Source organism: Rhipicephalus sanguineus, chromosome 3, assembly GCF_013339695.2.
Source record: "Rhipicephalus sanguineus isolate Rsan-2018 chromosome 3, BIME_Rsan_1.4, whole genome shotgun sequence".
Lineage (NCBI taxonomy): Eukaryota > Metazoa > Arthropoda > Arachnida > Ixodida > Ixodidae > Rhipicephalus > Rhipicephalus sanguineus.
The window spans coordinates 233,245,662-233,365,660 of NC_051178.1; the positions used below are offsets into that span (position 1 = coordinate 233,245,662).

Here is a 119,999-nt window from a genome sequence, read left to right on the forward strand (position 1 = left end):
GGTTGTCTTATGCCGTGATTTGTATGCCTTGTGGTGTGTTTCAAGCCGACATCTCATTATGTCCCTTATTGGTGGTATCGGCACAAGCTTGAGCAGCTCCTCGTTCCTCGTGAGCTTCGGGAGCCCAGTTATCGTACGGAGGGTCGCGCTGTGTAACTTTTCGACGTCACGGAGGTCTCGATCGGAGAATCATACACAGATGCCCCGTAAAGAATTCTTCCGACAGCGACTGCTTTGGCAAGTGTTTGGCACGTTTTAGATGCGAAGTATCTCTTGCTCGGGGGTATGTAACGCGGCGTGGTCATCCGCACGCGGCGTAGTTCACACTCACATACGCATGCGCAACTCTCCTCCTTCCCTCTCTCCAACAGCTGCGCGTTACTCTCTCCAACTTCTCTACCAGTACCTGCTTGCGCTTCTCCAGCGTTCTCGCTTCTGCTCTCACGGCGCATACGCTACTCTCCCCCTAGTCTCCTCTCCTTCATGCGGCAGAGCGCTGCGAGTGTTCAGTCCAGCGCTTGCCTCGGTTGGCTCCTCTGAAATGCGGGCTCGACATGCCGAAATTCTTCCTATCCCTGTTATCTATTGAATAAAGTTTTTCAATCAATAATCTCCTGCGCAGCGCCGCGATGAGGGCCAGCGCATGCGCGTCCCCTCCTCGTCTGTCCTCTCCTACGCTGCCTCTCTCCGCGCGCATGTCGACGTTCCCCGCACGCCCTGTGGGAATTAACGGCCAGGCTAGAGGGAAGACACGACGCGTAGTGCTCCTCTTCGCGTTCCACGACGCGAGGTCGTTAGCATGCCCAGCGAACGCCAACAGAACGCGATCGTGCAAGTGCTCCGGCTTCGCATCGCCTCATTGTCCCCTTTAGCGGGAGATGGTGTAATTTTTTTTCTGTCTTGCTCTACCGTGTTTATTGGAAATGCGTTGAACCATGTGCAACATCGGGCTCCACGTGCGTAAGGCTCGGATCCATTGCTGGGGAATGTTGCAACTAGCAATCTGTGCTCCGAGGACTCTAATTTGTCCGTTGGTAGATGTATTGTTGCTTTTGCCGATGTGTAGCGTGATCTGCTTGCTTGCATTGGTCGGTTTCTTTCGTCCACGGTAATCAATCCCGTCTTTTCTGGCGACAGCTCCAGTCTGAGGTTACTTAATGTATCGGCGAGGGTAAGGATAGCTGCTTGGAGTTCAGTTTGCATGCTCTGCTCATCGGGATAATCCGCCGCTTCTGTCCATATTGCGATGTCATCCGCGTAGAAAACGGGCCGAAGTTTCTGCTCAAGCCTTTCTGCCACCCGCGTCATGGCCAGATTAAACAGCAAAGGCCCGAGGATGGAGCCGCGTAGTTTAGAGATGGTGACCATGTTGCAATGTGCATAAAATTAAGACTGCAGGACACTGAAATAGAGATCTTATGTAAACAACGCGCACAGCTGCTCTGTTTCTGCCGAAATAGCTCCTTGAAGAGCAATATCTATTGTCGGGTTGGCTATATATATATATATTGAATAAGCTTTTCCAATGGGCCAAACGTACTTGGGAAGAGAAGAGACACAACTAAGCGGTTGTCTTAATTTTATTTGCCAACGGTTTCGACCGGAGGACCGGTCTTCGTCAGGGCTTGACGAAGCCCTCACGAAGCCCGACGAAGACCGGTCCTCCGGTCAAAACCGTTGGCAAATAAAATTAAGACAACCGCTTAGTTGTGTCTCTCCTCTCTCTCTCTCTCTCTCTCTCTCTCTCTATATAGATTATATATATATGATATATAGATATATATATATATATATATATATTATATATATATATTGTGATGACGAAGAGCGGCACCGAGGCTCTGGCGCACGGGGAGCTAGCTATCGAAGCAGAGGAAGAGGAGGTTCAGAATAGAATAGCCGGCCCAGGAACGGGTGCTGTCTCTGTGTCTGAGTTCACGACAATGGCGCAGTCTACAACGCAAGCCGAACCTTGCACCTGAAGCCACCTGTCATCGCGCGTCGTCGGCAGGGCGGCTCTCCATCCTAGGAACGCCGTCCCACGCTTCCTCGGTCATGGACGCCATGGCCCGACCACTGCTACAGCTACCATCAACCATCCCAGGACGGCGTCCAGGCCTCCTCGGTGGCTCAAGGGCACGCTTACGTCGGCGCCGCCACGACAATGCACGGCCTACCGTTGCCCGGGAATGCCGCCCACGCTTCCCGTGGCGACACCCTCTCACTCAGGGCTCCATCGGCACCTGAGCCGCTTTGGGATGCGGTACGAGCTCCTCCGGACCAGCAGCCCTGCCGTCGTGGGCCCAACCACCCACCGTCTACTGGTCGGCATCACTGGCTCCGTACGCGAGCTACCGGAGAGCGCCGCGCACCTGCGGCGTACCATTGCGCGACTTCGCGTCACGGCCAACGATTGACAGCGTCGAGCTCTGCGCTGTTTGCGCCCATCACTCCGGCACTGACAGCCATCAACGCCATGTTGGATGTGCCACCTCGCTAGACCTCGAGGCCAGCTCACCTGAGCAACTGTAGAGAGCTCCGTCTACCCTCAGCCAGGTTCTGTCCAACTTGGTGACTTCGCGCACACACTGTACCGTTTCGCGCCTGCCGTATCACCACCCCAGGCTACCTTCGTACTACCAGAAGTTCCACGGGCCTTCCACGACGACGCCGAAAAAATGGGTGGCGACCCTCAACGCCCTCGGCGATCGCGAAGCCTGGACGGAGGCGCAGAAATGGTCCAGTGGCGTAGACCGCCTCGGGAAGGTGCCGCGGCGTGGCACAGGTACGACGGCGTTGAGGCAGCAATCCTGGGCCGAGTGGAGCACCAGGCTCAGAGCTGCCTTTGGACCGATTGACCACCACCTCGCTGCACCACCCAGTCCAACCTCCTCACCGCTACCGAGGATGGAGCTCTGAAGGGGCACCACCTCGAGCTGCAGCTGCGCGCTGCAGCTCACCTGTAGACAACTGTCCTCAACCCTGCCCTGGGACAAACGCGCAACTGAGACCAGGCATAACACCTCAGGTCACGGACACGGCGTCAGTATCCAACGCCAAAACATCCCTGCCGGTGGCCGAGATCGTTTTCCGTCCACATCTGTCGGAAATGCTGCCCCCATGCTCGTCGTCGCTTGAGCACTTGGAGGCACCGGCACTTGCAACTGCTTCCATTTTTATTTTTATTTCCAAAACGGCTCCTGTTCGCGAAGGCGCGGTCCATGCGCAGCGCCCTTCGTGAGAAAGAAAACGTAACCTAACACGCCTTGTCGCTCGGGCCGCGCGGCTGACTGACCGGAAGGCGGTGCTCGCGAGTCCCAGAGCGGCGGCACGCCTATTTGCCGGGAGCGGCAGTGCGTCGCTTGTAGAATATCACAAAACGGTCCTATAAAAATACAAAACTAAAAATCTACACAACTGACCTACAAATTCTCAGAGGAAACCGGACCCCCTGAACAACAGGCGGCTCTTAAGCCTCTCCGAACAAACACCGTAACTTCGGTGCATTCGGAGCAGCGCAACCTCGAACAAACACTCCTGCCCCCATTCCTCCTTAGCTCTGAGGAACTTAGACCCCCTGGATACAAGGTGGGCGCATAAAAGCCCCTCCGACCGCCGTATTTTGTGCAATGGAGCTGGGCAACCTCGAGCAAATGCGAAATCTTGCAAATACCAAAAACCACGGAGGAAACATGACCCCCTGGAGATGCGAGGTGCAACCCTCTCCTGGCGCTGTTCAATCGGTGCACAAGGAGAAGTTCAAAATAAGAATAAAACGTGGTGGCAAATCAGCTCTATAAGACCCCCAGGACCCACCGGTGGGCAAATCAGAGCTACTTCGAAAACCTTTACGAACAAAGAACAATTAGGTCAAACTATAATACAGCCCTAAAACATTTAGGAGACTATAAAGGCAAAAAAGAAAATTATAAATAACAGAACACAAAAACGAAAACTTTTTCACCATGAAAAAAAAAAAATAGGTGAGAGCTGTAAGGAGAGGAAACTATATTGGATTGAGGAAAAAAAAAAAAAAAAAGCGACCGAAAGCAAACGCTCCCTCTGACTTCTAACACTCTCTTCAAGAAAACGAAAATAATATTATTTCAAATGGTTGTCTATGCTCAGGAACATTCAAACTGCAATTCGCCAAATGAATTTGGAAAAGAAAAAAAGAAAAAAAAGAAAGAAAGAAAAGAAAACGAAAGGAAAAAAAAGAGAAAGTGAGCGACAAATGAATGTAGAAAAAAAAAAGCACCAAAAAAGAAAAGAATAGAAGTGAAAAAAAAAGAGAAGAGAAGAAAAAAAGTTTGCATTACAAAAAAAAAGAAAAAAAAAGACAAAAGAGGAAAAGATAAAACAAAACAAAACAAAAGAAGTGAAAGGAAAACAAAAGAAAAAAAACAAGAGAAATCATCGAGAGAGAAAAAGAAAAAAAAACAAAAAAAAACAGAGACCGATGCAAAAGAAAAAAAAGAAATAAAAGAAAAGAAAGAACCAGAAATGTGAAAAGGGAAGTATATGCAAAAAATATATATATATATCTATATATGTGTGTATGTATGTGTGTATGTAGTATGTATATATGTATATGTATATATACGTATATGTGTATGTATGTGTGTATGTGTGTATGTATATGTATAGTATACTGTATTTACTCACGAATGCCAACCTCTAACTATCGAGAACCATCTGTCACACTTCAAAATTCTCTTTCTCACAATTAAAACCATGAAATTACATCTCTAAAATTCATGCAGGAAGGTTAACACACTAACAAGTCAACCACAGAATATGTAAGCGCCTCACCATTCTCTCACACTTTCAACCACTAGATATCAGTAATGTAATAAAAAAAAATGAAAATCAAGAATTCAAGAATAATTCAACTTAGATATCTCCGCATCTACTACTGACACGTAATCAAGTCACATTCTACCGTGGTGGGGGGTGGGGGGGTGGGGGGTCAGTAATCAAAATTTCATTATTTTACAGAGCACTTAATCAGTAGAAGTTAAACCAAAAATCAACAGCCTGCCCCAAGGAAACAAGACAAGGAAGATTCCACGAAGACAAGACAAGAGCTACCACTTTCAAGATTCAGTACCGAAGATTAAACTCTGACACATGTTAGCAGCAAGAAATCAATGTAACATGAACAGTAGGTTTTTTTTTTTTTTTTTTTTTTGTCCGCTGCTTTGGGTTGGGGTCCCGTTCTCCTTCCCCTCCAAAATTTAACTTGGCTCTGCCCTGTTCATTTTTCTTTCTCATTGGGCATTGCTGCTATATTATTATGGTGGCAGGCCGAGGTTTTATTTTTAGATTATTTAATTTTTTTTTTCTTTTTTTTTTCTCCCTTTTTCATACCTCACAATAAAGAAGAGTACTGGACGCTCTGCATGCAACGCGCCGTACCTGTCCGTGGATTCCAGCAAGACCCCCTTTGAACAGACGAAAGCGGATCAGCGTACCTCACAGCATGAAATGGCAGAACGTGAGAACGTTTGCAACTTGCTGCGAGACGTCTATCCAGAAGCCGCCAAGGTGTCTGACACGGCTGAGATCGTTTTGATCGAAGACCTGCCAGTGCAGCACAAGTCTCTTGGAGTGGCTTCTGACGAGGATGTCTCGGCTGCTCGCAGCATCGCTTCAAGAAAAGGTCAGCGTCGAAGGTCAGCGCGTGAACACAGCTTCAATTTGCCACAGACGTTTAATAAGATACCTAAACGCCCCTCGAACTATTGCAAAAAGCGCAGATGGCCTCGTTCGGTACAGCAAGTGGCGTTACAGGACCCACCACTTCCTCCTGTTCTCCCAACTGTGACGACATAAACGTGCGGGCTACATACGACCACATTATATCAACCAGGGTCGCCCGCTAGAGCACGCTGAGGCGCCCTCTCAAGCCAAGTCGTCGCGTGGCCTGGACCGACCACCGCCATGCAGCCAGTGTCGCCCACCAGAGGCACTTCTGGCAGGTCTCCCAACCAACTTGCAGCGTGGTTGGGACCGACCACCGCGATGCAGCCAACACCGCCCACCAGAGACATTGTTGACTGTTCCGCGCGCTCGCAGTCATGGCCGAGTGTGATGACGAAGAGCGGCACCGAGGCTATGGCGCACGGGGAGCTAGCTGATCGAAGCAGAGGAAGAGGAGGTTCAGAATAGAACAGCCGGCCCAGGAACGGGTGCTGTCTCTGTGTCTGAGTTCACGACAATATATATATATATATATATATATATATATATATATATATATATATTATATATATATATATATAATGTATTGTCACGTGGTCGTGAGGTCGACGAACCCGCAGGCGAGGTGTCCAAGAAGAAACTCTTTATTTGGCCGAACTTGTGGTCGATAAACGGAAAGTTAATTGACAGCAATACACACGGTATGCACTGATGGCGGCGAACAGAGTATCGACCGTCGATCAACTGGACAAGTGGTGAATTGCGTCGGCATTTATACATGTGACGTCGAATATGTGACGTTCGCGACTACCAGTCATATCACTGGTGGTCGCGCAAGCTCTGGAATAATCTAGGCTGTTCGCGGGCCTGCGCGCAATCTTAACAAAATGATCTACAATAATCGCGAAGCTTCTCGAACAATGAGGCGCGGTTTGCGCTGAGCGTTGCTGACAGTCTTGTGGGAAGAAAACCGAATACAGCAAAATAAAACATGAAGCGGGCAGTGGCAAGATATATATATATATATATAATATATATATATATATATATATATATATATATTATATATATATAGCTTCAGAGGGTCTGACAGAGCTCCTTACCTAATGTTAAAACACGTAATCCTTATAGCAAAGATCAGATTGACTTCTTTGTTTGAGTGCACTTCGGCAAAAATCTACATTTCGTTCGAACAGAGAGCAGTGAGTAAGTTGTCGCGCAGAATTGACAAAGATCTATCATGCGTGGTAGAATACCGATATTCTGCGCTAAGTCGTCTATGTATTGCAGCGACGATAGTGGGCACCAATATAGCCCTTCAAATGAACAAATTTCATCACACATGCAAGTTCGGCTTTAGTCTGACCGAGAGAAACAATAGTGACACTAGGATGAGACGGCTGCTTTTCAAGCTGGAGGCCTTTGCTTAGGGCCTAATTCGCTTGCTTATATGTGTCCTCCAGGCCATTTGGGTTATAGGGCTCCTCTGTGGCAGTACTTTAATCAGCACTAATACTTTGCAATTCGCATATTGTCAATTTATAAGCCAATGACGTTTCTAGATAACTTACCATTGATCGCAATTTCTGCATAAGAAACGAGGTTACGCGCACAAAATAGCATTTTGGTGGATGGCAATTAAGTTCTTTAAACCAAATGCATTACCTCTGTGGTTTATATAAATGTAGGAAGAAGGCATAGCTATTTTATTACCCCAGAATTGGCAAATACGGCCTTGGGCGCTAAGAAGCACATAATCAATTTTTCATCATTTCTAAATTGAAGAACTCAAAACTGGTGTCATACTTTGTCAGCTTTGACATTTCTGCAATATGTTTTATGAAATGCACCCTTGTTCACCTCCTAACGAATGTTTTAATGCGGTTACATTGTCACATTGGGTATATGCAATCAAAACTAATAATAAAAACAGTTCTATTCCATGCAAGAAAGAATTCGGGCCTACACAACACATTCGATATCTTACGGTATGATTAAACTTGTGTATTTCACTGCAATGTCCCTCACATGTGCAGGTAAACAACATTCTGACGCAGCTTGTACCCCTGGAACCATAAACATAACAGCAGTTCATGTCTTCGCCTGGTGAGTAGAGCAACCGTTAATCCATCAAAGAGTGACGTAAATAACCTCACAGGAAGAAGAACGAAACCTTGGATTAGCGGCAGACACGTTCAACGGTGGTGAAGCCAAGGTGAAGTTTGTGAATTATAAAAAGTACGGTACTATGCGTAAGATCACAGGGAGTGCTGATATTGTAATGTTGCTATCAGGGTAAGCAATTATTTACCCACTTAATTTATGCCTACGTGCACAATAAGTGCTGAACGTAGTTTTATTTTATGGATAACGTGTCCGCCTTCCTGCATAACGTCATATTTTTCATGCCAGACACATCGTTTCATTTTGGAAATGGGCTAAATGGGCTTTTGGGCTTATTTTCAAAGTGGTATTCTGTCGAATGTTTCACTATACTCACGAAAAGGCGAGGGATGAATAATAAATAAATAAATAAATAAATAAATAAAAAATAAATAAATAAATAAATATGTTTTTAAAACTTCTGTAACACAAGAAAGCGAAAGCCCGACTGCAAATCATGTCAGACAGTTGAACCGCAGCGAGAAAGTACGCATGTTTTGCATTAAATCGACCCTTTGTCGCCTCGTGTGAACAGTTTGTCTTTGTCTTTTTTAAAGGTGTGCGGACTTCAGCGAAATAACCGCTGCACGTCTGTAAGGCATACGCGCACCTACGCTACGCACTTTGCTCATTCGCGGCTGATGATGATAGTGTTGGCGATGATGAATTATTGCAGAGCTTTTTGCAATGTGTGGGAAGCTTTACACCAATCGCTCGTCAGGCAATCCACTTCGTGTGACGCTGGTGCGATTCCATGCTTCTGTCGCGCAATAAACCTGTGTTAACACTCATCGCCTGACATAATTTGGTTTTTTTTCGAAAGCCATTTCAAGCTATGGCGTTGCTCTGTGGTAGAACACTGTACTGACACGCAAAGGGGTTCTGTTCCGGCTCGAACCCTGAGTTTTCTCTGATTGTTTTAAAAATCACGTGGGCTTTTGTGCTGCCCGCCGCGTTTTTTCAGGCCAGCGTCTGATGAGGCACTTAACGCTTTTGCCTAAATGAATGAATGAAATGAATGATGAATGAATGAATGAATGAATGAATCAGTGAAGCGTTGTGTGACAAGAACCGGCAGAAGAAAAGTTCGGAGAATACAAGCACATAGGACAAAGCTCACAGGGTCCTATGCATTCACTTAAGTCGACTAGAAGGCGAAAGCCATCTTCTTTTTCTTCTCAGTCGATGTGTTGAACTGCCCCCCACCCTCCGAAAGCTTTGTGCCCTGAATGTGGTTTTGCACTGCCTCCAGTATCGGAGGCACCTCAACTGGTTTACACTGCATCCGTGATAGGCCCACATTTGACCAAGCTACAATGTCATGTGATGACTGCATCATGTGACGTCACGTCAAAACTCCTGACGTCATGATGATATCACAAATTTTAGTGATCTGTGACGCCACGATGACGTTATATGGTGACAGCACCACGTGTTCATGATTTCTTGCATCACTCGTACTGGGCCCGATGCCGACGTCGACGGTCAATTTTTGCGTTTCATGAGGCATCTAAGGCTTTCGTATTAAACATAACACAATTTAGCTGACGTTTCGGCCGCGGGACCCGCCATTGTCGGTGTGATGAAAACGCGCAACGATAGAGGCATCTAAAGTTCACAATGACTTATCCCCGCACTGTTGCTAAAAAAAAATATTGATAAACATAGGTATGTGAGCAGTACCAGTGGCATAGGCAGATTTTTTTTTTTTTTGGGGGGGGGGGGCGCCCTTGATCGACCTGGGGTCCGGGCAGGTAAGCTTGGTCTAGTGTCATTTCATGCTCTTTAACCCTGGCAGACAAAAAATTTCTGGGGAGGGGCACCGGGCCGGGTGTGCCCCCCCCCCCGGCTACGCACTGAGCAGTACACGGGACATGACGTACAGCCGCCTAAATCTTTAACTAGCGTGCGCCAGCGGCGAGTTTTCTGTGCGTCAGCGCCAAATGGCGGAGTCAAGTTGCAAACAGGGCGAGGGTAAGCTCATGATCCCAATCCATGTTCAGCTGGGATCATCGTCTGCTGAGCTGCTCCTTCTTAAAGGTGACAATGAAGGCAACTAACAATTTATGTCAGAGTGAAAGCTCAGTGTATGACAACGTCTAAAACGGCACTATTATCAACAGCAGTGCCCTACATACCGAGAAATTAAGCTAAATGTATCACACGATACGGGCGGGAAATTTTGGAAATGATCCCGATGAGTGAGAGAGTCCGACTACAATTAAGCACTCGTAATCAAACTAGGTGCAATAAAAAAAGAACCTTCCGTGCATCAAGAGACGTAATAAAATGCTGCTTTTTTGTTTCTTGCTTGATTCATGGAAAAAAAGAACTCCTTGGCGTTGCCATGGGAACGCGCGCGTGGTTCAAAGGTTTCGTTTCGCCGAACTGCGCTTCACCCGGCGCCCTGATTCCCTCACGCGGTCGCGTCTCAGTGGCAGTTTCGGTATCGCGTACTGCCGCGTGTGTTTTGCGCGCCGTGGAAGTAGCTCTGACGAAAGTTCGAGAAAATGCCGCATGCATGTGATGTGCCGGATGCCCGAATGGTGCACGTCGCCGCGCAGTAAAGGCGGGCAATATTGGGCACGGCAACAGTGACGTGAGAAAGACCGCTTTCGGGCGGGTGATTTGAAGTGCGCTAACGCGATGCGGACCACTAAAACTTGATTTTTACTTCAAAATAAGCCCTTCCTTGGCACCAAAAGTAGCACTACAGGTTTCTGGACGCTATTTCAACAATCGACGTCGACTTAATATTTGGCCTTTAATGTCCCTTAAGGACGTCTCGCCATATCGCCGCACTTCACACAGTACATTCTCTTCGACTTACCTCATTTGTCGGGACGCGGGGCGTATCGTTGAGTTTTATTCCTCGGTCGCTTGCTTCAACGCTCATCTTCTCAACATAAACTACGAGCAAAACCATTCGCCTACTGACGCTGACTGTTCGTCTACACTGCGATAATATGGAATAATGCCCTTAAAGGCTTACTCGGGGGATTTTTCGAGGTCAATGGGTTTCAATAAAGTTCACTGGTTACGTTCCTTTTCACGCTCCCGTCATTTATGCCAAATTACAGGCTGGAGAGATGTGCAAATTTATTACAAATAAATTTTATTGATTGCCCGTCTCTCTACCTTGCTTGCCAGAATTATTAGCAGCATTGTGCGCGTGACATCATTTTTAGCAAACCACAAGTGACGGAACCAAGGTGCCACTACAGCGTCTGCTATCCACATGGCAACAATTGTGTGCGTTTGGCCAGCACTTCGTTGGCTGAGCGTGCGAATTCAGTTTCCTGCGGGCGTGCGTGCGATCGCAGGCAAGTGGTGTTGCGTTGTGGGCTGCACCCGATTCCCCGTATTACCTTGACAGTCACGAAACACTCGCACCTAAGATTACCCCGCGTCTTTACATTAGACTGTCTTAGCTAGCAAGGGCCGGTTTACCACACAGAAAGTGTGGGTAATACATACCGGCGAAGAGTGCGCATGCGTAACATTACCGTACGGAAAACACTTTCCGTAACTTATACAGGGTGCACCGTGACCGGGCCTATCGGTATATGGTGAGCTTCGTGTCGTGCGAAAGGTGGCTCATACTTGGCTTATATTAAATTCCTTCGGCCTTACCAACGCGATGTTGAACGCCGCTATTGCCAAACATATGCCCACTTCCAATAGCAATAATAAGAAGCCTTAGTTAGTCCATAAACTTCTCAGCGATAGCATTTTACCCGATCGCGGCCCCACAAACTTGAGCCGCCTGGATAGGTGGCGCCATCTGGCGGTGGAATGCGCAACCAGGCAAACAAATAACTAAGCAGGTGTGTTCTACTTTATCGAAGAGGAATAGCTATTTTAGTTGGCCTTAGGAGCTCGTTGGCATTAGGAGCTTGTGCACGTGGCACGGTAAGTCACAGTCACAGACATGGTATGGCTGTTGCGACGGGGTCACCTTCCCCTGAGCGTCTGCTCTTCGCCACTTTCGCAGTTTCGTACTACGCGCTGGCGGAACCGGCATGCCTTGCACGATTTCCAGTTTTTTATCGACTTATACGTCACGCGAAGACAGTACTGCTCAGTTGGGTTTCGGTTTTGGTGTCGTGCTTTTTTGCTTATTTAAAATTATTGTGCAATTTGCCGAGTATTTCCGCTATCGGACTCGTGACGGAGCGTCTCGGCAACATAAAAGCACCATTACTTTGACATGGTGAAAAAATCGCTGGAGTTGACCTTTAAAGCGGCCCTCTAAAGTTGACCTTTAAAACGGCCCAAAATCTGCCCCATAAATTGACCACCCTAGTCAGCTCAGAGGTGGGGGAGGGCGCGAAATCTGCCTCGTACATTGACTTAGTAGGGGGGGGGGGCGCTGCGATAAACCTTCGCCCCACCCCCCCCCCCCCCCCCCCCCGAGGGGAACCCTGAGGACGCCTATGCAGGGAGGAATGGCACGGGGGAAAGAATTTACTTCACGCAGCGTCATGACCTTGAGCGCTTTCTTTTTTGTTTGAACCCTCGGATTACTTCAGTGTGGTCACGAGCACGTGGCGGCCTCTCTGGGTGGACACGGTAACTGTGTAGCTCACGATGCACAATCAGGCAATGGCTGTGGAATTTGGGTGTATGACATGTGGTTCCACGAGCTATGTGGGCATGCGTTTAACCTTGCCCTGTTTGCACTTTGGCTCCGTCATATGACACTGACGCACAGAAAGGTCGCGGCTCACGCACGCTAGTCAGATTTGGGTGGCTGTACGTTTATCAATCACTCACGCTACCACCACATTTACAGTATACTGTCACGTAGCAGTGACAGTAGTTCGGAACACACGAGACTGGAAGGCTCGTAAAAGAAAAGAATACGTTTATTAGGCTGACTTGCGCCGACTAAAAGAAACAGTACTACATACAACTCTGCTGCGACAGCAGCAAGCCCGAATATCGTGGACGAACAGGAATGCCCGCTGTAGTCGCCAGCGCTCAATTTAAGACGGCATAGAACGTTCGAGATACGCCCCCCAAAACAGTCACTACATTCGGCAACTATCGCGAAGTCAATGCGTGGGACGGCGATCATCCCAGATAAAGCGCGGCACGTCTCGTATCACGAACCTAGATGATAAAGGTACGGGCCGTCGGTTATCGGCATGCACAAAGCAAGCAGTAAAATGCTTCGCGACATTACTCCCCCCTCAAAAGAAAGCATCGACCCGATGCTAAAAAGACTGCATGTGCAAAGGTGAACACAGGAATAAGCACGGATCGGCACAAAAAAGGGTAATAGAAATGCAAACAGGGAGCGTCCTTAGCGCGCGTGGTACGGCTTTAGACGGACGACGTGCACCACCTCTGGTCGTGCGCGGCGTCGCTGTGATGCACTAATACCATCAGGGACCACTTCGTAGTCCAGTTCACCAACTTGACGGATGACCTTGTATGGGCCGAAATAACGGCGCAAGAGTTTTTTCACTTAATCCGCGGTGGCGAATGGGCGTCCAAACCCATACTCTGTCACCTGGCTTGTATGTCACTTCGCGTCTTCGGGGGTTGTAGCGTCGGGCGTCGGTGCGCTGCTGGTCTATTATGCGCAGCCGCGCAAGTTGTCGGGCTTCTTCTGCGCGCTGGAGGTAGGCGGCGACGTCTAGGTTGTCCTCGTCGGTGACATTAGGCAGCATGGCATCTAGAGTAGTGGTGGCGTCCCTCCCGTGAACAAGTTTGAAGGGCGTCATTTTGGTGGTCTCCTGCACGGCGGTGTTGTAGGCGAAGACCACGTAGGGTAGAATTAAATCCCAGGTCTTGTGCTGTGGGTCCACGTAAATGGCGAGCATGTCGGCAATGGTCTTGTTCAGGCGTTCTGTGAGGCCATTTGTTTGCGGATGATACGCAGTTGTTCTCCGGTGATTTGTATTACTGTAATGAAGGATGGCCTGAGTCAGCTGCGCTGTAAATGCTGTTCGCCTGTCTGTAACGAGTACCTCAGGGGCGCCGTGTCGCAAGAGAATGGATTCCACGAAAAATTTGGCGACTTCCACTGCTGTGCCGTTCGGTAAAGCTTTCGCTTCGGCGTACCGTGTGAGGTAATCAGTCGCCACTATGATCCACTTGTTGCCTGATGTTGACTTTGGGAAGGGGCCAAGCTGGTCCATACCGATCTGCTGGAATGGTCTCAAGGGTGGTTGAATTGGCTGTAGGAATCCAGCTGGTCTTGTTGGTGGTGTTTTCCGGCGCTGACATTCCCGGCAACCCTTCACATAGCGAGCAACATCGGCGGAGAGCCGGGGCCAGTAGTACCTGTCTTGGATTCTGCGGAGGGTACGAGTAAAACCGAGATGGCCAGCGGTGGGTTCATCGTGTAAGGCTTGTAGGATTTCTTCTCGGAGGCTACTTGGAACGACTAGCAGGTAAGCGGTCTTATTGGGTGCAAAGTTCTTTTTCACGACCATTCCATCTCGCACACTGAAGGAAGATAAGCCACGCTTGAATGGTGCAGGAGGAATAGAGGACTTGCCTTCGAGGTACTTGATGAGCTCTTGCAGGTTGGGGTCTGAACGCTGCCGTTGTGCGAAAGTGCTGCTGCTGATAAGCCCAAGAAAGGCATCGTCGTCATCGTGCGTTGGAGGTTGGCCCACGGGAGCTCGTGATAGACAGTCTGCATCGGAGTGCTTACGGCCCGACGTATAGACCACCCTGACGTCGAACTCTTGAAGCCGTAGGCTCCATCGAGCTAGGCGACCGGATGGGTCTTTCAGATTGGCCAGCCAGCATAACGCGTGGTGGTCAGTGACAACCTTGAAGGGCCTGCCGTACAAGTATGGTCGAAATTTTGACGTGGCCCAGACTATCGCAAGACACTCCTTCTCTGTCGTAGAATAGTTAGCCTCCGACTTCGACAAAGAACGGCTGGCATATGCTATGACACACTCGGAGCCTTCTTTCTTCTGGACGAGAACAGCGCCCAAGCCAATACCGCTCGCGTCCGTATGAATCTCAGTTTCGGCGTTTTCGTCAAAGTGTCCAAGCGCAGGCGGTGTCTGTAAATGGCGTTTAAGTTCTTCGAACGCCTGACGTTGCGCTTCTTCCCATTTGAAAGGTACGTCTGACTTGGTCAGCTCAGTCAAAGGCGCCGCAATGTGCGAAAAGTTTCTGACGAACCGCCGGTAATACGCGCACAGACCTAAGAACCTGCGCACGGCTTTCTTGTCTGATGGCTGAGGAAAATGTGCGATAGCATCTGTTTTCTGTGAATCTGGGCGTACCCCCTCTTTGCTTATAATGTGGCCAAGAAACTGCAGCTCTCTGTAGGCGAAGTGGCATTTTTCTGGCTTCAGGCTTAGCCCTGATGATTTGATTGCGTCCAATACTGTCTGAAGCCTTATCAGGTGATCACTAAAGTTGGATGAGAACACGACGACATCATCCAAATATACCAGACAAATCTGCCATTTGAGCCCTGACAGTACTGTATCCATTACACGTTGGAAGATTGCTGGAGCAGAACAAAGCCCGAATGGCATCACCTTGAACTCGTACAGACCATCCGGCGTAATGAAGGCAGCCTTTCTCTATCTCTTTCATCGATTCCGATTTGCCAATACCCAGTCTTCAGATCCATGGACGAGAAGTACTTTGCTTCGCCGAGGCGGTCCGAATGTATCATCGATCCTGGGTAAGGGGTAGACGTCCTTCTTAGTCACGCTATTCAGCCGGCGATAATCGACGCAAAACCGAAGACTTCCGTCCTTCTTCTTGACAAGGACGACCGGTGCTGCCCAAGGGCTCTTAGATGGTTGGATGACATCGTCATGCAACATTTCTTCGACTTGCTCGCGGATGGCTTGGCGTTCACGCGCTGACACACGATAAAAGCTTTGGCGGAGGGGGCGGGTGTCTTCTTGTATTATGATTCGGTGTTTTGCGACCGACGTTGGTTTGACCTTTGAAGAAGCAGCGAAGCAGTCGCCATAACTTTGAAGAAGGTTCTGGAGCAGTTGTTGCCTGTGCTGGGGTAGGGACGGGTTGATGTCGAATGTCGGCTCCGAGATATGAGGCTGTGTGGTCACTGCGGTCGGGTCCGAGAGGGCGAGGGTGGTCTCACTTCGGCAATTTCTTCGAAAAATGCAATGGCTGCGCCTTTGACCAGGTGACGGTACTCTTGGCTGAAATTTGTTACCATCACGGCACTTTGCCCATTCTTGAATTCGGTAACGCCTCTTGCGATTCCAATTTCTCTGTCCAAAAGAAGCTGCATGTTTCCCTCGACAATGCCATGCATGTTTTCAGCGGTGCCAGCCGTTACGGTGACTAGCATTGCTGATCGGGGCGGGACGCTCACGTCATCCTGGAGCACACGGAGGGCTACTTGCTTTTTCAGTGCCGAGTGTGAATTTATGGCCTCGTCCCTGGAAAGTGTGATGGACCTGACCTCAGATCGATAACCGCTCGATGCTTGATCAAGAAGTCCAGGCCGAGAATCACGTCATGGGAGCACTCTTGTAGCACCAAGAAAGTCGCAGGGTACGTGTGTCCGTTGAATGTCACCCTTGCAGTACATCGTCCCGATGGGTTGAGAATGTGGCCTCCTGCTGTGCGGATCTGGGGGCCGTCCCAAGCCGTTTTTACCTTCTTCAGCTGAGCTGCGAATGGGCCACTTATGACGGAGTAGTCGGCGCCTGTATCTATCAAGGCAGTTACCGTGCGACCATCGATAGACACTTCAATGTCAGTGGTCCGTGTGCTGGAGTTGCAAGTAGGTTTGGGTGTAGGGTCACGGCTTCGTCGGGTACTGTGACGACTGTTGGGCCCTTCCGTTGCCATTTGAAATGGAGCGCGGCTTTTATCGCAACTGCGTCGCGTCATCGTTGTTGTACTTGAGGCAGCGTCATCGTGCGTCGTCGTCGGTGGAGGATCTTCGCCTTTTCGTCTTGAAGCAACCTCACCTCCAAAGGCTGCTGGTTTTAGTTTCCCCTACGGGGGCTTGGGGACCTACCTCGTGGGGCTGCTGCATAGCTGCGGCCCGGCGACGTGAACCGTGTGGATAATGGCGATGGTGAACGGCTGGACATGTACTCGGCGTGGCGCAAGTAGTCTTCGATGGCTGGAGGTCGCTGTCCAGGGCGTGGTCGTGGTGCCCCGGAGGAGAAGCCATCTAGGCCCATTCGCCTGTAGGGGCAGTGTCTAAGGATGTGGCCGGCCTCACCACAGTGGAAGCACAGCGGACGGTCGTCGGGAGTTCGCCAGGCGTCGCACTTTCGGGGGCTGGGGCGTTGTTCGTATGTCGTGGACTCGTAGATTGGGCGGGCGGGAGTTAGGGGCCGGCGGTTTGGCGCTGCTGGCTCGCGTCGAGGGGGGCTGGGCTCGACCCGTCGGATTGGGGGATTGCGCGCTGCGGCGGCGTAGTTCAGAGCTTGGGTCTCTATTCCAGTCGTCGCTAACGGAGAGCCAAGCGCCAGCCGCACTTCTTCACGCACAGCGTCGAAAAGTGATGCTGCTTGAGGCTGTGCAAAAGACGGCATCAGTCGACGTAGTTCCTCTCGGACCACTTCACGCACAACTTCTCGCCAGTCGGTGGGGGTGGTGGAAGGTTCGGGGCCAGCTGAGTTGATCTGTAGCGGACGGTTGTACTGTCGAGTCCGGGCGTCGAGAGTTCGTTCGATAGTGCACGCTTCTTGTGCGAATTCAGCGACAGTTTTGGGTGGGTTTCTTATGAGGCTGGCAAAAAGAGACTCCTTTACGCCTCGCATCAAGTACCCCACTCTCTTTTCTTCCGTCATGTTTGGGTCCGCTCGCCGAAAAAGGCGTGTCATTTCTTCCACGTACACGTTCAATGTCTCATTTGGACGTTGAGTCCTTGACTCAAGCAGTAGCTGAGCCCTTTCTTTCCGCATAATGCTAGTAAACGTCTTCAGCACCTCATTCTTAAATAATTCCCAAGTTGCCAATGTATTCTCGTGGTTTTCGTACCACGTTTTAGCGGGGCCATCCAAGGAAAAGAAGACATATTGGAGTTTCATGTCATCCTCCCACCTGTTGATGGTAGCGACTCGCTCAAATTGGTCGAGCCATTCCTCTGGGTCTTCGCCAGGGGAGCCATGAAACGTTGGAGGTACCCGGGGCTGCTGCAGAATGACAGGAACGGATGTCGGTGGCGGAGTCATGGTGGATGTGGACGCTTCCTTTGGCTGTCTTGTGGGGTTCGGCAGTGGTCCCAGCTCAGGTGGCAGGTTGCGGAGACGGCGGCTGCTTCGAATATCGGTGTCTTCGTCGGCTGTTGCTGGATCGGTCTGGTGCATACCCAGCACCTCCACCAGATGTCACGTAGCAGTGACAGTAGTTCGGAACACACGAGACTGGAAGGCTCGTAAAAGCAAAGAATACGTTTATTAGGCTGACTTGCGCCGACTAAAAGAAACAGTACTATATACAACTCTGCTGCGGCAGCAGCAAGCACGAATATCGTGGACGAACAGGAATGCCCGCTGTAGTCGCCAGCGCTCAATTTAAGACGGCATAGAACGTTCGAGATACGCCCCCCAACACAGCCACTACATTCGGCAACTATCGCGAAGTCAATGCGTGGGACGGCGATCATCCCAGATAAAACGCGGCACGTCTCGTATCACGAACCTAGATGATAAAGGTACGGGCCGTCGGTTATCGGCATGCACAAAGCAAGCAGTAAAATGCTTCGCGACAATATCATGGTAAAGCGCAGGCTTGTGAAATAGTTTAACATGCCGACGAAAATATACAGGTAACGACAGCTACACTGCGTAGCCAACTTTACAAGAACCCTCGATGTTCACGTGCAGTTAGGCGTCTTAACTCAGTATCGTCTTCGCGTAAGCAACTAAACAGTTTGTGAATTGTACCGATGAACATCTGCTCTTCGTAATGAGTACGGTATAGCGGCACATAGGCCTGCTCGACTTCTCAGCCACCACTTGCACGGCTCTTTGTCGAACGTGTCTGCTCTCTCGCGAAGGTCGCGGAATCGAATCCCGGCCGCGGCGGCCGCATTTCGATGGAGGCGAAATGCTAGAGGCCCGTGTACTTAGATTTAGGTGCGCGTTAAAGAACACCAGATGCTCAAAATTTCTGGAGCCCTCCGCTACGGCGTCCTTCATATTGATGTAGTGGTTTTTGAGACGTAAATCCCCAACAGTTATTATTATTAGTCTGCCCTGAATCAGACAGCGTGCCAGTCACATTTGGTCAGGCAGGAATGATTCTAAGGAAACGTCGAGTTTTCGTAATCTCAGATCCAGTACCTCAAACCCTCGCTTTTTTTTTTAGATATCAACGTTTGCGCAGAAGCTTCGCCCCAACGTTAGTATCTCGAAAAAAACGGGCGCAGCACACGGCACACACGTTCTTGGTGTGTGTGGCAAGGCAAGACGCCGAGTATGAAGCGCATCCGTGTAGCTGCCCTCGTTGCAAGCGCGCATTTCGAGGGAGCACCTTGGGGAGACTATAAATAGTGGAGTCGGCCGTGACGTTCATAACTTTCCGCTTTCATTTTTATGTTACGAGTTTTTCTGGACAGGAAAAAAGAAAAAAAAATATGTATTTACGTATGGAGGTTTGTATATGCGCGCTTCTATGTGCGCTGTATATCCGCGATAATCGAGTACATTTAGCGTTTTTTTCTTTTGAAACTAGCGAAAGGAGCGCGATCAACGAGGAGAACTTCGTATTTATAGCACTGCACGCGGCTGTTGGTAATGTAAGCGATATGGAGAACGTTCGAGTTTATTGTTGCGAAATCTGCTCTCAAGAGTACCCTTTCGGGACGTGCAATTACGCGAAAAAAAGTATTGCCGCGATACTGGATGTTGCACTGGTCATATTTCGGGGAACTGTGTACAGAGTTCACTTTGTGAATTTCTTTTTGGTCATGTTGCCAGCTGGGCGGCTTCGAAGTGGAAAAGTAAGCAAGAATTAAATGCGACGGACTGTCTTAAAAAATAGAAACACGCAGAAAGATACGTTGGCACGAGGCGGTGCCAAAACAGCTCTTATCTGTTTACCGTAACTTCTAAATCGTCAATCCACTTCATCTTTTTTTTTCCGTTCATTGTAACCGCGAGTTTCTTGGTCAATCACCCATTTGCAATTACACGGAAAAGACCTCGAACTAAAAAAAAAAAACGTTTTATTTTTAAGCAGTAGTTTCTACTGTATTTAGCTCGTCTTTAGGTGAGTTTAACTGAGGAAGGAAAAGTGCGAATGAAGGCACGGCAATCATCGCGTTTATTGTATCTTATTTTCGTAGGCCCGTTCTTTGCTCCACACTTTCTGATTTCCTAATTATTTCTTATTTTAAAGCGGCTGAATAAATCGAAGCGTACGCTTACTTAGAGGAACGGCTGCGTCATGACTCAAAACGAAGCTCTCCGCGAAAACCACGGTTGCAACGCCAATAATCGCTTAATTCGCAGGCACGGATTACAGAAAGCGTTTGATGTCGTGCACTGCATTAGTGACTAAAGAATCGAACCGTTTGGAGCCACGCGCTCAGACGGGTCATCATTGAGGACAACTTTGTCTCTTGAATGATCATACGTCATTTGCCGAGCCGTGCTGGAATCGACTGGCGCCGTGTCAACGCACCCGAGTGTACATACCGAAACGTGAGGATAACGCTAATGGACGGCGTAGAGAGGTTCAGCTTGACCACGTTACAAGGAGACTCAGCAACAAAACCGTGGTAGCGACATCTTGCGATGCGAAGTTTATTATTCAGAGAGCACACAAGGCTAATACTGCAGCGTGTAAGCTAATAGACCTCCAAACAGGCACGCTGGGAACTGCCCACCGAATACTGGGAGATCCACTCATCAGAGCTTGCAGAGTGAACGCTTAGTGGATGCGCGACACAACCATCTTCTTTCCGGTGATGACGGGATTCTGGAAAGCAACTCATTGCCATTAAAGCAGCTTCACTTTGAAGGTTACTCAAGTTAAGAAGCCGGAGTGCGTTGCATTTCTCTAGATGAAATGTTAGTCATTCATTCGTTGTACTTTCAGAGCACGTCCCATGCTCGATAACTGACGCTATACTGCATTGGTATAGCGGCGTTCTCGGTGCATAAACTTTCATGGAGCGAGAACGTTCATGGATCATATAAAAGTTTAAAACGGACTTTCGTCGGACAAATCATCAGAATATGCGGCTACCATCTTTGCCGTATACGGCCACGTATGTCTCCATAACGCTGCTGTGAATCGTGCTGTGGGAAAATGTTACTCGAACAGTGTTGCTAGCAAAATGTTATACTAGGTGAACGGAGCGTACAGTGGCTGTTATTGTTGTTTGTTCCCTCCAACAGGCGCGGACAATCTAAAAGACAAAACGGCGGTCTCACAAATAGCTCAACAGCTACCTTCCCCGTTCTTCTCCCCTTTGCTTTATGATCGTATGATTTTTTTTTTTTTGGTTTTGTGCTTCAAGGTTTTTAAACCCATTTCTGCAATGTTTGAATATTTATGGATTGTGCGACATACTATGAAATAAGTTGCATCGCGTTGCATCACATTAGTATGTACGTTTTTCTCTCTTTCTCTTTTTGCATCCTGTTATCTCCCTATATTACCTTTTCTTTTCTCTACCCTTTTCTACATTGCAGGGTAGCCAGCCGATGTTTACACTGGCTAACCTACCCGCTATTTCCTCTCTTTCTGCTCTTCCTAATATGCCGTATCAGTACGAAAAAACGCGCCCGGAAAAAGGCCTCTTGACCGTCTATGTATAGCCTAGACAAATTAGCAGCCAGCAGGTTTAAAACTCGCCACGTTCCGCGAGGCAAACCACAGGAAACAGAAAACCACCCTCGCAAACACACGCAAAGAGAGGGAGAGAGAGAGAGAGAGAGAACGAAACTGCTCGTGTCTCGCCTTCCTGTGCTGAGGCAGTTTTATTATTATCTTTTTTTTTCAAGTCTCGTTTCCGTTGGTTTAAAAGTCCTCAGGGAGATGCCGTGCTAGCAAGCAACTTTCCTGCGGTCGTAAACCCGAGAGCACCCTGTCACTCAGCTGAACGACGGCGCGAACGTTGAACGGTTTGTGGTTGCCGAGTCAGGGTGCATGGGTGCCGAGGAGAAGCGAGGCTATATATAAACATGCGCACTTCCGTGCGTGCGTGCGTTACGAGTACGCGCCCGAAGGCCTCGCGCGTGCGTAAAGTTTGCCTTGTATGAGAAGCAGAGCTTTTCATTCAGCAGTAATTTTCGTCGCGCACATCCGCCCGCTCATATGCCCTCACTGCACGTAATGAAGTTAGCGTCTAGCGCGCTCTTAACGCACGCTATTTCGACGGAAGCAATTTTTTTTCCTTGACCCGCGTTTATAACGAACCTTGTCTACGCGGGTATTAAACGACCTGCAAGGCTGTATGCTCTGTACTTTGACGCGAAAACAGTTAAATGCATGATACTTGGTTTGCTGTGCCAGTCCGTCACGCTTCGCCGTCCGCTCATCGTCGTTCGGGGTGTACTTCGTAACCATCACCTTCACCATCACCATGCGGCGAGGAAAAACGAAACTATACAAACCACTGCCATTGTTGATCGTACCCGTGCGCCTGCAACTGTGCGCTGTTGAAAGGGATAACGCAGTTGTTAGCGTTATATAGGGTTAGCTAACCATACCACGTTATTTATTTATTTATTTATTTATTTATTTATTTATTTATTTATTTATTTATTTATTTATTTATTTATTTATTTATTTATTTATTTGTATGTGGGCGTTCATTAGACACATCTACCCTCTTCATGCATGTTCATCATCATGAGTGTTCGTCATCTTCATCGGTGGTGGGAACGCTGCTTGATTGTGAGATCTCTGCCTCAGGTGTGGTCGCTTCACCGTGCCTTCAGGGCCTAATAAAGGTCGCGTTAACCGTTGCGTCACAAGTGGTGGAGGCTGCTAAGCGATCTTCCTTCCTCTCCCATCCTGCTCTACCTCCTGGAGCTCCGCTCAGGTCGCCGTCTGTACCAGGTGTCCGGTACCATGCCTCAGGACGAGCCAACCGGCGCACCTGCATCTACCGCCACTGCCCCGACTACCGCGGCCTATCCACCATGGATTATCAGTGGGCACCAGCGTGATCCCCCCATGTTCGCCGGACTTCGAGGTGAAGATGTGGAGGATTGGTTGGACCACTACGACCGAGTGAGTTCAACCAACAACTGGGATGATCCGGCCAAGCTTCTCCGTGTTTCTTTCTACCTCACGGACGTGGCGAAAACGTGGTATTTTAATCACGAAATTGATTTCACGGACTGGACCCATTTCAAGCAACGGCTTCGCCAAATTTTCGGCTCTCCCGCAGTTCGTTCTGCCCTCGCAAAGAAGACCTTGGACGCTCGCAAGCAACGACTTGGCGAATCCTACACCTCATACATTGAGGATGTGCTTGCTCTTTGCCGCCGTTTCAACACCTCCATGACCGAATCAGAGAGGGTTCGCCATCTGCTGAAAGGCATCGGCACAATCGCCTTCAATGCGTTGGCCATTCAGAATCCGACAACAGTCGCCGACGTTGTTGCCACGTGCCAACGCCTAGAGGAACTCGAGTCCCAGCGGTTGCCGCCGGACATCCCTGACAACACCGCCACCGCCGATCCCTCGTTGCGTGCTATGATCCGCGCGATCATACGGGAAGAGCTACAATCTCTTGGCCTATCAGCGACCCCGAGTCCACCTCACGCCTCCAGCACTCTTTTGCGCGACGTGATCAAAGAGGAGTTGGCGTCCATGGCCGCTCCAGCGTATGTGGACTCTATGACCCCTCGACTCCAACCAACGTACGCACAAGTCGTCGCTGGTTCAGCAGGTGTCGTGCAATCGATGTCTGCACACTCGACGCCTGCCCACCTGGCTTCGATGACACCGAGTGCGCCTAGCCAGCCCTTTCACCCACCATGGCGATCGCCTCGTCCGGTCTGTTATTACTGCGGGTATCGTGGCCACATTGCACGCTTTTGTCGTAAGCGTCAGCAGGACGAGCGCCGTGGATTCGACGCCTACGAACGGGATGATGGTGCCGCTGGGGCCACTTTTCAACGCCGTCCTTACGCTCCGCCGCCACGTCGCTCTCCATCGCCAACTGCAACATCCGAGACGGCACCAACTTACCGCTCCACTAGACGCCGCTCACCGTCGCCCCTTCGCCGCTCTACGTCACCACTGCGACCTGTCTCGCAGTTCACCGACCATCGCCCGGAAAACTAACCTATGCAGCTTTTGGAGGAAAAGCTGCATTGAACGACAAGACAGAAATTCCTCCAGTGCGTCCATATAATATGGTATCTGTTTTAGTAGAGGGTGTATACGTGGACGCTTTGATAGACACTGGTGCTTGTTTATCGGTTATTGATCGTTCTTTGTGTTCCCGTCTCCGGAAAGTCACCACCCCTTATGATGGACCTACATTGTTCGCTGCTCAAGGGGACGTCATTCAACCTTCCGCCATGTGCACCGCTCGTGTTTTCATTGATGGACTCCTCCATTACGTACAGTTCGCCGTGCTGAGTTCGTGTGCCCACCAGATGATATTGGGGTGGAATTTTCTGTCTACGGCAAACGCTTCCATATGCTGTCGAGAACGTGTTCTTCACATGACGGAAACTGACTATGCCCTTTCTGCGGATGACAAGCCACTTCGCTTGCTCGCTGTGCAGGATATCGAGTTACCACCTGGTCATCAACGAATAGTTACCATCGCCTCTGACGTGATCGACTATGGTGACGTGCTTGTCCTACCGTCTGCACGCTGTCTCGCGAGAGGGATAACCTTTGCGTCAGGGCTAGTGCGGTTCCACGATGGCTGTGGACTTCTCTACGCTACAAACCAGACGTCCGAGAAGATTCTCATCCCTAAAGGCACCACGATGGCTTGCGTCACGGAATCCCAGCCTCTCTCTGTTGTTCCGCTCGTGCCGGCGTCCTCTGACCCTACTTCTGTTGCACGTTCCCCATGCATTTCTGCTCTCGCTGCGACTATCAGTCCCGACCTGACCTCATCGCAGTCAGATGAGTTGCTCGCCTTGCTACAGAAACATGCGACATCGTTTGATGCCCATTCCTCCTCTTTGGGACAAACGTCCATTATCACGCATCGGATCGAGACGGATGGCACTTCTATCGTACGCCGTCGACACTATCGCGTCTCTTCATCCGAGAGGAAGGTCATTGAAGAAAATGTCGCCGATATGTTGCAACCGAACATCATACGTCCCTCAGCGAGTCCTTGGTCATCACCCGTTGTTTTAGTACGGAAAAAAGATGGCTCCGTGCGATTTTGCGTAGACTACAGGGCACTTAATAAGATCACCCGCAAGGATGTCTACCCCATGCCGCGCATAGACGATGCCTTGGATTCACTACAGGGTGCCGAGTACTTCTCAAGTCTAGACCTGCGTTCGGGCTATTGGCAGATACCCATGCACGAGGACGACAAAGAAAAGACAGCATTTTCAACACCAGATGGGCTCTACGAATTCAACGTCATGCCATTCGGCCTTTGCAATGCTCCAGCAACATTCGAGCGAATGATTGACACCGTTCTGCGAGGCCTGAAATGAAAAACTTGCTTGTGCTATTTGGACGATATAGTTATTTTCTCATCAACATTCCATCAGCATTTGCAACGTCTGGACGAAGTTCTCACGTGTCTTGCCAACGCAGGCCTTCAGCTGAACACCAAGAAGTGCCGCTTTGCGAGCAAGACAATTAAAGTGTTAGGCCACATCGTAAGCAAGGACGGCATTCGTCCTGATCCAGACAAGATTTCCGCTGTCCAACACTTCCCGCGTCCTGCAAAAGCCAAAGATTTGCGCAGTTTTCTCGGCCTCGCCTCCTATTTTCGTCGATTCATTCGAGACTTCGCCTCATTCGCTTCGCCTTTGCACAAGCTGCTCGGCTCCGGCGTTCCCTTTGTGTGGTCTCCCGAATGTGAATCGGCGTTTGTTCATCTGAAGTGTGCCCTCACGTCCGAACCAGTCCTTTGCCATTTCGACGAAACCGCACCTACACTCCTGCATACGGACGCTAGTGGTCATGGCATTGGTGGTATTCTGCTACAGAGAGACAAGTGTTCACGCGAGAGGGTTATCATACGCCAGCCGTGTACTGACACCCGCCGAAAAGAATTATACCATCACCGAGCAGGAGTGCCTAGCCGTCGTTTGGTCTGTACAGAAGTTTCGACCTTACCTTCACGGCCGCCACTTTACTGTGGTTACAGACCATCACGCCTTGTGCTGGCTCTCGACACTCAAGAACTTGTCTGGCCGCCTTGGTCGCTGGATTCTTCGTTTGCAAGAATATGACTTCAGTATTACATACAAGTCGGGGAAAAAACACCAAGACGCCGACGCACTTTCGCGCTGCCCGCTTCCTTCGGAACCATATAACGGCACCACCACTACCGCACGCGACGAACTCTCGGCCGTCCCTTCTCCACACGTTTCATGCTTAGCTACTATGAGCCCAACTTATTCCAACGAGTGTGGTTCATTTTTATCTCACCAACGCACCGATCCTTACTGTCGCCGCCTTATGGACCGCCTTGACGGGTCTTCTCGGCCCCCTAACGCCCGTCTTCGTCGACAGCTGACGCAATTCAAGCTCGACAGCTGCGTCCTGTACCGCCATATCTACCATCCTGACGGTCAACGCTGGGTGCCCGTTCTCCCTCGCTCTCTTCGCTCTCAAATCCTCAAGGCATACCACGACGACATGACCGCTGGGCACTTGGGATTTCAGAAAACGTACGATCGCATCAGATGTCACTACTACTGGCCGGGCTTCTCCACAAGTGTAGCGAAGTACGTTGCTTCGTGCACGCTTTGTCAGCGTCGAAAGCTCCCCATATCAGCTCAAAGCGGACAACTACAACCACTCCCGTGTCCGCTGGAACCATTTGAGGTAGTTGGCATCGATCTGTACGGTCCGCTTCCTATGACAGTCACCGGTAATCGATGGATCGTTACAGCTGTCGACCATCTGACACGCTACGCCGAAACAGCTTCCGTGGCTTCTGCATCAGCTTCCGAAGTTGCTGATTTTATGCTCCGAGCCCTAATCCTTCGTCACGGTGCTCCTCGTGTCATCCTGAGCGACCGTGGAAAGGTATTCCTTTCACAACTCGTTGACGAAGTGCTCAAGGCATCCGGCACCACCCACAAAACAAGCTCCAGTTACCATCCGCAAACGAACGGGCTGACTGAACGCTTTCATCGCACGCTCTCAGACATGATAGCCATGTATATCCAACCGAATCACAGAAACTGGGACGCAATTTTGCCATTTGTGACTTTCGCGTACAATACCTCCGTACAGCGTACAACCGGTTACTCCCCGTTCTATCTCGTCCATGGTCGTTTCCCCTCTTCTTTCCTCGACGTTTCCTTCTTCTCTGCGCCTGTTAAACCATCTCCATCCACCAGTGAAGAATACATGTCCCGGCTGCTTCATTGCCGCCAGCTGGCCCGCGTCAACACTGAAGCAAGGCAACAGGACCGCAAGCTTGACTATGATGCATCTCATCGCGCCGTGTCCTTCAGCCCTGGCGATGAAGTGCTCCTTCTTACACCCGTTCGCACTCCTGGCTTGTGCGACAAATTTCAGTTACGCTTTATTGGCCCCTACACAGTCTTGGAGCAAACGTCTCCCGTCAACTATCGCGTGGCACCCGTTGTTCTTCCAGCGGATCGCCGCTGCCGGGCCGCAGAGATAGTCCACGTATCGCGCATGAAGCCTTTCACAAGGCGTTCTTCTTCGCTTTAAACTGCGGTCAGGATGACCGCTTTCGCGTGGGGGGAAGTTAGTGTGGGCGTTCATTAGACGCATCTACCCTCTTCATGCATGTTCATCATCATGAGTGTTCGTCATCTTCATCGGTGGTGGGAACGCTGCTTGATTGTGAGATCTCTGCCTCGGGTGTGGTCGCTTCACCGTGCCTTCAGGGCCTAATAAAGGTCGCGTTAACCGTTGCGTCACAGTACCTCAAATGCCCCGTGATGGGTATTACATGAGGGGTGGGCATAACTAGTCGATGATGGTTTCTATGGATGCCTTGAAATATGCGTGGCTGGAGTGGTTCGCCACGTCGGCAGGAAGATGATTCCAGTCCTTTGCTGTGTGAACGAAGAATGATTTCATGTGAGCGGTAGTGCGGGCTGCCGGCGGATAGACTGCAACCTTGTAGACTGCCTTTGGGTGGCCATGACGGGATGAAGTACAATGCAAGGTTTCGATATCAGCCTGATGACGTAATATAGGTGATAGAACTTATGAAAAAGGCACAATCTTGCAGTTTTGCGGCGCTGCTCGAGTGTTTGAAGATGAAGGGATGACTCAAGTTCGGTGACGCTGGTGTGATAAGAGTAGTCTGAATGAATAAATCTAGCTGCACGATTTTGTATGGATTCCATAGCGGTTGAGAGGTTAGTTTGTTGCGGGTCCCAAACTGGAGCATGCGTATTCGAGTTTTGGTCGAACGAGTGTTAAGTATGCTAGTAGTTTCACCGGGGGAGGAACAGGGCGTAGGTTACGACGCAAATAGCCAAGCGCACAATTACCTGCATTGCTGATGTTAGAAATGTGAAGGGACCAAGTAAGGTTATTGCATAAGTTAACACCAAGGTATTTGTACGATGTAACTGCGCATATTTCCGAGCCAGCTATCATATATTTAGTGGAAACGAACGACTGACGACGATGAAAAGTTAGAAGTGATGTTTTGCTCACATTTAGATACATTAGCCATTTGTTACACCAAGATTCTATGAGAGAAAGGTCAGACTGCAGGGTGAGGATGTCAGTGTTGTTAAGTATAGGACGGTAAATTACACAATCATCAGCAAACAGTCGGGTTTTAGAAGCACAACCGTTGGGTAAGTCGTTAATGTATATTAAAGAAAGCAACGGTCCCAGAACAGTACCCTGTGGCACGCCGGAGACAACAGGTGATAAAGAAGAGGAGTGTTGGTTAGCGTAAACAAATTGCTGACGGTTAGACAGAAAGTCGCAGAGCTATTCGTAAACAGGAGCGTTGAGATTTAATCGTGAGAGTTTTAGAAAGAGCCGTTTATGAAGGTCCTTGTCAGATGCCTTTTGAATGTCTAGGAAGAGGGTATCGACGGGTATGTTTTGATCGAGGTGAGAGGATATGTCATTGATGAAGAGAACGCAAGACATACCCTTCTGAAAACCATGCTGGTTAGGATTGAAGTAATGACATGATGCTAGAAACTTTACCACATGAGAATAGACTATATGTTCCATTAGTTTAGAACAAACACTGGTCAGGGAAATTGGACGACAGTTACTGCATGAAGATGATGAACCTTTTTTTGGTACTGGAATTATCTTGCCCACCTTCCGCGCAGTTGCGGCGCGTGTCAATGCGTGCGTGGTTCTGTGCGCCACGTGGACTCGGAGAGCGGTGATATTCGTGCCTTCATTTCGGAGGACACGTCGGGTGATGCTGTAACTGACGAGCGCGACGTCGTATACGCAACGTGAAGAAGTTATTAAGATGATGATGCGGTCTCACCAAACGAGTCCAAAGGTACGCGGATTGTTGAAGCCTTTCGGCGTTCGTTTGGTTCATGAACCGTATTAGTCACAACCTCATGAAGCTAAGATATGATCTCATCAATATCTTGAACCTATAAGGTAAAGCGAAACAAAAGTGTGTAAAAAAGAAAACAACTTGCCGCATCTGGGAGCATTCTCCGCACTACGAGTGCGATACGTTTTTTATCATTGTGCTACGGCCGTGGTCGTTCTTACGTCAACTTTCGTGGGTGTCACAGTAACCAACCCGCGCATGCTTCGCATAACATAGATTCCCACGGTACGTGGGATCTGCCGAATTTTTCTCGCTCTCCGGCTTTCACTTGTCCTTACCTTACCATTTATACATTTCGGTAATGAGAAACAAACGAACAGATATTTTCCTCGGTGCTTTCGTTGACGTTATCATATATGAGAGCCATATTATTGTTTGCCTCATAATATCCACAGGAAAGAGAGAGAAAACGTAAGATCCATGTACACTCTCAGATTAGTAATATCGGGGATTTTACATTGCCAACACCAAGATATGATATGAGGCACGCCGTACTGAAGAGCTGCGGAAATTTCGACCATCTCGTGTTCCTGCACTGACATCGCACAGCACACGGGCCTCTAGCATTCCACCTCCATCAAAATGCGACTGCCGCGGCCGGGATCGAACCCGCGCCCTTCGGGTCAACAGCCGAGCACCGTAAACACTGCACCACCGAAACGGACACACACACTCTCAAATTGAAGCTGAATAAGTTTGGCTTGTCGCTCCCGGTATACGTAAGCAGGACTCGCGGATATATTACGTAATGTGATTGCTTACAAGCTGAGTTGAGGTTGTACACAACGTGGGCCAGACCACGGGGGCTCGGAATTGTTTACAGCTCCAGTGCTGAGGCTCGATTTTATCGCGCCCTCGAGGCATCGGTAAAATTAAACTGCTTACGTACGAACGGTCGAGACGCATACACGTCACGTTGTTTACGCTTCTGCCGGCGCCCACTTCGTCTCAAATAACTCTGAAGAGAACTTGCCAGAGGTGGTGGGCGCACGGTGCGCAGGGAGCAGCCACGGCGGCACTGACACCTCGAGAGTCTTGAGCTTGTATATACTGTTTTTTTTTTTCGTATTTTTTTTTTGCGAAATATTGCGAAGTGGCGAGCTGTATGTGGAGTTACATTGGAATTTACGACCCTCCCTGCCGTGCGACATGTGCGTGACCTCTTCAAATATGTATGCCCGTGAGTTGCGTTCAGAGTCGGATAATTGTAATGCATTGCTGAAATTGTGTGTAAGCCCCGCCATTATTCACTAATATTTTGTAAACGATTGGAGGTGTTTTCGACACACTTCTGCAGACATTCATGTGGTGCGTTCGCAAAAAAAAAAAAAAAAGCCTGAATTTGCTCTTGCAATTCCTCAATACGCTTTTTATGTTGCGACCCAAGCTTCCTCTCTAACCCACCCAAGAGGAACACGCAGCTTGGAGCTACAACTCCTTGCAGGCCTCTTTAGGGGGCCACGATGCCCCGGCCAGCCTCCTGAAAAATGTGTTCTGTATAACGTATGGACCCACAGCAAGTCATGTCTCTGATGCTTCCAATGACATAAAGGAGCTGTGTGTAATAAAATTTCCGATTGTAACGAAGAAAACGTTTTTTGTTTTATCAAAATTTGAATAATATTGTGAAAGTTATGCACAATTTTTAATAGGTGGTTACTTTTTCACGCACATGGTTATATAGCATGGTATTTCTTTTGTAGCTCGAGCCCCTGAAAAAAATGAACACGTTATTGATACGTCACGGCAGCAACGGCAAAAAAAAACAAAAAAAAAACCCAGCCACTCAATAATAATAATTTCTGAGGTTTTGCGTATCAAAACCGCGATAAGACCTCGAGGCAGGCCGTGGTGGATGGCACTGGATAATTGGGACTATCTGGGGTTCTTTAAGTTACATAGTGCAGTGCACGGACCTCTAGCATTTCGCCTCTATTGAAACGCGACCGCTCTGGCCAGGATCGAACCTGCGTCTTTCGGATCAGCAGTCGAGCTCCGTAAGGCTCTCAGTGACTCAAGCCGACTGCGAAACCAATGTGCCTTTGCTACTATGCAACTAAGATTTGTTACTCTATTATTCGACTTTTTTGTTTTGCGTGAGACACACACACACAGAAGGGCCACTCCAATGTGCGTATACCCTCTGGAGAGAGACTTCTTTCATCCGGGACAGATTATCACGAAGGGAGCAGACACCGCGCGAAGGGATTAAGGCGCGTGTGTCCCGATGCAAGAGGGATCTTCGGGCTAAGCTGATGGAGCCGAGGGAAGAGTCCCGAGTACTTGCGCGCAATTATAGCGCGCTTACCTGCGCGCTAGATCTTGGTATACGCACTGCTTCAGCTCACGCCCCTGCGCGTGTGCCGTGGTCATCACAGAGTTTCATAATGGTGCACTAGGTATAAATCTGGTGTAGTGCCTGTGGAAGCTGCGACGCTTGGCGCCTCAGCCAGCATGGGAATGAGGGCTCCGCGTGGCCTGCAGCCGCTTTGTCGCGAAGTTCGGCAAATGTTCAGCGCTCCCACTTCACCACCTTGACCTTTTAGGCTGACCAATTCAAATCACCACACGAGGTTAACAACGAACCATTCTTTTATCTGAAACAAAAGCCAAAACACAGCAATGAACGAAGCTACAAGTGCGCTCGAAGCCGCAAGCACGAAGACTCGGTAAATCCATGTACTACCCATCATTCCCTTGATGGGTAAACGATCGCAGCGCTGTAGTTCCCTCTAATAAATATTGTATGAAACTATGGTGATCATGACCACGTAAAGTACTAACGGATTGAAACGCGACATCATTTTTATTAGTATAACGACTGCTATGAGCAGTTGATCGTGATAACCGCGTCACGTCGCTGCAAATCTGGCCGCTAAAGGTAAGGTTGGATCTGATGCAAGTGTTCCAGTCAAAATTACGCCGGTATGGCACGAACTGTAGGCGCTGAAAACGAAAGTGCGTTCATTACTTAGCCCTAAAGTTTAGGGTTTCATTTCCTGAGTACTGTAAGCGCGCCCCTGGAAGTAGGAGTAATTGTCAGGGGTGATCTGTCTGTATAGGGCCTCTGGAAATATACCCATTTATAGCCAAAATAGAGATAATAATGGAAAGATCTGTAGACTAGCCACAACAGCACTTGGCACTGCTTTTCGGCCAGTGTTCAGGTTGACTGTAATTCCGTTCATTGGTACTTGCACTCGGCGTACATATAATCTTCGTGTATATATCCATAAAAATATATTGCCCGACCGATGGCACCATCAGACACTTCAGCAGCGGCCATGCAAAACACAGAAGGGTAGGCAAAGCCACCTTCCCTTAAAAAGAGAGAAAGTAAAAAAAAAAATGGGTTCCTCGAATGTCCTTATTTTTCGCGTTAAGCCTAATTCGTCACTGAAGATTATAAGTTGAAAACGCTGAGACCCACCTCCGGGAATTCGAAGCACAGAGAGTCGTTAGGACAGATAAAAAGTTCACTAACTTTTCGAATGACTGCTCGTGCACGTAAGTCGCTGCGGCCTGTCGCTCGGTCGGCGCCGGCCGAAGGTGACGGGACGCGTAGGTAGTGCATGCAGCGCCCTCTGCCATGACGTTCGCGTATAAGCCGCTGCTGCGGGGCGAGCGAGGCTGCGCTTAATCCGGTCGCGCCGCAGAGCGGGATGAGGATGAGAGGATGAGGAGAGCACGCAGTGGGGAAAAGCGCTAGTCTATTTCGGCGCGGCCCCTGAAGGATGGATGGGATGCGTGCGCATGTATAATGTATATGTGTGTGTGTGTTTGTGTGTTTTTGAGTGCGTGTACTCGCACAAATCACGTGGACTGTCCTGTCAGAGGAGCCGCGCCGCCGTCAGTCACCCTGCCGAACGTTCTCTTATGACGCGCGGTGCCAGAAGAGTCTTTGACCGTCGCCGCACATCCCTTTATGACGCCCTTCGGTCGAGGACGAAAATGAATCGAAAAGGGGTCGCCGACCCCCTACTTCTTCGTCTCCTACCTCGCGGGTGTCGAGTTTCGCCGTGGAAGTAAGTAAGCGGTAACGTAAGAATCCAAAATTGGGAACGACGAGACCCATATACGCGGCCTGATGAAAGAAAATTATTTCTGCCTCTCTCTCTACTAACCGAGCCAGAGCAATCCGATTCGCGGAGAGAGTCCCTCCTTATCGATCGCGCCGTAATATAGCGAGGCCTTCTTAATCCTCCTTCTGCCATCTGCGAAACTCTCTCACGAGGCTGCACATTACGATAACAGGTGCGCCGATGTGACCGAAACTTTCAGCTCTGCTAATTATTCTATTATCTCTTGCATAGAGGCACAAATTATCTATCGTTTTCAGGTTGTCGTTTTCAGAAATAGGCTCGCATATAAGGGTCTGTACATTGCTTGATTTCACAAGGAACCAGAAAGAGAGAGAGATAGCTCTTTATTGAAATACAATCGGCGTCTTTATAGGCGCCTACAAGCTACAAGGGGAAGGGAATTGAGAATAGAAAGGCCCTAGGAGCAGGAGGGCAGGAAAAGACAAAAAAAAAGAAGAGATATGATCGTGGTATGTTCAGGTGAGACAATAAATGTAATGGTTGTGACGTAGGACGGTTTAGGGCCTATCAATTAAGCTAATGTCTTCGAGGAACATCAGAGGAAAAATTTGAAGCTTGATGTATGGGTGAAGGAGTAGGCATGACACCAAAATTGTGAATCACTGCGCAGCTTTGCGAATCTGGCCTCAGTTCATCACGAACTAAGTGCAGCGTTCTCCCTCACTGGATATCAAAGCTTTCAACTTGGGCTAGTTGGTGCAACATTATAATGTAGTTGCGTTGAGTGAAATGCTCGGAGGACTAACGATGAAGAGAGCATGAGGACTTGACCAGTTGTCCTGTCATCTTTACTGTTAGTCCTTCGTCCATTTCGCTCAGGGCAACTACGTTAGAACTCACTGGATTCTCAGATTCCTCTCTCTCCCATCCTCCATGCTCTTTCACCGATCTTCCCTTAGCCTTTTCGACCTTCTCTCCTCGCACGTCGCGTCACTTGCGTCACACCTGTGTATGCCGCGAAACGGTATTTCCAGGAAGGCGGGGGCCAAGAACCGCATGCGCTTGTTCCGCCGCGACCCATGCCGAGCGCGTGCTCCGCTATCTCTCCTTGGGGAGTGCTACGAGAAGGACGTGGCTGACGGATGAAGAAAGAGGGCCGAAGGGGAAGGGAAAGCGAGGCTTCGTCGCGCACATGGGCCGCGCATTCATGCGTCGCGCCGTGTACGACTTTCTCGCGAACGCGCTCGCGGTGTCTGTGCTTTGGCGTCAGCGCCAGCCTGTGACGTCACGCGGCAGCAGTATTGAGAGATGCTGACGTCAGCTTTGTGCGGGTGAGCAATCACAGGCGTCGACACCGAGCCATTTGAACGTTGCCAAATGAGCGCGTTTCTTTTTTTTGTCTGTTCTTTTCTTTTGCAGCTCTACTCAGTTTAATCTGCCTCGGCCGAGCGAGAGTTTTTGCATCTTCAAACGACGTGCGATTCTGGCGACATGGAAAGCGAACGACCCGTCGTGACATTCTCTCTTGCTATTTACTTTCTTGAAAGCTTGAAACTCGCCTCAAACGACGGTTATGGATTCCTCTCTCTCTCTCTCTCTCTCTGTCATTTTTTTCCCTACAAAGACGACTCTACCAGCTCTTGGTCGCGTTGCATTTATGCAGCGATTGCCTTTTCCGATAAGGCGAGGCTGACGACAGGGATGCGCGCCAAACCTCGTCCGTGACGGTGTAGTGCACACAGCCGCGTCGCGCGATCCGTGGGATGCTGCGTGAGTAAGTTGCCTTTGTTCCCAATGCACTGAAAGGCCTTGCGTGGGTGGGGAAAGCTACCGCGGTGGAAGATGGGAATCAAGAGAAGATGAAAGTGCTTTTCGGCTTCTTTTTCTTAGCTGTATGTTCCGCGTGAATGCACGAGCAACCTTCTCTTGCTGCTGCACGTTTTCTTCACTCTCTCTTTCACTCTCTACCTCTCACAACGAAAGAGGTTTGTGCGAAAGAGGTTGTGAGGGAACAAACATCCGGTACAATGCTTAATCACTCTGTGCCTTCAGTTCAGCAGTGAGTCTCTACGCAGTGCGTTTTGTTTGTTTGCCTGCTCTAGTCAGGAAGGTGTACCCTCATATTCCTTCCAGCCTGAGCGCGGCAGTTTTAATCGCGCAAGCGCGAGAACGCTTTGCTTCAAAACAACTTGGCGCTGGAGCAAGTAGTACTAACGTCAGCCACGCTGAAGCACGATCAAGCGGACGCTTGTGTTTCTAGGCCACGCGTTGCGCTGCTCACAGCATCATCTGTTTACTCTCTGGTCCAGTTTCGAAAGCCGGAGCAGATCTTAGAGCGTGTATTGCAGCGTCGCATTGTTGTGAAAGCGAGCGTACGGTTTTCGCGGCTGGAGACCGCACACACGCAGAATGCGAAGGCCTGGTCTTCGCATTCATACTATATGAAAGTGTATGCTTCATACTACGAAACTCAGAATTTCGTACTTAGAAACTTCATGTCTGGCACAATTGTGATGTGCGTATAGGAGCTCGGAAGACTGCTGTGTATCCAACGAATGCCATAATCTCCATAGCGAGTTCTCGTGGTATATATGGCGTTAGCGTGGCCGCAGAGTATGTATAATTATAATAGCAGCCAGTCTAACAGATGGTGCCAAGTTGGGTTTCCTAGTGGGTACAGTAAAAGAACGCCATTTTAATGGTCGACGTCTCGAAGACGATCATTCAGTGTGCTACGCCATTGCATGGCCTCCGAAATAGGGCGGCGCGCGCAACCTGGCTCCTCGATCCCGGAGGTTTTGATTATAGCTATGGGTACACACGGTCGTGCTTCTCCTGCCCGCCGTCGTACGGCGACACGGTCGTTCATCTGTGCTGCATGCTAGTGACTTGCACCATCGCGCTCTAATATTAAAGCGGTAGCTCCGGCGTTCCTGTTCGCCCGTTTCTTTATATTCACTTGTGCGCACTAAAAACGAGCATAAAAGCGTTGTGATGTTTATTTAATCTTTGGGCGGAACAAAAAATTATCGGCTGTTTGCGGCACCGCGAGATAAGAGACGGCTAAGGTATTCTTTCGAAAGACTATTGAACCAGCTACTTCAAACGAGAGATTGCGTCCACGGCGCTTCCGATCTCATCTCGAATTTAAAACCCCGGCGGCCAAACAAAGAACGTCGACCGATCGGGACGGTTCATTGCGCAAGCGACTAACGAGCAGGGAGACACCGACTGCAGGATCAAGCGAAACATCTTGAGAAGAAAGTTCCGTGCAGAAACGGAAACGTATTTTAAGTTACAGTGTCTTTCAATATCAAGGTCGGTATTCCGTGTTCTCACTTGAGGTTAGCTTTCAAATGTGTGGATAAGAGTGTAAGTGTACATGCTAGGAACGTACAACGAAGACGAGGACGTCAACGACAAAAATCACTTATCTCTTCCTTAACGTGAAAAGAAAACCGGCTGTCTTCTTTTTAACTTAATTTTTTGCCTTCGACGAACAAGATATATATGCAATCGGGCACTCATTAATTTCACGAGGAATATTCCCCCAAACCATGACCTGATGTGTTGCAAAAGAACTCGACTGCGTATAGATTTAAAAACTGCGTTCACTTTTCATGCAGAGAAACCTGATAGGAAGCGTGCTTTGCGATATCCGTTAAATAGGAGAATAGACATTCTCAGTCACCGCGTAATGTGGTCACGAACATCTGTGCCAAAATATATTTCTTCAGACGAAGCGGGGAAAATGCAGTTCCTTTTCCGAAACCCTTGCCAACAGTTTCGTTTGTACCATTTCTTGATATACCTGCCGTTCTCTATCTATTGTCACGAATTGTATTCATTCATTCATTCATTCATTCATTCATTCATTCATTCATTCATTCATTCATTCATTCATTCATTCATTCATTCATTCATCGCCGATGAATGATGAGCGCGTACAGTGTAATAACTATTTTCAAGGTTCCAGCTCTTTTAGTAGTCAATCCCTCTGTGCCTTGCACAACCTAGCAAGACCTGCGCTCACCCGTTTAATTCCCCGCACGGCAATCTTCGCGGGCGATCGTGCGTGCTTCGGTGTTCTCCAGTTTATCACAATATTTCTTTTCCCAGTTTCACATTTTCATCCCCGGCGCCGTCGCTTGTTTGCTCTCAAGATTAGCGGCCGACGTTTATCTACCTTAACTGTAACTAACCAGCGCTTGTGCAACGAGACATCTATTCTCCGCCTCGCCGCCATCTTTCTCTTCTCGTTCGCTGTCGTCTTTCTAATTCTCTCTTCGGTCGTACGGTCCCGACTTCGATCAAGAGTCGCCTAGTCGTTCGAACTCCTTCAAAAAAAAAAAAAGATAAAAATATCAAGGACCGTAAGAAGCCAACGTTCTTCCCGTCTTACTGCCCTTGCAAGAAGGGCTTCACTGCTCCCAGGAGTGTATGCAGGAAAAGCCGTCGTCACCGAAAGGCTGGCTGATCGAGAAGCAGTCGCGCTAACTAGGGAGGAATCTTGGAAATGGGGAGAGGAAGATAAACCTGCAGTGCGCAGACTCGAGAGAGAATTACAGAGCGAAGCTGAACAGCCGCGTACTCTCTCTCTCTTCTTCCTCTTCTTCGTCGTCTTAGTTCTTTTTTATGACTTTCGGTTCATTTCGATCTCGGTACGGTCCACTACGAAGAGGACAATTTCGCAAAGATTCCTCCTCGCTCTCAACTCCGTTATGCTAATGACGCGAGGTCGCAGGTTCATTTTCGTCCTCCCAACTCCCGCTGTGGCCCCCCAACTGCGGCACCACTTTGATGGGGAGGAGAAATGCAAAGACGCTCGCGCATTATGCGGGCGCCCCGGACGTCTTAAGACTCGCCGGACGAAACGTTCCGCTCGACGTTAGCGGTGTCTCTGAGACCTCCCGTAGCGGACTTCGGGGAATTTAAGGCTGCGTGGGTGTTGCGCGCACCGATGTTGTTTTGTTGCTGCTGTGTGACGGATTATAACGTTTTTTCCCCTTCTAAGAAAAATGGATGATACGCAGTACACTCCTCGCAGGCTCCAAGTATTCCGAACGAGTCTGGTTCACCGGTGTTTCGCCTTAGTTCATTACGCGTTATTTACGCGCCTTATAGAGTTTTAGTGACACTGGTACGCGGTGCGAATGTTATCAAGCGTCGGCTACACTCGTAGACGTGCTTTCTTGCGCTTGTCCGGCGCGTACGCGAGGAGGACTTAAGGAGCTGAGCCAGTGGATGTTCATAAAAAATGTCTCGCGCTACAATTGTTCTTAAGAGACAATTTCAGCCAATCGGGGTGCTGGACATATAATTAACGAAGCCGGCTGGCCAACGGTGAGTAGCGCTTACCAAGTGAAAGCTTTTGTGGATTGGGCCCCTGGTCTTCTTGACTGCATAAGTCAATAGCAGACCACTTTCAGGCGGTATTATTTCGTGCGCTTGGCCTAGTGTACGCGGAACAGCATTGGGTCTTTTTACTAGCCGCCAACCCTAACACTTGATTTTGGAGAGACACCCCAAGTGAAATACTTGCATGTACTTCCTTTATTTTTTAAATGCGAAGCATTTCTTAGCGAACCTCTGGCACTTTGAGCGTTTCTATCTACGTATCTATCTATCTATCTATCTATCTATCTATCTATCTATCTATCTAGCCGCCTACGTCTGGGTGCTCTCATGATCGCCTCCTTAACTTGGTGTACACCAAAATTTGCATGGGAGGGTAAGAGGATTTGACGAATATGACTGCCGGGTCTTGACATGAATACCGCTAAAATCCTGTCGCGTACGTCGTCAAACCCTTTCCACTAGACACGTGTGGAACATACCCGTTTACCACGGGCCGCGGGGTACGGGTATGCGCCACAGGTGATTGACAGTTTATATTTACCCAGGAACGTTCGCGAACCGACATTGGCAACTTAAATGCGAGAGCGGTAAGGAAAACCAACATCGGCAGCGTTGACTCAACGAATGGAAAGAATGAAAATTAGGTCCCAGCAGGAATCGAACGCAAGCATTCTGCGTGGCAATCAGGTATTCTACCACTGAGCCACGCCAGGTCTATAAAGTGGTTTGGAAAAACAGCCTAGGCAGGCGTAATATCGGTGCAACGTCAATTGTGGTTGTGGTGCTGGCTATCTAATTTTAGAAGAAAGCGATAAACACTACATGACACTCCTAAGATGTGTACTCCTACGATACAGGCGTCATATCAGATTAACGTCTGTAGTTCCAGTATTGGCTCCGCTTTTATAGCAGTCTAATAAACGTTACGTTTGTTTTCCTATGATTCAGCAAGCTATATTGAAGCATTGCTCGACCCCGGAGGAATTCATTAACGAAAGTTACATATGATACCCACATCACCGCACCGCAAAGTGCAGCTCGTCCACCAGAACGACGCAGTATCATTTTCATTTCTTACGAGGCTGGGCGATGGCCTCATGCTGACCGAGGATGATGCCAGATTGATTGACAGCCGCTTTGTAGACTAGGCTACGTAAGCCACATACGCCCAGGTAGTCTACGAATACGACAAACACCATCCACTGATGTTGGTCTACGTAGCACTATCGAGGCCTGCCAGCCTCCACGGCCTATGCCTCACCAACGCGAAGGGTGGCTTCAGGTTCCGACATGTCGCCGGCTCTGTCGACAGACAGTTTGTCGACGAAATGACCGAGGCATCCACGGCTTCCAACAGCTGCACTATACCTCATACTTCACTACACATGGACCCCTCGTCACCGCGATCACGACCGTATCCTATAACAAGTCATGACCAGCCGCTGGTGCTCACTGATCGCGGTGATGATGCCCTTGTTCAAGAACTGTCAAGAACTTCTTGCACACATGCACACGGGTTCGTGATACGAGCGTGCGTTCTCGGGACACGTATAAGCACGACATATCAGCTTACCGATTCTGCTGTTGGTAATACCCAGGTTGCGATTGGCAGCGTTACCCACCCGTAAGCAACTGGTTATATAACACATATGCGGCTCTTCAACATACATGTGTACATATAAAATTTATACAAATCTTTAGCGTCATTTTTCAACGTGTCGCCCAGTAAAAGAAGTTACGCCACAGTCACCTTCCCGCCGCATGCTTCGCATAACAGCGACTCCCACGGTACGTGGGATCTGCCGAAGTTTTTCATCACTTAATCACTTTTTTTTCTTCCCGGTGCTCTTTTCTCAGTGTATAGAGTAGTAGGTGGACTACAGTGCTGATCTCCCTGCCTTTTTGTGAACCAATTCGTTTTTCCTTGTGTTCTGGTACAGTGGGCCGAGACGCAGTGCGGCTTCCTGTGCTGATGTTCATCCACGGCGAGTCGTACGAATGGAACTCGGGCAACCCTTACGACGGCACCGTTATGGCCTCGGTCGGCAATGTGGTTGTGGTCACCATCAACTTCCGTCTGGGCATCCTCGGTAAGAGAGCGTGAAGCACCGGTCAAGCCGGCGCTAAGCCGACGCGTCAAGACAAACGATGCGGCGTATTTAATGTTGCTATGTGCCAGCTGTTTCGCGTAGGCGTAGTGAATAGTCAAAACGAACCAGTGCCGAAATGTTGTTGATATTACGCAAATCCTTTACGACTATAAGTAACAACTTTCTTTCGAGGTTGACGTCGTATTACAGAGGCACGTAATTTGACGAGAACTATTTAGTCGCCGATTTTCAAATTTTGCGATGGGAACAGAGGCTTATTCTCCTTGAGAACAACGCTGTTATCTCAGTCAGACGTCCGAACTTCGTTCTTGAAAAGAAAACATGCTTAATGCCTGGTTCGTTATTACGCAATGAAGACCAAGCCATATACATGCGCCTCAACGTGTATTGACTTTCTTCCAGGGCATACAGAACACTAAGAAATTAATGTAAGGTTGCTTGATGACATTGTGAACTGTAGGAAACCTCAACGTTGCCATGTTAGTAAGAAGTAAACTTGTGTAGCGCAGGCTAATCAAAACAAGATGCAGCACATATCGCGCCTGCGGTGGTTTTTCCCATGCTACTGCAGCCATGCAGATTAACTCAGCGTTGAGTACAACAACAGATTGAACTGCCAAATTCTTGGGAGATCAAAAAATCCTTGAACAGGGTTTGTCACTGGAGCCAACGTGGTCTTGTCTTCTTCAAGGCACTTGCTGCCTTGAAGAAGACAAGACTACTTGCCGAAGCGTTGGATCCAGCGACATCCACAGTTCAAGGATTTTATTGCGATAGCAATTATATGGACAGTCTCGGCTGGATTTTGCCGTCGCCGTCGCCGCCGTCATGTACCGTATATGTATAAGTATGTATATATATATAAAAGCCCCAAAGAAAAATAATTCAGAAAAATGCTTCCGACGCGCGGAATCGAACCAGGGACCTCTTGTTCCGCAGCGAGCGGCGCTATCCACTACGCCACGAAACGCAGATCCTCCACGTAGCTAACGGCGAGCGTTATATACACACCTTTTAGCGCTGGACGGACTCGGATACAGCAGGCGATAATAAGCGTTTCTTCATTACCAGTGAGATGGCGCTAGGAGCCCGACGGGCGCATTTAAAAGTCGTCGGCGAGCTCGCTCGCTTCTTATATTTGCGCATGGGAGAAGCTTGCGCTTCCGCTGTCTGCTCGCGCGGTTTTCTCGTGGTGAGGGGAAGAGGAATGTTTCACGCTTTCACCGTGATGTCCGCGCTCATGTTACGGAGCTTACGAAAGTCACCCGATCTCAAGGGACGCCGCTAAACGAACAAACAGAAGATGAGCGCGAACTATCAAGTGTCACAGCTCGACACTTGAAGCACGCTAGTTTCCTTCGCTGCTTCGGCCGCCTTTGCAACAGAAGCGATGTTCAAACTGAGAGTGTCCATTGGCGAGCCTCACTTCGTATAGCATTAGTTCCTTGCTATCGCATTCATTGCTTCGCCCTTGCGGCGAAACTGTGACTTTTTTCATCCCGCCAAGCCTCTATGTTCTCCTGAACTTCTGCCCTGTTATAATTCTCGGTAATCTCTCGGAGTTGTTATATCTTAATACCGGATGTAATAGTCTCCATCCACTGTCCCGCAGGCTTCCTTCCGGCGATGGGGAACAGCGCGCGGGCCAACAACGGCTTGCTGGACCAGATCGCAGCCCTGCACTGGATCCGCGACAACATCGCCGAGTTCGGCGGCGACCCTGCCAACGTGACGCTTGCAGGCCACGGCACGGGTGCCGCCATGGCACACCTGCTGCTACTGGCGCCCATGGCCCAGTCGCTGGTGCACCGTGCCCTCCTGATGTCCGGCTCGGCGCTCAGCCCGTGGGCGCTGGCCCGTGACGCGCACGCGCACGCGCGTCACGTGGCCCGCGCCCTCGACTGTCCCGTGGCCGAAGAAGAAGGGCTCGTCGAGTGCCTGCGGCTGCGACCGGTGGGCGACCTGTTGCGCGTACCCCTGTCCGTGCCCGACCACCTGAGCGCGTTCGGCCCCACGGTGGACGGCACCGTGTTGCGCGCTGAGCCCCTGGAGCTGACCGAGTCCCTCGCCTCGTCGGGCCGCCGCCTCGAGCTGATGATGGGCGTGTCGCGGTTCGAGTCGTACTTCTTCGTGAGCGCCTCGGAGGAGAAGTACGGCATTGAGGCGGACCGGCGGGACCGGCTGCTGCGCACGCTGGTGCGCAACCTCTTCTCCTTCCACCAGCAGGAGATATTCCTGACCATCGTCAACGAGTACACCGACTGGACGAAGCCCTTCCAGGTTGGTGTACGTAGATTGTAGGGCATAAGTTAGCGGCAACTTAGGTTGCGCTCGCGGTTAGCTTTTGATAAAGCTTCCAAACTCCGCCCTTCGGGCTCGCGAACCCATGGGTTGACTAATACTGATGTTCGGCCTTGTTGGTGCGACGTGGTAACTGCAAAGTTCTTGAAAGGACAAGGACAACAGGATAACAGCGCTCCTGTTGTGATCTTCTTGTTGTCCTTGTCCTTATCACTTAACTAGGAAAGTCTTATTGGCGTGATAGGATAGGTTTGTTTAGGTTGGGCTGGATCAGGTTCGCGTGCATAACTTTCTTTCTCCAATCGCCTCCTCGCCAATTGTCCTTTGCAGCATCCGCTCAACATCCTGGACAGCACGGGCGAGGCCGTGGGTGACGCGCTGGTGGTGGCTCCGCTGGTGCGCACTGCGGGCCTCCTGTCCCGTGCCGCGCCCACCTTCCTGTACGTGTTCGCGCACCAGGCCGAGCTCTCGTCGGACTACCCGAGCCGGCTCGGATGCGTGCACGGCGAGGAACTGGCCTTTGTGTTCGGCGCGCCGCTCGTCGCCGCGCTGGGACACTTCGGCCGCAACTACAGCCGGCAAGAGCAGGCGCTCGCCGAGGCCACAGTCTCGTTCTGGACAAACTTCGTCAAGTTCGGGTGCGTCTCGCCTCTTGCTTCAATTCCTTTCTTCCTTCGTGGAAAAAATTATGCGCAGCTTGAACTAACTTAACGTCGCGAAGTCTGATTAAACAGCGGAGCTGGTGGCATCAGTTTTGGCTTGGCCATTGCCCAACATTCCAGAAAGAAATGCGAGACCCTGAGCTTTTCCAGGGTGTTTATCAGCCGGTCCTCCACACCGCTTGCTTTGCTCCCACCCTTGCTCTCCTCCTCTCTACCCAGCTTCATCCTTTCCACGTCGCTACCTTTTCTCTACCAAGCTCAACTCGCTACACTAGGCTTCCTTCTCACCCGCTTAACTTTATCCATGCTCTCCTTCTCGTCAGGCTTAGCTCTCACAGCTGCGAGTTGAAAGTGCAGACGACGGAACCCTAGGCATTTACTTCGGCCTTAAACAGCTCCGGTGTTAAAAATCACCACCACCACCACCACCACCACCACCACCACCACCACCACCACCACCACCACCAACAACAACAGCCTGACTACGCCCACTTCAGGGCTTGGGAATATCAGGGCGCGAAGGCTTCTCCCATATTTATCCAATTAACGCCGTCGTGTGCTTGTTGCGGCCGCGTTATCCCCGCATGCTTCTTACTCATTTGCTCACCTAACCTTCTGCCGCCACGCTTGCCTTTTCCTCAAATCCAGTCTGTCACCCTTAATGAACATCGGCTGTCCTGCCTTCTCATTACATTCCTTGCCCATGCCCATTTCTTCTGCTTGACTTTGACTAATATATCATTAACACGCGTTTGTTTCCTGACCCACTCTGCTGCCTTCTTTTTTCTTAAAGTTACACCTATCATTTCTTTTTTTCTTATTTAAATGACAAGCGCGGAGCGAATACGGGTACTTAACAGAAAGATGTAAATGCAGGACAAGCACTAAATACCGAGTATTTTATCTTAAAACCTCTCACCTACATTATTAGCCAAAGAACAGACAGCTTCACTCAAGCAAAGTGACTTCTGTACGGAAATATTGCGCTATTCATATCTATTTTGGGGGGCTTAACTACAATTTTTAAAGAAAATCGAGATACACTATCGAGAAAGTTGGAGTTGTGAAGCACACGCCCGTAACGATTTCTGTGCCTTGAAATCAAGGAATGTAGACCAACGGTGTGCTAGGCTGTACAAGCTTATCACGCATACACGACATCAAGTACGTTCTACGCTTTTCGTGAATTAACAATGAGACACCTCGGGAGGGAGAGAAATTGCCTAAAGTTCTTTCGCTCGAAACGTCGCGGCCTCTAATTCATATACACATTTAAGCTTATTCGAAGTGCCGATGACATTGTGAAAAGCTTCCCGGTAATCGAATACGTTTGTTTTTGGTGCGGAAGCTGCCCAAGGCGGCCTGTAGGTTTCGTGTAAACTCTTTTATACACCAGCGTTCGCGCTTACCTGTAAGACACTTAAGTTCTGCAACTGGTTGCCTTACAGGATCCACATACCGAATGCGACCGCGGGTCTTCTCGACGATTTTCTTCTTGCGACCGCGTTTTAAAGCAAAAACATAAATTTTTCCATTCTCTCCTCGTTTCATGTAAACCTGTGGAATGGCCGAGTAAGTTGAACCTATTCAAGAGATAGCTTAATTTAAACTGTTCACTTGGCGAACCGATCTGTATCAAGCGTCTCAAATGGAACTCTCATAAACACCTCATTAGGTGTTTAAGGTCTGTTGGGTCTGCCACCTACAGTGGCAGACCTAACAGAGCTAATCTGCCACTGTAGCTCTCAGTAGCTGTGACGTTGTGCTGATAGGCGCAATATTGCGGGTCTTATTCCGGGCTCGGCGACCGCAGTTGACTCGGGGAGAAAGGTAAAGACATTCGTGTACCGTGCATTGCGTACACGTTAAGAATCCCAGTCGGCTGAAATTATTTCAGTGTCGCCCTGTAGAGCGTGCCTAAAAATCGTATATCGTAGTTTTATACCATAAGTCACGGAATTTATTCTTTACACTGTACCTTACATTCTGCAGGGACCCCAGCTACACGGGCCACAGCGGTGGCTTGACCGGTAGCGAGCTGCACGCCAAGGGGCGCTTCGAGCGCATCGCTTGGCCACCTTACGAGCCGGCTCACCAGAAGTACCTACTCATTGGTAAGAGTTTTCTCACCGGCTTATTTTAAGACTGGGGTGGCTTCTCGTATTATCAACGCCGCACAGAGAGAGCACACGACAATGTTCTCTGCTTACGTTAGGAGTACACCGTAATCACGTGGCGCGTTTATACGACCATCGGGGACAGGTTTTTGAAAGCGAAAGAAAATTTCCCTGTTTGTAAGACACGTAGCTTCGAAAGTGAGAACTCAGCGTGGACGCGTTTTTCCGCAAGCCTTACTGGTACACGTACAACGCGAAGGCTGGCTAACGAAACCTTTCTCTCCCAATAACTGTCACAAGGTAGCCTCAAAAGGGGCACGATGTTTCTCACTGTTCACTGATTGCTACCAGATCATTTTCCTTAAGAAATTGGTTGTTCTTCTCTTGCACGATTCATCCCGTATTGGTCATACTATGGTCGGGGCATTGGTTTGTGTGAGTTGGTTGTATTCCATAACGGTAAGCGTCTTGCACACAAGAAGGACGACGAAAGCCAGACTATAGACAGAAACAAGCGCTTGCTTTGTCTAGCCTCTGGTTTTCGTGACCCTGTTCGTGCGCAAAACGTCTTCAGTTACGGTGACAATACGGTCGAACCCGCGCATATCGAACCCACATATAGCGAATTATTGTGTATATCAAACAGTCGTAATATCTTCACGAATGTATTCTCGATGTATAAAATATCTTATATATATAATTACCTATATATATAACTCTTTTGTGATTCCCTTCAGAGTCGATATATCTGGGCTAGACTCTATCTTACTTGGCTGTTTCAGTCGCGTGTGCGTCAGAGCGTCTCTCTAACGACGCGCTTGTGATATTGCCCTTACATAAACGTGCGCGATGTTCCGGCACGGCCGCTCGATTGAAACGCGTCTCCATCGAGCGGTCGTGGTTCCGGTATATTCGCAGCGACGGACACGCGAGTCGGAGAGGGTCGGAGAAGGTTGAGGTCTGTACCGGAGGCAAAGCTCCTTATGTCCGTGTCTCGCCCAGGGTTGAAGCCCAAGGTGAAGGATCACTACCACGCGCACCGGCTGTCGCTGTGGCTGCACCTGATACCGCAGCTGCACCGGCCGGGTGCCCCTGAGGCGCACCACTTGCTCGAGGACCACGACAACCCGCTCAGCTACGACGGCCACGTGCGCTCCCTGGACGGCATGGCGCCCGCATCCTCGTCATCTTCTTCGTCTTCGTCCACGGCCCCCAGCAGCAGCACCAGCAGCAGTAGCAGCAGCGCCGCCCCGCTGTCACCGGCGCCCGGTGTGCCGCAGGCATCGCAGGCGAGTGCCTTCGCAGCTTTACGAGACGGAGAAAAAATTACGGTGGATGCTTAGAACTTTCTGAGAACTCGGAGGCGAAAGCCTAGTTGGAACCGTAGCGATGTGCAATGGAACTCTGAGCCCACGTGGCGACGTATAGACGATTTTACTTAAAACGCGTGGGTTCCGCCCCCTTGGGCGAGCGAGCGTGCTGTGAGCGTGCTACAGGCGCCGCCACTGACGTTTCTCCTTTCCTCCTCCTCAGCGCCTTTGCTGCCCTCGTTGCCCTTTCTCTCAACTCTCCGGCTGCACTCCCTCGTCCTTTCTCAGAACGTTTTCTTAGAAGGCACGCCCTGTTCTGTACCTCACAACACGAGCTTGAAACATAGAGATTCGGGGCTTTAAAATCGGCATAGGAGGACATGGGCGTATTCCTGTCGCGTATGTTACGAAACCCTTTCCCCACGTCAATTGGGACATGAAGTCTAACATGAAGACCTATAGATGACAGAACCCCGACTAACGCGAATAAGCCTTCTTGGCCTTGAACTTGTGTTTAGAGGTGAGTTGCTGACGTGTCGACAGAAACTGTGGTAACTGGGTCTGTTTTTCTGCGGTGTAATTTTTACTCAAAGGGCGACATAGTAAAAATGGACAAGCAAGTTGAAGAGTTATTGAAAGTTATTCTGCATTTTGGTGCCATTAGAATCATTTCCCGACAGAGAGGTAGCAGCGCAGATTCGCTGGCACATCGGGAAAAAAAAAGAAGAAGAAGCTCAAAAGCCCTCGGGTTCCTGCATATGAATGATCGAAAAATGCCGACGCATGAAGTGTCGCGTGGTGTCTCTCATCTCGTCAGCGTGTTTGCATCGATGAGATCATAGGAGCCCACTAACGAAAAAGAAAAAAAAACCGGATGCGAGATCGTTGCTTTAGTTAAAGGTGTAACAGGATGCGCTTGAGGAGCTATTTGCGCGTGTCTGTGGAATGGAGAGTGAAAAAGAGATCAGGTCATGCATGGCGCCGGCATTCACTCCGCCCCGGCGCCCTCCTTCTGGGAATAGCAAGAACACGTACACGCAGCATTGATATTCGCTCGCGTGGTCATGACTGTTCGAGAAGGCTATACACCAGAGCACGCCTGTCTCGCACCCAGGCTGCTGGCGAGCCGAGCGGATACTCTCGCACCCAGACGCCGGGCTGACCGGGCTGCCGAGGCGCGCGCGGGCTCCACCAAGTAAACAGGGCAAGCTGCAGTTCTGAGGCTTTAAAGTACGAAAAAGTACCCGTTCACGCCGCTTCAGCGTGTAAGAGCTCGTCTGGGCACTACTGCGTTGTCTTTGGATGCCAAAACAAGCAGCGCAACAAGAGGATATTAGCGTTGTCTGCGACGATTACGACGCGCCACGGAAATAGTGCCGGTGTGGTGTTTTCAGCTTCGCCGCGAGTGGATAACTGTGATTCAAGCAAAAAAACTAGGAGCCGAGTGAAAATGCGCGAGTAAGTACACTAAGTGCGTGTATTCTGCAGTGTGATGCCCACCTATTTCATTTTGCGAACCTAATTTGCGTGACACGCAGCTGGGTTGAAGGCAGGCGCGAGCTTTGTGGGGGGGTGCACTTCATACCTTTGAGCGTTTCCTTTGACGAAAGTCTCGTGCAAGGTAGTGCTTTCAAGCCCAAGCAATCAGCATGCTTTGCCACTTTCAACGTAGTATTAAGCTTTAGTGATTTGATGGCATCCACGCCTTCGAGATTTCGTCTTCAAAAAGTAATAAATGGCACGGTGCTCCTCAACAGCTGGTCAGAATTTCGTGCTTTCATTGCAGTGTTTGATGTCCCCAAATTTATTTGGACACGAGGCATCCAGCTGCACATAATACATATATTGGCACGTAAGTAAACAGTACTCGCGCCAGTGTCCTTTACGTCGCAGGCGTAGCTAACCGGCTTGACTAAGAGTAGCACAGTTTCGCTTGTAAAGCATCATCGTTACAAGAATAAAATCGCGCAGGTAGCTTCCAAATGGGATCGCTGAACGATACTGCAGGTTATACTCTCTGATAGCACGCTTTTGTGAGCAAGACGCATTATTGTAAGAGCGCTCGTGAAACAAAAATTACGTTCCGCGAAACTACCCGTAAAGCGTACTCTAATTATTACGCGATGCATGCTGAAATGATCACATTCCACAAAACTTTGTGCACAACTTGTAATATGGCGCAACGAAACATCGTTTCACTCTTTCGCGAGCTGCACTGCAATTACGATTCACGCGTACCACAGCGAGAACGTTTTTTTACAAATGTAACAGCGTACGTATCTGACGAGGTTGCTTCCGCAGCTCGCTCAGCAGGTACTGTATACATTGTGGACTTGCATGAGCAAGATGTTCTTGATGTTCCAATAAAATCAGCGAAAATGTCCAGGCTAGAAAAGATGCGAAACACGCTCTCCGACGGGCTGAGTTTCGGGAGTTTCACGTTTGCTCTGTGTAGCGTCTGCTGGCGTGGCAGCCCGCGCATATTTTTCGTCGCGTGTGCGATAGATGGCGCGACGCGCGATGCAAATATGGCGATGCGCATGGAATTCTCTGTGTTCTGGTCTATAGACGAATACGCGAAAGGCATTCCTTCGCATTACGTCGTGTGCGCAAGGCGCGCTCGCACGTACGTCTGTCATGACTGTCGTGCAACCATTTACGCTGAGGCAACCGTTAAAAGAAGCGTGAGCTGCCACTTGAAACTGTGACCACCTGAAACTGTGACCGAGTCGTCTGTATAAGAACGAAGTGCGGGAAAAGACAAATAATTACACATAATGTAAAACGCACTGTCACAACTGTATATGTCAAGCTATACAGAACACCTGACTTTGTACGTGCACATGTGAACTTATTTAATTTACCTGAACTCGCGCTCGAATATTTATGACTCGTGTGCTGCGTGATTGTACTGTGTTTGCACATGTTTTGACATCGTATGATATGTTTTGTACGCTTTTATTTTTTTAGCATTGTATATATTTTGTTTGCTAAGCGGGAAGGAGTAGCCGGTGCCGCCGTATAGAAACCAACCTCTCCTATACATCATTCACTGAAAAACAAAGTGCTGGAAACATGAACGAGCAATTCGGGTGGCATTTTTATACAAAGCGATCTGGCCACCTCGAACATAGTTGTGCGAAAAGGGATGCGAAGGGCCGGCTCATGGCCATAACTTGGGGTTTCGGTGCGGTGATTTGGAACGATAGTTTGGTCCACAAGATCCTGTCTAGTAGAGCGCATAAATGACAACGAGGCGAATAATACCCCGTGGGACAATAAACACATAGCTTTAGCAAGAGCGCCGCATAGTCATTTGTTGAAGCTATGTTTTCTGTTAGGTTTGATAAAAAAGATCACACCATCTCCCGCTAAAGGAGACCATGAGGCGATGCGAAGCAGCTTTTCGGCATGTAGAGCCCGCGTTTCGAAGGAAGAGTGGAGAGGGGAGGGGAGAGAAGCAAAGGGGAGAGGGGAAGTGGAGAGGGAGAAGAGGTGTGGAGAGGGCTTGCGCATGCGCAGTAAGGGTGGTCACGCCGCACACCACCACCACCACCACCGGATTGAACTCCGCTATAAGATGCTTCACATCTAATAAGCACAGAGTGGCTTTCTGGGACGTTTAGGGGCTCTGTGTATAACTGGGCGGCCAACATGTAGTGAATACGAGGCAAAAACGGTCGGCGGAAGGCATTGATGGGCTTGTATGGATTCATAATCGAGGGTTTGCTTAGCGCTATGCGAAACAGAGGACTACTGTAAACGAAGACAAGCGCTTGCCTCCGTCATTGCTTGTCTTTTGTTTTGTTTTCAGCTGCACCGGACCGAGCGGTTGTGGGTTCGATGCCCGTTGACGGAACTTTTTATCTTTGCCATCTGATCGTGTAAATTTTTTCGACCTCATTTCAGTGACGGAAATACGTTACTGAAGTCTTAGCGAACCCCGGCGTAAAACACTTTCGCGTTAAAAAAAAAAAAGACTAGGAGAGAGCGTGACGTGACAACCTCAAGGTCTGGTCATACAAAATATATGAGAAATATAGGCCCTGGTCACGTGATAGGCAAGCGCTACTATTCGTGGGTTCGCTTTGGTTGCCTCTGCTGCTGGCGCTGCGGGAGCCTAATCCTACCCAGGAGGCACCGTGTTCTGGTTGGGAGGGCCGGCGTCAGAGTAGGTTGGTTTGCCAATGTTAGCTGAATCACGACGCTCCCTCCTAGTTTTTTAACACGAAAGTGTTTTATGCCGGGGTCCACCAAGTACATCCGTCACGGATATGACGTTGATAAAATGGACACCAACGGGTGAGAAAGAAAAAACCAAGAAAAAGATACCCCGCTGGGAATCGAACCCACGACGTTGCGGCCGCGACGGCAAGCGCCCGACGCGCTACCCACTAAGCCATCTCGGGAGATGCTAGGCACGCCGCGAACGCGCCTTATATCTTTCATACATTCTCTTTCGCGGCGGGCGGAGCGGGGCGGTGCCGCCGTCTGTGAGAGGTCAAAAGAAGTAATACTTCACGATCGACACTTACTAGCGCTTACTCCGAGATTGCACGCGATATCTGAGGTGATGGTTAAAGCGTCTCGATACCAGAGAGGTAGAGTGGCCGCGCTGGCGTCGCCGAGGCACCCTTGACGTAGTTACGTTCTTTGCTTTTGGCTTCGTGTTAGCGTGCGTCGGCTCATCGGAGTAGTGCATCTTCCACGTGCACCAACGGGATTTCTCCGCCGCCGACTGCTTCAATTGCGAGAGCACCGACTAACAAAACTGCTGCAATATGCGTTGCAGAAAGGACGCGATTTCGACGGGCGAATGTCGTGTTTTGGTGGAGCGAGAGCAGCGCCTGCGAGACAGAGGCTAGCGGGACGCACGCGTTTGCGGCTCAGGCTACAAACCTCTACCTCCCGTGTTGCTGAAGCGCAGTGCGTGTTATGTATGCATGAGCACAGGCGTCGGCTACCCATTACTAGAAAGCGCACACCGTGCCGTTTCTCTTCTTAATTGACGACGCTTTGAAGAAGTGCATACCGGGTAACAGTGTTGATTATGAGCTTGTTGATATCATCCTTACGCGGGATTCACGATTCGCTGTGTCCAAATATATGTTCACACCGTCAGCTACCACAACAGTTTAATCATGATCATGGGCGTTAGTCGTCGCGATAGAGACATGCTGTCAACATGGGTGCATCCACGTCAAACGGTGCTATAGCTGCCAAACACGAATAGACGTTGTACAAGCTCTGATATATCATTACACAACAAGCACTACTTCTGTGAAGACACGTTTCACTTTCGTGTTATAACCGATTCCTATGACGGAGGGATCAACCATGTTTTTCGATTAATACTCTCATCACAATCGTTCGGCACTACCACACGAAGATTCATCCAGAAAAAGCGTTGATTACTTTTTTCCTTCATCCATGACTCCATCTGACATGCGTTCTTGAATATGTCCCATTGTCAGAGCCTGGAGACGGTCGGAAGCTTGAATGGTGTCATCGTGCGCAGGGCAACGAGAGCGGCGCATGGCCCGCTGAGGCTGCGTCCACGGCGAGGCCCCTGTGGGAGCCGCTGTCCGGCGGCGGCTACTCGACCGCGCTGAGCGTCACCATCGCCGTCGGCTGCTCGCTCCTCGTGCTCAACGTGCTCATCTTCGCGGGCGTCTACTACCAGCGCGACAAGACGCGGCTCGAGGCGAAGCTGCACAAGCGCAGCTACAAGCTGGCCAAGCCCGGTGAGCCACCCCACCTGACCACCGCGGGCGGAAAGCCGCTTGCGCTGCGCGCGCCTCCCCCGTCGCCCGTGGGGCCCGCCGGCGGCGGCGGCGGTGGCGCCAACATGGCGGGCGCCGGCAACGCTGCCACGCTGCCGCCCAAGGCGCCGCCGCCGATGCCCGAGGCACAGCCGCTGCTTGCGCAGGGCGCCAGCCTCGCGAGGCTCGTTCTGCGCACCCGACCGCCGTGAGTATAGCACACCTGACAAATTAAAAGCAAAAAAGAAAAGAACGTTATCCGCACTCTAAGTAAAAAGTGATTTCACCAAAATTTCAACGAGGACAAATAGCTTTTCGCGCATCCAGCTGTGCATTGCACTAGAGAGCTTTAGTTCCAGGAATCCCCAGCCGATGGGCCCGCGCACATCTTCCCGCTTTCTTCTGTTCGACAGCGGCACCCATGGATAGTACAAGGAACGCAAGTGCTTGCGTACGCAAGCATCTTGGGGGCTCCCTAAAAGAGAGTTTTAGTGCCGGGGAACCCAAGCGGCTTACATATGCACGCTCTTGCGTTCCTTTGTACTCTCCATGGGTGCGGCTGGGAGTACAAAGGAATGCAAGGGGTTGCGGACGCAAGCCGCTCGGGGGCCCCTCTATTAGGGAGTTTTAGTATAGGGGTCTCCTAAAGGTTCTAGGGACATTAGGGCTTGCAAGCATTGGAGGCGTCCCCTAAAGAGAAAACCGGTCGGCGAACAGAACAACGCGGAGGGTTAGGCGCGTTGGGGCGTTTAGTTAAGGGTCCTCTATACAAAAATTTTCCATTTCCTCTAGTTGTTCGGAGCAACAAGGAAGAATATTGGTAGCAGCGGCGAGTGTGTGCATAGGGAAAGGGGAAGACGCGGGCACCGCCAAGGGACTCGTCCCCTTGGCGGTGCCTGCAGTAGCTGTCTTGCTCTGCAGGACAACTGATTCTCGTTGGAAAGCTATTACAGTAAAAGCTCGTTAACTCGAACTCGAAGGGTACTATAAAATTGTTCGAGTTAAGCGGAGCTCGAATTAGTGGGCGGGCGCTCGAATGAAGAGACATTGCGCCACACTGCGCGGGCAGAACCCAAAGAAGCCATCTCTGGACTCGTTATCGCGAACTATGCGCAACTGCACGTATGCGGCAGGTGGTATCCTATAATGAGTTCATGGAGCTCTAACAGCGAGCGTAATTAATTGATCAGTCAGTGATACGCCAGAAACAAGCACCGACACGCATTCATGTGAGCAGTAAGCCTTAGTGTCGAAATATATGACGCTATTTATGCTCCAAAACACGTGTATTTACATGGAAAAATTCACGCAAGCAAAATAAAAGTAATGAGTGATTAACATTTACTTGCGTTTCTTCCGTCGCAACTCAATGGGCACGTTTGTAGCTTGCCGAAGAGCTCCTGCGCAGCGTCCGAATTCTCATCTGCTGAGAAATGCGGCTGTTTTGTTGTTTTTAATCTCTAGTAAATTTAGCTTGGTTTGGTTTGGCGACATATTTTGATCATTCTGGGCTGACTTCTGCGAGGAGCGACGAAAACCAGGGGCTCCCAGTTCGAATTATTGGGTGTCCCCCCCCCCCCCCCTTCCCGTAGAAATGCGCAAGGCTTTGCTGGGACCAGGGCGTCAGTTCGAATTAACTATAAGTTCGAATTAACCGAGTTCGAATTAACGAGCTTTTACTTTATCACTCGATAACTTCTGGCGGTTTTCCTTCCCGTGCATTGACCAGTATGAATGTTGCTTAGCTTCGGTGTCGCAACGAGAACTGGCGTATATTTAACGCACCATGGCCGATGGCCGAATTCTACCGTGTCGGGTCACGCGCTCCCGGCGGATGCATTGCTGAAGTACACGTGTCGTGTTGGAAATCGAATAGCTGTGATCGTATAGAGAGAGATTGATAGAGAAAGATCAATAGCATAAAAATGGAGGCGACCTTATTCCTTGACTGAGGTGTCTGTTAGGGGCGCTCGCACGTCGGCGTTCGTGTGCCCCGGTGTATTCCTTGGGTCTCTGTTTCGCGCGCTGCCGAAGATGATCACGGAGGCCACGTAGAAAGGAGCGCGTGGTTGAGGTCTGCTCCACCAAGGGCCGCAGCGATCCTAGCTGCACACGAAAAGAGCGTCCGCTCTTTCAATGAACTCGTTCAATTAGTTTAAACTAATTATTCAGACTGTTAATTGGCGCTTATCTTAAGTAAATTTATGCTTCGATATTATATGCATCCAATATAAGTCTCAACTTGAACCAGAAATATCGGTTTCGTGCCAGTTTTATTTTTTGAAATAAATTTTCTGAATATTCGGAAAACCGGAAGTAAGTGCTGGACCGGAAGCGCTTCGAAGAGAAACAACGGAAACAATAATGTGCGGGACAGCAAGAAAGCTAGAGTGCGATGTCAACGTTTTAGTTCACTTTGTGAAAGCAAACGTAGTTAAGTGTCTTTATATGCGCTTACGGCGCAAGCTGTTTCTAATGTTCCTAAGCTCAAAAGGCATGGCTACAATTAGTTCAGCAAGGCAAAAAGAGAGAGATAGAGAGAGAGCTTATCGGAGTACATAGACACTCCGCTTTTCTCGCTAATCGCCTCTTTAAGCGGTGGTGTTCGCTAACGAGTTTTTGAAAGCGTTGCGCAGGTACTAATCTTGTCCTCCGAGAAAAAGACCATGTAATTAGTGCCTGTATTAAATCTCTGCCCGCTTTCAATAAATCTAATGGCTGCGCCTGCCGCATTTCGGCGACACGATGGTCTGCAGATTATCTGCGGCCGATCTTGACTGATGGGGGTCTTACGTTGCTCAGATGCTCAGTGGATTACGGTGGACATGTCGCGTCTGTTCCATTTGTGCATACCTTTGCTTTGCACCACAACACCAGTACCGCACCACTCCGTATTTATTTTATTTATTTACACATACTGCAGCGCTAAGTGCGCTATGGCAGGAGTGGGTATACAAAGATACGCGGAATTTTAACAAACATCAATGAAAATTATGTAAACAGGCAAAATAATACAGTTGTGTGATTATACAAGGTCAAAAGTGCACAAACATGTGATGAACATGATTGAAAATAGATTAAAGAAACAATGCTACTCAAGAGATCACACCAACAGCAAGTAGAGGAGGGTATATTACAGACGCATGTCATGGATGTCGGCTACTACAGATGTCGGCTATTACAGACGCATGTCATGGAGTCTGGACCACTTAGTGTGTTCATTATCGATCGCTTGAATTGCTACAAATTGGCGTCGCGTCCCGCCTGTGTCGAAATGCGGCGCAGTAATCGAACTCCTAACCTCCCATACAAACACAGAACGTCGTTATAGCCAGCAAACCACGGAGGCGAGGCTTTGCGGGAGCGTGCGTACGGGAAAGTTTGATAAGAAGGATAGTCATGTGGTCGTCTGAGTTTTGAGTGCGCCTTAGAGCCCGCGCATTCACGATGTCAGTTTGCGTTTACATAAAAAAAAGAAGGTATCAGATTTCGTTGGTTTGTAGATACTTCGGGATGTGGCTCAACCTACTGCAGCGGATAGGCCCTACATATGCACAGATGATGTAGTTATCGTTGTTTAATGGGAATTAGTATAGGCGGATGAGCCAACTGGCTCACCTGTCAGCGGACACCCAAACTATCCTGCGGCCAAAGAAGAGGAGAAAAGAAAAGAAGGACGAAACCAGGATGGCGAGGGAAGCGAAGATGGGGATGAAAAAAAAAAAATACATGTATTGGTTTCACAACATAACGAAGCTTCTAAGGCAAGAAACATCTAGGTTTTCGAAGGCTACTCTGGCGGTGCGCATCGCAACGGAGGGTGGCTGACTGCACGACATAGTACGTCGGTGCTGGTTTTCTTCTGTGCGACTCGAAATAATTCAAGTATAGGTGGTAAACGACGTCAACCAGAGGTGTTGTAGCGTACACAATGCAGTGAAGGCACCGTTGGCTGCCATTGAGCTGATTCATGATGTCAAAAAAAAAAAAAAAACAGTGCTATATAGGACGAGACAGGATAGGAAGGACCACAAAGGCAGCCCAGTGTCTCTGTGATCCTCCAGTCTTGTGAGGACCGGGTGTGTTCTTCTGTTCACTCCTACTTTTCTTACTTTTTTTCTCGTGCCTTCTCAGAGAACCTCAAGAGAACGTGTGTGTGATGCAGTGGAGGAAACCTGGCTGCCTGCCCCCTTCTGGAGCCCCCGGTAAGTAACGTGCCTTTTGTCGTGGCCTCCGTGATCGCACCGGTGCCCCTCTTTATGTGCGCCGTTGCAATCTCGATGGCTTTACGAGAACTCATTGTCGGGCTGCATAATATTTGCTAAAGGCACGTTTTTTTTTTGCTCGAAAAGGGGAATGGAAGCGCTAAGTGGCGACTGCATCGTTGAGGATACAGGTTCACGAATACAGTGATTCCACTCCTGCGCCAACTGCGCCAAAGTGCGCCAAATTGTATTTACTGCGCCATCCTGATAATATCGACGAAATTTGCGCCAAACTGCGCCAAAGTCTCGGGTTTGGGGCCGTCTATCACCGGAAATCGCACCGCCGGCGCGTCAGAACATGTGCAGCTCGATCTTGAGGCTGCCAATAAAGTCGCAATCATGGACCAAGAATTATTCCGCTGAATAAATAGCGCTCGCGCGTGCGTTCCGAGTAAGCCACGATGCCATGCACGGTGCCGACGCAGCTTCTGTTCTGCAAGTCGGCTCGACAGCAAAACGCGCTCTCCGCAGAGGCTTGTGACGTCTAGCCTATCGGTAGCGAGAAAGTGCGACGGCGATTTATCGGCGGACGTCGTCTGTTATAGAAACGCTGCTGATAGCTCGTTTCAAGCGTCGCACGGCATGTAAGGAAAGCAATGTTCAGTAATAACTACATGAGTGCCGCTAAAATGTCTGTCACTTCTGTTTCCGGACATCGCGGAATGAAATCTGGGATCGCTCGCAGTAGATATATGGGACAATATCGAATTTTCCTTGCTTCGCGTTTATGGAAGAGCACGCGAACGGTGGAAACGCGTTGACACTTTTCCTCAAATATACTTTATCCATGGATCTTCATCCAGAACAGCTTTTTCGTAATTCCTTCCGCCAGCACGTCCGAGTTTGTAATCACTCTGCAGTAAATACCCCCTAAAAGGCCCTGCCCTTTCGAGCTCACGTGCTAGGGTTCCAATTCGAATTTTTTGCTTGCTTTTTTTAAAAATGTCATCTCATTAGTAAAATCATATCTCCTGGTCGGAGCAGCCGCAAATGCGCAGCTGTCAGTAGCGGGCCCGTCGCTGACGGCCCACAGTGAAGCGGCTACGCCATGTTACACGTCCGCCCCTCGCTTTCGGGGTCAATAGCTAACGGTTAAAAAAAACTCAGTTTCGCTTAAGAGCGAAGCAATGAATGCGAAACCAAAAAAATTGTATTGTGAAACGAAGTAAGCCTAGCAGCCAACTCTTTTGGATCCGATCTCGCGTAACTCAACAAAACGCTGGTTTAAGGGAATATGGCCCCTCCAGGAACCGAAGCGTTTTCTTGCTCCGAGTTCTCTAAACGCGAAGTAAGCGTTGAGGGCACAGCAAGTTTACGAGTCGTCTCCTGATGCCTTGAGATAGCGCGCGCGCAAGCGACTGCGTCCTTCGAAAGATGCGCCCCCCCCCCCTTCCGCTCCCCTGGCGTCCCTTCATGCTCCTTACGAAAGACGGGCGGGGCGTTTCCTCTCTGATGAGCAATCGACGGCAGGCCCGCACGCGGGAAGATGTTATCTCATGCGCTGTCCGTGCGGCTGAGACAGAAGGCCGGCTAGTTTAATCTCCGCTTCAGCCGCGTTCGTCGCCAGCGCTCGCGAGATTTTACCCGCGGCTAGAATGCGCGTGGTGATGTTATTAATTTGGACTTTATACGGAAAATTACGGCAACGGCGACGGCAAAAATCCGCCGAGAGTGTCCATATAATTGCTATTGCAAGGGTCAATGTACGGGGCATATTTTGCGCCCCCCCCCTCTTAGGTGATTAGGGGGGGCGCCCCCCCTGGCCCCCCTGTGCGCACGCCTATGCTCCTGAGATGATTTTTTCCATGAGATTTGCAATGAATCGAAATATTTCTAGCCTTCATAAGAGCCCCATAATAATGCTCAGGTGCTTGAATGTTAATGCAATATGCTTCTGCATTGCACTCCAGGATGTAAAATTCGCTGCTCCAAAGTGCTCCCAAATGCAAAATTATCTGCTCCAAAGTGCTACAAGATGAAAATTTTGCTGCTCCAAAGTGCTCCAAAACGGAAATTTTGCTGCTCCAAAAATTGCTCCAAATCAGAAGTCCTCGGTAGCATCACTGCGAATACATACACAAATAATAGGAAATGCTCAGTTATGATAATTGTCTGGGTTGTGAATGACGGAATATGTGGGTAGTAGCAGTTAGCATAGCGAAATAGGAGGGTAGAAGTAATTAGGATAACGCGCAGCGATTTGCTACCAGATGTGGTGAACTTCAGGTTCTACCGCGTTTGACAGGGGGCGCTCGGGCGGAGCTGTTACTGGCAGCCTTTACAAGCCTAGATGCGCCTGCAGAAAACATTAATACTCCTACTCAGATTTCATAAAATCTTTTATACGGGTATACCACGGGCAATCTAGGTCACGTCGACACCTGCCCAATCAAGCCAATCGCGATCAAAGAACACGATGCCGATCGGTCTTGATCACGATCAAAAATTTACCGTGTGACACCCGTATGACATTCACGGATCGCAAGTGAGGCTTTCGAAATTTGCCTCTTGGACAGTAGAATGCCCTGTATAGCGCGAATTTTATTTAATATTGAAATAAGATAAATTGACGGACGTGCCTGCCCTCGGAAGCTACGGGGAGGACGGGAGATAGTTGTAGGTAATGTGATCAGCTGTTGAATATATAGGTGCTGTTCCACTTTTCTCACACGCGTGTTTGTCTTTTTAGCTTCTTTGCACAAAACTCGTAAGTTCGAGGAGAAGAATGTCCAAGCTCATGATCAGAAAGAACGGTAAACGGCTGAGTTTCTGCGTATAGTTTGTCCTTCTAGTCGGTCGATTCCACGAAAGATCGAAAAAGGGTGTATATTTGATGTTTCCGATTTTCCTGATAATTTTGTATGTTGTGCACATATGATTGCACAGCACGAAATCGCAGTTCGTTTTCACATAAAAATTTTTTTTCAACACAGCAAAATTCGACAAGTGTCGCCGGTTGACGACGACCATTTTACGAAGAATGCGTTTTCGTAACTTCGGAACCATGCTGGCAGCTACTCAAGCTATATATTACAAATATCTTTCTTTTTGGCGGAAGTAGAAGTAAAGACGAAATAGCTCTTATCATTTCATGGAATTCTGAGTAAATTATGTATTTTTAAAAATTCACGAAAAACGCTACGTTTTTGAAAATCAGTCAAATTTGGGACGCTATGGCTACTTCTGTGAACATCTTAGCTTGTTCATATTTGCAGTATGAATAGGCCTTTATGTGAATAATGAACCTCTGCATTTGTATTTCTCTAATAATTTTCAAAGTAGTAAATTTTCATGCTCGAAACACCAAAAAGAGAAAAGTGCTCCTCCATTCAAAAATCTATAATAAAAAAACCCAATCTCAATTTTGTTCAAAGTCCGCCAAAATGTTCTCAAAGGACTGCAGAATGATATTATGAAAAAACATGTTGCATCATTTTTATTACAACAAAAGCAGAAAATGTCAAACATTGTGTTTCCAGAGCGTGGTGGCTACTGCGCAAAGGACATCTCTAGTAACAAGAAAATACAGTAACACGTCTTTTTTCTTTTCTTAGCTTCGCTAAACAACAGTAATGATCTATGGTCGGAAATTGGGAACTGTTTTGTAAAGAAAAAGACCGTTCCAATTAAATGCATTCGCGTGGTTTGCGACTTCACGCCAGTGTTAGACATCCCTCAGTCCACAGTATGCACTTTCAGTTGTAGCCTCCTTTTCTTTCATCTATTTCAGTTGAGTATAATTCATATCTTGAGTGCTAAAGAATGCATTCCCTCCATGCGTATCTTATGATGATGTGTTGTGCCAGAATTGAGAGATTGGTATAAAAGCCAAGGTCTCTTCATGAATGGAAATGAATTTCTGGAGAGCGGTCGCCAAGAGGTGTGGTTTTTCTTGGCCCAAATGTGTACGTTGTCAAACCTTATGTGATCAATGCAGAGTTTAAAAAGAATCTATTACGTGAAGATTGGTGGCAGCAGTTCCGGCCACGGACATAACACGTTTTGTTTGCATTGCATCTGCTTTGTTTTGCATATCGTTCTTTCTCTTGAAGGAGTGCTGGCAGATCTGGTTTCCCTCTTGAATTGAGCGCGCATCCTGCTTCATGATCCTCCGCAAAAGTCTCGATCCCATATCTTCTACGTAACGAAAATTCTGCTGCAGCGGAATTTTCTTTTTGTGCACCATGAGGCAGTCCGTACAAAATCTCGGCCATGGCTATAACGCCTACCCATAGCCACCTTCAGAGCGTAGGATAGTGATCGCATCAAAGTGAAGCACAATTTGGATGCTTAACTTCTATTTCAGGTGGTTTTGGCTGACTGGCACAGCCGTACTCGTTGCTGTCGTCTGCTCAGGCGGGCGTCCATCGCGCCGCCCTTTGCGCCTTTCCGCCTAACGCATGCTACTCCGTTTACACGAGTGCTTGTAGCGCGGGCCACACGATCCGCACTGTGCGGATCCAGAGACCGGGCGGGAGAGCGACGAGCGGTGAAAAATGTATCGTGTAACCAACGCAATCGACACCCCAGCTTTTTCTCGTGCATAGTGACAAAGCATGGCAAACAATGTGTGGCTGCTGTGCTTAGGTTGCACTGCGGTACTCGCCGTTCACCACTGCCGCCATTTGCGATTTCTCACATTCTTACAATGCATGATCGACTCAGCTACACATATTTCGCGTTTAGCTTCGTTACGTTTATATAAGCGCATTTACTAAAAAAAAAATTATCCAGAGGAATGAAAATGTCCGTGCTGCCCGTCGACGAGGAATGTAAGTGGTGTCGCAAATGCATTTAATTGGAACGATCTTTTTTTTCTTTACAAAACAGTTCCCACTTTCAAACAATAGATCATTACTGCTGTTTAGCGAAGCTCAGAGAAGAAAAAGACGTGTTACTGTATTTTCTTGTTACTAGAGATGTCCTTTACGCAGTGGCCACCACGCTCTGGAAACACAATGTTTGACATTTTCTGCTTTTGTTCTAATAAAAATGATGCAACATGTTTTTTCATAATATCATTCTGCAGTCCTTTGAGAACATTTTGGGGGACTTTGAACAAAATTGAGATTGGGTTTTTTTTATTATAGATTTTTGAATGGAGGAGCACTTTTCTCTTTTTGTTGTTTCGAGCGTGAAAATTTATTACTTTGAATATTATTAGAGAAATACAAATGCAGAGGTTCATTATTCACATAAAGGCCTATTCATACTGCAAATATGAACAAGCTAAGATGTTCACAGAAGTAGCCATAGCGTCCCAAATTTGACTGATTTTCAAAAACGCAGCGTTTTTCGTGAATTTTTAAAGATACATAATTTACTCAGAATTCCATGAAATGATAAGAGCTATTTCCTCTTTACTTCTACTTCCGCCCAAAAGAAAGATATTTGTAATATATAGCTTGAGTAGCTGCCAGCATGGTTCCGAAGTTACGAAAACGCATTCTTCGTAAAATGGTCGTCGTCAACCGGCGACACTTGTCGAATTTTGCTGTGTTGAAAAAAAATTTTTATGTGAAAACGAACTGCGATTTCGTGCTGTGCAATCATATGTGCACAACATACAAAATTATCAGGAAAATCGGAAACATCAAATATACACCATTTTTCGATCTTTCGTGGAATCGACCAGTCAGGAAATACTAATGTCCTTCTAGTCGGGTTGCGTCCTTCGCATATGGCGACTTACTTCCTTGACGACAACCTCCCTGTCCTTGCGTCTATTTGTTCCTGCTCCTTCCTTGACGACCCTTGAATTGCATGGCATAACTATTTCGGGAAGCACTCAGTAAAAGACAGCATCGCGCTTTCGTCTTACGAAATATATACAGGCTCCGGATAGCAGACGCCCACCTCCGGGACTCTCCGACCAGCCCGACGAGATGCGGGCCATGACTGCACTGGCTGCTGAAGGCTGAAATCGACTCGACTTCTTGTCGGTACGTTTCGTCCATTGATACAAGTAGCACATTTGTAGCACAAAGCCACTAGGAAATCCATACGGATTTCTCAGAAAGGAGTCTTCTAGTTGAAGAAAAATTCGTCCTGGTCCAGGTATCGAATCCGGGACATACGCCTTTCCGGGGTGGTCGCTCTACCAATTGAGCTAACCAGGATGCTAGCAATTGGCAGCACGAGGTTGAATTAGTCAACAGCTCGAAGCACGTGGACATAGAATATTGCAAATGCGTTCTCTGCAACTCCCCATGGTGGCGGAAGGGTTATGAAAGTAATAATTAATAGTTTTGCCAGGGATGGCTTTATTCAGGCGCTCGGCTAGTAATGTAATCATAATAAAATCAGTTCTGGGGAAACAGGTGGATAAAAGGTTCACGGAAATCGAAAGTTGTTATCCACGTGTTCGCAGCACGAAGCGGCTCTCGGTTTGAACTTTTTTACGGAACATGACGACGACGGCAAAAATCGTACAAAAAAAATCGCACTATCGCAAAAAAAGGCTGTCGAGTTCGTTTAGACAATGACGTTCCTTCGCGATGTGATGTTCGCCATAACTGCAGTTTCGTTGCTTTCGCAGGTATCCTATGGCCTTCGACTGGAACGTGCAATGTCGTCTCCCGCACGTGCACGGTCGTCTTGTGTGAATCGGGCTGAACACTTCTGTGCTGGCGCAGGACCGGTGTGTGGGAGTGCGGAGAGTGCTGGAGGTTACAGTGTGTGCGGCGGGAACGCTTCTTCGGCGTGTTGGGACGCTGTGTATCATCCCGCCGCGTTCAGACACAGACACGGACTGGTTGAACGCACAAAAGTGGGGTGTGGTTGCTGGATGTGTCTAAACGACGCTGCGCTCGGAGGAGTCGTTCTGTGCTCGTACGCAATGACAATAATCGCCGCGAAGATCAAACGAAAGCGAAGCGGGGAAGACTGTTGTCCCGCGGTGACTTGGGTTGTGGACGTGTTTTGTTCGCATCCGCACGTCTTATCGACGCTACACTGGTTTTTATGGAGTGGTTGAGAGAACTGTGGCTTTTCAGCGGGTAGCCTTCCTCGCGCGGAAGTGTCAAGCTTGAGGTGGGACGTCACTGTGAACAAAGGCGGCTGTTAAATAATGCGTCGTGTTTTGTCCCAGCGACCATGCTATTCACCGTTGGTTCCATCGACGGCGTTCTGCTATGAGCGTATCGTCTACACCAGCGGCGCCTTTGCGCACATATCTCATTTGAGCACGCTATAGCGCGATAGCTGGCTACTCGCGCCTAAGCCTATTCACCACGAGGCCAAAAATCAATGTGTTTTGTCTCTGCATTGAACGTGTGTCATAATTTTACATTCTGCCATGTTTAGATTGAGAGAACACTGCCAGAGCAATACGTCCTGGACAGTTTTCACCGTGTGTTGTGTGCTCAGCGGAAGTGTCAAAGGTCACTCGTCGACTGACTTTGTATACCACCCGTAGCGTTTATTTGTAGTCCAATGCGCGGGCATTTTACAAACCCCAGCCGAAAAAAACGGGTTTGTTCGAGGCACGCTTTTGCTGACGAGTCAAGCAGTTTTCCTCGGGAGCCACCAACCAACAGGTTCGACCGAAAAGCGAAACTTAACCGGACTTGGCTATCGAGTTCTATGCAGGCAAGGTGGACAAGGCTGGTGGCATTATTTGTGAGCAAGTGATAACGAAGAAGATCCACCTACATCCTAAATTGAACGAGACTGCAGCGAGCAATTCTGCAACACCGCAGTTGGCTAGCGGTGAAGGCATCTGCGCTCCAACGGCAGTTATCACCGTCGTATCTGAACATAGTTGACGGCTTTGTTAGCCAGCTATAGTTGGACCAAGAAATCTTTTTTCAAGTTGGCCGAAGGTTCACTTGGTGAATTCCTGCCACTCAAGTCTGGTTGACCGATAAGTAAAGTGGACGCGGCCACGAGCTTTCACGTGTCCGGCAGTACAAGATTCATGGCTTCAATTGGTCACCAAGCTGAACCAAACAACTTCTGCCAGCAAGTGCGGTCAAAACTGCATGCCCTTCGCGAGCTGCGCGGTGCTGCGCTGGCGTAAAAGCCAAGTGAGCTCCATAAACTCTGCCGGCCAAAATCAGTGGCTCAATACGTATCAAGATGGACCAAACAAGTTATGCCAGACACATGGTTCAGCGATTCAGATGCAACCAAGTTCATGAGGCGAATCGAGTCCGGCAAGGGAAATTCCAGCGAGAAGCTTCATCGGGACGTTGTTCCAGAAAGGCCGGCTAACCTTTCCAATCGCGAAGCTAGACCGGGAAGCACTTGATCTGAGAATTCGACCAGCTACTCATTGGCAAGAGTAACAAGGGCTGAGGAATTGCGTGACTTCGATCACCGAAATTGGGTAGAAGGAAGTGCGGGCATGAAGCATTGGCCGGCGACGCCATTTGCCACGTCGGTGGAACGTGCATCGAGGAACCTTGCTCCGCCTACGTCGTACAGACCAAATCGCCGGGAATCGAGTCCTGTTCAATAAGTTCTACCAGGTTCCATCGGCACAGACTGCCCCAAAGAAAGGACAGTAGCCGAATTCCGTCGGCGAAGTGTTATCTCAGGGCACTCTGTGCCGAAGCTGCGCCTCATTCAATGCGCGTTGAGGCGATGACGTCACGTCGATCACTGCATGTTGTACTACGTGTACAGTGCTCCGTTGTGTTGGAACGTCCCCTTTGTTACGCCCCGATATCCACGAAAAAAAAAAAGTTGTCGAGAACAATGACTCTGAGAAAAAAAAAATGAACACGTGTATGTGTACAATCACGATGCCAGTAAAAGGAAAACAGCGAGAAGTGTACGGGAACGTTTGAATTGAGAGGATCATATCATAAAACACGCATGTATACCTCCACCGACTCCTTGCATGTCTGACGTTTTCACATCATGCTTGTCCAAAACACTCAGTAGAAATGTAACGTGTGAGCTGTTATTCAGTGGTTGTTGATGATAGTACTCATAGGTTAGCGTATCACGCATGCGCAGTGGCAACCATAGATGTTAAAAAAATCTGAATTCGAAGCTCTCGCAAGACCTTACCGGCAAAAGCGAAGCCAGCGTTTGTCGCCTCCCCCCTCCTCCCCCCTTATTAATCTCGGATACATGACCTTTTCGGGCTGTGCCAGCATAGAGATCTAGTGATTATGCTTTCCTAATGTAAATGCTAGGTTAATTATAAAACAAGTCGTCGTTGTTCCCGACGAAAAGCTGAGCATAAGTTGAGGCATAAGTTGAGCAGCATCTGTACGGAAAACTTAGCCATATTGAACTCGTAGAGTGCGGGAGGACAATGCTCAGTTTGTTTCGCTGAACGCTAGTTTATGGCGCCCGTACTAAGATGGGGGCCGCAGCCGCCATCTTTTGATGGGCACGGCTTCACTTTTGAGGCATAATTTCTACTACAGCAATAGTTTCTAAAGCTCCTTGGTGGCAACAAATGCAAACGCGAAGCTTTGCGTACCCTATTCGAAAACTGCATATTTTAGGATATGGTTTGTTCTCCGTTAACCCAAACGCACGAGAACCGCGCCCGGATCTTCAAGAAGACAAGGCGAAGGGACTTTGAATATGCAGGCTGTCTTCGATAAAACAAACAAAAGGGCCTGAGGCGCTAATACGAAGATTGGTTAGCGTATGACGCATGCGCAGAGGTGGTGACCCGAGGCGCTTGCGTCCGCGAAGCTCTGGACACGATATTCTGAGACTGTCTGCTGGGTCTTCTCTGTCCTTACTTGGACGTGACCATGTTGTTCGCTTCTATAGGACATGTGCTCTTGGCTACATCGAATCGAGTAACATCTTGTTCGAGAAAACTGTAAGGCAATGGTACTACTATCACCCTTCGGAACAGTGAAGAAAGAAAAGTTAGCAGTTGGTGTGCGTCGATCAGATTGAATCATTGCTCCCAAAGCATCCTAAAGGTAAGTGCGCCTCCCCTAGGTCCCAAAACTTAGATTGTCATCAAATCTCTGGCGCGGAATGCTCACATATCGTAAAGGGACGTTTGATCACGAATAGCTGTGAAGAGACATGACAGATGCATGACGCCGCGAGCTAAAACGTAAAATGCTTTGTGTTTTTGATATAAAGGTGTATCACAAAATTGTAAACGTATAACCTCGACGTTCGTCGACGCATTTGTTATTTGCAATCATCATATCCACATAAAAATGCTAGAGTTCTAGTATATCACGAACGTGTACCTGAGTAAGTATACATTTATTGAGTGATTTACTGTGTGTTCCCCTCTCTTTCTTTACTCCTCTTTTAATCTCCCCCATCCCTTCCCCCTGTGCAGGATAGCATACCGGTTATGCCAAACTGGTTAACATCCCTGTATTTCCTCTCTCCCGTTTTCCTTCTCTCTACTGATTTGGTCAACATACCCAACGCAACGCAAGATTGTAAAAGACATGCTGAAGGGCTCGTGAATAATTTAAATCACGAAGGAATCTTCGACGACACCCAAACTTCGGCACTCCACGCGCATATTATATATATATATATATATATATATATATATATATATATATATATATATATATATATATATATATATATATATATATATATATATATATATATATATATATATATATTTTTTTTTTCTTTCGTTGCAGTGCGACCACCTTATCCGGTAACTGAACCCATGACATTTTGCGCAGCAGGAGAAAAACAAAGAAACAAAACGCAGACACGAATAAACACTAGCGGCTTCATGGACATCTTGTATAGCAGCTGAAAACAGCATTTAAACCGATTTGACATACTAGCTTGGGTATTACGAGATGCTCGTTAGTGCTGTCTGGGTTGAAGAGAACGTAAGTTGAACCCACGACCGAATTTTCAGTAAAGTCAATGCACCGTAGGCTCGACAGATGATGGGCAGCGCTTGTGCTAAATCACGGTTGAACATCGCCGTATGCCACGTACGCGCTATTGCAACAGAAAAACAGTAACCCCGTTAAACGCCGCCTCTCGCTGCCAAGCTCGTGAAAGCTCCGTGGAGCGGTTAGTTACACGCACAAGTAGTCACACAGCATACGCGACCATGATTCTGCACTTTTTGTACAGCGTGAAACCAGTAATAACTGTTAGGATTTTACGTCCCAAAACCACGATGTCTCCCAAAACCACGAAACCACGATGGGACGCTGTAGGGGAGGGCTCCGGAAATTTGGACCACCTGGGTCTCTTCAATGTGCGCCTAAATCTAAGTACACGGTCCTCTACTATACGCATATCTCTTTCCTCTCCCAATCATCACCCTTAATGACTCCTTTTTTCCCCCTTTCCCTTTTCTCCTGTGCAGAGTGGCAGGCTAGAGCGCACTAGCTCAGGCCGACCTCTCTGCCTTCAAATAAATTCTCTCTATATCTACTATTTCTCCTCTAGTGAAATGCGGCCGCCGCGGTCGGGATTCGATCCCGGCCGCGGGACATTCGGGTCAGCAGTCGAGCACCATAACCACTACAGCGCAAAATCAAGAAATAAAATTATTCGATCTATTCGGTGATTCGGTGACATGCAGCGCGTTTCACCGGTGGCCTAGACGAAAATCGTTTTCGAGTGCGCCAAGCGAGACACGCGATCTCGCGCGGAAGGGATTTAAGCGTTGCAGAAACGCACTTTCTTAGCAACTCGCGCTGGAAGAATACACTTCTGCACGACAACGGCCTCCTTTCTAGCCTGGCGTTCCTGCACCGGAGCAGGTGTGACGGTCATTCGTCATTGTCGCGGCCGTGCCGCGCAAAGAGCACCGATAGTCCATCTCCACCGGTGAATCTGTCCCGGAGGAGCTCATCAAGGAGGAAAGATTGTTGCGGGTGAGCGACGACCGGCCCCTAGCGTCGTATTTTCGGTACACGCACGCATCTACAGCCCGTGTTTACCTTCAGCTATAGGTCTCACGCTCGGGGAAAGAAATAAGCTCAAGAATAATCAGCGATGTCTTCAGCCTGCATAGTGCCAGATTGCTATGCCTGTCCTTGTTCGCTCACTGCCCTGCAGAGCCACGAGACATCAACTGTGCATGAGCGGAGAACGGACCGTGAAGCGTTAGAAGCCCTGATACATTGTGTCGGTTGTTACAGTATACATTAAGGCGAAAGTCTTAGATGCCTCATCCGAATTGACCGTCGTCCCGCGGCGTCGGCGTCAACGCGAGTGACGCAAAAGATAGTCATCACCATAGGACGTCATCATGGCATCATAGATCACCAAATTTGTGACATCACCATGACGTCACATAACGTGGCGTCGCATGATAACGTCATCACATGCATGAAATCGTCGCTTGGTCAAACGTAGGCCGATCGCTGAGGCAGTGCAAAACCACGTTAGGTGCAGAAAGCTTTCGCCTTCTAGTCGTCTTTGGCGAATACATAGGAGACCCTGTGAGTTTTATTGGAATACGGCAGCGCTTACGAGAAACGAGAATGGTGCACGCATGCGCGGATCCAGGAGTTGTGTTCGCAGATGTCCTGACCCTCCTTTTGAAGTACGTGTGAGCAGTGCCACGGTACGGCACATGACTAATCAATGTAGTCCTTCTTCCCTGAACGCTTACTGTTCGAAATGTCGAAATGCCGTATTTCCTCCTAAGCAATAACCTTCTGCCGCGGTCCAGAACCCTTCAAACGGCCTCTGAAGAGGTGTGGCTCAGAGCGACCTGCTAGCGACAAGGCGACTGCTTACAAGCACGCTCGCAAATGTTGGCCGAAATGGAAGGGGGGGAGGAGTCAACCATTCTTTATGTATATTCGTGCGTGTGTTTGTATGTGTGCGTGTATACTCACACATGCAAAGCAGTGAAATTTCAGGACCCGCCACGGTTGGTGCTCGACAGCGGACCCCGAAGGTCGCGAGATCGAATCCCGGCCTCGGCGGCCGCATTTTCGATGGAGGCAAAAATGCTTGAGGCCTGTGTACTTAGATTTAGGTGCACGTTAAACTCCAACAATTATTATTCGAAATTTCGGGGCTGGGGAGGTTCGAAGCCTCCACTCCTTGGCTACGGCAATGCCGGCTGGCACTATCGCACCGCGTGTGCTTATCGTCGGCCAGTTATGCCTGACACATGGAGCACACACGCGGTGCGATAACGCCAGCAGGAATAAGATTCTAGCGCTACGGTGACATCGACTGAAGGCAGATTTGCCAAGGCAACAGCCAAGGAATATCGAAAGTGTACGCTCATCCTCGGACTAGCCGACCGACGCTAGGCTGTGCTAGCCATGCAGGAAGGCATGCTTTCCGCTGTTCGCGTTGCTTTTCATCGCGATGGCGCGTGCGTGGTCTGTAGCCTGACAGCGTGCTTGGACTGGCAACTTTTTCAAGCTCGGTGGCTCCAACATAGAAGAACCCGGGGCAGTGTAATGTAAGCGTATGGTAATGATCTTTCTTTTTCCGAACGATCAGGAAAGAGTAACTACTGCACGAACGCTCGTGAGAGGCCCCTCTGCAGCGATTCAACAGTGACGCGACGCTTCCCACGTTCTGCAAGGCGGCGCAGAATGTCAGAGAGATGAAATGCGAGATGTCGAGCAGCGCGACCCCCGTCACAGTCGCTGAAAGCGGACGCGACGCCGAATCGAAGAACGCCTTCGCTCTTCCCCGAAGAAGATAGCGCGTTGCCCGCTCCGATAAGCCAGCATATACGCGCTCGTGTCGACTCCGCAGCACGCAGCCCGTCTTAGATAGAAAACCATCTATCCGGTGCGAGGAGCAATCGCATTAGTGCCAACTTTCCGTGCCACTAACTGCTGGGCTGGCTTTCATATTTTCGTTATTGGTGCCCTTCATTACTGGAACAACAACAACAACAATACTACTACTACTACTACTACTACTACTAATAATAATAATAATAATAATGTGGGGTATTGCGTTCTAAAACCGGGATATGATTATATAGGCATGTCGTAGTGGACGGCTCCAGAAATATTTGCCATCTGGCGTTCTTTAAAGGGGTCATGAAGCGCTTTTTCATGCAATTGCGGAATGACCTCAGAAGCGGAGTTGATTGCCTCACGAGTCGATTGCCACAAAAATTTCTCGGATCCGTCAAGAACAAGCGGAGTTACATGGGTTTGTGGCGCGCTTTAACGTGCGCTGACATTCCACAGTGCACGGGCCTCTATAGCATGTCGCCTCGATCGAAATGCGACCGCCGCGGCCGGAATCGAACCCACGACCTTCATTATTGTAATTGATATCCCTTTATTCGTTCGGGCATTGTCAGGGTTGGTTTGCTTCGGTGTTTCCTACAAGCAAAGCTGTCCTGGTAATCTAGGCCGGTAACTGCTCCATAACAAAAAAGGAAAAAAAAAGAAAGAAAGGTTTCGAAACGCTCGCGGGCACCAGATAAATTTCCCCGAAGGAGCGAGAATAGTTCGAAAAAGAGGACTTGCGCTTTCTACTCGAATTAATACGTGGCGGTGAACGTAAGTATACACATTACGTAGTATATTCGCGAGCAATGAAAGTGTCAAGGTTGTCGAATCTCGTTCTAAGTGTTTAATTGAACCCAGGGCTGCCAACGCACTCCGAGCTCGCATTCGGTTAACCGAAGGACAGAATCCAACGAGAGTAGTTGATGAGGGATCTCATCCTATAGCCCCAAATGAGCTTGCAGGGTCATAAGATGGTGGCGGTGGTGGTGGTGACAATGTTGCCACAGGCGGCGTTAGCCTGGCAGACCTGGCCGGCAATTACTCCGCCTGAGCGGCTCTTCCCATGTAGTACAACACGAGCTACCTGCGCAAAAGATGTCGCAGCCGCTTTGCTATGTAATGTGAAAACGTGCAATTTTTTTTTTCGTTCACTCGCCACCACGCACTTTAAGCATTCAGACTGATGTTCTTCGCCGTACCTCGCCTGAGTAAAACTTGAGCTGTTAGGTTGCAAATTTATTTGCTACTCCGGTTTCATTTAGGCAAAATGGATTGAGGCACGCCTTATCTGTACTACCTATAGCGCTACAAACTAATCGTTGAGTGTATGAACACCGCTGGTGCGATGCCGTAGGCGAACCTGTCAAAACGGAAAAAGGAAGACATTAGCCAATTAATTTTATGAAGAGTTGCGTAGATAAGGGACGTCGCTGCGTCCGAAAAGTATTGCATAAGAGTGAAAACTTTAGCTGGTTAGTCCTGCGCACCGTGCTAAGTGAAAAAGACAGACGAACGAGGACAGGATAACACGACAGACGCTCAACTGCGCACAATTCCAGCCTTGTTATCTTCCATTCGCTCGACGCATACCCTTTCCCTCTAACGTATTGTTTAAAATAGCAGCGTCACGCGCGCCGAGCCAATTGTTGACTTGCGGTCTTCCGTACACAAGCGCCATATTGTGTTCTGTCTCTTGGGTCCGCTCTTTTCTAAAGCTCGTAATGTATACGCTCAACTTCTTGCCCAAGACACCTCGCCATGCCTCCATTGGCATGCACACTCGTCTAGCTGAAGCAAAACTACGAGATACGACGCCGTATACGCTACTTGCGAAATTCGGCACCCTACCCTTTCCTCCTTTCACTCTTACTCGCCCCGCCTCCAACGCGACTCCGGTAGCCTCGTTAGCGCGCGTTGCTTCTTCTCCACTCGGAGTGCATACCCGTCGACGTCCAAGTGCGGAGGGAGTTTGAACAGAAGGGTCGGGGATATCGAATCCATCGCCAGTCTCCGGAGTTTGGGTGTTTTTCTTCGAGTCCCAAACTTGGCTACGCTTGCCGCGGGAGTGCGCGACGGTACAGGCACCGCAGAAGGGGGCGGAGAGTGGGGTGAGCTGCGGGCGTCGAGCAAACAAGCCTCGGTGTCGGCAGAAAGGACCTCGTATACGTCGTGGCAGCAGTGGTGCGGCCGGTGCGGCGGCCAGGCGCACCCGTGCGTATCAGAAGCCCGCGCTGTGTGCGGCCATGTGGAGCGCCGGTCTCGTCTCCGTCTTCTGGGCCCTGGCCAACGGCCTCGGTGAGCATATAACCCCTCTCGCTTCCTCGACACCGGCGGCGGCCGGAAGCGGCTCTCCGCTGCATGCGGCGACCGCGCCGACCAACGTGCTGTACTGTGCGTGCGCGCTCTGCGTCTCTCGGAACGCGTTTTCTGGTTCCGACGTCGCCGCGCTCCGGTGCCGGCGGCTTCCTTCCTTCCTTCCGGAGCTTCGGCTGTCCGGGAACGCGTCGCATTGCAGAGTTGCGACCGAGAGAGGCCACGAGACCGCTTGCAGTCTCCGTGAAGCATGTTTTTGCCCCGCAGTGGGATAAACTTACCAGAGCTTGGAAAGGAGAGCTAGAAGACAGAAACTTCTCAAGAGCCTGCCTAACTACGAACTGTTCGAAAGAGCTGTACGCGTTGAAGAGCGCATAATATATTGTGAAATGAGAGACTGTGTGGATTCATGGTTATAATAATATAGTAACTGTTGGGGTTTTACGTCCCAAAACCACTTGATTATCAGGGACGCCGTAGTGGAGAGCTCCATAAATTTCGACCACCTGGGGTTCTTTAACGTGCACCTAAATGTATGTACTTACACGGGCCTGAAGCATTTCGCCTCCGTTGGAATGTAGTTGCCGCTGCCGGGATTGGATCCAGCGACCTTCGGGTCAGCAGACGAGCACCATAACCACTACACCACCGTCATAGTAGGGCATTTATATGCCCTACTATGCTTAGTCGACGAATAGGGGAGCCACGTTAAAGAACCCCAGGTGGTCGAAATTTCCGCAGCCCTCCACTACGGCGTCCCTCATAATCATATCGTGGTTTTGGGACGTTAAACCCCAGATATTATTATTATTATTATTATTAATAGGGGAGCCACGAAAATGATACGATATCTTGAACAATGAGAGACGACCGCTCTGATCGACGTTTGGTAACATCCGTCACGTCTGGCTCCGCGCATGCGCTCGTATATGTTCTAGCAAGCCGTGACCTAGGCAAATAGGACTTTTGCACAAAGAGTCGTGAATTTGATGACGCACGTTCGCAGGAGGCATGTGGTAAGGACAGGCTGAACGTTATCCTAGTCGTTCATTTCACTTGTACCGCAGCCAACGAATAAATATGGCTACCACCAACAAGCGATCGAAATTCTTGTCTGTAGGCTGTGCCGTACGCGCGGTTGTCGCCACGCTGTTGTCGCCACACGAAGTCTCAGTTCCTTGAATAAATTCCTGCTTCAATGTGTGCAGGAGCAAGGTCTGGCACGCTTTCATTACATCGAAATCCAAGCTTTTCGAATAAAGTAGAAAAAGAAAGCTTTTCGCGCGATAGTGAATTGCCGCTTGATAGATTATTGGCATTTCCGCTAAACCCTTTAGCTTCGTTCATCGGTAACATTACTGCGAGGCGACGCATACTGGCACATGCGCGGATCTTGTTAGCGTTACTCTTACCAACGAGTAACCCTAGGCATACGTGTCCCCGTAGATTTGGTTCTTTCGGTACGAGATATTAGGGACACTTACTGCTGTTCTTTTCCTCTGCTCGTATGAATGCGCTTGCCTAAGACATCCGAGAAGCTAGCTGTGGGCTTGTTCGCTGTTGGGGCGGCAGCATGCCTCGTTCACTTCTCTGCTCACTTAAGTGGATTGTCGTTGAGGGAACAGGAGCATTACGAAGCGCAGGAAGAGTAGCCTCGGAGTTTACGCGTCGGGATCAGATTTAGCCCTTTTATTTAACGCACCATTCCACTGAATGACAGATAGAGATGAGTGGCTGAGAAGAGAGTGATGTGAAGCATTGCATTGTCTGTAGTTACAGTACCAGGGGGCGCCGTGATTGGCTTACGCTTATAAAAGATCGTGATGGACTTATATAGTGCGTGTTGTGATGTGTGTAACTATATTGGGCCAGGACTGAGTGCCTGAAAACAAAGGCATATTGGATCAGTTATTCGCAACAGGATGAAGCACCTGTCTGCTGCAGCAAACATTCAGCTGTTGACTCGGCGACCCGCAATGGATGCCAACGTGTCTGCGCAGCAAGGCCCATTGAGAATGCCCACCATCCAGAAGCGTTTGCATTAAAAGAGGATGGAAGCATTAACGAGTGATCAGTAGCGATAAACAACAGTCTGGAAACGAATTGGGCCTTGGCTCGCTGACTGCTTTGAGAGATATAGGCACCGTGCTAAACCGTGGATGAACCAGAAAGGCACGAGGAACGTGATGAAGACGAGTCCTGTTTTACCAAAAAACGAATCATAGAGAACGAAAGGTAGCCCCGTTCGTGCTCAATCATTCTATCGATTAGCCTTTGATTGATCGTACGGAAGCATTCATGACGCCTCTCTTTCCTGCTTCTATGCATTCCTTAATGCGTAATGTGGTGAAAGCGGTCGTAGCGAAGCGGAGGAGACGGTTCATGCTGTTAAAGCAGCACCAAGATAAGACTAGACGACCTCCATAAACAACAAAAACATGCACCTTTGGACCGATTGGTTCGTAATATTGCTGAAACAGCGCGAAAAAACAGGGGACAAGAAAAGAAGGGTCAAGCTACAGCGCGCTGTGGTTTATTCCTTGTTTAACTGTGTCGCTATTTCTCTAGGAAGCTATAGCTTCGCGCAGTTTTTCGACCAGTACAACTTGAAACCGTTATTAGGGCAATGCGCCGTCGAATGCCTACTACATAAAAAAAACGTTAGCACATGCAAAGCCAATCCAGCAATTACATGGTACGATTCGTGAAGTATGCTTCGGACATCAACAACCGGTGGACTAACTCACTCGGTGGCAAAATTAAGTATCAAGAAACCTTACAAACGCTAGCTGTATTTGAGAGCTGGGTACTAGAGATTCTGCATACAGGCAAAACTCACGTGTTATGAGAAGTATATAACAAAGCTTCCAGGTAATTATTGTACGTGAAGGGACATTAGAGCCGCTTTTACCAGCATGCCAAAGCGTGATGTCCTTTCCATATTGGTCCTCTATTGGTCATATATTGGTTCAACGTTTAGGTTCAAAGCACGCAAGAAAGGAAGTGCACTTGTATGTTTTGTTGACGTTAGCAACGTGCAGTAATGCTCCAAAAGACGCGCCAATTCAAGATTGAAAAAAAAAAACGCTTTACTCCGAGTGAACACGCTGGGCACTACAGAACGTGAGTTCCAAATGGAAGACTACTGTCACGGTTGCAGATGGAACGTACATGCAGCAGGCTATAAGCTCACCGCTCTCTCAATATCGGTGATGGCGTGTGTCTGCTCTGTCTGCGTTCACGTAGAGTCGCGCGTTTCTTCTTTTCCACCACGAAAACATCGACAAGGCTTTCTTCATTGGCCCGAGTGTTTACAGCTCATTGTTTAGGACGTACGGTTAGCTTGTTTCGAGCTCCACGCACGCACCCACATAAGCGGAAGGGATGCTCTTATACGAAGACTGCAGCGGCAACTTTCTGAACAACGTCTTTCGTACATAATATTTCACCTCTCGGAGCGCCTCTTTTCCTGCCGCCCTTTCAGCCTGTGCTTTACTCCGGCCAGAGGCGCGAACTTTAAGGGCCCCTCTTATTTTTGCGAAGAGCCAAAATACTTCCTTTCGGACAACAGGGCCCCAGTCATCGCCCTTAAAACGCGTTGCCAAAATTGCCCTACCGCGTCTCGGCCATAAGGGAACAGCTGGCGCTTCTCACCTATACACACACACACGGCAGCCGCCCGGGGCCTGGCGTTGAACATGCCACGCGCTGGTTCAGCGAGCGCACATATCTTAACGCGCAGTAAAGCGCGGTGAAATCAAATTTAAGCGAGCCATTGTTCGGGGCAGCGGCGCGTGATGCACTTGGGGTGGACAGCGCGGTGAGAAATGTGGGCCGTTTCCGTCCGTCTTGAAAGAGGATAATCATGCAGCGGAGAGCGAGAAAGAGAGAGTAAAGGCGATAAAGAAGGCTAATAAGAACGGGCAGAGGATGGGTCGGTGTCGTCCTTAAATCTCCCTTCTCGCACGTAAGACGAAGGTTCTCACTTTCTTTCGCTCTCTATTTTCGCTAAATGCTGTATGTACTCCGCAGGTCTTCGACTTCTTTACTGGTGATTGCGTGAAAAGGACTTTTGTAGGAGACTCTTGTAGTAGTAGTGGTGGTTCCACCACCACCAGTAGTAGTAGTATAGTAGTATAGTAGTAGTAGTAGTAGTAGTAGTAGTAGTAGTAGTAGTAGTAGTAGTAGTAGTAGTAGTAGTAGTTGTTGTTGTTCTTGTGTTTGTTTTTCTTTAATAATTGCAGACACATGAGAAGGCATGTAGAGTGAAATATCCTGATGCACAGTTGAGAAAGTTAAGTTAAATAAATAAATAAGTAAAGAAATTAAGTAATTTTCACACACACACACACACACACACACACACACACACACACACACACACACACACACACACACACACACACACACACACACACACACACACACACACACACACACACACACACACACACACACCACACACACACACACACACACACACACACACACACACACACACACACACACACACACACACACACACACACACACACAAACGCGCGCGCGCCTATTAAGGCTGCCCGAACTATTCACAAGGAATGAACAGTTATGCCACTCGCAAATGTGATATGCGCACATACCGATAATTGATAGGCCTTATTTTTTGTTTTCATTACGAGTTTAAAGTGCGAAGCATTTCTTAGCGAATCCAAGGCACTTTGACCGTTTCTATCTATCTATCTATCTATCTATCTATCTATCTATCTATCTATCTATCTATCTATCTATCTATCTATCTATCTATCTATCTATCTATCTATCTATCTATCTATCTATCTATCTATCTATCTATCTATCTATCTATCTATCTATCTATCTATCTATCTATCTATCTATCTATCTATCTATCTATCTATCTATCTATCTATCTATCTATCTATCTATCTATCTATCTATCTATCTATCTATCTATCTATCCGCCTACGTCTGGGTGCTCTCGTGATCGCCTCCTGAACTTGGTGTTGACAAAAATTGGCATGAGAGGGTAAGATGATTTGATGAATATGAATGTCTGGTCATGACATGAATAGCGTGAAAATGCTGTCGCGTACGTCGTCAAACCTTTTCCTCTAGACACGTGTGACCCATACCCGTTTACCACAGGCCGCGGTGTACGGGTATGCGCCACAGGTGATTGACAGTTTGTATCGGCCTAGGAACGGCGAGAAGAGAGGAGGAGGAATAAACGTTTATCGTACGAAACGGTATCGCGGTGCTAGCCCCGCTTCTACTCTGGGTGGGAGGACCTGGACCAACAACGGCGAGAACAGACATTGGTAATTTAAAGGCAAGAGCATTAAGAAAAACCGACATCGGCAGCGTTGACCCGAAGAATGCAAATAATAAAAATTAGGATCCCAGCAGGAATCGAACCCAAGCATTCTGCGCGGCAGTCAGGTATTCTACCACAGAACCACGAAAGGTTTGGAAACTGCTTTGGAAAAAACACCATATGCATGCGTAATGTCGGTGCAACGTCAATTGTGGTTCTAGTGCTGGCTATCTAATTTTATAACAAAGCAATAAACACTACATATGTACTTCTACGATACAGGCGTCATGTCAGGGTAACGTCTGTGGTTCCAGCGTTGGCTCCGCTTTTATAGCAGTCTATTGGTATTCCTATGATTCAGTAAGCTATATTCAAGCGTTGCTCGACCCCGGAGGAATACGCTAACGAAGGTTACGTATGATATTCACATCATCGCACCGTAAAACGCACTTCGTTTTGATAATACTGACGTATTTGCTCTAACGTGAGTGCTGCTGTTTCTTCAGACCATAAGTTACCCTTTAAACGCTAGTGTTGTCGACGTGTCTGGTAAGCCAACGATGTGCGCACATATACTGCACTTACAAATGCACCATAGAACTACTGGCTGACTGCTTCGCATAAAACCGATTCCCACAAGGCGTGGGATCTGCCGAATTTTTTTACAGTGAAACATTTTTCTGTACCCAGCTGTCCGACGTACTGCAGAGACTGCAGTTATAGTATACTGAACAAAGAACACTAATGAAAGATAATGACTATGATATTATATAAACGGTGAGCGGAATCGGATAAGCATCGCTCACACAAAAGTATACGTGAACCTTTTAGGGAACTAGAGCGAAATAATTTTGGAGCAGTCAGACCGATATGAGCCGAATTAGGGAGACAAGAGAGAGAGAGATAGGGGAGGGAGAGAATGCTTTCTTTCTTTCTTTCTTTCTTTCTTTCTTTCTTTCTTTCTTTCTTTCTTTCTTTCTTTCTTTCTTTCTTTCTTTCTTTCTTTCTTTCTTTCTTTCTTTCTTTGATGGTTAGACGAAGCCAAGCTTCGCATATCTAACGCGCGCTCGTCAGGATCAAGATGGAGGTATCCTTCCACAACCTTTCACGGAATTGTGATCTTCGTAGAATCAAGCAAAAAAAAAAAGATAAGTGAAAACGAATCAGCCAACGCCTCGGGGCCTCCTTGCCACTACGATGTTACCAAATGACAAGAGAGGGAAAAAAAATAAAATAAAAAGACGCTTTTTACTTGGAGCGGAATTCGCATCCCGCATTCGCATCCATGACAGTATGCAAATATCGTATATATATGCATAGAGAGAGAGAGTTATTTATTTATATATGCACGTGCTCTCGAGACGCGTGTCAGAGTGAAAGGAGGACGGAATGGAGTGAGAGGGAGGAAGGAAGGTCGAACCGTTTCCTGTTCGCGGTGCAAGTGCTCGGTCGTCGTCTATGCGCAAGGGGTATTTGCGGTTACGGCGATGGAGTGACGGCGCCGGGGGACGATGATTCGAAGCAGTCATTGTGCTCCGACTATTCCGGGCAGCACTTGACCCGACTTCTTCGCCAAGTCGGCTTCCCGTATAGACGACATACGCCAGGCTGCCGGTGTTCTACAGACAGACTCCTGGGGATACGGACTTGGGCGTGATCGTCTCTCTTTTATTGTAGGCGGCACGGTGGATTCGTAACTGCAACGCAAGATCTAACTTATAGACTCCCCGAACTCAGATTAGAGTGAGGGCTTTACAGTGTCAAACAAAAGCAAAAGAAAGAAAAGCGATTGGTGCTTGTGTATATGGGCACACGTGACCGATTGAACGGTAGATAGTAATAACAACTGGGGTATTACGTGCCAAAACCAAGATATGATTATGTGGGACGCCGTAGTGAAAGGCTCCGGAAATTACGGCCACCTGACGTTCTTTAACGTGAACGTAAATCTAGGCACACGGGCCTATAGCATTTCCGCCTCCATTGAAATGCGACCGCCAAGGCCGGGATCGCACCCGCGACCTGCGGGTCAGCAGCCGAGTACCGTAACCACTGTTCCACCGTGGCGGCTGATGCAGCGGTTGGCTTTTTATGACACATTTCTCTTTTTGTTTTTTCCCCTCTCTTTTTCTGTGGCTCTGTAAAGCATGCGCTTTGTAATATTAAAGCTAGTCTCTACGGCACATAATGTTTTACTACGCATACGGATGCTCATACAATGAAATCCCTTCTTTCCATAGTAAAGTTGTACCCTCTCTCTCCCAAATCAATTAACTTGCTCTCTATCTCGCCTAACGGTCATCAACATTTTTTGTAGGAAGTGCACTTTCAACAAGGGGCAGGGATAAATGACCTGTCATGTGATTTAGGACACAGCGACGTTGGTCGTCATTGAAACCTTAGAAAGCTCCCAGCTGATGACCGAATATGCAAAATGTGCGCACGGTGCTGGCGACTGTGTTGAATGCAGTGATTGTTTGGCCTTCTAACATGGATAGACATAGAGCCGGAAATTTCGGGCGCAAACTGCTCCGAGAGCACACCCTTGGATGTCAGGCCTTTTACATCGGAGTGGTCATTTGGGTGGTCATCAGGGTGGCGATGACGATGTCGTTGCTACAGGCACTCTTAGCCTGGTAGACATTTCCGGCAATCGCTCCGCCTGAGTGTTTTTCCACGTAGCATATCTCACTATCTATCGCTTAATCCAGTCTCTCCTAGAAATGTCAGAAGAATGAGAGACACCTCCTTACGCTTTGTTCGCCGTACTCTTCGGAAAACTATCTGCCCGATGCGTTTGTGGGGCAAACCTATTTTTCTCATGCTGTCCATAAGCACTCCTTTCAGTACAAAAGCACTTGAAGGACCGTAAGATGATAATATCTGGGGTTTAACGTCCCAATTGAAGGACCGTAAGAAGCAGTGTAGGTTACCTACTTCAATTTCATTCGGTGCATGATGGAGAAGTAGCGCACCTGGCTTTGAACGACCATGCAGCAGTTCAGGCTGGTCATGTCTTCACTCTGTTGTGAAGAGTAACTTGGGGGCGCCTAAGTCGTTTCACAACGTTGGGCTGATGCGGAGGGGTGGCTTTGAGCGAAAGCAGCAAATAATTCTAGGTATAGGGAATTGTTGATTTGCAGGCGCTCATACCGTCGGTTGCCTTGATAGCACTTCGATAGCTCGGGCATCTGCTCTTTCGTTGCCAAACAGACCAACGTCCGACAGTACCCACTGGAACGCTGCTTTAATATGAACCTTTTTTAGGGGCGAAGCTCCTAAAGCCGTGGCTCTGTCCCTCCTAGCTCGTACGTGACCGTCTATGCCGCGCGTATGTGCCAGTGGTGATGGCAACGAAGCAGCGCGAGTGTTCTTGGCCCAGCGCAGGGACGAAGTAGACGTTGCAGTTCTTTCTCTGATCGATAAAGCTGTTAAGGGAGCACGCGCAGCAGGTATGCTACGCAGGCTCAGCAACAAGCGCGCAGGTTTACGCAGAGATGTGCTTGTTATGATTTATTGTATGTACATTCTACCGATATTAGAATTCGGCTGCGTTTTGTTTTCTGGTGCTCCAGCCTACAAAGTTCGACCACTGGTTCTTTTAACGCGATAGCGTTAAAGAGCTCGTATCGCAGAAATTCCGTCGTCGGCGTCGGCACCGTTGGTTGTGAGCGAAAAATCATCATCTTGTCCGTGACCGAAAAATCGAAAAAGCTGCAAATAAAATAAATGATAAAAATGTTGGGTTCGAGTGAGAATCGAACCCAGGTCGTCTGCGTGGCAAGCAGGTGTTCTACCACACAGCCATGCCTCTGCTTGGAGCTGCACTGAAAGTAACTTTGATGCTTCCCAAAAATACGCGTCCTGTATACAGGTGTCACAGTACGAGATGTAATATGGCAGTAATATTGCGTGGCACAAGCGTACATTGCCATCGGGCGTCACACCACGTCAATATCATAACGACTTGGTGGTTTAAAGACAGCCACCCATTACAAAAGGCACACATATTACTGCGCGTATTCCCTTAAGACCACGTAGTGGGTGCATCGCAGCTTCGAAAAAGGTTCTCGCGCATAATTGCTCCTGGTTTAAGGCATGCTACCCATTACATAAGGCACACACCTTATTGCGCGCATTCTGTTAAACACTCGTAGTGTTCGAAATGCGCGCTAGGGGCAGGATATTGCTATCGCGTTCAACTCTTAAAGGCGAAGCTTAAGCGTCCCCCAATTTTTAGAACGTGAATCATTACGATTATGCCTTGGGCTTCCTAAATTTGTGGCAAACAATATTTTATACGAAGAATCACGACTGCCCTCTCTTATCAAAAGGTTTCATATTCTAACAGTACGAACATTCTTAAAAATTTATGCGTCTCCACAGAGGAGGTCACAGTATGTTTTCATTAATCAGCCGGCCTCATTTCTTTAACCACCAATGGTCTAGATTACGCTGCCCCCAAGTCATTTTTACACAAAGACTTTTGGACCCATTAAAAGTTCACCTCTATGAAGTACTTATACTGAGCACTGGAGAAATGATTAGGATTGAATTTGCCGACATATATCCACAGAATGCTAAACAGTTACCATATCGATATCTAAACGGCATTTTGGAGGATCATTTGGCCAATCTGGAAACAAACATTGTGATAGCGACTGATGCTTCCGTTTGCGAAGAAAAGGCAGGTGTGGGAATCGCATCATTCTTTCTAGATTGGTCTTTCTCAATTCGGTTACCTGACTATACGCCTATTTTCCAGGCTGAATTGCTGGCTATAATCCTAGCATTGCGTAAACTGCCTCAGTGTCTGTCGGAAGTGGTTATTCTAACCGACTGCCTCTCTGTCTGTTCTTCCTTAAGAGCACCAAATTTGTCAAGTACCTTAGAGACATTCTATTCGCTAATTCCAAGACACTTACGGCTTATTCGTTTAGTGTGGGTACCTGGCCACAAAGGCTTGTTACTCAATGAATATGCGGATTCACTTGCAGTATCATCCCACGATGGCCCTGTTACGTCTATTTTGCCGACGTCGGCATATGTCCCTGCAGCGAGATTTGAAAAGCTTACAATGTCCAATCACTTCGACAAATCTGCTTTGTTTTCATCAGACTTCCCACAACTGAAGTTTCCTTGGAAGAGCACATGGTGTTCCTCTAGAAAGGAACAAATCTCAGTTACAAGGCTACGATGTCGAGTCCCCCCACTGAACTTTTACCTTCACAGGTCTGGTCTGGCTCAGTCACCTTTATGCCTTCACTGCATGGAGAGTGAATCTCTGGATCACTTCTTTTTGACGTGCCGCAGGTTTAAAATACAAAGGCAAAGACTACTAGAAGATCCCCTTCGAAAGATGGACTTAAATTTGTCACTTCCGGTGGTTCTTTCATTTGGTGCTACCGTACTTGGTTTTAGCCACAAGAGTGCTTTCGACACTGTATGCAATTTCCCACGAGAGACTAAAAGATTTGACTGTTAAGTGTAACTTAGTTCAGTTTCTTTTTGGAACGTTTCTTTCCTTAATCACAGCTGTATATACATGTATTCTTGGCTGCTTTTTTTTCGTTTTTTTTTCTCTTTAAGCTTTACGAAGTTATACTGTTAATGTGTAACGCACAAACTATTCATTTTTAAAACCATTTCCTTTAGAAAGTCAATTAATTCTTTAAGAAAGGCACCGTCCGATTCATGGCCTATCCCCCGATGTGGGTTGCACCAAATGTCTGAGGAACAACAACAACAACAACAACAACAACAACAACAACAACAACAACAACAACAACAACAACAACAACAACAACAGCGTGTTTGTTGTGCTCCGCGTCCTCGTCGATCCCACGTCGTTACACTGGTGGAGGTGCGGGGTAAGCTTCATGCTTGGCACTCCATCGCGGAGCCGACCGTCGAGCCCGGAATCGCCACCACGCGTCGAAACACCGGTCCACCGATTCAGTCGCCGTCATGACCGTGTACCTCGCACCCAACCTGTCTATCGGGGACGTCAAGTCGTTTATAGACGCTGCGATACCTGACTACGACAACAAGTACAAGAACCGTCCGTTTGTTCTGGTTGGGGACTTAACGTGGAGCTCATTGCCAATGACTGGATCGTGCAGCACATGCTTTCCAAATACGCACTCAGATGTATCCATATGCAACCTACCACGATCCGAGGGACGTGCATAGACTTAGTGTTTGCAAACTTCCCACTGCAGCCAGTACAAGAACCTCTCTCGCTTCATTTCACGGACCATAAAGCCGTCATAATGAAGGGACCTGGCAATCCAGCCGCCATGACAACGACTAAATGAAAAGAACAAACGAAGAAACGAAACAACAAACGAACAAGAACAAAATAAAAGTTGATTTTGTATAATATACGCACAGTCTTACGTCTTTCTAATGATGTAATGGGCTAACTTTCACGGGAGAGTTACGGTTTACCGATGATCTCCCCCTCTCGAGCTTCGCCCACTTATCATAATTCATCCCGTGGATATGACGTGATTTTTTGTTTTTTTGCAACGTCTTTAGGTAATGCTAATGAATAGCGACAGAACTTGTTTAGAGGAACACCACGAGATAGTCGTTAAACAGAAGACTCTAAGTTCGTGATCGAGAATGACAGCTTTCTATGCGGGTCCATTCTTCAGCTAAGATTGCTCACGCTCAGAATGGAACGTGCACTTTGCACTACGTCTTTGTGGAGCTTCGGTGTAACTTGTAAATAACAGGCATTATGATTCCAGACAGCAAACAAATTCCTATCCTTTCTCACGGCTGCCGTGTGGTTTGGCGAACCTGTGCGGGCAACGGTCGATGCAAGGTTCTGCGGTCTCGCGTCGAGGATTCGATTTCCGATCGTCACAGTCACGTATAACTAAATCGATAACGCAGGCCGGAAGCAACGTCCCAAAATGGGGCTATAGTCACCCGGAAGGTGCATTGGGGTCCACTCCACTCTTAAAAGGCACACGTATTTAGCGCCGAAGCACCGACTTCAACTCACCAATATGACAAAAAAAATCCTGTAGCCTGATCAATATGTGTGTGGGACTTAACGCTTTATATCGATCACAGTTTTTTTCGGTAACGATGAAGAAGCGCAGCTGTGGCTCTTGTGGTAGCTGGGTGCCTTCCTTAAGTGAGGAATATATAGGTGAGAAAAGAAATGCTAGAAACCAAAGATGCCAGGAGTTTCTATTTTAGTTTTTTCCCACTGCCTGCAGGACACAGGCATAGATAGATAGATAGATAGATAGATAGATAGATAGATAGATAGATAGATAGATAGATAGATAGATAGATAGATAGATAGATAGATAGATAGATAGATAGATAGATAGATAGATAGATAGATAGATAGATAGATAGATAGATAGATAGATAGATAGATAGATAGATAGATAGATAGATAGATAGATAGATAGATAGATCCTGCCACTCTGCACAGCGGGAAAAGAGGAAGGAGAAGAAAAAAAACAGCATGAGTGACAACGAAAACACGTTAAAAGAATGCTAGAGGCACAATCTGTCAGAGCTGCAATTAAGTGGCACAGCTTACGTCTGCCAGTTTGACCAATGAGACAATGTCAAGTTAAATTTCAGTCCAACGAAAATTTAAATTTACTGACCAGTCCCAATGTCTCTGTAGACATTTTCCTTTCAGCTGTACTGCACAGGCACACTTGTTTAGAACGCGACAGAGTGCGCTCGCACCATTCACAGTGGAAGTCGCTATGTCGAAACTTCTTTTTTTTGTTTTTGTTTTCTCTTTTCCAGCCCATGCTCTCTTATTCGAACGCCAGCAGCGAGCCGCGCTGCTTAATCTCAGCGACTTAGCCGTTGCGAAGAAGCGATAAGTCACGCGAGGTGATAAGGTACGTCATCGTTTTGAATTTTGGCGACCGTTAGGGTCTGCCTGGCATAGGAAGCTATCGTTGATAAAAAACAGCGGTTGGAGCCAAACCCACGGGGAGTAACACGATCAGCAATATTAGGTACATCCGGCAAAACATGCCCACAGCAAGTTGCCTCAAACCAGCGGCGTGCAGTATGCATCGCAAGCCGATTTATGTTCGAACGGAGCGCTGGACTTGGCTACTAATCTAGGAGTTAGATGAGAAACGTGACATGCAAATAACAAAAACATAGAGAAATTATGGCAATATGTGTAAATTCGAGCAACTCCTTGTGAATAAATATCCCCCTGAAGCAAACGAATGTTACGACGATCAAGTGAGCTGTAATCGACACTCATATTCAGAGCCGTCTAGATATCGATGGGGTAATGTTCTCCGCTCAAGCACAATCAGCGTGAACGTACTTCACTGGACGTGTTATCCAATGTGGCCGTCGGCTCGTGCAAGAGCGGTCGATATTGTAGTCACACATCGGACATGCACTTGTGTTCCAAGCACTTCAAATGATTGGAGAGTGAGGACGATTCCTTTTGCAGGAGTAATTGCAAGTCTTGCATTTAACTCCACTCGAATTGTCTGTTGGAAAACGTTGACTGTGCCGGAGAAGTAACTGAGTATTAGTCTCTATTCCAGACTTGCATACACAAATACATGGCTGAGGAGAAAAAAAAAACGAAAAAAAAAAAACCCCGACTCAATCGCGGCTTGACGCTGCTCCTTTCGCTCACGTATACATCGGTACTGCGGTACGCCCAGAAGAGAAACAGCACAGACTAATGATATTACATGAAAAACTCAGAAAAAGTAGATAAATACACGGTGCACCATAAGTGCGAGCCGCGACAAGCACTGCTTCCCACGATAAAGCGAGTTGCTAAACTCTTTCTGTCCTCAGAGTAACACTCCAGACACTGCAGTTTCTTGCGCGCACATGCTCAATCCGTTATAACTCCGCATGCGTCTTCTCTCTCTCTCTCTACAGCCGAACGTTCGCGAGCTATTCAATTCGTATATTGACGCTCGTCAGAAGAACTGCAGAGCTGTGTTCTATGTTAAGCTGCGCATAAGGGCTCACAAAAGGGGCTGGCGCGTCTCCTTGCAAGCCGAGAAGCCGGGTTCCCCCGTTTCGGTGCACCTAAGCATTCTCCCTTCTTTCTCGTGCGCTTTAATCGCCCGCTCCTGCGGCTCCTCATGCTCGGCTGCTTCGTTTCCGCTCTGCCTGTCGCGATGAGGGTTCCTCCGAGGCCGCCGCCACGGTAGCGCCCAGAATAGCCTGCACGCACCCGGTTGCGGAGTCAGCGCCGTCCGCCTCTTTAAGCCGAACGCTTCACGTGTGCGCGCACACACGCAAACGAAGAGGGTCCGGTAAACGGGCCCAGCACACGCGCCAAGCCGAAACAATTTAAAAGGCCCCGCACCCGGTCGACGACGCGGCCAGGCCAGTGCAGTGACTCAATGTGGCGTGTTGCTTTAGCTGCAGAGGTCTCTCGAGCTGAAACCGCTCGTGAGCTATTACACGTAAGAGCTCCTTCTTGCAAGCTAGGCGTATTATAACTAACTTCGCGTTAACTGCGTACCTTACGCAAGAATCTAACCCGTATTACTTTCATATTTCGCTCTTCCTTGTATATTTAACAGTACCCGTCCTCGTAGATTAATGTGCAGCAACCGTCCATGTTCATCCCATTTATAACATCCTGTCACTTCTTTCTCTTCACCCTTTCTGCCTGAAAAGATTAAGTATTATTGGTTAACTGATATTCCGCGGCATCTCAGCGCTTGCTCAAAAAAATTCGTAAAGAAAAACTAAAGGTCAGACTTTCATTCCGAAATAGCGCTACCAAGCGTGCGGCGCCAATGATCTCGTATTTTTTTTATTTTGCATTTATCACAAAATTTTTCTAGCATTCTGACCCTGTTTTTTATGTTTTGAACGTTTTATGAAACCCGGCTAGGGACTCTCCGTTTACTTTCGCAAGCGTTTTCATTAATAAGAAATCGAGTACAGGGATTGCGCGTCATACTGAGCACTTGAACTGAATAATTACGTCTTTGCTAAAATTGTAGCGCAACACAAGGACCGACAAAAAACACGGGACTGGCGCTGTAATTACTGTCGTCTACGGCATGTTTTATGAGCTTATACTGCCTTTTTCTTGTTTTATCCTTTTTGTTTTCTGGTAGTGTCTCATTTCGTAATCTGCTGTTACCTTTACCCCCTTTTCCCCAGCACATGGAGGTAACCAGCCGGTCTAAGAACTGCTGAAATCAATCAATCAATCAATCAATCAATCAATCAATCAATCAATCAATCAATCAATCAATCAATCAATCAATCAATCAATCAATCAATCAATCAATCAATCAATCAATCAATCAATCAATCAATCAGATTGCATCTTGCCCATCAGAAAACATTACAATTAACAGTATGGCGATTATTTGAACTTGATGCCATCAAAGCTGCAACGCGATCGACTCCGGCAATGGATCCAACCACCAATTTATGCGAGCCATGCTGCCAGACTTTATCTGTGTTCCAACTCCATTGCGCAAAAGAGAAGTAGCTGTTGAACCACAGTACAAGATGACGTTTACGTTATTGGCACCGCCTTTGAAACAGGGTTTATACGGGTTGCCACATGGGCCGGTTCTTTATGTTTCTTTTTTCGTTTTTACAATCAGGCGTTGTTTCATTTATTGCAGTCCATCGTATTTTCTCTGTTATTAGGTTGGTCTTCCTTTCTTCCTTCTTTCCTACAAGCCCTTGTTTTCGTGATGTACTGTTGTTACCTTCGCCAGTAACGACAATGGTTTAATGAATCTCATTCCTGCTTTTTTTCTTACACAAACATTCTAAACGTCTCCAGCTAATATCTACCGCTGACCAGTTCTACTGGTCAGCGGTAGATATTATCTGATATTATACTTCCATCCACTTTGAAACCAAAATGTCGCGTGACTAGCGGCACGTGATTTTGCGTCATGTGACTAGTGTTGTAGGATATTGGCAGGAACATGTCACGTGACTTGTGTTACGTGATATTTCTCGCGGGAACACGTCGCGTGACTAGTAGTACGTGACTTTACGTCACGTCACTAGTGCTACGTAATTTTGGCAGGAACATGTCGCGTGGCTAGTGTTACGCGATTTTGGCGAAACATGTCACGTGATTAGTGTTACGTGATTTTGTCACATGGCTAGTGTAACGTGAATATTGCGGGAACATATCACGTCGCTAGTGTTATGTGATTTTACGTCAAGTTTTCCTCTTCTCCCTTTTTTCTTCTTTCTCTCTCTTTCTTTTTCTCGCTTCCTCTTTCTATCTCTCTCGCTATTCCTCTCTATCTCTTTCTTTCTATCTCTTTATTTCTCTATCTCTTTCTCTCTGCTCGGTCTCTCGCTCAACAGGGTTATTTCATTCCACGCCGCACAAAATCGGCGCACGTGTTGTGGGAGCGAAGTACAAGAGGACAAAGAGAGCACGTGTCGGTTCATAATGATGATAATGTTCGCACTACCCGGCGTAACGAAACGCTTAAACAGCTCTGCTGTTAAACAAACCCCTAAGTATGCTGAAGCCTCAGCTTTTCATATCTTTCTTAAACAGAAAAAAAAAGAGAAACACAAGCAGGTATCTCGAGCCTTCACAAACAGTAGTGGATACAACGTCCTCTGCATACCTCAACCCCGTCGATCAAGGGGCTTTACAATTTCGAAAGTACGGCAGGAGCGTGCGCAGGATGAAGCTAAAGTAATGCTGAGGATTTACAAATTACCCGTCCGCGTGTACATGCATTTGCGTGCGCTTTTTTCAACGTGCGCGCGTGCGAACGAATGCGTCACGCAAGTGGATATACGCGCGGCTGCACTTTCGGGCGCACGCGTCCTAAGCCAGATGGCTCAACAAGCTTTAACGACCCGGCTTTGCATTCACCAGGCTTCTATACATCTCGATCATACTCGAGCGATGGTTGTATATAATATTTCCACACCTCGCAGAGAGCGCTCTCGCTGAGTGTGCCGGCATGACGAGAAAGAAAACGCGTCACGATGGCTCGCAAATGAGCGAGAGCTGTTGAGTGGGGGCTGAGACCGAGTGCTGCAATGGCTCGAACCGTCGTGAATGTATAGCACTAAACGGGAAGGATCTTGGTAAGAGTACCCAACTCGTAAACGAGAACTTGTCAATATTGTCGTCGTTTTCGGCGAGTTCTCGCTCTCTCCAGGAAAGGAGGAAGAGAACTTCATCAGTCTGTACACCGTACAAATAGGTCGATATTGTACGCGGGGCATTCACTCGTCCACTACGCGCACGCCAGCCCGAGTGAATATAAACTTCGCATCCAACGGAAAGTGCAGTTTTCTGTAACGTTTGGTATTCTCGTAACCATTAAGGCGTTCGTTATTTTGTATTGCAACTGATGTCTCGTGCTAATGCATGATTTTCTTTTAGAAAATGCCTCAGTGAAGTGGAGGCGGGTGGGTCGCTGGCGTTGAATAAATGGACAGTTGTGTGCACACTGTTTCACGTGTCTTGTAGAGACAAATGTATTGCTTAGCGATACGATGTCGTCAACGCTAAGTGCTCGTCGTTGGTTTTGTGCGTGTGCTGTTGGTTTTCTATTAGCCAATGTTCTTACTTCCGTGCATTCTTTTTACAATCAAATGTCATGCTGAAGCCGGCGATGAATGTGGAGCATTTTAACTATCATCAATAAACCAAAGAAACCAACAAAAATGTTACGAAAATATGTAGCCTACTTGATATATTCTTGATACCGATACATCGGATACCGGTAGGCTATATTAGAATTCTTATGAATGTATGCATTGTGCACCGTAATAAACAGCCGTATATTTACAATACGGTATGTTAAAACCACACTTATTGTCTTTTTTTTTTACAAAATGAGAAGTGAGTTCATTTATTAAAATTCTTGAGTTGAGGTCCTTCCGGCGCTACTTGCCCATTTCTCACGTATAAGCCACTAAAACCGCATTGTAAGCCCGCCGAGGGAGCTTATCTGATAAGTTGTCGCAGTGCCGAGATCGAGGACGTGGGTTCGATACCTGCCGCGGCGACCGCATATAGGTGGGAGCGAAGTATAAAAGCACCTATGTATTTAGATTTACGTACACGTTGCAGATACCCCAGGTGGTCAAAAGTAATGTGGGGTGTCCCACAACGGCGTGTCTCATAATCGCGTCGCAGTTTTCGCACGTAAAACGAAATAGATTATTGCTATATGTCATCAATAGCCAGATGAGCCTCTTAAGTGGTGATTGTTGAACGTTCCTCGCTGTCTTTAAATGTCTGTCGCAGAGTTGGAGCTTGCTGAGCGCTGGTACGGACGGCCCTGCTGCCAGCGAGCTCGACTGGAAGGATGCCGCCGTGCATGCCTGCAGGTATGAGTCGCCGTATCCTCCAATCAATCAATCAATCAATCAATCAATCAATCAATCAATCAATCAATCAATCAATCAATCAATCAATCAATCAATCAATCAATCAATCAATCAATCAATCAATCAATCAATCAATCAATCAATCAATTTTATTTCTAATTTAACAATAGAAGGGGCGAACAAAAAAGCTCCAGAGGAATTGCTTGAGAAGCTCTCAGAGCTCTGCTCCGCATCCCTGCCGAATATGCAGCTGAATCAACAGTCGATTTCTTCGTATACTTATTTTTGTTATCACTTCATTCTCGAAGCGTCTAGGTTATCTTCATTCGGCTTGGGGAAAAGAAGACTAAGAAAACTAGATAAGAGCTTCAAAGATAGCAGGAACTAGTTTACAACGTGTTAAAGTTTCAAATTGGGAAAGATGGAATGAATGCTCTTGACAGCGCCACTCACAAGAGTGACGAGCAAAAATAACTAGGGGTGTGCGAATATCAAATTTTTCGAATACGAATCGAATACGAATATCTACCTTCGAATATCGAATCGAATATCGAATATCAAAGGAAAAATGCCTCCACAGTAACAATATTTTATTTAACATGTAGCTATTGGAAGAAAAAAAACATTAACAGCCTGACTGGCAACATACATACACTGCAATCTCCAGAACGCAAAATCCAGGCTAGCACAATGCACATCACAACACAAGCAAATATCACGGCACAATGAAAGTAATGACTAGATGTTATCATGAATAAATATGAGTTGCTCCACATGATCAGGCAGCAGGCGCTCCCTTCTAACAGAGACAACTATAATATTGAAAATGTACGGTTACATGATCGCCAACAGCGCTGCACGTCGGAGATGCACCAGCAATAAATGATACGTATTGGGGCGCTCGTCGCAGGCAGATATCGTGCCTCCGTGTACTTAACGATGTGTATCGCTCCTCTCGGCAACGTTTTTAGCTATACGAACGCAGCAGAAATGTGCAAGACGAGTTATTTTATGCATGATAACCGAATCGAATATTCGAATTTTTCGAATATTCGAAACTTTTTGAATACACCATTTTCGAATCGAATACGAATATTTCGAATGTAATATTCGACGAATATTCGAAACTTTCGAATATTTGCACACCCCTAAAAATAACACAATACAGCACTGGGTTTTCTGTTCCCGTTCCCGTCCCTTACTGTAAGAGAAAGCGCGCTGTGCACACATTAGTGTCGTCAACGTTACGGTACTGACTGTGTCCTCGCGCTCTTTCTTTTATGTTACGTGCATAAACGAGCACAGGCCATTAATATTGCCGCAAGTCTTATATTTCATGAGTTGAAGCTTCACCCACAAAGACTGTGGGCAACGCGCTGCGCAGGCCTCGCCGTGATGTGTAGGAAGCTTCGCGATTGTTTTGGAACAATCCGTTAAGATTGCGCGCCGCACGAGAATGTTCCAGCTTTGTCGAGAGATAACGCCGCCAACAGCGATATCGCTGGAAAGTTCGATAGCACCTGTATAAAAGCCGACGCACTTCGCCGCTTGTCAGTTGATCGACGGACGACGCCCTGTTCGCCGCTATCATTGTACAGCGTGTATTGCTGTAGTTCTAGTTCTCATTTTCCCGGCCACAAGTTCGGCCAAATAAACAGTTTCATTCTGCAAACGCCGACTGCTTTCTTCGTCGACGTCACGACCACGTGACAATATACCACTCGGTCTACGAACTGTCGAACGCTAAAGCTGTCGATTACTTATTGTTTCCCGATTCGCGGTGAGTCCGAAGGCTGGAAACTCGCTGGGCAAGTCACTCGAGTAAAGCGCATGTCCACGCGAGATTTCTTAGTGCACGCTGCACCAGATAAGCGCTTATGATGGGCAGCTATGTGTACCTATATTATAAGAAGTGATGTGTTACTCCTAGTGTGGATAGAACGTGCGCAGAAATATGTGCGTGTGGACGTTATATTGCATTTTATATTGCATAGTGAACTCCTGCAAGCGAATTGTGCATTTCCGTGTCATTCTTTATTTGTTTCAGTTTGCGATGTTTTTATTTACTTGTTCATATTTTTTATGGCTAACCATTCTTTCTTTTTTTTTTTTCTTAAGCTGCAGAACGTATAGAAATGGAGTAACCGAGGTGATATGAACTTGAACCTCTCCCGAGCAAGCAAGTTAGAACAGAACATGACAGCACAGGACAGGACAGGACAGGACAGGACAGGACAGGACAGAACAAGGGGCGTGAACTTTTGATAATTCCCAAGTCAGTGGGTCATTTTCTCTTCAACCTGGTAATTTACGCGAGTGCTCGTTTAATTTGATCACAGACGGCGAGAGGTCAGACGTGATCTCGACAGAAAAGTTATTTTATTTAGAGTTTTATTTTGACCTCGATTTAGTTCGCTCACCGTGTTCGTTTACTATGTTCTTTGTAAAAACATCTGTACTGCACGGGGTCCAATATCTTTTTTCTGTTACTTTTTAACTTTCGAGCGCCTAATGATTCCTCCGTGTTGCTTGCATGCAGGCGCGCTCAGCTGACGACCTGGAACCATGGTGTCGACGAAGCGACGAGCTTGACCTGCAGGTGTGCCTCGAGGGCCGTAGCGGTGAGAACTTTCGGTGTATGACCGCTTTTATAACGCTGGTGCAATGAATAAGAGATAGTTGACTACAACTACGATGCACTCTTAAAATAAAAGCAGAGCGCAAAAAAAAAGAAGATAGGACAAAAGAGACAGGAAGACGAAACAAGCGCTCACTGCCAACTGGTTTATTACGAAAAACTGTGACATGCTGAGTCTATATTTTGCTCAATTTTTCGTAATAAACCAGTTCGTAGTAAGCGCTCGTTCCATCTTCTTGTCTCTATTGTCCTATCATTTTTGCGTTCTGCTTTTATTTTAAGTCTATGAGCCAACAAGCCCAGCAAAGGATCTATTACAATGCATTCACAGTGAGTGAGTGAGTGAGTGAGTGAGTGAGTGAGTGAGTGAGTGAGTGAGTGAGTGAGTGAGTGAGTGAGTGAGTGAGTGAGTGAGTGAGTGAGTGTAGCAATGCCAAATGCAACTAAATATTGCTTAATATTGCACCCTGAATTCGCCAGGGAGCGAGTCCTTGCTACTCCCGGCGTTGCGAGAAGGGGAGCTAAAATTTTTTTTTAACAGCCAAGTTGTTTAAGCTAGCCGTAATTTGAGCGGCCTACCAGAAAACTATCATAATCATGAAAGGGCCAATACAAGCACTTTGCGCATGCTTACATGTTAACATGCCTAACATGGGTAAGTGCGTATGAATAGCTTCATGGTGCACGGCACAGGGTTGGGCGCTCTGCAGCGGACGGGACGGCGCGGTCTCGAGAGCTGCTGCGCCCTGGCCAGTACGGCAGCCTGTCGCCGTCGCGCGTGCAACAGAGCGCAAAGTGAACAGCAGCACAACGACAAGGAACACAGGGACCTTAGGAGACTACAGCAGCAGCAGCAGCACAGGCAAGAAGAGGGACAGCCATGCGCCGAGCCCCAAGTCGTCCGATGTCTGCGGAACGTCACAGCGACCAAGCAGCCACACAGTAAGAGTTTTCATTACATACAGCATGTGGGCTGTGGCGCGTTCAGAAGGTTACGAGTTCGAATCACGTCCGGGTCACCAATTTCGAGTCGCTGGTACTATCGCGATGGAAAGAAACGCGAACAGCGGAACGCGCGGCTTTCGGCGCAGTCCTACTCCGACGTGCCTTGACTGTCGCTAGGCGAATCTGTGCTTTCAGCCGGCGTCACCGTAGCGCTAGAATCTTGCTCCGGCTGGCGCTATCGCATCGCGTGTGCTTATCATCTGCCAGTCATGTCTGGCACTCAGAACACACACGTGATGTGATGGCGCTGGCCGTAACAAGATTCTAGCGCTACGGTGACGCCGGCTGAAAGCACAGGTTCGCCTAGCGACAGTCAAGGCATGTCGGGGTTGGACTGTGCCGAAAGTCACGCGTTCCGCTGTTCGCGTTTTTTTCATTCGCGATAGTACATGCGGGTTGCCTACCACAGGGTACTGTTAAGATGAAGGTTTGTCATAAGGTACGCGAGTAGCCGCTACTAGCGCCCCAACAAGTTAAAATAAATCGGTCAACTTAAGCGCATCGTAGGGTCTAGACAAGTATCTGGGCATTAGCGGACACCTTTTTGATATGTCGCTTTTGTCGTCATCAATGTATGGGGTGGAACGTTGGCCAACCATCAACAACAAAACAGAAAAAAATAATGAAAAAGCGAAGTTCGGGATTGGTTACGGGAATAGGCGTTCGGTTAATCTACGCTAGGGAATTAATGAAAGGGAATAGTGTAATAGAAAAAATGAGAGATGGGCAAGGAGGGGACGACGCCGTCAACTTCTTGTTTAGGAGCCATAAAAGCGTCACGTTCTACACATTTGTCTTTCTTAAAAAGTACAGAAGTGGCTTTATTGCGTTGACGAAATGAGTTTTATTGTATATTCTGAATGACTTCTGGGCCGCTGTCGTGCCGCCCTTATAAGATGGAAAGATCGGGGTTTTCTCTTTGAATCGCGCTGTAGTCAAGGGAATTGCGTTTTCATCTGCGAACAGTCTTCGGTACCACGGAAACTACCTTGTTTTACTTTTTTTCTTTGAGTAAGAGTGCTACTCCAAAATTCTCAGCTGCGACTCAGGTGCTCAAAGTTGAGCCGGTGTCCCTGCTACGGCGTCACTTCTATCCTATCACGAGAGGTTAAACGTCAGTGAGTGTGTTGCGTTACCTACATTTTTGTGAACCCTGCCAAAATAATGTTATCGTTTAGCATCCATTTCATCGCAACACGTGGACGGACGAACAACGTCGCCCTCGGCGTACTTGACAAGTGCACGATAACGGAAGCGTCGTCGTCGAACGTTTTCGCAGAGCTGCACTGTTGTGCCCAAGCGCCAAGTGGACAATGCCGAGACGCGTGCCTGCAAGTGCTGCGCCCAAAGGACGTTGCAGGCGATGACGTCACTGGCGATGAAGATGCGGTGGATGCCCTGCTGGCCGGAGGGTGCGCCGCACCAGGTTTGCACGTGAGTGCTTTCGCGTCAAAAAAATGTACCACCACATAACTTCGTTTCTTGCGCCAAAAAGAAGTGGACAGGGACGCATAAAGGCGAAACGTGCGCAAGCGCCTTTCTGTGTCCTTGTTCACTTTGATCTGGCGCAAAAACAAAGTTATGGACCACCGACACCCACTAGCCCAAACCCACGCCCTACCACGACATCTTCTACAAAGAGTCTGCCATGCTGTATAGCATCGCCTGTGGCAACATCACTACCACATTCACTGCCACCACTGGCCGATGAGACACCAGGAAACAAGTACGACGATGCGGCTGGGTTTTAGGGGCGAAGCACCTTAGGCTCCCAGCCTGTCGGCGTGTCATGTCGTAGTCACGGCCCATCATAAACGGGTATGCGCCACAAAAATTGGGCAAATCCCACTACTCGCCACCGGTCCATACGTATGCATATTATGAGTTAAAGGTTCGTCGTTACTGCCTAAAACACTATGTTTGGCTTAGCAGCGGTGTCACAATCACGAAGAAATTTACCAAGGCGCTCAAGTTTATCTAAAACCGGTCCAACAAAAGCTTCCATCTTCCACATCCTGCGTTTTTTTTATTTTATCTAAAACCAGACACAAACGTAGATCTCTACAGTGAAGTCATTTATTTACACCACTTTTTGAAACATATTTGCAGAGTGATGGTGCTTTACTCGCCACCGGTCCACTGAAAATGAAGAAGGCAACAGTTAGCCGAACAAATAGCCCACGACGTTAGTGGAGCTGAAACACCCTTCCCTACGTGCCATAGGAAACCGAAACCGGACATTTAGGGAATAATAATAATAAGAGGAAGCACCTTCGGGTAAGCTTCATTCCGACGCAGTTTTCCGAGGACGTTAGTGGAGCTGAAACACCCTTCCCTACATGCCCGGTTTCAGGCTTGACACCACTAGTGCCTCATCAGAGAAATCTCTCTCGAAACAATGTTGCGAATTACCTCGGTCAGGCCGTTCTTCTTCTTTTTCTGTTTCTCATTGCCCGGTAGCAGCAATTTTGCCGTGGCAAACACCGGCGCACACTGTATGCTTCGCCCCTCCCGAGGTTTCACGTAAATGGAGCTAAACGCCCTTCCCTACATGCTTCGCCCCTCCCCAATATTTTTCTAATTATGACGTAGGGCGTTCTTATCTCTCGATCACTATTGTGCACCTTTGCTCGAAAACAGCGCAATCCGTGTTTCATATTCGTCGTTGTATGGGCGTACGCTTTCTAAACGAAACTTGAAAATAAACGTATTGCTTGGATATTCACAAGGTGCGCAACTGATTCCCGGCCTGGGTGCAGGAGCGCTTGTGGCAGTGTCTGCTAGGCTGGCGCAGTGGACCGTCCTCGCAGCTGCTGCCGGCAGACGGAGCCAAGCTGCAGTGCTGCCTCAGGGCCGCCACTATCGAGTGCCAGAGGATGTGCCTACGGGTGAGCATCATTTATACTGCGTTCTCAGACATCGTGCTTGCTTTTTCCTTAAAGAGCCTTAAACCACCTACGATAACTTTTTTACATTTCAAGTAAACAAGCGCATCGAGTTCAGAATGCCGTCTCGATACGAGCCGCGGGCGCCCCACAAATTCCAAGAAACCACCCTTTCTCCTCTCCGTGCCTTTAGGTACTCCTCATCCCCTCAGCGTTCGCCGTGACGCCAACATGTCGTCTGCTCATCGTCTACAACACCTGTTTGTCTGCTCGCAGGTACGCACGCTTGCTGCGAGCCGACGAAGGGAGCATAGCGAAGGAAAGAGGAAAACGAGCGAGGGCGTCTTTCGTATCATCAAAAGCGTGCAACTCCGCTATTGCGGCGCCGTTTCGGAAAATTATCGCGGCTACGTATCCGTTGTAGTGTCGTTCACAACTGCAACACCACAACACCACAACTAAAAGTGACTGTACACTCATGAGGCAATGTGTATCTGAAACAGTACCGCCTGTATATATATATATATATATATATATATATATATATATATATATATATATATATATATATATATATATATATATATATATATATATATATATATATATATATATATATATATATATATATATACACACATACACACACACAAAAACACACAATATATATACACAAAAAAGTATCGAGACGGAGAACTTTCTCTTGTATAAATCAACTTTCTTTTCTTTCGTTACCATTTCTTCAATCAATCAATCAATCAATTTGGGAACAGGTTCTCAGCTAGAAGTCTAAAGGCATTACTCGTCGACAAGAAGAAAGAGCCTATAAGATTACACAATTCATATACTTCAAAGAACAATCTTTCATAAATTTTTGATGCACTGTCTAAATAAACTTTTATAGAAAAAGAAATCCGTTTATGTGCAAATTGCCATGTACACCGCCAATACTACGGCAAAAAAGAGCAGATTAGGCCGTCACATGTTGCTTGCATGCAGAGGAATGTTCTGTAGCTTCTTGCTTGCGAGAGAAAGAAATGGAGTAAAAAAGTGAAAGAAAGGCCGGGAGGCCAACCAAACCCACGCCCGGTTTTATATTTTACGCAGGAGAGGGGAAACGAAGAGAAAGAAAGGTGAAAGGAGAACAAGACACTGGTGGTGTTGCTTCGTCGGGAAGTGCACGTCGAAAGTAAATTCGGCTTACGGTGAAAATATATTCCAAGTACGGCATCGTTTCCTCAGAGAGAGAAGGCCAAGCAATGAAATTAATTGCGCCGTTCGTTACGAGTTTCGCAACGCTTGCTCTGCATGTGCATTGCCTGCACTTCGATTTGCTGGTACTACAATCACGCGGTTGCGCTGCAGGCGTACGGATCCGAGTGGGAGACTTCGTGGGAGACGTTCCACAACCGCTGCCGCTACCAGCCAGCCGAAGCGGCCCTGCGACAGTGCCTTGACGACGGTGTGTGTTCACTTTCTGTCCCTGTGAAGCGTTGCTTAGTTCAGATTTCCAGAGAACGAGCTGAATTACAGAGAGAAAAAGAACATCTCTTACTCAAGTTCAATCTCTAATGTGTTATTTCCAGAAAAGATTTGATGCATCATACATACATTTCATCTGTGATCCGTATTGTGCTCTTCACCTTATGGGAAGGCGCTTAGCGCCAACGTTACTGTCAACACGCGTGAAAGCCTTTTTCCCCCCTTCCTGCGTGCAAAATTATTCACTACTTGGTTGCACAAGAACATGGCCTAGGGTTGAAAACTCTGCAAGTACTACTTTTGGCGTCATCAACTGACACGAGCTTCGCCTTCGCGGTTTCTAGCACTGGTGCACGCCTCAGGTAGCTTTCACTCTACTACAACACAAATAATATGTGTGTGTACTTGACTCGTTTGGAGGCGTCCAGACTTAACCGTTCTCGGACGCGGTTTAACAGCCCAGGTAAGTGTAGCGTGACTTTCTTAGTCCACGTCCCCCAAAAATGTCTCAATAAATAGACAAGAATAATGGAACGTGGCACACCTTCCTGTATATCATGAGCTTCGTAAACGAAGTTTACGTAAATGCCTTGTTCACAGCAAACAGAACAAAACAGCGGCGGAACGCGAACGCTTTATGTAGGGGAGGGTAAAAGCAAAGGACTTTGGTACGTCACAGAACTTAACTATGATGTGCCGTATTTAGCACGATGATAGCTTAGAGGCCATTGCTTTCTTTTGTAATCTAACGGTGCCGTCGCACGCCTGTTGGGATCACTCAAAGAACGCGTTGCGCTAAAGAATAGTTGGCGGATGGGCGCCCGAAGCTGTTAAGGGTGCGAAACTTCGTTTCCTTTGTCGAATGTCGTAAAATTAACTAAGCATGCGTGCAGTAAGCACTGCGTTAGCTAACTTCAAAGCTCGGGAGATTACCTTAAAGAGCTGCTTACCCCTCGCTCGTTGTGCGCACAGGAACGTTCACAGGAGACTCATCACGAGTCCGCTCGAAAACTGGCGTAACGAAAACGTCGCGATTCATAACCGGAGAGTTGCATCACTACAGCTCAGTGTCGCCGTAACAGGTCATTTAATGATTGATGGACCGGGTTTTATCGTCGCGGAGGAACCACCTCGAATATGGAAGTTGACGCGGTTGGGTGCCTTAGGCTATATACGATCACCAAGGACTACTTAAGGAGCACCAGAATTAAGCGAAGGTACAAATGCAAGGACACCGAGTTAGGTGATGTGGCCGACTAGCAGGCTTCTAATTTCTCCTGCCACGTGGTGAGCCTCAGAACCATTAAGAGCTTTCGATTCCTTTATTTTGCAACAAAGACGAGTGCTTACCTTTTAGCTAGTCGCCTATCTTGCTCTCCGTTCACAGAGTCCACAAAGCACAGCGATGATAGAGCGAGAATTAAAGCTTAATTTCTTGACCGCGCTGTTTACGTCCTGTGGTGTGCAACCATCTCATTTCAGGTAGCCTTCGGCTCGGGCTGATATCCCAGCCCATTTCACCAGCGGTGGATGGTTAACGGGACTTGAGCTTTTCACCTGTGCCTCCCACTGGTCCTCTGTTCATGACAGGATAGGCACTGTCTACTTGTATCTTTGCTCTCAGAGAGCGAAGACGATAAAGAAAAAAAGAATGTTGGGTTTTACGTGCCGAAACAACGATATAATCATGAGGCACGCCGCAGTGGAGGACTTCGCAAACATCGACCACCTGGAGTTCTTTAACATGCGCCTAAATCTAAGTACACGGGCCTCTAACATTTTGGCCTCCACCAAAAATGCGACCGCCGTAGCCAGGGGTCGAACCCGCGACCTTCGGGTCAGCAGCCGAGCACTGTAACTACTTTACCACCACGGTGGCTAATATGATCGTGATAATGAAGATACGAAATTAAGTGACCGGGTAAAGTCTCACTTTGTTCTAACGCTACATCAGAGCCTTGCAAGTATGTTTCGCGCAGAACATAGAGAGGACTCATATTCGTATAATAGGACCGCGCCAACTCTGCTGTGCTTCTTTCATCGCGCTAGATGACGGGAATGCCTTACCGATTCTCCCTTTTCTAACCCCATCTTCCCCGCATCCAGCTCATAGTAGCAAATCGGAAACTATCCTCTAGGTAATTTCCCCTCCATCTTCTTCCTTTTTCTACCACCGCTCTCAGTCGCACTAGGCTTGTGCGAGTGAGTAATGTGCCGTGTTATATATCAGGCTCCTCCAAACAAAGCTAGCAGCACAAAGCTCCATTGTTCGCAACAACAACGCTTTCTGTGCATTTGGCTGTATGCTGGAACCGTTAGTGGATCATACAACGTCCGCGACGCTGGAATCGCATTTCGCTCCGGCGAGACAATACCCGCTGTCAGTCCGAATAAAGGGTAACAACTGCGAAATTTGGTTGAACTTTCCGTGCGTGTAGGAAGGCCGTATATATTGCTGATTCATCGCTGTCAGGCCTTCGTATTTTAACGCCACTGAACGATGCACTGCACAGAATAAGATTCGCGGACGCGCGGTGGGAACGTGAATCTCACCGTGGGCAAGAGAGACTCTCGCACGGGGGAACGGGCGTGCGCCCTATATTTTCACGCTGCATTAAAACCGTACACTTTGACGGATTGAGAAATAACACGTAAGTCAGAGATATGCGGGCCCTTTCTTGCTTTCTGTTTCTTATCCTTTCCTTTTTTTTTTGAGTGACTACACACACACACACACATACACTGCGTCGACGAAGTCTTCTTGAAACACACGGTATTGCGGCGAAATGCAGTGCTGACCGAAATCCAGCGCTCTGCTCCCCGCCCACCATAATTTATGAAATTCCCTTTGAAGTCGAGTTCCGCCAAATAATCACTAATCTTTTTTTTTATTGAAATGAAAAAGAGGGGATATTCGCGACTTTAGTGCGGAACCGGCTACACCCTGTCGCTTAGTTAACGAAACGTAAATTACGAGAAAAAAATAAAGGTAACGAAATATGGCAATGGAATGTGAGAATGGGTGGGTTGGCTAAGTTTCATTTTTTTTAACGAAGCGTAGAAGACGGCAACACACGACAAAGAAGGCTACGGGGCAAAGCGCTGAGCTGAGGCACTGAACTAATATCTTGTGTTGTCGTCTTTTGAACTGCCTTAAAAAAAGAAATATGGCACCAGATAGGACGCCATATGTGTAACACAATATAATCTAACAGTGACATGAACCACAGAGTTTTAAGCAAGGCGAATGTGAATCGACAACCATCTGTTTGCAGCACGAAGCCACAATGAAATACATACGGATTTCTCGTGGTGGTTGCTCTACCAATTCGCTCTACCGGGGCGGTCGCCCTACCAGTTGAGCTAACCAGGAAGCTAACAATTGGCAGCCCGAGGGCGAATTAATCAATTAACTACAGAGTTTCGCGCATGAGTTCAGGTAAGAAGAACAAGTACACATTTGCGTATGCAAAGCGAAATATTTTGGATCACCTATAATGGTAATGTAATGATGGAACTGCATTACAGTGGACGAACCGTGCGAGCTAGGTTGCGGAGGACCTCTGAGCTTCTGCGCGCACCTAGGAGATAGGCCGTGGTCGCTGTACCGGCGGTGCGACGCCAGCGCCGACCGTGTTGCGCGGGAGAGCGCCCGACTGTGGATGCGGAGCGGACCGCCGACGGCGATGGACGGCGGCGCCCGGCGGGAGGCCACGACCTCGCCGTTGGGAGACTGTCCCGAGGACGCGTGGAGAGCTCTCGCCTGCACGCTCAACCTCAGACCCTGCCACGCCACGCACCACTCCAGTACTCTCTGCAGGTATACATTCGAGCGCAGCACCGCGAACTCGTCGACACAGACGGGCGCGACGACAAATTAAACGGCCCGCCGCGGTGGTGTAGAGGTTACTGTGCTCGTCTGCTGACCCGAAGGTCGCGGGTTCGATCCCGGCCGCGGCGGTCACATTTCGATGGAGGCGAAATGCTTGAGGCCCGTGTTCTGTGGGATGTCAGGGCACGTTAAAGAACCCCAGGTGGTCGAAATTTCCGGAGCCCTCCACTACGGCGTCCCTGATATTCATATCGTGGTTTTGAGAGGTAAAACTCAAACAGTTATATTATTATTATTACGAATTAAACGAAGCTGCTCACGCGAGGAAATTCTGCAGCGCGAACTAGACAAGGACGAGAAGAGACGCACGAAAACAGGACGAGCGCTGACTTTTAATTGAATGTTTAATCGTGAAAGCGACATATATACGTGTGCGCTCGTCATCCAGAAGTCGGACGAAACCTGTCAGGAAGTCAACTTATTTTTTCAAAAGCGATAATGATTGCGTACTGACACACCTACACTTCCTTCAAGATTCACGAAATATGCCTCAATGATATCGTTTTCGAGCTCATCATGCGCCCTTTTCCAGAACGCGGTGTCATGATAAAGTGGAGTGCATTTACACTGTTTGCAATGAAAAGAAAGGTGCCCACAAGATTTGTTACTAACATCCAAATTGTGTTCATCTTTGCATGTGTCTCTTGTCGTCTTTTCCTTGTTCGCGCTCCAGAATTTCTTTCATCGTCATCATCACATATTTTTTTTTCGCTATGAACCAACTAGCCAATTCCAAGATTCTTCAGCTCACGCGCACTGAAGCGTCCGTTCACCATTGTATAGTGAATGGCGTACTTGCTTCGTAGGGAGGACTGCCTGGCCCTGGCGGCTCGGTGTAAAGATGGACGGCAGCTGGCACCTCTGTGCGACTCTCTGGCCCCTCCCGGAGCTCCCTGCTTCTCGATTCTCGGGGTGGACACACGTTCGTTGCTTTCCTGCCTTTCTCTTCTTGTGTTTGTTCGCATGAGTTAGTGTGCTGTGCGAAGGAAATGACATGTTCGCATGGAGGTCCGTTTCATGCATTCACTGCAACAGAGACTAATGAACCACTCGATACTTGCATGACTAAGAAATGGAGAATAAGAAAAAAAACGCGGTCGATTTCTACGCACCTATCGCCATATGAACATTCTCAAAAAGTTGGCTTCTCCACAACAACAGTGATAGAAAGGCAAAGCGCGCTTACGCAATTCAGTGGTACCTGAGGCACTAGCGTTGAAACGGGTCACAATTAAAACCCAACGAGCAGCTGTAAATAAATAAATAAATAAATAAATAAATAAATAAATAAATAAATAAATAAATAAATAAATAAATACCAGCGTGCCACGTTATATAGAAATTCGCGAATGCGACACATGACCATTCACGCAATCCTTAGAGCACCGGTGATCATGAATGCGTATAATGATCATGACACCGGTTGCCTATCCGTGCATGACGTTGTGACTCACTAGAAAAGCCAAATAAACGGTGATTTTTCGGACACACTATATTCTACACATCGAGGAGCGGACTTTTACTGGATCCCGCGCACTTTACGGTGTCCCTCGTAACTCTCTGCCGTTTCGAGAAGTCAGACTTCGCAACCTAATAGTTTACGCTCATAAAGTTCCATTTATTTCATAATTCGCCGGGTACAGCTTTCGCAGTAATTTGTTTTCGCTGAAACGGGGCTCATATCTCCCGCAACTCTGCGTCGCATGAAGTGTACCGCGCCAGAGCACGCGCACATGCACATATTGGTTCGAGCGGAGCCCCTAATCTTGCGAGCGCGCGTGCGTTCGCATACAAATCAGTTGGGATCGGAATTACGGCTGCCCTGCTGGATGATATTAATAGCCGCCGGTGAGTATGTGTTCTTGGCGTCTGGCAAATATTTCTCGCTTTTTCTCAGCTTGGTAAAAGATGTCCAGCATGGCGACGCACTCAACGCGAGAAGAGGCCTGTAGGGGACAAAGATAAATCCATGTCACCCCTTTTTTGTAATTTTTTTATTCCTGAATGAAAAAAAAAATTAAATGCTTGGAACCTTCTCATCGCTTATCACAGAACGCCTCATAGGCGGAAGCACATGCAAAACTCATGAAGGTTCCAGGGTGGCTCACTTTCTAGTTTTCATGTTTATCGGATTCAATGGAGCGCTGGATTTACTTGGGTTTTCAAACCTCCTCACTGAATTTTCGGCATGGCACAAATGTGTCTGCGGTCCTGACGAAATTTTCCATCTATGCTGCTTCTGAGAGAATATCTAAATAACGGTGCGTTATTTTCAAGCTGAGCATGTCAGTGTCCTTTTGCGTCACTTCCAGGCACTTCTAGCATTTCTGCGTGACGCATGCCTCAACGACATTAACTGCCGTGGGTTTGTGTGCTGGGGCAATGATAACTGGATTCAGTCAAATATTGATGTAATTTTAATCATCGTCCCCCTCTACATATGAGAACGACTTAAAGGATAGGTCATAATCGTAAATATACCCAAGAAGCCAAATGAAACGTTCCTTACGCCATTCCAATGATTCGATATGTTCCCGTAAGATTCTTCCGGAAATATATGGAAAACGTTCGGCATGTGGAAAATATATGGATTCTTTAAGAAGAACAGCGTCAGGCCTGCGCGGAACGCGCAGCACAGTCACAGCGAAACCTGGACAAGCGGCCTTTCTAGAGCCCGTTTTAAACTATCCTGGGAAACTAATACATGTACACATGCAAGGTACTATCCACTACGCCATCAATCAACATAATTATGCAACGTAGGGAAGTATGCACTATGCCATTATTCGTCATTCTGCGGAGAAGCGAGGTACCCGCTACACATCTGTAAGGCATTATGTGCACTTCTTTCATGCTGTGGCTGATGACGATGAACAGTAGTGGCTGAGCCCTTTGTAATAGGTGGGAAGCTTTAAACCACTCACTCGTTACGCAATTCGCATTGCGTGACGCCTGGTTGTTATTTTACTCTTCTGCCACGCTATATTACACATGTTAACGGAATTCCTTGCCCGGCATGACTCTTGTATAGCGTCTTTTTGCAAAGGAGTTCCAAGCGCAGGCGTGGCTCTGTGGTAGAATACTCGACTGCTACGGAGAGGGCGCGGGTTCAAATCGCACCCCATCTGAATGCGTTTTATTATTTCATTTTTTTTATTTCGCGCGATAGCGGTTACGGACACCGGTGGCGGAGGCGGCGGACAACTACGGCACTGTTGTTGTGATCTCATAAGAGCTTTCGCTGTAAAACACAGGGAATGGCATGCGGAACTTCCCAGTAGGACTTCCCATTCGCACTTACACCACATCGTTTTACAGAGCCAACAACAACGCCACCGGTGGCAGAGCCGGCGACTCAGCCATGCAGATCGCGGCCCTGCGGAAGCTCGTCCATCTGCGTCGTGAACAGGCATTGTGCTCCGGGACAGTCGTGCAGCAAGTACCGCTGTCTGAAAGGTAGGCATGCCAGTCGCCACTCTGCGGGTTAGCCTGTAATGTTGCGTGATGTCGTGGGACGAGACTGTCGAGGATGCATGCGCTCGGGCTCGGCTTCCTCGGCGTCGAATCGGCGGGTAAAATCTCGACCCACGGGGTTGCCGATCTTGTTGCCAGGAATGCCTTGATGAGCTGGCGACCAGATGATCATGACTGCTTTTAGTTGATCATTCTGGGCGTCGCTTCGCCCGACACTTGTTCGTGTGAGCGCAGCGCCGGTTCCCTCGAAAGTGAAAGTGTCTCCGAAGGTGATAGTCCGAGAATGCATCCCCTCGTGGGCAAGAGTAACGCAGTGGGCGATGATTGGAGTACTGCGGTTCCTCACAGGTTGCCCCGTGGGCTCTTCGTCGGGGACATTGGTGCCGCAAGGCTCCCCTGCGAGGCTGCCACGCGTGGAAGGTGGCCGGCTTTGCTGGAGCCAGTGCCGTTGCTCGGAGTCGGGTGCCTTGACCGAATGCCTGCACACCGGCTGCGATGACGCCGCACCGAAGCAGTGTTGGCTGGATGGACGTTCCCGCTGTAAGCGAATTAACTGAAAACTATTTGGTGATCACGAACATCCTCCTTGCGGGCATCCGCGTAACTGATTTGTCGTAGTCCGTGTAAGCGTGCTTGATGTTGTCGATCGCTTCTCCATCGCGCCGCAATCCGCCAGCCATCCGTTTAGTTCATACAGTACAGTGATGACAGCGGAAATAGCCTCGCCTCTTCGTTATTGTCCTGTACCAGGACGATTTTTTCGTCAACTAACAAATTATAACAAATTTGTATCGATTTCCTTATAGCTTCGTGCTACAAAAGGATGGGCGACAATATTTTCCTGTCATGAAAGATAACTAGTTAATTAATTTATTTCTGGAGTTTTATGAGCCGCAAGCATGACGAGATAAGGGGACGCGTCGCAGTGGGAGGCACCGGAATAGCTTAAACCTCTGTGGTTATATAGCGTGCACGCAATATGTGTTCGTGCATGAGTGTTTTTTTGTTTTGTTTTTAGTATTTAGACCCCGTCGGAATGCGGCCACCATGACCGGAATTGAACCCGCGACCTCATCAGCGTCCGAACGGCATCGAACCACTGAGCTACCGCGGGGCTTGCCACGATCTTGTTCTATTGTTGCTTAGTTCACTGAATGCGAACGCAAGGAAAAGAACACCGTACGTAAATAGCCTGTCCGCAGATATCTGCAAAGTTATTTCGGGGCAGAATTCAGAAGGACGTCCTGATGCAAGGTTAATTTCCGATTGGTCGGCGTGGGGCTGTCGCATGGTTCTCTAAGGCAAGGGCTTAATTCTGGGACAGCTTCCAGACAGGTGTTTAAATTCATGCTAAAAGTCACTGATTTCCTAGTGGATCGGCGAGTACCGATGCGTAGTTCTTCAAATTCTTAATTTCATTCTTCATCGCGATTCTTAGTTTTACATTCTCGTTCACCACTTTATCCATCTTTCCCTAGCCAATCAATGGACAAGGCATACGACCCATTAAAGTTCATATTTCCTTGATAACCTTAAGCCCCACCACTGTGACCGTTGACGGCTTCTGAAGAGTTTGGCGTTCCTGTTAAAGATACTTCCTTGAAACCAAATGTGAACGTGAGAGGTATGCTTACCTTTGTTCACAATAATGAACTTCTCTCCCAGCCTTGCGAGACGTCCTTTTTCGGAATACTCAACCTTTAGTTTTACAGTTACTTAGTACTGAGGACAATGGTCTTAGGACTTACCAGTGCCTTCTTTTCACTTGTAATACAATTCTTTGCACTAGAAACGCGCTTCACAGCTCTACAGTGTGTATGTTTCACCGCATAACGAGTTTTTATTGCGGCAAAGCTAGACAAAATACATTACGGAGCGCATGCAAGATAATTGCTGTACAGATTAACATGTGCCGTACCATTCTCGCACTTTTCATTGTTTCATTTTTAATTTTGTTATTCTCTAAGCATTGCGCAAGTGACCTATATATTTATCTACGCAATGCTTCAGTGAGGCGCGCGACATATTGGCACAACCTTTTCCAGACTCTGTAGTAGTGGCAGACAACCGCCAAAGTGCATTTGCTGCCGATCGTGGCGCGTCCGGCATTGTTCGAGGGTGCATATAAAGCAGAAACCGGCACACAGAAGAGGGAGAGAGAAAGAGGGGACCAACTGATTTGGCGTCGCCTTCTCTTGCAGCGCCGGGAAGCCGCTTTCTGGTGCACGGCTGCTTACGCTGTCGCTGCGACAGCAACGGTCACATCAGCTGCACCAGGAAAGCTCACAACTGCCTTTTCCATGACAGTAAGTCGCGCATTTGTTCAGTGTAGCAAGCGTGCACTTTAGTCATGGTGTGAGAGCGCACGCATGCATGCACGCACACAAACAAGCGGGATATGCACGTCTGAATCTACTCTAAATAACGCAGTCATCCACGTTCCTGTAATTCGTGCACATTGCAATCTCATGTGAAATGCGGTGCCTCGCAGCTCCCTGCGGCTGCCGTCCTGAAGACGACGACGAAGGAAAGGTCTGTGGCGCCGATGGACGCACACACCGCAGCGCATGCCTGGCCCGCTGTGCCGGTCTCACCCATGGCCAGTGGGAACCGGGTCCCTGCCACCAGACGGATCCGTGCGCAAGACGACCCTGCCCTGCAGGAGCTCCCGTGTAAGTAAGCGAGTCAGAGAGGTATCCTTGTTTTATTGCGGCAGTAATTATATAGACAATCCCGGGGTATTATTGCCGTCGCCGTCTGTGCCGCCGTGAGGTTCCGCATAAAGCCCAAATCGATAAGGTCGTCTCGCGATTCGTATGTTGCATGTGCGGGTGCAAGCCTGCGAGAGGTACCGACGATCGCTGCTCAAGCGGAGATGAAATGCGCCGGCCGCCTCCGTCGCGCGAAGGGCACGTGGGGTGGTCTCAGTTGGAGGGGGGGGGGGGGGGGCCACTGTGTATTTTCGGCAGGAACTCGGCACTTTGACCGGGAGGACGTGGTCGCCCGCGGTCGCGAGCGCCGTATTTTTACAGAGGTCAGCAGGCGTCAGGTTACGCCAGGTCGCACGCTAAAGGAGTGCGTATAACATTCCAATTTGTTGCTATCACATTCATTGCTTCGTCTTTGCAGCGGAACTATGACTTTTTTTAATGCCAGTGGTTCTTAGCCTTGGTGTCAGCAAGTCTCACGTCGGAACAGTGTCAGAAGGTGCACCTGTGCTCTGCGTCTAAAAAAGTTATGTACCAATTTGATACAAAAGTAATAGAAGCTTTTAATGCATTCAGAAATATGTTTACTTCTCTATGAATATACCTTTTTTTATTAAATGTGTTTAAGGAGAGGTTGGTGCCTAGGTATGACACCGGTTACTCCTCTTTTCTTACATAATAATTTACGCCATGACAATAACATAACGATAACAATAAAGTAAAGCAAAATTTATGCACGGAAATGTCCATTCACGAAACCGGTGTTCACACGTCATAAACCATGTCCACACGTCAACAGTGTTCACGCGTCAACAACAATGTACACACACGAGAAAGACAAGAGACGTTCACGTTTTAGTGTTCTTTACAGAATGTACCTTTCTGTGCGTACCTCACTTTTTTTGTGACAGAGATCTAGCAGCTGTGTAATAGGCAGCGTGGCCGTGCGCGTGTCATGCGCTATGCTATTGCTACTCGCTTACAAGCTTCACGGCATTCAAATGCCAACATTACGATGAATGACCGTTGCTCCTTTTCTTTTTTTTCGCTCGTTATCCCCGATGAACGCAGTTGCACTTGGTGCTTTAATAAGGCTTACTATGACGAATGTTCGCGCTCTTGTTAACATATCCTTAATAAATACAAAAGCGGCTTTGCGTGATAAACAAAGAAACGACATCGTGATCAGATAAAAAAAAGTATCTCGGTCAATCTAAGAGAGCAGTATCTACGGGTATTACGACAAAGGCGACAAAAACAGTGGAACAGCGGAACAGCGACTAATAACCAGAGTCGGCTCCACTCCCTAAGACCGTAGACCACATTATATACTACGACGACGGCGTCACTACGAATGCCACCGTATGGTTCAGACATCGCGCGTTCGACTCCCACTCGAATGACAGTAATATCGTTCGGTAATAGCCTTTTCAGTGTGCGCACATTGAACTAGACAATATATCCTTCTTACACCAAGAAGCGTCACACCAAACGTTTAAAGAGAGAGAGAGCGCGCGAGGAATAACCAAAATGTGAGTGAACAAAGACACTGTTTCCTGTTCTTGGTTAAAGAGAAATGGTTTTTCCTTCAAGGTCCACGCGTTGTTCCTGTAAATCCTTAAAAAAAGACAAAAAAAATGCAAGAAGTTTGCACTAAGTTGCGCAAAGCTCGGCACAGTGAAGCTTGTTGATCCTCAGCTCGTCGTGCTGCAGCACGGGAATCACAACGCCGACGGCGATTGGATCCACCGTGCTTGGCCGGAGAAGCGGCAGCCAATAGACGGCGACGGGCGGATTCGGAATACGCGCATAGCTTGCCACTCTAAATGTGTTGAAATCGCTGTCTCTGAGCCACGGTGTAAGAAACTGTGGCGGTTGCTATGGCGACGGCTCGGCGGCGGCTTGGCTATATTTAGCACAGGCGCGGCGCAGCTGGGGTTTCTTGTTAACAGACGTCTTACTGCCAGCTTTAACAGCTTCACTGTTAAAAGAACAACAGAAGCTTTCACCATCGATCTAAGCACATCTGCGGACGCCGTACCTGTCTCGATGAAGGAGATCGCCATGGTGCTGGAAAGACGGGACGTGGGAGAAGACAGGACGTGCTACCGTCTTTCCAGTGCTATGGCGCCATTTATAGCAAAGAACCAACGCAAAAATTTGTGCTCCCTAATTTCATTTGAAGGAGGTCGGCACGCGGAATTTTTGTGTGGTGCCCAGAAACGAACTGCAATGGTACAAGAAAAGTAGATCGTACGCGTAAGACAACGTATTGTGATATACGCGTCTCACAAAGAGCGTTAGTTGCATCGGTCCGCGAGAACAAAAGAGTAGCGTGGCAGGCCTACACTGACCTCAATTACTGAGCCTAAGTTAAGGAAGGAAGGAAGGGTAGCGGGCCTGGGACTGTTACATTCCACGAAAAGCGTGCACTCTCTTCCGAATCCAGGTGAGAAACGTTGATGAGTCAAAAGAAAAAAAGTGTGATGAACGACCAATGAAAAGGAGCTACTGAACGCGACGCGCGCATCGTGAAACCTCGTCTTACTCTAGGACAGTCGTGCGCCGAGCGAACCGTGTCTGCGGTTTTAGTGCGATCCCTTCTGGCGGCCTTTATCTTGCGCACGATGCCTCTTTCCTGCAGTAATGCAATCACCCTCGCGCGAGAACTTCCTGCTTTCTTGAATGTTGTGCCCTGATTTCCCGTTCTTCCACGGCAGCCGCGGCGCTTCTATACGTCACAACATTGGTCGAATCTCGCCCTTCGTTAACAAGCTTCCTGCAGCATCTCCTCCGCATTTACATCACTCTTGCCGAGTCGGTTGATTAGACGAGAGAAGAAATAACAGCAAGCTGGCAAATGCGGAAGGGCTGGAAGTTCCGGGCGTTGATTGGTGTCTGGTTTATTCAAGACAACTCCGGCTACCCCTCTGCAAAAGTACCTTTGCCACATCACGCACTAGATAGAGCACTAAGGCGATTCGTATAATAGTGTTTTCTCTTCATTGGTGCGAGTTCATCTGCATAACTTTAGCTGTGTGTCTCTCTCTTTCTTCCTTACAAAACCTACGAAAGGGGCCGGCCTTTATAGAGTATAAATAAGCCGTAAATTGTTCCTCGCTATAACAATATTTTCTTTCCTTTGGTCGTAAATATTCGCGAGGAGCGACAGTCTCTCTTCGTGATGTATACTTGAACGACCTCTCTTCGCATTAGGCAGTGAAGGCCCCTTTCTTTCTTTAGGCTTTACGCCATAGCTTGGAATCAGTTTCCTTGACTTATACTGTATGTCCGTATCCGGCGTGTTGCATTTTTTAGTTCCTCTTCGTATAGCTAGGCTGCACAACAGGTATATATACGCATATGTGTCTAAAATGTGAATTTGGAAGAAGTTTGGTTCTTTACGGAACGCGTGGAAATGTGACGGATCCGTAGCGCACCGCCGACATATAGATGGATGGATGGATGGATGGATGGATGGATGGATGGATGGATGGATGGATGGATGGATGGATGGATGGATGGATGGATGCGAAACTTTGTTGTAAGTCCTGAGGTGCACGACTAAACGCGCAGCGGGCCGCTCCCACGTTGGGACAGTCAGGCCAAGCCCGACCGCCGCATCGTGGGCCCTCTGGACAGGCCATAGTTGAGCCCCGACATCGGGGCTCTTGATTGCGGATAGTCACTTGTCTTCATTGGATTGGTCCGTGCCACGTAACGAGGGGCAATTGGCAGGTTTTTTTTATTGTATTAACAATTATAGGGACACTCCAGACGGAATTTCGCCGAAGGCGTCGCCGTCAGTATAATGTTTCGTATAAAGTCCGAGTGTGATAAGTTCCTATCACCTCTCGTGCGTAGTACGCTGTAGGCACGAGTGAAAGCCCCCGGTAGGGAGGTGTGTAGCGGTGCGAGCGTCTCCTCTTCTAGCGTGGTTGAATTTGGCACATTGATATCGCAGCCAAAGCTTCGCCTTTTGGGTGAAACAGCGATTTTGCTTATGCCTTCAAAAATGCATTAAAATTGATAACACTCAAGCAATGTCGTTATGCTTCACAAGCTGTGTGCGAGCACCTGGCCTTATTAGCAGATTGCAGCTCCTAATGTGCATCATTTGTTGGCCTGCGCAGGTGCGTCGCATGGAAACATGCCTGTCTGGGTCCGTGCAAGCAGTTCATCTGCATCGGAAACGCCACAGGCGGAGAATGCCGCGGCAGTGGTCCTGTCTGCGACACAGAGGGTCGAGAACATCCGAACATGTGCGCGCTGATGTCGAAGCACGACGGGGACCCGAACTCGTGGCTAGCGCACCTCGGCCCCTGCGAGCCAGGGTGCCGTGTGCGAGGCCCCGTGTGCGGCATAGACGGCGAGACGTACGCGAGCGAATGCGCGGCCTGGGCACAGAGGGTGCTGGTCGACTACCGAGGACCGTGCCTACACAGACATGGGAAGGAAGGCTGCGACCAGGTGCGGTGCCCGCTAATGCCACCAGGTGGTTGCCAAGCGCTGCTGACGCGGCTTCCCGGTACCTGTTGTCCTCACTGCGGTGAGTGCCGGGCTGGTGTCCGCGAGTCCATCGCTCTTCTTTAAATACTTGGCAGCTGAGTGTACGGTTATCTGTGTGCACTAGTGGGACCTGTATATTAGTGCGAGCTTTCCGCCGTTTAAGCGAGGACCTGGTCCGCAAACCGCTGGACCCAATAAAGTTATCTCTCTCTTCTTCCGCCCGCAGCCCTATTTCCGTGTATGCATACGCTCAATCGCAAAACGGTAAGCCTTTTTCTGGCATGCTTGTTTTTAAGAAAGAGAAATGGACAACCACCCAATTTGTAGCCCGAAGCCGCAAGGAAAAACATACGGATTTCTCAGAAACAAAGCTTCTTAGTTGCCGAAAAATTCGTGCTGGTCCGGGAATCGAATCAGGGACCAACGCCGCGGTCGCTATACCGATTGAGCTAACCGTGAAGCTAGCAATTGGCAACGCGAGGGCGAATTTATCGACAACTCGAAGCGCATGGACACAGAGTATGGCAAATCGGGAATCCCGCAAGGTGGAGGTAAGAAAAAGAAATTGAGAAGCGCCCTCAAAACGGGTGGTTGTCTCTTTCTTAACCCCTCCTCCACCCTTCGGGGTTCCGCATAACCAATTTGCAATATTTCGCGCTGGTCTTTGTTTGGATAAGCCTGTGCACACATTTCATATTTGCACTTGATTACTAATAGCACGTCGTTGACCCTGCGACAGGTTGGGGCCTGCGATTGGTCCTGGGGAGACCCTGGCGCAATGGTAGCAGCGACCAGAAGGAAGAGTGGCCATTGTCCGAGCTGTTGTGGTGGCTCCGCACACAACTGTCCAGCACCCAGTGCGACTTGTTCGGCCACCTGGATCCAGCGCTCCCTGATTTCCTCGTGTTGCTCGTGGTGCCAACATCGTGGCCTGCCTCGTGGACCCTCTGTCGCGCCGAGGCGCAGCGCCTGGACGCCTTGGTGCGCGTGCGTAGCCCGGCGCTCTTCAGCCTCCTACCCATGGAAGCAGTGGCTGGTTCTGCGGGACTTCTGGACGAAACTGTGGAACATGCATCGTCAGCGCCTGGTGCCGGAAGACTCTCCACACATGCGTCTTTCTTAACTCTTCTGCTGCTTTCTTTGGTGTTAACGGCTGCTTCCTGCCCAGCACCACTGTATGGGTTGCAGTTCGTAGGCGAGTTGGCTGTAGTTTATCGACAACTGTCAGTATCTGCTCTGCGCGCCACGTCGCTTGAGGGAACTGTGGGCTACCGACGGACAATAAGTGACCAAGTGCGGTAGCGACAGATCACTGGACGAAATCTTTGTCCGGGAACTAATGTCAGAGTGTGAAGCAAAGCTTGGACAACGCGCATTAGCGAGAAAACGCTTCCCGCAGATCTCACACCAGAGCAAAGCTCAGACTCTTGGCCGCGTGTTCACTAGATGTTCGAGTTCTAATATTTGCATCTCTCTCGTAAGTGCCCACGAGGGTCGCAGTAGTACACCAAAGATAACTTTTCGCAAAGTGAATCCTCCTGGAGTTTTCTGTCGGTTTGAAATGGTCTCTCACAGTGACTCCGTCATTGCACTGCACAGAGGAGACTGGTGTATCTGCCCAAGTGGCCATCGTGTGTGTTGCACCTGGTGTGATGTACCTGCTTTCTCATGGCATTATAGGAGAAACAGAAACCGTCCGAAGATTTAAGAAGCTGTCAGCGCGGGTGCCCTGGAGCACACGCGGAAATACCACGATACCTCTACTGCCAGAACCTTTGTGACGTGCTTCGTGGTACTCCATCTGGAAATGACACTCAGTGGCCGCAGAAAGAACCCTAGTTTGACCATCGACTCGTACTAGTTGATAGTTTGTAACGACCTTTTCTTTTCTTGGTCACACATTTATTTCGTCTTCGTTTCTAAACTGGACACCAAGAAGACATCAAGACGGTGCAATAGTATACCAAAGATAATCTTGATTCGGTGGTTCTTTGATTATAGTTTCTGTGACAAGTTACACGCACGTTTTAGAAAAAAAGATAGTGGAATTTGTTGTTAGCTGTAATATTGCAGGCCCTAGCCCTTGCCATATCATATTTTTTTCGTGCGTTCATTCTTGTCTTGCGAATATCTCTTCTGCTTGTGCAACAAGTTTGTTTTATGAAGCCATATAGCTCCCACTTTACGGTTATTTTTTCCAGGCAATGCCCAATTTGTAGCTCAACTTGAGAGTGCTAAATGATGAACGACTGCTGCTACTGTGGCGGAAAACGCCTTGCACCGCATAACACTTTCCTTGCAGGACGCCACGGAAGCCCGACTTCTAGAACCTTTGCAGCTGACGTTTTCAACAGAACTTGCCTTTCCAAGCGACAATTCATTACGCGAGTAATGGTTACACGAAGAGCTGGTACATGGGCCAGACCATATTTTTTTTGGCTCAGATCGTTTTGAACTAATCAGATGGAAGCAGGAATGCGCGGAGAAGTCAATCGATCAAACGAAAATAAAGCTGGTGGAGCAGCTTATGGCAGATAGAGACGGAGGCCTCACTGAATAGCAGTTAATATCTCTAGATTTGTTTCACTTTCTAGGGACTTTAGGAGCAGTGCGCTATGCGAGTAACCAGGCAAAGCTCTTAATCGAAAATTCCCACGCAGTGGCTATAATGCTCCGGTGTACACATCAGAACGAAGCCACTGAAAAACCGTACGACATATTTTTAATGTATGAGATATTTTTAATGTACCCAAACGCAAGAATAAGAAGGCTAAAAAGATGATGTAAAGTGCTTGGTGCATTTTGACGAAGCGTAAATGTACACACTAAGTACGAGGTGTCCGGGATAAGGATCGAGCGTTTGAGTGGCCGGCTATAATACGTTGAAGAGGTGGTGCAGCAATGCTATTTACTTGTAAAAGAAGAAGCAAATACTATGTATGTCATACCTTCGTGATGATTGCGTATTATCGACGCGGTGTCCGTGCGTAAGGTCTTCGCGTTCCTGCAATGTAGCTTCGCCACTGAAATTGTATACATGTGGGGAAGCCCGATTCCATGGCTCCCTTCATTTTATAAACGGTATCATGATGGCGATGACGATGACGATGATCTCGTTCATTATGTTCCACACCTTCAGCCAAGAGCCTGGCCAAAGCTGCGGTAAGTATCGATGTTTCAACTACGAAAGAAGCTATAGCGATAGTAAAGGCAAAGTATACAGAATCAAACTCGATCGCACTTATTTAAATATTGGCGCTGTCTACACGTTGACTGCGTCATCAGGCTGCTGAGTGACTTTTGCTGAAGGGCTATAAAAGCATTATGTGACCACGTGCTCACTTCGGAGTGTGTCATGCGTGCTGTCTACGGTGCCGGCAGCCGGCAGAGCAGGCTGCACGGGATAATGCCGGCACTTCGTCTCGATTGGCTGGCTGCAGTCATGTGACCAAACTGCCGGTATTTCTGCTTTAGTGGGGTAGTGCCGGCACAGTAGATCATGGCATTGTGCATGATGCCCGTGTCACTGAGGCGCTTTGCCTGGCTTCGAGAGACGTTTAGTACATTTTCCTGTTGCTCAGTGAAGGCTTTCGGGCGCGGAAAACTAATCGTGGCTTCGCCCTCGCTTCGCGAGTGCGGCCATTTCGCTATCGCTCAATGGCCGGTTGGCAGGGTCACGGTCACGCGCTACTGGCCGCTGTCGCGGCCACGCGCTGTTTAGCCCGCGCGCCTGCCCCTTCGGGGCAGGCGCCCGTCCGTGCCAGCGTCCGTGGTGTGCCCGTGTCACTGGGGCGCTCGTAACCCACGAGCCGGTTCGCGCTTCTCAGTCTGGTAACGGACGTGAAGGGCGGGCCCATCCGGCTTACCCCATCCACACCTCTCGCTGTATATAGCTTAATAAATGTTTTCCACCACCACCACCACCGGGACATTAATGCTCATAATGAAGCATCCGCGGGCCAGCGTAGTGCGAAATCGGGACTACAGACAAACCTGGCACTGACAAGCCACGATAAAACGGGTTACGACTTGCGCACCTAAAGTTTGGGGATGCAAGCGGCCGGGTATATAAATGAAGGCAGAACAGTACAGAAGAGGAGGACAGGAACAGAATAGAACGCGAAAGTTGCACGTATGGAGCTTTGGTTATGCAAAGGCGCTTCGCCGTGCTATATCTCAAACGATATAGCTAAAATGTGTCCAAAGCATGTGCCGTATGGCATGTATTGAAAGTTTTACGACTGCCCGACTACAGAGAAAAGCCAATATGGGGACGGGCAAATGGGTTTTATGTACGTTATTACGACGCTTTCAGGAAGCTGCCCTGAGATTTCGTATTGCCGCATAACTTATTATACAATGCCGTAGCAGTTCATGACACTGCTGTAACTTTTAAAGAAAATGAACGCCCAATTATTGTGCTCAATGAACCTAATAATCCAACAGTTTTCGAAATAACATGAAACATTTAGTAATTTTCTTGTAATACAGACGTTTTCTGAACTAGAAATAAGGGACTCAGACACGCTGGCCGACGTTTCGATAAGTGGCCATCTTTGTGCGCCAAATAAGCAAAGCTTTATTGTTAGCGAATACAATATACATGGTTGCAAAAATATTTGGAATGTTAGCCTGTGTGGCTGGTCACCGGTCCAGAGTAGTGCATGATAAACAATAACGGTACAGGTTCTTTTTATTTTGTTATCAGTAAAAAATCTAACTAAATGAAAAGTAGTACCATAAGAAATGAACTCTAAATACAATACAAGAAGCATTAAGATAACAGAATGCCATACAATACAATACAAGCACAATAGTATTATGTAGTTATTGTACAGATACGAAATCATGATGCTATAAGTGATTAATACGGCAGTGGAAAATATAATGTGTATGAAGTACACCGTAATCCTTAACAGTTCAGAAAAAAAAGGGGGGGGGGGGGGGGCGTGGATCGACTTGACATATTCACATATAGTTTAGAAACAACACGATGGATTTACGAACTAGTCTTTCGCCATATGCATTCCTGCAGGAAAGAAGGTTGAATTTGCCGCTTGCTGCATGCCTTGTGTTACAGGTTGGTAAAGAAAACAAATGCAAGGGTAGTGGTCATAGTTAGCGTTGATTACAGCATTTACCAAAACTGTGGTTTTATAGTTCCGTTGTAGCGTAAATGATAGTATCCAAATGTTTGGAACTAAATGTGAGGTTGGGCGAGAAGGAGACGAGGATCGATATTATAATAAGTAAAGCCCCATATATCTCGCTGCAATAAATCCCGCGTATAACCGGTGATTACGGGTCCGGGTATGTGGTGTAGTGACGTCATTTTAAGAGTTTGCGCAATG

At 48.3% G+C, this 119,999-nt stretch overlaps 2 protein-coding genes across 2 annotated transcripts; both read left to right on the forward strand.

Annotated features, from left to right (window-relative positions):
* The first annotated feature begins 35,315 nt into the window (after positions 1 to 35,315).
* Positions 35,316 to 65,225, forward strand: LOC119386390 (neuroligin-3-like). Its single transcript, XM_037653705.2, has 10 exons — positions 35,316 to 35,322; positions 40,851 to 41,000; positions 42,634 to 43,301; positions 43,653 to 43,960; positions 45,977 to 46,098; positions 47,104 to 47,390; positions 52,930 to 53,381; positions 57,308 to 57,378; positions 63,273 to 63,380; positions 63,977 to 65,225. Exons 1-9 carry the CDS (start codon positions 35,316 to 35,318, stop codon positions 63,281 to 63,283), a joined length of 2,076 nt encoding a protein of 691 aa, XP_037509633.1. The 3' UTR covers positions 63,284 to 63,380; positions 63,977 to 65,225.
* An 8,018-nt stretch (positions 65,226 to 73,243) lies between these two features.
* On the forward strand, positions 73,244 to 116,429 carry LOC119386391 (reversion-inducing cysteine-rich protein with Kazal motifs-like). Its single transcript, XM_037653706.2, has 16 exons — positions 73,244 to 73,385; positions 91,973 to 92,055; positions 94,595 to 94,676; positions 95,387 to 95,635; positions 96,978 to 97,132; positions 98,458 to 98,586; positions 99,949 to 100,045; positions 103,594 to 103,885; positions 104,764 to 104,879; positions 107,276 to 107,413; positions 107,780 to 107,971; positions 109,633 to 109,737; positions 109,923 to 110,103; positions 114,273 to 114,688; positions 115,388 to 115,735; positions 116,248 to 116,429. The coding sequence occupies exons 1-16, from the start codon at positions 73,334 to 73,336 to the stop codon at positions 116,427 to 116,429; spliced, it is 2,817 nt and encodes a 938-aa protein (XP_037509634.2). The 5' UTR covers positions 73,244 to 73,333.
* The last annotated feature ends 3,570 nt before the right edge of the window (positions 116,430 to 119,999 follow it).

Excerpts from the sequence above, each read along its gene's own strand:
- LOC119386390 (XM_037653705.2), top strand. Across the intron at positions 41,001-42,633 it reads CTTCCGTCTGGGCATCCTCG|GCTTCCTTCCGGCGATGGGG; the intron begins GTAAGAGAGCGT and ends ACTGTCCCGCAG. Across the intron at positions 43,961-45,976 it reads ACAAACTTCGTCAAGTTCGG|GGACCCCAGCTACACGGGCC; the intron begins GTGCGTCTCGCC and ends TACATTCTGCAG.
- LOC119386391 (XM_037653706.2), top strand. The coding sequence starts at position 73,334 with ATGTGGAGCGCCGGTCTCGTCTCCGTCTTCTGGGCCCTGGCCAACGGC. Across the intron at positions 95,636-96,977 it reads AGCGACCAAGCAGCCACACA|AGCTGCACTGTTGTGCCCAA; the intron begins GTAAGAGTTTTC and ends ACGTTTTCGCAG. Across the intron at positions 110,104-114,272 it reads TGCCCTGCAGGAGCTCCCGT|GTGCGTCGCATGGAAACATG; the intron begins GTAAGTAAGCGA and ends TGGCCTGCGCAG.